The sequence below is a fragment of the Scatophagus argus genome, chromosome 4 (genome assembly GCF_020382885.2).
Source record: "Scatophagus argus isolate fScaArg1 chromosome 4, fScaArg1.pri, whole genome shotgun sequence".
In the NCBI taxonomy this organism is placed as follows: domain Eukaryota; kingdom Metazoa; phylum Chordata; class Actinopteri; family Scatophagidae; genus Scatophagus; species Scatophagus argus.
Genome location: NC_058496.1, coordinates 1,278,790 through 1,395,424, shown reverse-complemented (window position 1 = coordinate 1,395,424; position 116,635 = coordinate 1,278,790). Strand labels below are relative to the sequence as shown.

Sequence of the window (116,635 nt, the reverse complement as noted above, 5' to 3'; positions counted from 1 at the left end):
AGTGATGGATTATTCCAACAGTGTTTTCACGAGTGGAGAAATCTCTACTCTTGGTGTCAGGAAATGATCTATGCAAATTGAAACCTCTGCAGAAGACGAATGAGACTGTAAAAACTAAGCAATGTGGAAGCCTCGATTTACAGAAAAAGGCAGAGCAACATGACTGGCTGCCTTAGGAAATGTGCCTGGCAGCTCATGCAGTTATCAAACAGTGGAAAATCAATCTGGAAAGATCAGACGGAGACCAAATACTGCTGAGGAAAAAATGATAAATACAACAAACAGTTGGCTATAAAGAGTAAAAAACAAAACCAAAAAATGTCAGATTTGGCGTATTGGAGTTCTTCCTCTTATTTTCATGCTGTTAGTTGATTTGATTGTGCTCTAGAATTGTATTAAAGACAAAGATAAATCGTATGTTTCTGTTTTAAATAAACTTTAGATAAAAGTGTTTTACTTTGGGACAGGTGATGTGTGCCAGTAAGTAGAGGGACAACATCATAATGTTGTACTCCAATACAAGTCCGATATTTGAGAAAAGTCATTATTTATGCAGTCATATGTATTTATGTATGTATTTTGACATAGCTGGTCCTGTAGATAAACAGTTTGTGTCATAACTGAAGCCACTGAAGCATTTGATGCAAATAGTCTTCTTCAGTAAAGATCTACTAAAGTGCAATAAGTAGAGTTTAAGTAAATGTACGTGGGCCTACTTTTCAGCCTGTAGTGTCAGAAATGGCCTTCAGACATTTGATGGGGAAACAGCGCCCTCTTGTGTTTGACAGACAGAAGCACGGTATCTTAACACTTGTTTGGCTAAAGGTTTACTGTATAACCATACATTATCAGAGACTTGGAGTAAAAAGAAGATAAACGCCAATTCTACACAATAAAAAGCTTTATTTTAAAAGACAAACTCGACCTGTCGCTTTATTCGCCTGGACAACGACCGAAGCCTCTAATTGGCTCTTTGTTGGAAAAGGGGCGGGACAATGCGACAATAGCCAATAGCGCTTGAGCTCGTCGTCCGACACCAAAAAGTAAACAGACTTGTTCTGAGCTGTCAAAGAGCAGATCGGACGGCGCTGTTTGCTAGTCGCTCCGTGAAGGGTTTGCTGTCCAAACAGTCAGTGTGAAACGGTTTGTTTTTGACCAACACGAATATATTGTGGCGCAGCCGTTTTGTTTCACGATTAAAGTGTCTCGCTTTCTGCTTTCATAGCGCGTTAAGCAGCTAACTGGTTGCTAGCCGCTGTCCTTCGCAGTTTACACAAGCGTAACATCAGCTGACAGCTGACGGTAGGCTTTCTGTGTACAGCGATATGCTTTCACGTCTTTCCCATAGCTGTGTGGATGAAGCCCAGCTGTGAGTCGGGTGTAGCAGCTGATGTAACGCTACACTGACGGCGCAGTGACATTCCCAGCGGCCGTGACCACCCCGCTTTAGCCGCTAGCTGTCCAGCCTGCTTGTTGCTGCTGCTGCTTCCTGTTTGTTTCTCTGCGTGCCGACATCTGATGTGGCTGTGATCTCTAACAGAATTTGTGAATACTCAGAATGGTGTTAGTGCTGGACAGATAGAAGTGATGAAACCTCAACACCAGAACCCCGCCATGGCTGAGGAGGGACAGATTAGTCCGGTGGGAGGACGCGCGGGCTCCTCGGGCCGCCCGGGCCGACAAACCTACACGAGTTCGGCCCATTTCTGCAGCCTGCTGGACGGCCTGCTGGCTCTCAGGCAGAGCGGCATCCTGTACGACGTGGTGCTGCTGGTGGAGGGTCGTCCCATCAAAGCCCACCGGATACTCCTGGCGGCCTCTTGTGATTATTTTAGGTAAACCCCACAGCGGGCCTCCTGCTCACTTTCGTTTCTTTATTCACCTTCCTTTTCTTTCGCTTTCTGTGGTGCCTTTGTTTGTCACAGCACTCGGTGCAGATGGAGCATTAGCCACATAGACACCACTGACCTCCACACTCCTCCTGTTGTGTTGTTCTCCACGTACACACACACACACACACACACACACACACACACACCGAGGCAGATTGTGGTCAGTGAGTGTCACGAGACCCAGCTGGGGTCTGCTGCAGAGTCCACACACTTTCTGTGCTCGTTCCCCACCTACTGCAGCTTATCACCATCGTCTTATGATCAGCAGCACACACAGCTTTGCTCTGCACTGCCATCATGGTGTCACACGCTGTGGAGAACAACATTTAGGGGAAAAACGACACTGCCGTCCAGCAGGGCTCGTGACACATGGGTCACGCAGTGGACGGAAGTCAAACGCTGACAGACGCGGTGAGTATCTGTGGCGATGTGCCGGTAAACCGGAGCCCCGCTGCTGGTAGGTCGCCCTCTAATCCCATTATGCTGCTAAAAGTAGTCAAGTTTACAGATAAACCTTTGCTGGAAGCTGTTGGATGCTTTGTGCCAACAGCTGAACATAACCAGAAAAGGATTTCAGTCCAGATTTCTTTTAGCATTTCGTGTTTATGGGACAGTTTACAGTGAGAGTGACAGAAACCCTTACAGAGAGAGAGAGACTGCAGCAGAGTCCAGACACGACGTACATCTCGTGGTCACGGTCACCCCAACACCGCGTGTCACTTCTCCACCAGGGGGATGTTTGCTGGAGGCCTCCGGGAGATGCAGCAAAAGGAGATCCCGATTCACGAAGTGTCTTATGTGGCCATGAAGAAAATACTGGACTACATCTACACTTCAGAGATCGAGTTGGACCTGGAGTGTGTGCAGGAAGTGCTGATAGCTGCCACGCTACTGCAGGTGAGCTCTTCGTTCTTTTGCTTCGTCATGTTGTTCTCCGGTTTATTTGTTTTCTTGCAAGTTCTTCTCCTCTCGTGTTTTGAAGCTTGAGATTGTCATCGGCTTTTGCTGCGACTTCCTGTTCTCCTGGCTGGACGAGAGCAACATCTTAGAGGTGCTGCACCTGGCTGATGTCTACGGACTGCAGCAGCTCAACGCCAGAGTCCACTCCTACATGCTCAGGAACATCCAGACTTTGTCTCGAACCGATGTGTACCGACAGCTGCCCCAGGACGAGGTCTTCAGAGCGCTGAGCAGCGACAGGCTTCAGGTGAACAGCGAGAACGAGGTGTATGAGGCGGCTCTTCACTACCACTACAGTCCTGAGCAGGTGGAAACTGACCAGGTGTACTTGCAGGTCAGTCTTAAGGTGTGTCTGCATTTTGTCCTCCTGTCTGCAGCTCCACGCCACACGCTGAGCAGCAAAGGACTCGCTCTTACTCTTATTATATCCCTGCTTACTTATTTTTCTGTGCACTAAACCCACTTTTTCATCTTCCTGACCCAAAGGACAATCTGAAGATGCTCGCGGCTGTGCGTTTCTGTCTGATTGAGAAGCATGTGCTGCAGAGGTTGTATGACAGACTGAACCAGTGTCCCCTGAAGGACTGCGTGTCAGCCGCTCTGTACTACCACGAGCAGGAGATGTGGCAGCCCGTCCTGCAGAGTCCCCTCACGCAGCCGCGGTCCACCCTGCACTGCATACTGGGCTTTGGGGGGATGTTCACCTCCACCTCCCTCACTGACAGCGAGCACTTGTTTCAGGTGTTCCACCCGAGCTGGGGCGAGTGGAGGACTCTGACTGCAGCTCACGCCCCCCGCATGTCCAACCAGGGCATCGCTGTGCTCAACAACTTCGTTTATCTCATCGGAGGAGACAAGAACACCAACGGGTTTCGAGCAGAGACCCGCTGCTGGAGGTGAGGCCCGCCTGCCGTGCACATCAGGACTGCGTTTAAAGTGAAACCTTTGTGCTGGTGCAGACGTGTTAGTGACGAGCTGACGTGCTGGCTGATCCGAAGGCCCACCTGAGTGAGACAGAGAAGTTGGAATCAGTGAACGCTTGGTTTGCTCAATGATTTGATCGATAATCCGAATTGCGTTGCTGTTGTGTGATTGTGGTGCTTTGCCGTCTCGATGCTCCTCCCAGGTACGACCCCCGTCACAACAGCTGGTGCTCCATCCAGCCTCTGCAGCAGCAGCACGCTGACCACTGCGTGTGTGTGCTGGGCGGCCACATTTACGCCATCGGAGGACGGGACTACAGCAACGAGCTGGAGTCGGTGGAGCGCTATGACCCGCACACCAACACGTGGGCGTTTGTGTCGTCTCTGAAGAAAGAGGTATGACGGAGCTGGGAGGCGTCAGACCTGCGTGCAGTACTGCTGCCTTCCACACGGTGGTGCTACACACTCACCTGTGTGCTGTTAGTGGGGGGTTTCTGTTACACACCTCTGAGTTTCCTGTAATGGAAGTCGAACCTCCCCTCCAGGTGTACGCCCATGCTGCAGCAGTGCTGGATGAGAAAATCTACATCACGTGCGGACGCAGAGGAATGTCCTACCTCAGAGAGACATACTGTTTTGACCCTGTGGCCAACAGCTGGACGGCGTGCGCCGAGGGGCCGGTGGAGCGGGCGTGGCACGGCATGGCCGCCGTTAATGGGCGCCTTTATGTGATTGGTGGAAGCAATGACGAGTGCAGATATCGGCGTGACGTCCTGAAGGTACAAACGAGCTTTTTATTTCGTTATTTTCCACATAAACGTGTATGATGTCGTATTTTATTTGTGTTTTTGTTTACATTCTGTGTCTCAAAGTCCAACTTCCGGATCTCCTCACACTCGTCTTCATCGTATGTATTAAATCAGAAACTCTGTGTCGTCTTTTGAGTCTGACCTTATTTTACGTTCTGGTGAAGGTGTGTTTGAGGACAAGTTGGACTCTTTGATAACCGATAATCAGTCGATCGACTCTCATTACTTTCCCATTTTTCTCACCAAGGTGGCCTGCTTTGACCCTGAAGCCAACTCGTGGTCTTTAGTGACCCCGCTGCCCGCTGGACACGGAGAACCAGGCGTCGCCGTGCTGGACGGTCGCATCTACGTCCTGGGAGGACGCTCGCACGACAAAGGCAACAGGATGAAGTACGTTCACGTGTACAACGTGGACACGGACGAATGGGAGAGCGAGACAGAGTTTAAGGAGCGCGTCTCTGGCCTGGCAGCCTGCGTGGCCCTCATGCCTCCCGCCGTCGTTGCCAAGGCCCGGAGCTGGGAGCAGCGCACCAAGGCTTCGTGGGAAGACGTGGACATGGACAACTCAGAGGAGTCCAGTGAGGACTGAAGGTGAACTGAGCGTCCCGGCGCTGGAGACCGTCGTGCACTTTTCATACACAGCATGCTGAAGTCTGTTCTTTGTGGCGGCGGTTACGGCGGCCTCGTGTCCTTCTTGCACGTTGACCACTTTGAGTGCCTCTGAACCAAAGTGTCATTCAGGACTTGTCAGATATCTTTTCAGACTGTCACACTCTGTCCCCTCTGACGCCTGCCCGCTCAAATGCTGATCCCTCGTTACTTCCTGTCACTGTTGAGGTGAAGACGACTTCCGGCTATGCAATAACACGTTAATATGAAGTTCCCTCAGCTGCCTGCGGGTTTGTTCTCTGAAGACATTTTGACACTGGATCCTCCTAAATTTGGTTTGGACTTGGGTGGACTCTGAATGGTCTGAATGTGTCCTCAGGCGTGGACTGTGGCTTCGCGTCATGCTTCTGTACCAGAGTACGAACGCAACTGGCTGTCGGCTGATGTGTCCGAGTTTACACACACGGGGACTTTGTGGTGCTTTCAGGTGCACCTCGTAAACTCTGACTCTTAGTGCTCAAACGGCCACGAAGGTTGTTTGAAATGTTTGAAGTATTTTGCTTTCTTGAAATACATCAGTCACGTGTTTTAAAAATGAAATATTATACAAGAATATAAACATTCTTGTAGGACAGGTTCCCGTGTGCCTCAGAGATTTTGTTCTGTTTGGTTCTTCTGCAGCATTTTTACGTAATAAAGTCCGATCCAGTATGCAGACATCTCGGCAGGCAGCTTGGCTGCTGAGTCACAGTTCATCTGCTGTTCTGTGCCACGTGAAAAGCAGTTGAGAGTCAACACTGCCGGGCAGGTGTCAGACCAGCTCTTTACCGCCTCAGCAGCATTGAAATATTCAAAAACAAATGAACCCTGTTATAGACCGGACCACCCGGCCTGAGTTTGGGCGTCAGATTTACAAGCACCGCTTTTCATTTGTAACGACACCCTCCAGTTAGTTATGGAAGTTGTTCAGATGTTTTTGAGAATGAATGATTGTTGTTGACTTTTCTTCATGATTTAGTTTATGGCTCCACCCAGGAGTTGCAGGTTATTCCCAGGAATTACACTGTGCCCATCCGAAGCACGCAGTTTGAACAGTGTGCCTTGTTCTTGTGTCGACTTGTGTTGTGCTGATGGAGGGGAGCCTTCGGCGTCACCGTCGGCCTCTCGTATCACCGTGCGTTTCTGCCTGAACGGCGAGCCGCCGCAGCCACAAGTCGCTCAAAAACAAAACCGTTATGGCCAAAACGTTGACTTTGTACGGAAGCACAAGATCCTGCAAGTCAAGACAAGAATATTTATCACAAAGCTGACTTAATGTCTCACCATGAAATAATCTCTCATTATTATTACTCTCATCACACTGGCAGTAAGTGGGCTTCCTGAGCCTTTAGTTTATTTTGGATTCGTTGTTTCGTTTGTTCGTTGTAGAGGATTTCTGTTTGCTTCGAGCTCGTTTGCCTCAGTGCTGCCCGATGGGAGAACTTCAGGAGGACGTCTGGTGTCAAATGTGCTTCTCCTCTTCATATGATGAGACTCTTTAGAGATAAACTGACTGTACTCCAACGCACCGTCACTCGAGATGCGAACAATTAGTATCCTATTCATGAGACAAGTTTGGAAATTTAATAAAGATAATAATATATTGTTTTTGTCACGTCTGCTTGTCAGCTGGGGTCGGTGCTGTCACTCCGAGGTCGTGTGTGTGTGTGTGCGTGTGCTGCAACACAAAGTGTGTGTTATTTAGCCTGATTCCTGCATTTTTAAATATTTAAATCTGAATACTTTTAGTTGTACAAAATAGAAATCCATAATAGTAATAAAAAGTGCCGAGAGTTTGCAGCTGTGAAGGTTCTGAAGGCTCTGAAGTCTCCGTCACCTTTGTGAATGACGGGAGATCAATAAAGCAGGCAGTAAAGGATCTGCTGAGTAACTTGGGACGAGGCCTCTCAGGGCTTTGGAAGAAATCAAAATCTTTAAACGAAGGAACTGGTAGCCACAGTACAACAGCCTCAGAAAACCTAATATATAGAGTTAATAGAGTTCTAAATAAAGAAATGGCCTTGTAGTGATATTTAATCTGAGACTGAACTATTGAATTAAAGGGAAGTTCACCTGTGAGTCACCTGACTTTCCATCAGCGTGAGAGACGGTGACTTAATTTTCATTTTTGGGTGAACTGATCCTTTAACATTAACACTCATTTAACATTTTTGTCTCGTGTATGACAGCTCATGTTGCTGCGCACAGAAAATAATCACAATCAGGTTTATTTAGCTGTTTTTCCACCCTAAAGGAATTTACTTTGGTCGCAGCGGAAAGAGAAACGAGTGCTCCTCCTTGAACATGGCCGAGCTGTTGGAGGAGCAGCTACCGTCCGGCCCAGTCTCCGCTAACTCCTCTCCATTTGGCCCTGCACTCCATCGGCTTTACGAAGGCCGTTTCATCTGCATCTGTTCCCCCCAGCCTCTGTGTTTCACACTGTGGTGTCAGCCCCCGCCAACATGTCTGCTGACACCACACACTGCACATCCACGATCCACCTGGGGGACACTTAGGACATATGTCATGCACTTAACCACGTCGACGAGGCCTTTAAGGGCCGCTGAGTGCAGGTCGATGTGCTGCTCTTTGCTGGGCCATTATCAGGGCTATTAAAAGGCCCAAACTGCCCATTGATGTGGAGCTATGCAGATTAAACCCAGTGGAGCTGTGGATGTGTGTGTGTGTGTGTGTGTCGAGGGAATTTTACTAAGTGCTCACTTTCATTCTTGTGTCTCCTGCTGTGTCAGAGACAGGAGGTCCTCAGACAGCATTTGGCAATAAGTCAATAGAGAACAAAGGAAGTCACCTGTGGAGGTCTGGACTCACTGTGGGCCAGACCATGTCCTGCTGGACCAGTATGACTCGGCCTGTGACGCCCAGCAGCCTCACCTGAGGCGTTCAGGCCCTAATCGACAGGACGTACAGTCAGCATGACGCGTTCGCCTTCGGTTTGCGTGTTGCACACGATGTACAGAACATTTCGTTTCACCGTGACGTGAACACAACATACCTCGGATTTCCACCAATCGGACGGCTAACTTCCGCTTTAGCCCGCTGCGAACTTAAGTGAGGTAAAACAATTTGATTATGCAGCTTCTCTAAACCTTCTGAATGGATCACATTGTAGTAGTGAAACGGATCATCTCGTGGGGGCTGTGACGCTCACAGTGAGGGCTTATGGGTGTTTTGTTCTGGTTCTGCAGGCCCACGTAACATTAGAAGGAAGATAATATACTATATAAATAACAAGCACAACTTGTTTCCATCCCTGACTGAAGCTGTTCAGTGAAGTTTAAAGCCCCCACATGTCAGCATCGTTTAACTTTTAGCAGATTTATCTCTGTGCTCTCATACCTAACCTGTTTGGTGTCTGACCTGTTAGTGCAACCGACCCTGTTGGTCCTCATTCATAACATAAGGCTGATTAAAGCTGCTTATGAAGCTTTAAATCAGTTATTTCCTCTTGAGCTTTGAGTGACACCAAACAGAACCAGTGAACACATCACACACAAACACCGTCAGCTTGTTAGCTTGTTTTCACCACAGACGTGTGTCAGGCTGAGCGGCCAGTTTCAGTTACTTTTCATTCATCACAGTGATGGTCGGCTTGACTTACTCTGCACTCTTCATGGGTGTGTTAAAGAAACCAAACTCCTCCTCTTACCTGTCGTGCTGTCTTTCCGTCCAGCTGCAGACGTCTCTTTTCAGAGACTGTGACCTCGTTGTGGCCTCAAAATCAGTCACTCTGCCGGCCTTCAGCCAACACACCTGATTCAAATGTTCAGCCTGTCATGAAGCTCTGCAGAAGCCTGAAGACAAGCCGTTCGTTTGAATCAGGTGTGTTGGACATGCAGGGCAGGACAGAGCAGCAGCCTCATTTCACAGACATTTTTGATTTCCTAAGTTGTGAATCATTGTGTTCCAGCTTGTTCTGCTGACGGGTCTTTTCGTGTTTGTCCGGCCAAGTCGGCGCACCTCTCAGCTCAATGCGACGCGTCATGAACACCTTCTGTCTCACACACACGACTTCCAGGCTTAATGATGATGTTGGTCCAGTGCGTCCTGCTCATGGACGTTATTGTATTGTACATTTGTTGTGTTCTTCCTCCTCAAAATGTGCTTCCGGGCTCCCTGCTGTCCAGCAGCTGTAATTAAACTTGTTTTGTGTGTGTCTCTAAACAGATTATATGCATTAAGTGTTATTATGCTGTATGTATGATTGCGTACGATTCTGATCAATATCCTGTGGCAAACGCTCTCAAGCACGATTTTATTTTCTTAGTTCCTGACAGTCTGATTTTATCTTCTCGGGGTTTAATGAAAAAAGATGGCTTCTGGGAGATCTCATAATGTCTCACAATACGATCAAGCAGACCTTCTCACCCAGCAGCTCAGATTCCTGTGAGGATCTCTCTTTTCTTATCTCATTAAAATAAGTAAATGAGCCAACATATGACTGTGGAAGGCTGAGTGTGGACATACTGGTTCAAGAAGCCTGTGAGATAATGAATAAAATCCACAGCAGAACAGTTCCTGATGGATGATCTCCCCTTCCTCCCCCTCCTCCTCCTCCTCCTCCTCCTCCCCCCGGACTTTACAACAGTCATTAGCAGCTCATATCCACCCAGGGTGGAGGCGATGAGCCCGGCCTGTGTTTTTCACCAGTGAAAAGGAGCCAACAGCCTCCCATTTTCATGCTTTTTAAGGCTCATTGAGATGGAGAACGAGGGTCGTACGGTGCTTTATGATGCCGGGCGGGTAAACCTCAGCAGGTGAGCTGGAGACGCAGCAACACGACGTCTTTAATGCATGCTGGGCCTGTCCAAACTACACAGTGGTCCTCATTACATCAACAAAGAGGAAATACAAACAAACAGCACCAAAGGAAGAGCTGGCCACGCACAAAGCATGCAGATGTGCACCCGCAAACAAAAACACTTTAATAATACACTCATCTGTTCAATAAACTGTTCAAACACGGGCCGGATGGCCAGTGAAACCAGTGGAAGATATGAAGTGGGAAAGAGCCAGAGGGGTGACGGGACGTCTCATTTCAGTGTGAGGACATCACAGCAGGATTTTACAGTGAAATCAAAAAGTTGGCGTCGAAAACACAACTTAAATAGTCTTTATTGTCTTTATGCAATCATAACGAAATTTTGTAAAGATTCTCGGCTCAAATGAATATAAATAGCAAAGTTGTATTGGACTGAAAAATAAAACAGACATTAAGAATTAATTCTTTACTTTACTTTTCATTTTTTGTGGGGGTTTCAACGGCAAACCTCAGACGTTTCCTTCAGTCTGCACTCTTTCTGACATGTTTGACAAGTCTTTGTCCTTTCTGACTGCAGCCAGACATGAATTCCAGCAAACAAAGAAAAAATGTGAAGACTCGCATTGAAAAACACATCAAAATGAGATAACAGTTCATGTCCGTCACGTTTTATTTCAGCGTAACTCTGTTCAATGCCAACACAAGTTCAGCTGCATGTGTTTCAGTGCTGAGTTTCTGCTTCAGTGCCAGACAAGCCAACTGACAGCAGATTAAAAACACTGACACAAACAAGGCATGAAATCACTTTGTTTTTATTTTCACATCACCATTTAAAGACATAAATTGCACACTTATGTTTTAATCTCTCCTTCTTCTTCTTTTATTTTTTTTTATAAAAATAATATTTCCACATGTGAGATGAGATGAAAATAAATAGACAATTCAATGATAAAACAAGCAGTCAGCGTGGAGCAGCACACTTCAGTCTGAGTCTGAGTTCCTGCCGGTCTGAACTGAAGGTCTGGTTCTGTTGTTGTCTCTGGTCTCTGCAGTCCGTGAACACAGCGGATCCCTTCACCAGCAGGAGTAAGAGAACAGCGGGTACTGGCTCCACTCGGCCACGTTGCCATGGTGATAGCCGTGGTGCACAGCTTGCGTGGTGTAGTCGGCGGTCAGGTGGTGCGGAGGGGGATACTGGGCGGGGGCGGGGCCACTCCACTGGCCCAGGGGCTGCTCTGCGCCGTACGGACTGTAGATGTGGTGGCCGATGACCCCCGGCTTGCTGGCCTGGGCCATGGTCATGTTGAGGACCCCGGTGTAGTCCTGGGGGCCGGGGAGGTGCTGGGGGCCGCAGGGGGAAGGGCCAATCTCATGTGTACGGGGCTTTGAAGAGTCATGATCGGGGACGGTGGCGACGTCGGGGACTCTGGGCTCAAAGCGTCCTGATCCGCTGTTGCTGCTGCCGACGCTGGAGGAGGGGGAGGGCGACTTTCCGTACTCGTGGAACCTGACGAGCGAAGGGAAGGCGGTCAGCAGTCCGTTTGCCGTGACAGCATTACGCTCTTAATGTCGCATAACTTTACTCACCTGTACGGCTGGTAGGAAGCCGGGGCAGGTACGAGCTGCTCCGTGTTGTACATGTCCCTGTGGTCTGCCCCAGCGGGAGACTCGGTCCTCGCACTGTGCTCCCTCTCTGCAGCCCACGGGGAATAACGCTCCTCTTTGACAACGTCGCCCTCTTTCCTTTTGGGCAGGTCTCCTTCCTCGCCGTCGTAACCCTCGTAAGATGACCGGCAGAAATCTGAGAAATCATCAGAACTGGTTAGGGGTGCAGGACAGCAAAATGAAAACGTCAGCAGGGGGCAGGCGGGTCTGAAACGGTACCTGGTGGACTGTCCTCCTCAGAGTCCCGGTTCAAACCGTCTGACATCCTGGCTCGTTTGTCGAGGCAGGCTGGGTTCTTGTTTGCACGCCTGCAGCATCAGATTCATCGAAACATTAGTTAACATTCCTTAAGCAAGCAAACCAAATTTCTGCGTCTGACCGTGTGGCGCCCACCGTTTTTTATTCGTGCCTTCATCGCGGAAACCTTTTGCAAACGGGTTGTGGTCGATCTTCAGCTTTGTAATCTGTGGACGAGGAGAAATCAGTTAAAATGTCAGTAACGTGAGGCGTCCTCCCAGCGACAGCCCGCAGCGATAGAAACTGACCTTTGTGTTCTGGTAGGCCGTGACTGCTGTGAAGGAAGTCTCAGGGAAGGTGAAGGTCTGGAAGACACTCCAGCGGACGCTGAAGAGGTCGTCCGCCTGGACGATGTGGAAGCGCGGGTGGTAGCGGTGCATGGAGTGCAAAATGATCTGCAGGCAGGAAGAGGGGGATTATTCAGAACTCTGCTTTACTTCAACTACCCCCCCAAAAAAAGCAGCGTGGACATGATGTGGAAGCTGCTGGAGTGCTGGTACTCACGTGTCCGTGCTGGTCCAGCGTATTGTTGGTGAGCTTGAGCTTGAGGAAGGACACGGACTGCTTCATCCAGTGGCTCCCCGGGGCCGGAGAGTCGGGGTGGAGGTAAGTCCTGCAGGGAGGCTGGGGCTCCGCTTTTCCTGCCACCTCCCATTTCTCTTTATTCCACTGCAGGGAAGCAGAGACAGTCAGTCAGTCTGTCAGAGAGAAATGTGATTTACAGAATCTCCTTCCCCTGACAAGGTGTGAAGAGTGGACAGACTGAGTGGAGAGTCACTGCCGGCCAGCACCACCCACAGAGTTAGGGGGTAGTACAGTGGGCCCCCAGCAGGGGATAGAATAACAGGAAGAGATAGCAGCCTTTGATGTGCCATGTCGGGGGGTGGGGGGGGGGTGTGTGTACTGGAAACCACTGAGGGGTATCTGGGATGAGTCAAGGCCACTTTTTATTGTTGGAAAGAGAATTTATTCTCAGCTGTGAGAGTTCTGCTGTCTTACCTTGTACCTGAAACCATCCTCAGGCACCATGTCAACCAGCAAGATGTACTTGGCACATGGAATGAGGCCAGAAAGATTTACTTTACAGTGTGGAAACATCCTCCTGCAACACAGACGGGCAAACACGAGTGAGGACTCTGCACTCCAAACGTTTCGCATCAAACTTTGTTTTTTTCTTTGGTCTTACCTGCCCGGTTTAGTGATGATCATCTCAGTCCCTATTTCATGGAAGGTCTTCCAGAGTTCAGGGTCCTCCAGAGTCATCCTGATGTTGCCCTGGAGATACGCATCAGGGCCAGCAGCCATAGAGGAAGGAGGAGGGCCGCTGAAGTTTGGCTTCAAGTCTGGAAGTAAATAAGATTCATCACGGCTGTGCCTCTCCGGGTAAGTCATGAAGGAGACATGTTTGATTCAAAGAGACAAACCAGGCTGGGAAAGCTCAGTCAGCCAGCACTCACCTCTGATGGACTGCATGCTTCAGGCTCAGCAGTAGGACAAGCTTCATGCACTGAATAACAAGAAAAGATTAAGAAATAAGAAATCCAAGCAATATCCAAGTGTCTCTTCAGCTCTGCTCTCCCTCCATGTGCAATAAAAAGAGAAGAAGAAATCCAGCAGCTCAGGGAGCCAGAGGTTCAGTCGGTCTGGTTGCAGCAGATATTCCTGCAGGAAGGGGTGACCAAGACTTTTAAGGGGAGCCACAGGGTGGGTGGGGTCAAGGCAACCATTCCCAGGCTTTGAAGTGGCACAATGATGAGTCAGTGGCCTGCTGTGATTGGAGGCTGCTGGAAATCAAAGAGACTTAACAGAGCCTTGATACCGTCCCCACAGGAAGGGGGACGGAGGAAACGCATCTTTATTAACTGCTAAGAGACTTTAAAACAAATATGGACGCACTTCCATGCTGCAGTTCAAGGCTGGCGGCGGCACCACAGTGTGTGTAAATACCATTCACACAGACATAAGTGCACACGAAAATGACATTTAATGTGTTTGTGCAACATGTTAAATACCTAACAGAAAACGTTTGACGCAGCTGATATAAATACAGTGTGGGGTAAGTGAGATAATCCTGTGTGTACGCCGCAGGAGTCTCCTTTCTCAGGGTCTGACCGCCCCTCTTATCAACCCACACGTCCTCCATGCTGATCTGAAACCAGAATTAAAATCACTTTTACTCTCCGTCACAGAAATGACACAGTGGGAGGGAAACTGTGTAAACCCATGATGGTGTGATGACAACATGCACTCTTTCTGCAGGTAACTTTTACCTGAGGGCGTCCCCTGAAGCCTGCAGGGCTGCAGAGGCTGCTGCTGCTGCTGCTGCTGCTGGGTGGGGGTGTTGTGTATTGGGATGTCTAGACAGGCCCATGCTCTGATAGATAATCTCATTAGGCCAGTTTCCCTTGAAGAGGCCAGTTTCTGCATGTGGAGAAAGCCCAGGCAATTAACAGCCAGTTAGCACCACGAGCCCAAGTCAGCCTTGAATGGGACGAGGGGGGGGTCGGAGAATAAAGACCTGCCACAACAAGCCGGCCGTCCTCCCACCATCCGCATCCAGCCACAATCCGCCTCTGTGCCGTGTTAGCACAGGCGAAACACATGCTAAACGCAGCAGGCGTCGGCCCAGAGCGGCGACATGTTTCCAAAGACACCAACATCTGAATGGAGGCCTCTTTGGAAGCACAGACGCACCACTTCCACTTCTCATTGTGTGCTCATGTCTGCATGCTGCATACAAAGGCTCTCTGACACACAGAGGGGGTTTTCTTTATTCCCTGTTGCCCTGGTGGAGCATCTGAGAAACCAAAATGCACGATCCAGAACTTTAAAAGCAGGGTGTGCAGCAGCTTTAAAGACGTCCTGCGGGACCAGCAGTTAAGTGTGCATAAAGAGACGTTCGCTGATAAAAAGTCTGAGCCGTGAAGATATTGAGCAGCCTCTGCGTGGGGTCGATGCTGAGTAAAAAGGACAACAACATCCAGCTCATAACGATGCACTTAAAGACTGCGCTCGTGTTAACGGCCTCCCGGCTCTCGCTCCTCGTCCTCCTCTGTGTGGTGCAACATGGGCCTTGAGGAGGTGCGACGTGTGTGTGTGTGCCCTCCTCACTCACGGCGACCAGGTCACGAAGCGCAGCGCGTTAGAGTGCACAAATGAAGAGATCTGGACGGTGGACTCTCCGCAGGAGGCTTCGGCTCCAGCAGCGCAGGGTGTGGGTGTCAGAGCCGAGGTGTAGCTTTCAGCAGCCGCAGCGTCGATTCCATTACGCTGTGGCTGCGGAGGTGGCAGGTGTGACGGGGAAAGGCCTCCAAACGTGGGGTCAGACAGGGAGCTGAGGTTCATGTAACAGCCAGCCTGGACACGATGAGGACCAGAGGACACTGAAATTCAGACAGAAGATGCAGTTCTGTCTGCTGCTCAGCCAGCGTTCACAGAACAACCAGAAAGAGAACAGAAACAGGCTCCACACAGCTCGTCCAGCATAATCCAAGTCTCCAGAAGACAAATCTCCTCTGTAGACACTAAGCTAAAAGTGTTAGCACCCGTCAGCCATTTTAACTTTGTTCCTGTTGGTTTTTCACATTTTAAAATAAGCCTCCAGGGTCTTCAGTTGTTTTGCAGAGTGTTGACTTTCCGTCAGCGTGGGGGTGAGGAGACAACGGCTGAGCTTTCATTTCTGGGTGAACTGTTCCTTTAAAGGTCCTACATATCCTGTATGGATTTAAATTCTTTATTTATCCCTTCAGGGATAAATAAAGGAATTCTGATTCTGATGTTAGTTGTGCTTAACAGCTGATTCCTCCCTGCGTCTTCTCCCACTTCACCTTCGGCAGTGATGTTCCTCCACCTCCCAGGTGTCAGCCTCTTTGGCCATTTGCTTTAACTGCACAGATCCCCTTGTTGCTGCACCGTTAACAGCTGCCAATATACAGCCAGGGCCCGGGGATCAGACGGCTCTGCAGCAGCCCAATAAAGAGCCCCCGGAGTGGACTGACGAGAAATCTCACACCTTTCGCTCACATTAGCCATGCAGCATGCCCTTTTGATGCTTAATTGGCCACTTTGAGGGGTTTGCAGAGATAGCAGCCCCAGTGGCTGCAAACAACATGATGAGGACCAACAGCCTCACCGGGCAGGAGATGTGGATTATGATTCAGCTTTATCTGCTCTGGGAGGACTCATGTCTACTGCGTTTGACTGCACCTGCATGGCTTCTGTTCTCACTTTGTATGCTTAGAACCACTGATCTTCTCAGTATGTCTGTTCTTTATTTCTGCCAAATTTATCCTCTGAGCTTACCAATAGTTCTTCTCATTATCAATGAATTGTCTATAAAACATCAGAGCGAACTGTAAGATTGTAATTTCATTAACAGGAGCCCAAAGTGACGTCTTCAGGTTGCTTCGTTTGTCCAGCCAACAGTCAAAAACCCCCAAACTCTTCATTCACGGTCAGAAATGACAAAGAAAAAGCAGCAAATCCTGACATTTAAGAAGCCGGAAGCAGCAAACGTTTCTTTCACTGATTAGCAGACTAATTTTCTTTTGATTTACAGATGCTGTCACGCTATCGTGTGTTTTTCTCAACAATAAAGCAGAACCAATGAGTTGAGATTATTTGAAAAGTGTCCTGCCAGGCCTCCCGTCCCGACTCCAGCCGGGAGCCCACATTTGGTCCACCACATAAGAAAACAAACCTCAAATCTAACTTGGCTGGCAAAGGGGGCAAATGACAACTTCACAGCACTTCATAAGAAACTCCTGGAAGTTGCTAATGAAGACTAATGACTTCCCGCGTGTGGAAGACTTCACACCAGCGTGCACGAGCCCTTTGAGCCCAGTCGGTGTGGTCGGCCGGGTGGTCCGCAGCTCCACGGGAGGCTGCGAGCACACACGCTTTCATTCACATTTCAGGTTTCATTTGAAATGTTTCAGTGTTAAGGGAAGTTTTGTCTTCGCTGCACTGAAGGTGTTGTTTGCTGTACAGATCGTTAAGGCGAGTTAGAGCTCTAAAAATAAAAGTGACTCAGTAAAACATTTGTCAGGTGCTTCTGAAATCAGCCTGTGGGAGGACTGACAGAAAACAAACGTGTGTGCGTGAGTGTGTTTTAATGTGATTTACAATAAGAAATCAGGATTGTTGCTGGTGTGTTTTACCAGGTCTCACACACACACACACACACACACACACACTCACAGCGTGTAAATAAACTTGACTGTCATGAAATGAGTCGTCACCCGCTCAGTTAAAACGCTGTGGGGTCTTGACTGCTGACAGAAGTGACTGCTGTGTTGTAGTGAGTCATCATCACCTTCGTCTCGTCTGATTGGTCGACGGGCTGGGACCAAACGCCTGACGACTTCTTTAGAAATGAACACAAAAACAAACGTCGACATGTTGGATTTACTGCTGCGACGTGTTTATGCTGCACGCTGGGCCTCGCCGACAACACCTGAAGACGGATTAAATTACATCACAATGGAAAGCAGAGGTTTTCTTGTGACAGGAAGACATAACTCTGTTGACACTAAAACTGCTGCGTGTGCAGGGCTGCCACAGCGATTACTTCCTCCATCAGCTGTTTGGTTCAGTGTCCGTCGCCCCCAAAAAGGCTGAGATGATGTCGTTTTGTCCGCAACCCAAAGACCCTCAGTTTGCCCTCACAGAGAAGCAGAACATTAAACAGTCTGCTCACTGGGGGGCAGCTGTGACCAGAGGGTTGCCGGTTCGAGTCCCTCACCGGACTGGCAGGAAAAATTTTGCTGTGATGGAGGGATTAATGAGAACTAAAAAGTCTCCCACCCATTAGCTGGCTGATGTGCCCTTGAGCAAGGCACTTAAGCCTCAATTTGCTCCCCCCTGATAGTGGCAGCCCACTGCTCCTGTGTGTGTGTGTGTTTCACTGCATGTAATTTGCTGGGTGTTGCATGTGTGTTCAACACAGGATGGGTTACATACAGAAGACAAACTCAGTGTGTGTAAAAACACACAAACTGCCAATAAAAGTCGATTCTTATTCTGCATTACTGTAAAACGTCCAGCAGGGACTGAAACCCCGTCCGATCGGATTAAAGGAACCCCGTGGACGACGTTTGTGATGCAGATGTGGGAGGTGATTAAGGTAGAACACAGAACAAGTGTGTGTTTCTCCAATATATTTTTGGTTTGACATCTATAATGCATTCAGACCCGGAGAGCAGCTCCCCTCCAGCAGCCTGAGCCGAGCGCTCGACCCGCTCAGCCAGCAGAAACATACAAAATTATCTTACACCAAAACAGACAGGAAGTCTCAAACTAAATACAAAACCGCTTTCGTTGTAACAAGGGTGATACATTACAATTTTTCATTTGTGTCCTTTTTAAAAACAATATTTTTTAGACAGCTTTCAGGAAACACAATCAGTAAATATCTTTCTTTTTGTAGAAAACAATCAGTAAAAAACATTCTGTGGTCTTCCTCTGAGCGAAGCCAGAACTGCGACTGATTTACCAAATGGAAAAGGCATCTGAATCGGAAAGTCTTCCTCCACCCGACGCCACTCAGGTGAGCCTCACCTGAGCGCCGACCCTCTCTCACGCGCTCGCGCTTCTCCGGCCTAACGTTCAACCCATTAAAGCCAAACACGTTGGAAAGATACTTGGATTGTGACGTTGTGATATGCACGAAAGCTAATCTATGAGGGCCGAAAGCCGCCCGACAGCGTCCGGATCAGTGCTGGTGACAGGACGGCTTCGCCTTCGCTACGACCCCGATTACACAAAGGTGTGGACGCTGTGTAAAATACAAACAGAACTCAATCATCCACAAACAAGTTGTGTTCACCGACAACACGTTTCTGAGCCCACGTGGCAACAGCCTCAGTGCAGTCCAGCCCAGCCGTGATCCTCTCACCTGTCGGCAGTGAACCCGCTCACCTGTGGAAGGTTACCTGTTGCTGCTCCTGTCCCAGCTGCTTTCAAAATGTTGCTGAGCAGATATTTACAAAAACAAAACAAAACAAACAAAAAAAAAAAATCAAAAATCAATGAAGTCAATGAGCTCAGACTTTATGGAGAACCAAAGCTGGCAAATTCAAAACTAACTTCATAAATTAATATGCCACTAAAGGCACCAAAAATAATACCAGCAAACTAATATTTCAGTTTTAAAAGGTATTAAAAAAGTCTCAGCATAACTTACTCTTTATTGTATATTTTGAAGACGTGGGCAGCGCACAAGTCATTTTATCTGAGCTTACGGTGCATTTCATTTAAAATAAAACTTCTCCCCAGTGGCAGAAAATACATTTCCAATTTAATTAATTTCATTAGTCATTTTTAAATGCATTTATTTATTTATTTCTCCTTTGAACTGCCCCCCACGTGTGTGTTTATGTCACCAATACAACATGATTACTGCCTCGAATGATTTTCGGTGCTTTTTATGGAATATTCATTTGTTTATTTTTGTTTTTGGCAGGTTTGGTCCTCCATAAACATAAACTATATTGTTTTTAATTCAGCCTACGTCAGAGAGGGTCAGCAAACGCCCCCATCCTGCTCACGTTTTACACAGCGTCACAGCTCGTTCTGGAATCACGGCCATACAAATGCAGAATAAAGAAATATGTCGGACAAAATATTACAAGAAATACAGTGAGTACAAAAATAGCACAAAGTTAAGTTTGAACTGAAAAACATCCCAAATGTTAAGTGTAAACATTTCCAATCTGCTACAGGTTGTGAGGCCCCGAACGCAGCCGACTGTCCCCGCTTCACCTTCGAGTTCGTTTGAAATTTACGCGCGCCAACGCAACGTGGCGAAACTCGCATGCCACAGTAAAGGAGGACGGCAGGTCTTCAGACGAGGGTTTAGCTGCAGCTCGGAGGTACGTTCAGCACACGACATTAAAAAAGGATGCATAAACACGCGGCTGGTTTGGTTCCGGTGTGCAGCGGGTTGCAGGAGAGCTCGGCAAGCTGATGTGCGATATGCAGAAATGGCACATTACAGACACGCTGCGAGACTGAAGCCGAGGATACTGCACTGTTTTCAGTTTGCGAGGGCTTTTTATCGTAATGCACATGACGGAACAGCAGCGCCAACAGCGACGGGTGCCGCTCCTCGTCCTCCCGTCCTGTTTCGGCTCAGATGTCCATGTAGTCGTCCTCCTCCTCCTCCTCCTCCTCTTCCTCCGACTCGCTCTCCAGGGACGACTCCTGGCTCGACGTCTCCTGCACCTCCAGCGCCGGCTGGCTCAGAGTGTCCTTCTTGACTGTGGCGGCGGACTGAGACGACAGGATGACGTTCTGTACGGGAGCAGACAGCAGGGGTCACGGCCGAGCATCACAGACCGGACTACAGTTCAAACAGCCGCGTGAAGTTTATTTGTGTAACACCAACGACTCAAAGTGCTTTACAACAAACACAAAAATGAAATACAGTCGGCACATAACGAGGCACGAGCTGTAACACAAACCAACGGATGACTTAAATTTAAAAATGGAAAAGCAGCAATCAAAACAAAGTCTTCAGATAAAAACAAGCCTGCAAAAGCAGCTGAATACCTTGAGTCTCTGCTTGGTTTCCTCTGAGATGCTGCCTTTCGGGGAGAGGAGCGTGGGTGTGGGAGGCGTTACTGTGATTTCTGGCGGGAACTTGGCGACGGTGGACGGGATGAAAAGCTTTGGCATGCTGGGCGGGACACGGGACCGGATCCGGTTGGGGTCTGGAAGCTTTGACTGCTCATTGCTGGCGTACTGCTGCTGCTGGTCTGTGAGAGGAGAATAAGAAGCTTTAGACCCCTTCAAACCTTTGAGTCCTTGTCTGTCACACGTCTGAGCGGCGGGCTCCGACCTGGACACGGCTGTGCGGTGCTACATGTGGCCGTTTCCTCCTGGAACCAGCCGGCTGCTGCTGCTGATGCTGCTGCTGCTGCTGCTGCTGCTGACTCCTGGCCCTGGGACACGGAGGCGAGTTTCATCTGCTGACAGAGGTGTGACTCCTGCTGTCGGTACAGAAGTCCCTCTGAGGGCTCCTCCTGCTCCTCTGTGGACAAAACAGCACAGCACTGAGACAAAAACGCATGTTTAACGATCTACATGTGATCCACCAATCACACAGCGACGTCACCTTCTTCGGCTCAAACAGGAAGTCAAATGACAGCATTCGAAGTCTCACGAGTTGCGGAGGAGCGACAAGAAAAGCCGAACCGACCGCAGCTCAGACGAATGAAAACAAAACTGATCCTTCACTCTCTCAGGCTTCTCCACTGATGTTGCCTTGGAAACCATTACATAACACACCGTGCTGCAGTGATGCTAACCTGTGTGTGCGTGCATCTGCAGCACCTTCAAATGTAATCCAACTTTAGACCAACGAGAGGAAGTTTCAACAGAACACACAGACTGACTGAGGCAGTAAAAGTCATCTGGTTTGACGGTTCAGAGTCAGATCTGAGCAAAGTCCACAAAGTGGAACATTCCTGATGGTCATACCTGTCAAAAACAACACCTGAGTTACCTGCAACAGATCTGCATGAATCAAAGAGGGATACTGTAATACTGAAATAATCTTTGTGGACGGGAACCGAACGCAGCAGCAGCTGTGCTAACGGAGCTCTTAGCTGACAGAACAGAAACGAAAGCTGGAGGAAAGTCTTCAGTGTCCCCAAATGCTCTTTACTGCCTCATTCAAGAACCGAAATGTTGTGTGTGATCTAAAAGGAAGGGGTTCAAACACGGAGTAGGACACACTATGAAACGCTACAGGTCGGAGACTCAGGCTCACAGGCTCGGATGAGGACAACAGAGGAAGTCAGGCTGTAATATTCACGATGAGGATCAGACATGTTTAGAAGCTCATGTGGGCAGAGAAAGACTCACAGTCTGGAGGACACAGATTTGTCAAACTCTTGTTGGGGGACTGACAAACCCAAAAGGCAAAAATAAAAGCAGGCCGAAGTCTACTGTTATGTAACACATCTGTGGAAGTCCACAGGCGCCCCCTGCTGGCCGCACGGACCACAGCACAAACTGAACTCGACCTGAGCAGCAGCGCTTCACTACATCAGCAACATTTGTGTCTAAAATCTTCCTAGCAACAGCAGGCTCAGTCACACCTTCAGACGTGTGGAGGCTACATACAGCTGAGAGGTGATGGAGCTGCCGTGTACCTGAGTGTGGTAAGAAGGCCATGGCCGCTGCAGGGTGGCTCGGCGCTCTGCGGTGCTGCGGCTGGTCGTGGAAGCCTGACGCTTGGGGTCTGGACAGCTTGCTCAGGGGCTCGTACACCACTTTGGCTTGACCGTCCTGGGTGGACAGCGGGTGGCAGGTGGCGTGGCTGAGCAGGACCGGGGTCGGCAGCGAGGCTGGGAAGAAGATGTCTCGGTGCTCCTTGGTGTACTTGGGTGTGGTCGGGGCATCGCCTGCAGGCTGCTGGAGACAGAAGAAGAAGAAGAAGAAGTAGAGCAGTGGGTCTTGAGGAGGCGACACTGACCTGGGACGTCCATCTGAGGCGCTAACGCTTTTCTGAGAAATGCAGACACAATCTGGTCAGACTCGGTTGCCAGAGGGACAAAAAGAAGAGACGACACCACCGCACTTTCCAACACAACACACAGCCATCAGCCATCGGCTCTTTGACACGACAAGCAATGAAATCCTTTACTGAGCTGCGACGTCGCTCCCTCGGGGGTTTGGAGGCTCACTCGTGTGCTGGACGCCGGCGAGGAGCAGCTCTACTCCGCACTACATCCCTCTGAGCCACTTTCCTGCGTGTCCTTTTGAGGGCCACTTCTCCACACAAGAGCTGCACAAACAACCTGCGACAACAGCCGCTGTCATGGCAACGCAGAGGAGCACAGTTAAAGGAAATGAATACACCTTCCACAATACCAAATGCATGAAAAGTTGGACAAAAGTAGCCTTAATAATCCTGTAAACCTTCAGTCTAATGCATGAACTGCAGCAAATTCAACAAGCAGAAGAAAATGTTTAACACCCAGCAGAAGCTAAACAGAAATGTGCCGCGTTAGTTATGAAAGTAAACTTCTTACTCGATGCTTCACAGGCCACAGCTCACTGCTGCCAGGCTTCAGCACATACATGTTAGCACAAGATAATCTGGCAACAACCGAGCTCTCGTGCCTTTTAGCTGAAGTCAAACTGTCCTCTGAATCAGAGCGAGACGAAGCTCCCTACGGCGTCCACACAGCAGAGCTCAGGCAAACCAAACACAGCAGCCCTCCAAAAGCTCAGGCAGCAGCAGCAGATCCTTCAGCCTGACACCAGCGCCAAAAGCCGGCTCTGATGATTCACATCTCATGAATTAAACATCAGCAGCAAAGACACCGAAAAGCCAGCCGGACGGTGCACGTTAGAGCAGCGGCGTACCTGAGAAAAGTGCAGCCACAGCATGCAGACGGCCTCCTCCGGTGAGCTGCTGGCAGCCAAACTGAGCTCCCACGATACTGACTGAAAGACGGTTCTTTCAATTATCGAGATTGGGCTTTAAATCAGATTAGAGCAGCTGTAGATGTTGTGTGCAGGTCTGTTCATCTTTCCAACACAACTAAAAGGCCGACTGACCCAACATTTTAATTAAATTGCCTGCACAAATTGGACCGATGCTGGAGCTCCTCTGCAAAACATCCACATTCTCTGATGAGCAAACCCTCAACATATTTTTGTTTTGAATCAAGTCTCCCGAAAAGCTACAAAGACGGTGAACGCATGCCAGACTTTGATTCAGCCTTGACACGAGCTCCTGCTGATATGGCGAGCTCGACTCGGCCGCTCGGCGCTGCACCGGCACGTCGTGCTCTGCACTTGTGGGGGCTTGAAGGAATGTGTGAATCTTTTTCATGTCCTCGAGCTGAGAGCTCCAAGGTGCCTACTCACATTTCCCACCACATACAAATGCAAAGCACGACATGAGCTGCTGGCATAATAATTACACATAAACAGCAGTTAGATCAGACTGCAGAGCCAGTCAGCATGTAGAACAGCCAGCCAAACCACCACACACACACACACACACACACACTGATTATTAGACTTTATACATGCTGTACAGAACTGCAACAGCAGTGACCTTCACCTGGAAGCTGTCAGAGGACAGACTGGGAGATTTTAAAAGAGCAGTTCAACCTAAAATGAAAATTCAGTCTCCAAGTGTTCAAAACCTTTTTGTTTTTGATAAGTTTTAAGTTTGCTGCTGTTCTAACTTTCAGTCACTGGATTCTCTTTGATATTTCTTTCATTTCAGTGTTTTCAGACAGCAGAAAGGAACCTTTTTTGAATCTTGTTAAATCTCAGGGTAACTCACAAATTACGTTTGAATCTGAAACAAGATGAGATGCAGTTATTTTAAAAGCTTGACGTGCAGACGTGCAGTGCTGGTTTCAGAAGGGCCCACACAGCTGTACGAGTGCAGACACAAGCTTCTGATTCCATCCAGGCCTCAACACACTGGAGAAACGCTGCCTGCAGCTCTGCACCTCGTCTGCACCGTCGCCTCTCTGTCGCGTCTCAACGTGAAAACCAAACAAACGCACAAACAACCACGAACAAAGACAACAAAAAGACTCATGCAGAAAATAAGATGATGGGATCAGTGAAGTGGGAGAACAGAGAGATTTATTGTGCCCACAGCTACTTCTCATGAGGTGTGTGGAACATCCCTGTGACGACAGGAAGCAGGCAGACACAGCGTGTTGACTGTGTGGGCACGAGGACGGACATGAGGAAGGAGGAGTCATCGAGCAAACAAGGATGCCGTGAGGAGCAAAACATCTGAACACAAAGCTGGGTTAATAGCTGGCTGAGCACTAGTTGAACCCATCAGATATTCAGAAACGTCTGTCATTTTGCCTTTTAAATCACATGCACATCGGCTGCAGAAATAAGCAACACGCACAGCAACGCTCAGCTGAAACTCATGACAAATTTGGCAACTGCTGTATGAGGCTGTGGGGACGACAGGGCGCATTCGCACTGCAATCTGGGATATATTTAGTACCGGCAGTCTGGAGAAGGACAGACGTGAACAAGTCTGGGAGTTACCAAGTTTCTTATTATGGAGTCAGAGAATAAATGAGGAAACATAAAGAGGAATAAACAAATAACAAGATTAATAAAGGCCAAAATAAATACAAATGCAAAGGATTAACGAACAACTGAACAAAAGTATTTCCATTTACTTGCTGACTGACTGCCGTTAGGGCTGCTGTTGCCTTAAACCTTTGAAGCACGAGGGGGGAATCAGTATTTGGCATCACCTTGGATAGCACAGGGACACATGGGATGTCTGTATGAGTAAAATGCAGTATGAGCTTTACCTGTCTTTGGGCTGAGGTGGCCAGCTGTATCTGGCAGAACTTCACAGCTTGGTCCAGAGCTACGTCCTCATCGACCTGAGACAGGAGAACAGGACAGAACATCAGGGCAGAGCAACACATCTTCATACGCTGTAGTTCCACAGAGTCCAGTCTCTGACCTGTCCCGTGTGCATACCGTCTTAATTCCTCATGTCTCCTGAGCAGCGACAGATTGTTGGGATTCTGTTTGACAGCCAGCTCCTGCCTCTGATCACAGCACCAGTAAAGAAAGGCTCACATTAAGGCCCAGTGGACGTGTGGGAGCAGCCCGACATCACGCACTTAGCAGTAATCTCGTTCACACAGCTGTTACGTCCCCCCCCAGCAGCCTGTTGTATGCAGGGTCTCAGGGACCCCCAAAAGGAGGGATTTTTTTTTATTTTTTATTTACAGCGGCCTCATTCTACTTTGTAAATGATATCAACTGTTAAATGGAATAAGTCAAGCTTCAGTGCAGCACAGAGGACAGGCCTCTGCTTTCAGTCCACGCCTGGCTCCTTATTTGTCAAGTCTTTGTCAAACCACATACCGTTGCCGGTTATGACTTACAATGTCACATAATGATTATTATTAGAATGTGCACGTTTCAATAAAACTACCCACTTAACGTGGCAGGATGCATTTTATTCTGATGGCAGGAAACGCTCTGTATGACTCGAACGCACGAATGAGTGGGAAATTTGCCGCATTCAGGGAAAGTCTGCTATTTTTAAACCTGTGCTTACATGTTTTGGTGTGTAAATGATTCACACTAACCACAAGGTTTGGAACTGGTCCAGTAGAGCATCTCAGCTGGCAGCTGCCACATGGCTGCAATGTGAACCTCCAGAGCAACTCCGACCACCAAAGTAACACTGCAGAAAGGATTCCTTCAAAGATCCTCGTCAGACACTCGGAGGAACAATCTCAGACTCCGAGCAGCAAAAAAAAACCTCTTAGTGCACGAAACTTTGACGATCGAAGTTGCCCCAAAGGTTCTTTAGACCAGTTCCAAATCTTCTGGTAAGTATGAGTCATTCACACACCAAAGTATGTAAACAAAGGTCCAAGGTTTAGAAATACTGGAAATCCCCTTTAAGGGTGAAGTGAAGTAAAGAAAAATATCTGACTGAATTATATGGAAGCAGCAACAAAAGCATGAACAAAACTGAAAAAGGATCAGATCTAAACTGCAGCTCCATGCAGCTGTGCAGTGCAGCAGACCACAGAACCACACAGCGTCTGCAGTTTGTGCAAGAAGAAGCACAACCAGGAGAAGCTTCTGGAAAACGTCCAGACATATTAATTTCATAGCTCATTTGGTGACAGGAAACGTGCTGTGGCTGGCTGTGGCTGGATGTGGCTGACAAACTCTGTGCTGTCTCCTGAAGAGCACACGACAAATAACGCTTTAACTGCAACACAAACAACCTAAACAACAGAAGGCGCTGAAAGCGGTCGTCCCCTTTGATTCCACCTTCCTCCTCCTCCTCCTCCTCGGCTGTCCCTCGCCTACCGCCCTCCCACTCCAGCTACAGCTCTCTGGCATTTCACAGCCAGTGACAAGGCAACTTCTGCAGGACCCGCATTGATCCTCGGCTCAATATGGCTACATAAGCTGATGTGGGCTGTTGTATAAGCACTGAAGTTGGACTAACTTTCAGAAGCTGAGCAACATCTGCACTTCCTGTGCAGCAGAAGGTCAACAAGATTTCACGTAATAAGCAGAGTTGCACGGCTAGATGCACTTCTCCGACTCTCCCATACACCAACACCTCCACCGATGATGAACATAATCATTGGTGGCAGCCCTACTAGTGACATCACGTAAAAAGTACCCAGTAGGGTTAGAATCAACAACCTGCTTGAGTGGTAACAGCAGGAAGTCAGAGGTTGAATTTGGGTTATTCTTGAGCAGATTTTGTCACAGTGTTTGAAAACTGAAAGAGGGAAAAGTCCCCTTTCTGCAGTGGGTGTTGTGTTACTAATTCTGTCAAAAAAGGGGTTTCCCAAGTGCAGTTTATTTTAGGCACTTGTGTGCATGGTACATGACTTGGCAAAATATCAAAAATATCATGATACGTAGCAGAGGAAACTGGCGTGAAGTGTTTTACCTGTTTTATGAGCATGTAAGTCTCTGACATGATCTTCTCGATGCGTCCCAGGTCATACGTCATGACCTTCTGGCCTTGCTGCCACACCCTGTAGGCATCGAGCAGTAAGGTTTTTCCAGATTCCACATCCTCAAGAAGCTTCCTCTTCCTGTTTGGCCTTCGTACTGACCCCTGATCAGTCACACTGGCTGCCACAGTGACCTTGGGTGTGGAGGCTTGGAGCTGCTGCTGCTGTCTGGAACTGATACTTAGCTCCTCTAGAGACAGCTCTGGTGTCCGGCTGCTGTCAGTCACTTTCTGCTGGGGCTCCGGAGCGCTCAGCGAAGTCTCAGCCTCTGTTTGTTTGCCCTGAGAATCTGTGGTGGTAGCAGGGGGCCTCCTCCAGCTGCCAGCGTCCAGCTCCATGGGTTCTTCTGAGCCTGCTTTGTGTCCTTCACTCCCAGAGGTTTCCAGCTTCCCAGGAAAGCTCTCCTGAACCTTTGTCCCTTTATCTAAGGATGGCGGTGGTGGGATGAGCTGTGCCTGGGAGGCTTCCCTGGGCCCCGGGTCAGCGGCACAGGCCCCCTCTGTGAGCCCGGGCTTCTTAGGCAGCGCATGTTTGCTGTCCTCTGCACTGGGCCGGCTGGATGCGTCCGCTGTGGTCATCTCCCCCATGGAGGGCGCAGGCGCTTTGTGAAGCTGCTCAGACACCTGAAAGAGAACAGAACCTTTCAAAACATGAAGCAGGTGCATGCCAGACGTCTAAAACACAGAGCGGCTCTCAGCTCTGAGTGTGTGTTGTGATTTGTGCTTCCTTACCCCTGCGAGACTGTTCAGATTGTCCTCCAGGACTTTTACAGTTAGGAAAAATGCTCTCTTGGCCAAAACCTGGCGATCAACATCCCGTAAATACTTCCTTCACGGAGGAGAAAGAAGCGAGGGGAGAGGTGTCACGGAACAAATACATGATGCGTAACAGAAACAGCAGTATCACACAAAGGCGGTTCTTACTTTCCCTGGTCAGGGGTTCTCTGCAGCATGAAAGAGACTTTCAGCAGAGTATCGTGATCTTTGAGCTGAGACAGCACCTCCAGCAAGAGGACAATGGATCGGTTCATATGAGATGCAAAACTTCCTGGGCGATCAATCTCATCTACTGGGATACGCCAGATGCCCTGGAGGGAGCGAGCAAAAACAAAGCAGAATTCAGAGTTAAGTTTGACTGTGCTACACAATAAACAAAAATACTGTTTTGAGCCAAACTGCGAGTGGAACTCAGTACAGACGCGCCAAACGTCCCGGAGGAGCTGCTGACATGTAACAAAAAGCCCACAGGCCCATTTGTAAAATCCTGAAAGTTTATGGTGGCTACTACTGCAGGTTTTCAAAAGCACACGGAAGCAGATAGCAGGGAAACATGGGCAAACCGAAAGGAAAGAAGGTTGAAAGCGAGAGGAGTTAATGGGAGTTAAAAACTCTGCATTCAAAGAAGAAAGCCCTAATGAGGGGATGGAGAGGCAGCAGGGGAGATCTTGCGGACTGGCTGGACATGTAGGAGGTGGGAAGGGAGGGATGGGGGGGGGGGGGGGGTTCTCTCTGGGCACACATGATAGGCAGCCTCATTAGAGCTGCTCAGCTCTGTCCAAGCAACACAGCAGAGCGGCAGAGTGGCTGCCAACAAACACACGGTTCTCCTTTACAGAAAGAGCGATGATGGCTGTTTTTTTTTTTTTTTTTGATGGATGAGTCCACCTTTTCTGCGAGCACATGTCCGCTCAGCAGGTGAAGCGAGGCGAGGTTCTGCACTCTGAAGCTGCAGATGGTGGCCTAGGCTGCGTACCGCCGTAAAGCACGCGGCACAGCGTCTGGCCTCAGAAAACGTGTGCGAGACAAAACAAAGATGACCGTATCAGGATGGAACAAAACAAATGAGATGGCTCAGTGGCTGAAAGCTCCTCCTCACACTCTGTCAGAGGACATTTTCAAAGCCACCAGAGAAGCAAAATAAACCAAATCAAGACAAACCACATTCCTGAGGCCAGATTTAAAGTGCACTCACAGAGAGAGTGTCAAATCTGGCCATCTAAAGTGTATAAACTCATGTCTCTGGGTTCACTCCAAGTCTTCCTTTGAAACTTCCTTAATTAGATTTTCTTTTTCAGTTGAGTGGACAACTGAGTTTGTGCTTTCAGGCAGCAGTTAAGTAAAGATAAAATAAATAAACAGTTATTGGTTTAATGATAAACCACGGTAAAATTACAGTTAATTTCCTCCTCTTAGGAAGTCCTGTTTGGGGTCCAATTAGCTTGCTTGTTTGTCCAGAAGTAGAGAAAAACTACTGGCCAAGACACACAAAACACATTAAGTCTCCGAGTGGATCCAAATCACAGGGCAGACACACAAATTATTTTCCTTTCCCCAGAAGGAGAAAAAGGATGCCGGTGCCGGTTGAGCCCTCCTGCCTGGCTCCAGGGAGCTCGACTGGGAATGAAGAGAAGGAGCGGAGTAAGCGACACCAAAGCAGCCAGTGAAGGAAATAAAAACTTATTTTGTGATTGTTTCACAGCAGTTATGTTCTAAAGCACAAATAAACACGGCCACACCTCCACCTGCAGGAAGGTGTCGCATTATCAAACAGACAACGGGCCTACAGCTCTTTAAGACTCGGACAGCTGTAACCTGGTTGCTATGATCTTAGATGACAGTCTGACCTCACACCCTGCTCACTGTTATCGGCCTACAGGTGGACTACAGGTCCACCACTCGAAGGCTGAGGACCAGAAACGTCCCCAACACAGCAACATAATAAGAAGCCAATACAGACCCAGCAGGTCCAGGTCCCTGTAGATACCAGCACACACTCAGAAGTGATGACTAAGAGCTGATGCTGATGCTTCAGCTACAACACACTCACACAGAAGAGTGGACTATTGACCCTGGCGGAGTGTGAGCTGTCTCAGTGCTCTTCCGCTTATCATTACAACTGTGTCTGATTAGAGTGCTTTCAAAAACTCACAGTAAATACAGTCCAGCAGCAAGCACAGTAAGCCAGGCGCAGCACGCAGTGTGGGTTTGTCTGCTGTCAGTGAAGACATGGCAGCCTGAACTGTGGTCGGATTTCGGTTTGTAGAAGCGTGCCGAGCAAACGGGATTGAACCTGGTCACAGAGAAGAATCACTGTGGGAGGCGGCAGCACTTCCAGTCTTATGAGTCGTGTTCAAAAACACCACCCACTACTTTATAGCAAATGTGTGACCTTCTAGCTCAGCGCAGGACATGGGGACTGCAGAAAGGGGGAACATTTTCATACTGTTTTATCTCTGCAGTGAAGATAAATTTAGGAATGAACATCTTCTACTCAGAATGTTCTTATTTATTTCAGTTATGAAGTTACAGGATTCATTTAAAACTAGCAACATTGTTGTTATTATTGAGATGTAGTGGGGTCGGGCTCGGGAAGGGTTTAACCTTTCAATGCACAGATTAGCAAAAGCCTCCAGCAGGCAGGAGTGGGACAAGTATGATGAGGGGGTGGGCTGCGCTTACTTAGAAAAACATGTCTAATGGAGGAGAGTTGTTCTTCAGAGAACCATCCAACCACAGCAAATCTGTTTAGGGAAAGCAGAGCCATGGCTTTACTCAGATTACGCTGTAGCACAACAGCTAAAGCAGATTTGTAAGACTTTAACTGCAATGATTTTAAGCATCTTTTCCCCCCATTTTTTCTGCGTGAGAGAAAATATGACCGCTTCGGCACAGATGTGGCCAATACATCACGCAAAAATCAGAGATTAAGATGCACGGGGATGACCAAGAGAAGACGAGTTTTTCAGTTTTAGAAGATGTGCAGTAATTAGTCGTGACCAAGCGGTAGTAAACAAGAAATCGTTGTTAATGTCTTTCCTGGTAAGTAAAGTAAAAACTAATAAACAGAAAGCTTAGATATTACAAATAGCAGCATGACACAGAACACATGAAAACGAGGACAAAGAGACAAAGAACTGAGTGAAAACACAACATCTGGGGGAAAACCTTCAACCTGTCGTCTTCATCCTTTCATGTCTTCAGTGACAGGAAGAGCACAGTCACTCATGGTGAAACTTACTAACTGCAGACAAGTTGCCCAAACTGAGCGTTGATGCGTCCTGTAGCAGCCGGTAGTCACAAGTGAAGCTAACTGGTAACAACAATTCTGACACCAGTAACTTACAACTTTCAGCTTTTCTAAATCCAAGAAGGCTGATTATCTGCTAATGTTAGCAGCATCTGGCAGGTATCATTTTACATCAGCCCACATTCCTCTCTACACCGGTGACAACAATAAAGACCTTCAGGAGGAGGTTCTCTCGCAGTTCTGTGTCATTCTTCAAGAGCAGCACTGATTTAAAAACACCAAACGAGCCAAACTCTCACGAAACCACACAGGAACTCTGCTCACACAAAACACAAACTCGATTTTGTCGGAGCTGAGAGAGAGAAAGAAAGCGACTCACCATCACCAAAGCGAGCGACTGCGCGGTGCTCGTGTTAGTATTCTTTTGGACAGTTTCCTGCTGGCGTTAGCGGCACCAGCAGCCCCGGCGGCGCCTCTACCCTGAAAGAGGCTCACGCTCTGAGAGCAAAGGGTGGGCTGCATTTGGGTGCTCGGGCAGCGCGAGCTGCAGGAGAGGAGAGGAGGGAGACGCAGCTCCACACAGCACAACAGGAACAGGAGGAGGGGAGGATGGCAGCTACCTTGGCAGGAGGAGAAACAGGGCTGCAGTCAGGGCCTATAAGCCCAGCATGACAGACAGGCTGACTCGCTCCTCTCCTGGTTTCAGACCTTGCCATCTCAAAACAAAAACACCCACGCACTCCATCTCCGCTCTCCCCTGACCCCAGCCTGCCGGAGTCCTCCCCCCACCCTCCTCCCTTCCTTTCCTCTCGCACTATACACAGCGCACAGCCAATCCTCACAAGCCTCTGCCAGCCAATCGGAGGCAGTCAGAGAAACTCCCGCCCATTGGCAAACACCCACACAATACACACACAAACAGAGGAGTGAGCGCGAGAGAGAGTAATGAGGAAACAGAACGAGTGCAACAGCGAGAGGAGATGAGTAGAGCGAAGAAGAGCCGGGGGAGGGGTGGAGCGTGATCACCCTGAAGACGGAGCAACAGGAAAAGACCAAGAGAACATAAACTGACTGAAAAATGAACTCTACCACATCAATGTGGTATAAGTGGGAGGCACGTCGGCAGCGGAAAAAAAAACACAGGTTTGAGCAAGTGAAGCCCTCCATTAACCAGAGAAACCACAAGCAGAAGAAGAGTGCCATCTGAGCCGAGCATCCGACACACACACACACACACACACACACACACACACACACAGTAGTAGTAGTGCACAGCCCTCACCTTCTTCCTCTCCTCTCTTTCAGCTCAGGTCGTGTCTCACCCACTGGCCACCATAAACAAATTAAGCAAACACACCTTGTTTTTCCTGCTTCCTGTTATGCGACTGAGGAAAAAAAAAAAAAAAACCTGCTGAAAAATGTCAGCTGAGGACAGAGAAGAAGAAGGAGGCAACTGAAAACAAGCGGCAGCCAGACTTAATCCTCCAACATGCAAATCAAAATATCAACTTCTACAAAATGAGTTCATTAGGCCAAAACTCCTCCCCTAAAACAAAAAACCCATCAGAGGTTCTCCTGAGCGGAGCTCCACCTACAGCACGTTGCACAGCTGAACACACAAACGCTTGAGTCATACATCAAACCGAGGCAAGTAACGCAAGAGCAACTGTTCCCCCAGAAGACTGTCCTATCATAACAGAACAAGACGCTGAGTCTTACCCATAAGCAAAGTTACAGTCAATCAAACATGGACGCTCGTCCTGAAAAGACAGCAACAGTTCAAAACATGTTCTGTGAGAAGTTACAAGACCAGGGTGGACTTTCTGCAGCAACGAGGACATCCATTTTCTCTGGAGCGTCATAGAGTGTGAGTGGGTGGAGGAATATGTAAGCAAGAGAATGCGTGTGTGTGTGTGTGTGTGTGTGTGTGTGTGTGAGGGTAATGCCGTGCCTGAGCAAACACACAGGGACTCCTCACGATCACTCGACAGCAGCCCTGAGCAGCCAGAGGGCCTGACATTACAGCCGGCATCATCAGATTGAGCCTCGATGTTCTGTTACTCCAGTACAGCAGTTTGCCCTCAGCGATGAGGCAGGGAGGGGGGAGGTATACCTCTGAAAACAGCCATTTGTTTACTGCATTAGAGAGAGTTTGATCACAAGGAGCTCAGATGAAGTCGGGAGTAGTGACAGCCTGAGCTTGGACATCTCAACACTCCTGCCTCAGTGTCACATCTCAAATTAATTAAAGCCGTTGCATCTCCACTTCCTCCCACTGAACAAAAGTGAAGCCAAACTATCCCTGATACGAGCGCTGCCATCTTGCTCTGGTGATGTCATTTGGAGCCAGAGTCTGTGAAGTAGCGACTGAAAACATGTCTGGTGAGCCACGAGTCTTAGCTTAGTTGAAGGTTCGCCTGACTTTACTTGTTTGCCGTAAACCGCATCATTCAACTTCAACCACTCGTGCATGTGAGCATCGCACTCAAACAACGACTTGACCGCATATAAACACGCAGACAGCCTAACACGGCCTAAACTTTCACCACAATATCATACTAATACCAAGTTAAAAATAAAAAATAAAAAAACAACCAAAACTTCTATTCTTGTACAAAATATTTAAATTCAAGAACTATCAATGACCCACGTGTATTTTTGAAAACTTCCAAGGCTTTGACCCTTTTCAAATCGCCACAAACAAACAACAACGACAAAAAACAAAACAAAACAGACAAAACACAGAATAAACAAAGCTGAATTTGACTGATAGCATTTTTCTAATTTTATCGCAATAATATTGTTAATGTGAATTCTCTTGGCTAAGATAACCATGCAGTGAAAAGTCCTCCTCTGATATCCATCGGTGTATCATTCAGATTCTGTTTATTTGTCCCTGATCGACACCGACATCTTTTTAAATTAATAATGACTACATAATTATGATTATTTCATTACTGGTGTAAAAGTGAGCTGGCCCTCCTAGAAAGCACTCATGCTGGCAACCACACCAATAAATTATGCAACACAGCCTCATCTGGATGGTTTCTAAACAGCAGTATATGGGTTACTTTACACAGGCCCCACCCACAGCAAGAAGGGAAAGTAGGGCATCATGACCCACATTAATGAACTCAGCATTCACCAACAGGCTCACCGAGGTGCACCAAGCGCCCTCGACTCTCATCAAGGTGCCATATGTTTCATGTGTTCAACACTGACACGGACGGTCAGCGATTAGTCAGGCTCAAAGCCGTTGGCTATTTACAGGTTAGACAAGCTGGCTCTAAGGTCTCTGCTTCAAAACCCACATCCACCCAAAAAACTCTCCATCCATGTTTGATGAAGCTCTTATCTGCTGATGCTCTCGTGAAGCTGACAAAATGAAGGCTATTTAATGTGTCCCAGCAACTTTTTTAAATTAATGTTCTAAATGCTCAGAGCTCAGTGAAAACGGGCACATTTGATTCTTATTTAGAAAGGTTTGCATTGTCACAAAGACAGGGAGGGCTTCGTTCGACGGGAACAGTAAAGCTCCGACAGTTGGTGTGCCACGGTGGCAGGTTTGCCTCCAGAAGGGGCTCTGTGAGAACCCAGTGGGAGCCAGCGCTCTCCTCCAGCTCAGACCTGGCCCACATCGCTTCCACAGTCTGTTACCAGAAGCCTTCTGGAGTCAACATTCAACTCTACAGCCAGCTCGATCAACTACGTCCAAACTGTTTGCCTTCAAGAACACTGCGATCATCAGCTGCTGGTTTACTGGAGCGTCCAAGCAACGGGCACAAGTAAAACTAAAAGATGCAGCTTCAGTCAATGACAGCCCAAAGCTAACACGGCCGACACGTCAGGGAAGTCAGAAAGAAAGATAAAAGCTTATCTCTTCACGTTGGCCTCACAAACTCGTTTACGCTTTGCCTCACAATTCTTTTATTCTAAATGTTGTACTTTTCACTTAATTTTAAGCTATTTTATGTTTAACTTTTATTTTTCCTTTACCCTCCAGTGAGTTTTATTTTGCCATTAGTTTTCTATCCATGTTTCTACATTCATTCTGTCCTTTTCATGTGAAGCACTCAGGGCGTGTAATTTCTTTGTCTTAAACCACATACAAAATAAGGTGTAGAGCAAAACGACGCCCTGACAGCTGACTGACGCGAGGTGTTGACATGATGCGACGTCCTGCTCGTCTTATCTGCTCTGTGACAAAAGTGAGAGCGTTCAGACTGTGACAAACCACACAAGGAACAAATCAAAAAGTGAGCCAATTTCTGCACATGCTGAAAAGACATAATAGCTGCTTCAAGTGAAAAGAGGTAAATAAACTGACATGCAGAACAGATGACGGATTTCAGACTGTAATCTCCTCCACTGGAACCCAACTGAGGCCTTGTAATTCTGAGAGGCAGATAATTCAACAGTATCCCACTGTGTGACTCCATTTATAGCAGCGCTTGTATCTAGTGATCCATATTTAGGGCTGATTTTTGTGCAGCCAATTGAATTATGTAAATAATATGTGTGAAAAGGGTAAACCTAACTGTAGTACGCCAATCATTCGCTCGCAGACAGCTCATTAGTCACCAGCGTGAGGACACACTTCAGTCACAGGTTCTTCCTCTGGGAGTCTCCATTAGCTGCTACTGTGCACTTCTGCATTATGACAAAGCTACACTACAACAGGTAATGTGACAACGCATACGTATGCCAGGCCTATAGTTGTGTGAACAGCACGGGAAAGAGATATACTGAACGACTGGCCTGACTGCTGCACAACAATCACCAAACTCTCTTCTCTGTTTAACTTAAGAACAGCTGAGGTGAGAATATCTCAGCCTTGTGATAAATCCTCGAGCTGCAGCCATTAGTCCACCAGTCAATGCAAAGATAATTAGTTGCCAGCTATTATGTATGTCAGTGGATCATTTCAGTCATTTTTCAAAGCAAAAATGTCAAACTTTTGCTGGGTGCAGCTTCTTAAAAAGGTCAGGATTTGCTGCTTTTCTTCTTTCGAAATGAAGCGTCTCTGGGTTTTGTACAGCTGGACTTGAAAATATCACTTTGGGCTCTGGGAGACTGTGATTTCACAGTTTCTGGACATCTTATGGACTAACTGATTAGTTATGAAAACAATCGGCAGATTTGTCGATCACGAAAATGATGGTAACCAACATGCGTGTTAATTTAGATTACAAGCTTCCACTGCATTCATTCATTTCCCCAACCAAATCGGTTCAAGCCACACTGGCCTTAAAAGTCACTTTGAGAAACATCAATAACTTCGTCCATGCCACAAGTCAGCTGGCTGAAATGTTTTTATTTCTGCCTCTTGTGATTAATGCTACTGAGACCTTCATTTTCAGCGTTGCCGTAAAGGTAAATCCAGAGATGACAGGTTTCTCCAGAGCAACGTGTGGTGACATAACAACATGGAGGAAAAAGAAAAACATGCAGGCAGGCGTGTTAAACTCTCACTTACATTGAACAGGTTTGTCTTGTTTCTCTCACAGAAAAGTCCTTGTGCTGGCATGTGCTTCAGCTGTTGCCATGGGACACTGCTTCCTAGCAACACGTCTCGGGCCCACTGTAGGTTCTGTGGTGAGAAATAAATAAATAAATCACTCCACATACATGTGCATATGTACACTTAAACACTAACAAACAGAACTCCTGATGGTAAAAGCAAGATCACACCTGTCCTTCATCAGCACCAACCGACAGAACTGACAGACAGATGGATCTTAGGATGCAGCGTGTCATATCGGCTAAAAAAGGAAAATATGCTCATTTGCAATCAGGAAAATGCAGACCTCGTTTCACAGCGTGATGACTCACAAATCATCAAATGGTGTGTGCACCGGCGCTGTTTGACGAGATAGCAGGCCAAAGCCACTTCATGTTATCTTGCACAAGCCCAGTAGCCTATAGCATGAAATCACAGGCTGCCTCTACTTCCATCTTTGGAGTGAGGATAAAGCCAGCCAGTCAGTGTGTGTGAAGCACTTTTCCTGACAACAAAAGGAGGCACAGGGGCTTTTAACACTGGATGTGTCGGGTTGTGAGGGCAGCTAAGCAACCTGTGTCAACAGCATCGCATTTGCTTTCATCTAGGCCGGCGACAGCCACTGGAGGCAAGAACCGAGGAAAACCTTCCCACCTGCGTGAGCCTCAATCAAAAGTCACTCTGCATTTAATGAGGCTCAAGTAAACCGTCTTCATTCAACTTATTCATTTTACTGCTCTTGACTTTAAAAACGAATTAGAGAAAAAAAATTCTGAAATGTTCCGAGTGCTGTAGCAAATCAGGAAGACTCAACCGCTGGGATCCCACGGTGCTGCACAGGCAGCACTCTGAGGTCAAATGAGCATATAACAAAACATAAAAATAACGCGTAAGCACCTTTCCATGCCCAGCTCACCCTTACTGAGAGGGGACGGAGGCTGCACGAAAAAGGTTCGATGAACAGAGTGCTGACAGAAGGATGCCACCGCAGTAAAGCCCAACTCCCAGTGCCAAACTGGCTGAGAGAGCACTGTGCTCCCACCCACGCACCTCTGCCCACAGAGCCTCAGAGCCAACACAGGCTGTTTCAGCAACTCGTGCATCACTGTGGAGCTCACACACACACACACACACAAGAAAATCTCAACAAAAAAACAGAATTACTGCCTCGCGGCTGCATGCCTCCTCCGGCCGGCCATGTCGCAGTTTAGATTCGCGTGTCCAGACTCTCATACTACATGTAGTGAAGACTTTGATGGCATTTAATTTAAAAAAAAAAAAAAAAAAAAAAAGTAAAATAAACGTAGTTCTCGGTGACATGGAAAATGTGGAGGCTTCACACACACTCAACCTGACAGCACAGAAGATCTCTACACTCTGCACAGTTTGAAGGTGGACACGCGAGATCAGAGTCACCAGTTCATTATGTGACCACATGTGAAATCTGGTCCCAGTCTGCCCCTCAGTTCCCGAGTTCTGCTGCTGAATGACTGACAGGAAACATCATGATGTCACAGCGAAGCTGACCTTTGACCTTTTGGAAAGAAGATGTCATCAATTCATGATGCTATCCTGTTTTAATTTTCTCATGATCAGCGCATGAACTCGTCTGTGTTCAATTTGAAGAAATGCGCTCAGGGCCTTGCAGGGATGCTGTGCTCACATGAATGGGATAAAAGAACGTGGAGACAATCTAAAAGCATAATGCAAAACAAAACAGTCCTGGCAGACCTGATACGTCACCAAAATAATCAATGCAAAAGGTCCATGTGAATTTTGAGGAAATTATAGCCATTCTTTGCCAGCCGACTCTTTGGTAAATGTCACCATTAATGACAGACGACACTGATTACAGGTTAAATGGAAGACTTGGCCCGTCAGTTAACAGGGGCGGACTGACCTGATGGATCTTGCTGTTGGTGTAGAAGAAGGCCAGACGGTAGAGACTCTTGTAGTGCTGAGGGAAGCGGCTGAGGCAGAGGAAGAGAGCACGTACGCACATTTCCACCAGCATTCGTCTCTGCTCGCCGCGCTCTGCAGGAAGCGCCTTGGGCACCTCGATCACCTCGACGGGGGGCTCCGGCTTCCTCTTCCCCTCACTGGCTGGGGTTTGAGGAGCGGCCTGATGACAGGGGGCTGGCTTTGGAGGTGTGGCTGGGACAGGCAGAGGGTGAGGACAAGGGTCAGCAGAGAGCTTGGGGGCCGAGGCCTCAGGGAGTGTCGTCACCACCACGGACTCCACGACTTCTGGGATAACTTTTTCTTCCGTCTGGATGGCAGAATGCTCTCCGTGTGATGCTAAAAATGGATTTAAATCGAACACTTTAGAGGTTTTCCTGATTGCTTAAGGCAGAGCATGTAAGCAAAACACCACATCTGACTGTAGCTTTGGTTAAGGCATACATTCAGCCAAAACAACGTAACGGAACAGGGAAACTCCCCGGGCTACCTGTGTCCTCGGACGCGGACTGGCCGTCCTTCACCGGGGTCGTGCTTTCTGATGACAATGAACTGGCTTTTCCAGAAGCAGGCTTGTGGCTGCTGTCCTGTGAGCTGGTGGGATCTGTGAAGGCATCCTGGGTGGAGTTGGAGTCAGAGAGCATCACCACCTCGCTGTCCTGACTGCGCTCTGCAAAATCAAACAAAAAAAAAAAAGAAAAAAAAAGAAAAGAAAAAGAAACACACATCATGGGTCATGCAGCCAGTCGCATGGGCCCACAACACAAGAAATGACTTGAGCCCTTTGGGGATATCATGGACAAATACGCATAAATACATTTTTTCTGTCAAAAGGTCGACTTTATGTGCTTGTTTTGAAAGTTAGTGTACTGAAATTTGGGACAATCTTTCCCTGGTGAGAAACTGAGATTATTTTATTGCAAGAACTTCGAGCAATTATCCAAAATGTGCGGCTGCATACTGTTGTGTTGGCCTTTTCAAGATGTTGATTGGTTACTTTTAAAATGCCAAACAATCCCTGTCGTAATGTGGGGCAAAAAAAAAAAAAATTACAATTTTGAAACCAAAGTAGGTCATGAGCCACATGTCCTTATTAGTGCATCCCTAATGACACGCTGTTATTAAGGAGAGATGGTTTGTTTTTGTAAGAGGTCCAAAATCAGAATGCCAGCATTCCTCTTAATTGCCACGTTGTGCAGCCTCAGCAGAAAACGTCCTTGGCAAGGAACTGGAAGGAGTCAGAGGGGGCAACAAGCTTTTGCTATTTCAGTGAGTAATGCCCATACGGGACTATCCAGGAGCTTCAGAGTCATGACTTAACAGCAAAGTTACTGTGGTACTGGAAGATCTGTAGAAACAGCAGTGCTTCCTACATGAACGCACTTCACTTTGGATTAAAAACACATCCTCTGATAGAGTTCAGTGGGTTTGAAGAGCAGTACCATTCAGGGAAGCCAGCCACATTGGAGACCTGGGCAGGCAGTAATCATGGTCAAACTCTGGTGAGGCTGTTGGAGATATGGGGAGCTGGTTTTAAAATAGAATCAACAAAAGTTGTAACTCTGAATTTACAGCAATGTTCCTCAAAAACCAAATAAAAATCAATCATTTACGTTTTTTTGACAACTCTGATTTAATGCCACTCCCCTTGAAAATGAAGAACCTGATTCAGACACAAACATCTCTGAGACAAGCAAAAGAAAGTATTTCTGGAGATCAACGTTTCCCTCCTAAACTTGATAAAGAAGGCCTGTGATGTGACCAATCAGTAAGGACTGGAGCTGCCTCGTCAGTAATGCAGCTCAGACACAGAACTGATCCTGTTTCACTGCCAATAAGGTCACTTCATGCCAGCTCACCCAGAATTCAGAGCTCGTTTTTGCAGTTCATGTGATGGAGTTTCTCAAAACAGCTCATGGGACCTGCAAAATCCCATCACTCCAAACATTTCCTAATATATTCATTTTTTAAAATAAATATTATCAGTCTTGTTATGTCTTGCCTGTTAATTATTAATATTTTTCACTGAACTGAGTTGAAATTTGTACTGAAACCCTCAGGATAATCCACACGAGCTCATGCTAACAGGATGTTAGGAATCCACTTCTAAATCTTGAATTCCATCACACCTAAAACTGATTCGGACGTACAAGAAGTTAAAGATGCTATTTGATCCATAATTTAATAATATTTGAAAATAGCCAATTTTGAATAGTTTCTGATATCACATTCAGTGGTTTCCTTTCATACGAGGATATTTGTGATGTGTTGGCTTCGATCGTTTCCATCTTCATGTGACAGTCATTGAGCCTGTTTGTCACTGGATTCAGCTCATTTGGAAGTTTTTGCACAACAAAGATTTTGCTAAACTGGAAAAAAAAACAACTCATAACTAAAAGCATCTGGAGTACAGAGAATGTTCCCATAAATTTAAAAGAAGTTTCCATGTAAATTCCCCCCGAAAGTCCATCACATGAACTGGGAAGTCCCTGGTATGGACTGACCCAGCAGAGCAGCAACGTAAAGGACACACATGATAAAGAAACCCTGAGAGAACACATGTAGGTTGTAGATCACAAAAGGAGGGCAATGTCTCCATAAAGGCGTGTCTGAATCAGGTCCTGCAGTCTCAATGTGCTTTAATCAGGACTCAAGCCAGAAACCTACGAGCAAACATGTGCATGGTGGGGTATTTTCTGACTTCAGGCCCAGAGTCAGTCACATTCTTTCTGACTTGGCATTTTCACACTAATTGGACATAATTGGAAAATGTGTCCAATTAGTGTGAAGCAGCAAACACATGATCCACGAGAGGCTTTGAAATTTCTCCAGGGAATCTGACTTTAAGCCCAGACTGAACTCAAATAAAATGTGACCACATGATACACCAGACAGTTGTGATAAAGGACTGACTGTCCACTCGTGAAGACATTCACCCCATTAGAACTACATGCATATAAATGGCAAAGCAGGTGGTAAAAGCAAGCAGGCAAAGAGGTAGCAGGCAGGTAGGTAGGTAGGAAGGAATCTGGAAAGGGTGACAAAACTGGCAACATGGGCAACATGGCTGCGTTATTTGCACATTCAAGCTAAACAGGACACATGGGTGGGTGATGTCACTGTTTCTGTCACATGGAAAAAAAATGACCAGGACCGATTTCTCCAAACTGCAGCTCAGCCTGTGTTTCCCCAAAGCTGATGAAAATGTCGACTCCAGCGCCTGAAACTGAAATCCAGGCGGCTTCAACTCTGCCACATACGCAGCCTGTAAGTTTGTTTTCTGCACGTCTGAGTTACTCAATAAAACCGTCGGACACAAACACACTGAAATTCTGAAAAAACTGAGAAAGATAATCATCACCGCAACACTTAATGAGTGTTAATGTGCATGAAGCAAAAAAAGGTCATGTTTGCTGTTCAGTGAACACACACACACACACACACTGTACATCACTGAAAGCACTAATGTACATCTAACACATTAAAGCACCCAACCTGAGTCAGTTTGTCAAAACACTAATTTTCCATTTTTATATCCAGCTTTATGGGAAAAATACACATTTATGGTCTGCATAGGGCTGAACGCTATACTGCTTATCTGAACTGCTTTACGTGCACATGAAGCCGTTGTTCTCACGGTGTAATAAAATCCCCAAAGTGTCAGAGTTGTGCTACTTTCAGACGAACCTAAAATGATTCTGGCCGCATCTTACAAACTGCTTCTTCAGCTAACATACAGTGAAGACTCAAACAGGGTCACTCAGGCTGGTACCAATCAACTGCACCTGATTGACTCCTGTAGGTTTGCACAGATGACAACATGATGGCACAGGCTTAAGACACAGCTGTAAAATATTAGGAGAGGCAAGATGATTAAGGAGAGAAATAAGGCCAGCAATAAAGCAGCAACTAGAAATGGATGTTATTTCAGCATGTACACACACACACACACACACACACACACACACACACACAGGCCTTAATGCTCTGTGCCACACTCATTCTGCAAATCTATTTGTTTCTACACTGCTGCTTTGTCAGGCATAGCAAATTAGTCAAATAATCGGCAGCCATATTGCCCATTTCACCACATCCCAATCACCCAGTGCATGGGGATCATTGTAACTGAAACCAAAGCCATTAAGCATGGTGATTAGCAATCTGAGCGCTCCCCCTGTGGGCTTCCTGTCCCAGTGCAGAAAAGGCTAAAGAGCCCAACCCCAGAGACAGTGTCTAGGACTGGGACTGTACCATCAGCCTGCTGCTCCTCATGCCGCTGCTGCTGCTGCTGCCACTGCTGCCGTCGGAGTGTTTTGCGTTTGGCGTAATCGTGGTCAAACAGCGAGGCCACGTAAAGGGGGGATGTGAGACCTGGGGTGGCAGCTGACGGAAGGGAGGAGATGAGGGCGTTTCCGATGCAAACTGACGAGCAGTTAAAGTCCTCGTCCATCATGGAGGGGGGTTTCTCCCTGCAATGAATCCAGAAGAACGTTGAAAACAAATGTGCAGGCGTGACACTGAGTACTTTTTTGGAAATGTTGCTGGGTTGTTCATCTGTAGCTTACTTTTCATGGGACCTGGGCATGCTTGGCATACTCTTCTCCTCCCCTCTGGCAAATGGACCAGTAGCAGCCTCAACCAGCAAAGTGAACAGGAGCTCGTGGTCCAGATCAGGCTCATTAGCTTCTAGTAGTTTTAAGATGGTGGCACTGAGACGAAAATGCAGCTAGGACAAAGAATACGACGTTAAATGGTCCACAGGTATGGGGACAGCGTCTTTAAATGTGAATGCTTACTTAACACAATCAGTGTGACACAAAACTGTTTGAGCTACCGGCCACAGCAGTTTACCTCCAGGGCCTCCATGGCCAGGTCAGGAGGATTATGGTAATGGATTTTCCGGGGGTACCTGGCAGCTTCTTCATGCAGATAGTGTGCTGCCTAAAAATATAAAGAGGAGAGAGTGACAGACCCAAACACAATTACCTGGCAAATGAACAGATAAAATGGAGGGAAGACAGTGTTGCGTTCACACGACATGCGTGATGCTGTGTTTCATACAGGTTCATCTGCATCCTCTGATCTAATCAGAACAACAGAGCTATGACTAACTCCATACATTGATCGCTCCGGGGAAAGAAGAAGAAGTAGAAAAAAAACAGCAAACATATCTCGAGGGTGGAAGGGCAGCGATCTTCGTTTCTGTAGGAGGGTTATGAAACGACTCCAGGGAGAGCAAGAAAAACGTCTGCAGTCAAGTTACAGCCAACAGATCATTTCAATTACTTTCAAATAATCTTTTTACTTCTCTGGCTTTCATCATCATGACAATTACATTAAAAAATTTCCCTACTTACCTACTCAAATGTTATTCCATTACACTGAAGAACTCAGAAATACGTATGTATTTTTAATAAGGGAAAGAAATTCAGCCAATTAAAATATGATATGATTCTGTTTAATCAAGACTTTAAGACATTAATTATTAACTTGAAACTGTGAACCCTGTATTTCTGTATGTGCCCTGAGAGAGAGCTGCATGTGTAACCTAAATCAATCATCGGGATAGCAATCAAATTAAAGTCCAGGCTGAAATAACCGGAGAAACACGGGTCAGCTATATCAGAAATAACCCAGTACCAAGCAGTATCGAAACGTCAAAAGTTACCTGAATCCGATCCTTTCTGTACCCATATCTTGAAAAATGACTATTTTGTTAGATTCACTCACAGCCAATCACAGCAAGCGCTCTACGATTTAATGTGACAGGTGATTGGTCTGCAGCAGCGACGTCACATACAGCATGTAGTTTGGTGTATTTGATGGAGCTGGCAGCTCAGTGTGCCGAGATGCCATTAAACGTAGAAAAGCGCAGCTGTACTACACGACATGATCAAAATACAATGTGTTACTTCAGGACAAACTGTGAATATGACAAACACGTCAAGCGTGGTGACAAAAATGGTTATCAAATGAGGTCCTGCACTGCTACTGGACGTGGCATTTTAAACAACACCCAACTGTGGCTAACACACTTTAATGTTATCTGACAAGAGAGCAAAAAAACAAAGACCTCAACAACAAATTACATCATTAAACCTAAATGAATTTCTGTCCTGAAGCCGATTACCTTTTTGTAAAGCTGCAGGTAATCCACTGGAGTCTGTTTGCGTTTCTCTGCTATCTTCCCCAGCATGTAGTGAATGAGCCACTCCTCTTCATCGCTGTCGCACTCGCAGCGAGAAGCACCCTGGAAACACTGGAACGCCGTCTCCAACATGGAGTCTCTCCTTTCTTCCATCTGAAACAACACACGCCGCAGCCTTCATGAGCGAGCAGCTCAGGGCGACAGATCAATTTACCCTCCAACGAACTCACATGTGGAAGTGACAGGATGTGACATCTGTTTAGGTTCCACTTGGAAGACCTGACATAAACTGACAGGGAATACAGATGTTAACTGCACATGTTAACACGCCTCTCACCTGTTTAACCACGTCTGGGGGCAGCTCGCCGCGCCACTGCTTCAGCTGCCGCGAAGCAAACGAATGCAGCGCGTACGAAATGGTACCGTACTCGATCCACAGAGACAGGTTTGAGCCGTCTATCTCCAGGGCCCTCTTAAAGCAGTTGAGCACCGCCTGCGAGTGTTTCCATATCGGTACGTCACTTTTCAGCTCGTTGGAGTTGAGCTTTTCCTGGATACGGCTGGCCCTAGCCAGAGCCATACCCGCCCAGGAGTCAAACCTGAGGGGAGAGAACGTGCCTTCAGTCACTGCACTTCATGATTGTAAAAACACAACAAAATAAACCCACATTTATCTGCTCGTTTTCATAAGCAGAGATACACGATGCTGACAGCAGTATGGAGACACGTGCTACCTTTGGGGACACACGCATATGTCGTGCATGTAGAACTTGATGGCCTTGGACTGCTCCTTGTTCTTGAAATGGTAATCAGCCAGCAGGTAGTAGATCTCATCGATGATGGGAGGTGCAGGAGCACTGCCCTCGGGAAGGCACGGGGCCTGGGTGAGATCAACAATTCCACATTGCTTTGTCAATTATGATTCTCAGGGACACACTCACAGGTGAAGTTAAAGGCAAAGTATGTAGTTTCTCCTGCCAGAGGGTCTTCAGTTTAAGAAAAACAAAAACTATAACAAAGTTCTAGTAGTCCTTGTTAGATTTTTTTCGACAGGAATGTGTGTCACTAGCCGATCAGTCGTTTAAACGTTGCTCCCCTCGCTGGTCTGCAGCAGAAACACAAGTCTGTTATTAAACAGATTCCTATTATTCTGTTAATGTCCATTTCAGCTCAGTTTGTGTAGGACCCCACGTGGTCCAGCAGGTGTCCCCTTTGTGCTCACTTACAGCTCAGGTAGGAACTTTCACTCAGGTAACGTGCAGCTGGCCAGAGGAAAACAGATGCTAGTTGATGCTATGCTAGGCTAACGTTGCATTGTTGTATTGGTGAAATGTTTGGCTGTATGGAGATTTATGGACGACGGTTATGGAGAATGAAGAACATTAACGGTGAGCAGTAAATATTCAGAGAACAGGTCAGTTATCAGCCTGTCTGTGTCTGTCTGTCTGTCTTTAAATTAAAGACTGACATCATTTACGTTGAAACGTCTTCGTCTTCGCATGTTGCTTTCTAAAAAAACATCACTGAGGTTAACCACCCAAGTTAACTGTTCCATCTAAGATGTTACTGAAGGATGTGAAGTGCTTCACATGACTCTGATGACAGGGAAAACAGGTAAAATTACACAGAATTTTACCTGTTTAACCTAACAGATGAAACTGAGCTTTTGGCTGCTTCTGAGTGTTTTCTTACATTTCGACCAGTCGACACGTCTAAGGTTAGACTGGTTGTTCGGCACATCCCCCAGTTTCACTGTGAAAATGCTACATATCACATATTTAAGAGAGTGACCTGAAGGAAGAAGACGACTTCAAACCATCTGACTCACTGGTGCTTCACCTACAGTTTGGACCAACGGACTGACCTTTTCTGCCATGCCCTCGATGTAAGCTGCCACTTCATCCATGGTGAGGGTGGGAGTGTCACTTGGGGGGGCGATGCTGGCAAACCTCCTCAGCAGATTGGCCAAGTCGGCAGACACTGTGCTTGTCTTGTAGCTGTCAAACTCAGGCAGTGACTTTGGCTTGAAATACTGGAACATGAAGAGGGCGTCCGACCACAGCAGCTCGACCTGCAGAACACAGATCAGTTGGACAGGAAACATCAGCGTCCTCTGGATTAGAGTGTAACACAGAGCCAGAGGATCGAGGTCTCGCTCTCCTCCTGCACTGTGCTATTAATTACAGAGAGAATGACATCTAAATGCTCTGACACACAGCTAAGGGACCGACACCCCCTGGTGGCTGGAAACACGCATTACAAAAATACAGGAGACCATTTGGTGTACACACAAAGCTTCCCGCTGCTATGAGTCACTCTAATGGTTTAATTCTCATAATATTGTGATATCGTCTCTGATTATTATTTGTTTTTTTAAATCCAATCAAATCTATCGATTCACTGAGAATCTTTCCCAGTTCCAAAAGGTGAAGGAAGGACACAAACAGCAAAGAGCTGCCGACCTGATTGTTGGTCTGATGTTTGCTGTTGATATAAACGTGTTCCCATTTCTCACTCGGTCAATTAATGCAATTATGCCATTAATGCTATTTCTCGACTTCAGTTTATTTCTGTGACACCGGACATATGAAGCCAGCATAAACAACATTAATGGAGAGAGGAGGCTTCCTCTGTGTTGTGAGGGTCGATGAGGGCACATATCTGCGTCACTGACAGTCTGATCCCTTTCAAACCATATGTTTATGTCAAGTTTGCAAATACAGGTGAGAAATCATGCAATTAGTCAAAGCCTTGAGGCTTTTTCATCACCTCTTCAACACAATTCAGCCATTATCTAAATACCAGCCCAGCCACATTTGGAGTTTGACATTTTCAATTACCTAATACGAACACAAATAAACCAGAATGTGATAATTTACTCAACCTTTTTCAATACTAGGAAACTGTAAGAAGACAGGGGAACTGCTGTTTTGGCTCATCACATATGCTTGCTCTGAATTTGATGCCAGAGACACATTTCAAACAAGCTGGGACAGAATCAAAGAAAAGCCTGGGACAGAGCTGCCTGTTCAGAGCATTCGGTGCTTTCCACAAAGATATGACGTGTGAAGTCAACAATGTGTGGACTTCAAAACACATAAAACTGTTGTCAGTGGCAACAACAACCCAACTTTTCTGGAATAGAGGTTGTCTATCGGTTAACTTGTGACTTTTGCAAGTGTCTGAGTGAGCGACCTGTGGTGATGAGTGGTCCTCCAGGTAACGGGCCTTGCTCTTCTTACTGGGGTAGGCGTACAGGCAGAAAAAGCACTGTTCCAAGGCCATCTCCAGCTCCTCTTTGTAGGGATGAGAGTCGTTTTTGGAAGAGGCTGCAAGCTCTTTTTCCAAAACTCGAACCTACATCAAACATAACAGAGCTCTGTCAAACTGTCCTTACAAATCAAAGAGCTGTATAGTCACATGGCGCCTTGGTTTGAACCTGCAGGGTGAATTATACAAACTCACATAGAACTTGAGCAGGGCACCGCTCGAGTTGCAGCACAAGGAGCGACGGCCAAGATACTCATGGGCCGTGTTGAGAAGCATCAGGGACGAGGGCAGCATGGGAGTGTCTGAGTCATCTGAAAGTGAAAGCAGAGCAGGTCACTCAGTGTAACAGCTACGCTGGCACTAACACCAAGGGAAAACCGAACGCACGAAAACAAACCTTCATCGTCCCCCACAGACATATGCTGTCGAAGCATGCAGTCAAAAGCAGCCTCCTCATGCTTGATGATGCGATACAGGACTATCCAGGGCAGAACCGAGAAGAAATAAGGCTCCTTGGGATCGTCAGACGTGCTCATGCTGAGATCAATCAGCTGAAAACACAACGCGAAATAAGTTAAAATTCCAGTTAAAGTTCCGGTTAACTTTAACCGTTTCTTTAGGAAAGCCAGGGTCATGTAAAGCTCCCTTCTCACCTGAATTAAGTTATTCGCCAGTCGAGCCATACTGGAAAAGTGTGGGACATTGCTCAGAAGCACGGAGTCTTTGGTGAAGCAGACCTCGATGCCTTCCAGCAGCTTTCCGATAGTGCTGACCCACTCCTCCTTGCTAGGGGGCGAGCTGTTTGGAGCAGAGTTGAGCTGCTGCAGGGCTTCGTTCAGAGCCAGCTCGCTGCACTCCAAACACTGCTGGTAGTCCTCCATCTTCAGCAGTGAGTTCTAACCAGAGGGTTAAAAATCACAGGAAATGAGGTGTCAGCCATTTCAAAAGATATGTGGATTCAACTCGTATTGATGTAACATAATCTAACCTGCAGCAGCATCAGCTGAGCAGGCCGCTCTGGTGCCGAGCTCACAAACTCCAGAGGTTTACTCCGGCTGCCGTAATTAAGAGTGGGCTGCAGCAGGCGCACAACAGAGTCAAAGTCTGCAGACTCAAAGAGACGCTGGATCTCCTCCAGAGACTGACAGCGCTCCAGAGACTTCAGCTTCTTGTCAATCTGTCCATGCGGAGGGAAGAAAGAAACCCACAGTCAGCACAGCTAAGAGCTTTGCGAAGGACTCGCTATCAGTTGAACTTTCTTTCTTGAATTATTTTTTTCATCACTCATGAAAACATTAAGAAAGCAAAAGCTTGTGAAAATGAACTCCAGATGGACTTTCAATATGTTGAAATGAGGGTTAAATCACAGGCCAGCACACTGACCTCCTCCACAGAGATCATCCCATCCACTCGCAGGTTGGGCAGGTTGATGGTGTAATGTTTCCCTTCAGGGCTCTTTGGTTTGCTCTGTAACAGGCCTGTGCAGACATCATAGCTCTCCAGGGCCAAGTCCATGTCTCCCTGACAAAAGACAAGAAAGACAAAGACACGTCTGGCTGCACTGAGTGGAAAGGACTCCAGTGGACAAAAGACAAGCAACAAAATTTAGACTTCACCTGCAGGGAGAGGAATCGTGCCTTGAGCCAGTAGACCCGCACCATGACGTCCAGCCAGTTGTCCTCAAACAGGTCCTTCTGAGATGAACCCAAGGCCAGGAGAAACAAATCTCCTTCAAAGTGCTGTCCAGGGAACTCTGAATCAGCTGCATCAGTGGTGGGACCACTGCTGCTTCGTCTTGGAGACACTAGACGAGAACAAAATATTACAACGGGGATAAACTTGATTTTCCCCAAAAGAACAACAAATCCTTTAAGTCAGCAAGTCCAGAACTGTAACTGCAGCTCCCCCTGTGGGTTAATCATCAACGTAAGACAGGACCTACCAATCTTCCCTTTGTTGTGTGGCCATTGTTCCAGCTGCAACTCCATACACGCTAAGCTCATAGCCAACATATCCTGTCCATGTAGCAGACAGAAACACTCATTAGAAGTCATTCATTCTATCAACACTTATGTCCTTTGTTTCATTTAAGAAAAATTAAACCCTTATTAGACCCCTATTAGAGTGACTCTAGATTCAAAATCAGTATGTTGATTTGATCCAAAATAACCTTTAAAGGAATAGTTCATGCAAAAATGAAAAAACATTTCTGGATCGAGAAGCTAATGATTGAATTTTCACATTTAGGTGAACTGCTCAGTTTATTAAGATGGCACCAATTCACAACAAAAGTTATCTCATGACACTTTCCAATTAGAGCAGGTCTAGACCAAACTCAGAGAGAGGACAACATTCCCCCTTGAGCAAGCATTGGCGACAGTGGCGAGGAAAAGCTGCCTTCTAGAAGGCAGAAACCTCGGAGCAGACCCCGACTGCTCCAAGATGGGCAGCCATCTGCCTTGACCTTTTCCTCTTCAAATCACATCATAGTGGACCTAAATTACATTCTGCTGCGTCTTGTATGTTCTGTCGTGTGTCTCAAGCTTGCAGTAAATCTCAAACAGACTAACTCAAGTTCAAGTGATCAAACCATTTTTCTTATCGTTTACCCGGATGTGTTGGTTGCTGCAGTCTCGTAGCAGAGGGTTAGGAAGACCACTGCTGTGCTTCCTCCAGATCTGATAGACCTCCAGCACCACGGCAGCCAGCCCTCGAGGCCACTCCTCCAGGAACTTCTGACCCACTGCTTTCAGATAGCGCAGCATCAGGTCGAGGATACCCCCGTTGGCCATGTTATTAAGCAGGAAATTGTGGACATCCTGTTGCTCTGCAGAAAGGGGACGCACAGTTTGTTAAATGGCAACAAGGCGCCACAGTGAGCTGTAAATCCATACAGAAGAAGCACTGCATACCAGACTCCATGTATTTAACTGAGTCAACAGGCAAGCAGCTCCCATGAAGGGGCTGCACATCCTCCTTCCCATCACACTGCGTCTCCAGGTTACTCAGACTCTCATCATCGTTATCAGGATCAAACTTCTTTAGCCTGAGACCAACCAACATGAGAGAGCATCAAATCAACACGATGAGATATTTTAATGTGTTTTATATTAAGTCTAAGCTACCTGGAAGGTAAGTATTTGAAGAGCAGTTCTTGAAAATCAATCTTCTCTTCCTTCTTGCATTTTGTGTTTCGAACGCGCGCCGAGCGTCGCTTGGCCGTCTCCCCGCTATCTTCCACCACACGTTTCCTTTTCGGAGCTTTCTTAACTTTATCTGTCAGTGACACTTCCATTGCTGTCGCTGTCAACATACAGGAAGATAAAGAAAATAAAACAGTAAATATTACAGAACATCAGTTATACTGTTAAGAGAAGCAGCCAATTATTGATCATAGCAGGCGCAAGAGAAACGTCATGAACTACTCACCGACAGGTGGAGCAGAAGTGGTGACCTCCACGGTGGATTGGCTGGGGGTAATCTGAGGTTGATTGCCAGGTTGGGGCAGAACTGCAGGCTCAGGGAGCGGCACTGGGGGCAGGGACGAGCTGGGGCTGCTGCTCAGCACGGTGGTCTGGCCTGTACTGACAGGGCTGCTGGGTTGAGGCAGGTTGTGGAGGAAGTTTGGGTCGCGGTACTCTGACAAGTCAATCCTGCGGCCGAGACTCGGGCGAGGGGGCTCACACGTGGTCTGATGTTGGTACATCGCAAGAAGGCTTTCCCCAACATGCTTCCATCTGAAGGGCAAAGCCACATAGAACAACACTCAGGGGTACACGGTGACTAAAGGTTCACAAGCAAATATAAACTAACCCCCCCCCATGCAGGAAAAACAAAACAATCCACTCACGAGAGGCAGCGGATTGGCTGAATCAGGACAAGGTCTGGCTTCGGTTCGCACTGAGAGAGAGCCTGCCTGCGCTTCCGCATCTCCAGTGCCTCTTCAACAATGGATTCCCATTCCTCTTTCTCCACTTCCACATAGTGAATGGACACATCACTGCGGATGACCACAGAGGTTCGTCAGTGACGTGGAAGTGCAGAACTGCAGACGGGAACACATTCAAAAACAGATGCAGGAATAAACAAAAGGGAGGTGGCTTCACCATTTCATGAACATCTGCATCGTGTCCCTCTTCAGACAGGGCTGCTCCTCAAAGATCTTCTCCTTCAGCACCAGGCCTTTAGTGTAACAGTGATCCCTTTCTAGGGCTTTGGCGATGAAGTACAAACAGCCTGGGAAAATGCATGCAGGTGACAGTTAGCGTTCTTTCTATGATAGAGAGCAAAGAGCTCGTGATGATGCGTTACATACAGGTGTAGTCACTGAGTGTGTAGAGAACAGTTATGAGGTTGTCCAGGCAGGGCCAGTGGTCGGAGTTACAGTTCAGTCCCTCCTCAAAGGCGTGTCGAGCCAGAGGAATGCGAACGAGTCGCACAGCCACCTGACCGATTTTGTACCACATGTTCACATCAGTGGAATCCAACATAACTGCCTGAGGAAAGAACAGCAGAAAATACGGTACGAGACAAAATGTTATTCATGTACATAAAAAAACATGTTGAATTAGAATTTACCGTTAGACTGTTAATTACCTCCAAGTAAAACTCCATAGCGGTCTCCAGGTCATCCCGCGTCGCAGCCATACTCGCCAAGTTTTTAAAGGTAGAATATTTCAACATCAGTCCGGGATGCTTGAGGCCCACTCTCTGATCATCCGAGGGCATTGCCTGAAACATTAGAGGATACATCAAATTTGGCACCAAACACACCGCAGTGCAGACTAACAATTTGGCTGTTTTACCACAAAATCAATAGTGCATTCATGCGGTGCAGGAATAATCGGAAAAATGAGTCCCAGAATGAGAAAAGTCATGTGAACACCACTTCAGCTTGGACACTCAGACAAAATCACTTTGAAAAGTAAAACTTCAAACAGCAACCCCTGCATTGCAGCACATCTCTGTAGCATCTATATTGTCCCCATAATGCAACTTAAACGTTCATGAACACATCAAAGTTCAGAAGAATGACTTCCTGACGTGAGAAACGGAGCCATGCGAGGAGTCTGCAAGGTTGGTGTAAATTTAAAAGCGCACACTGAAAATATTATTTAATCAGCAAAACTGAACGTCAGCACTTCAATCTGAATGTCTGTACAGCATCGCAAAGAAAATATCTGGCAGGAGTAGAACGTCACAAACTTTGCCCGAAGGACAGTTAACAGGATAATCTCTCAACAAACTATAAAACTGATAGCGAACATATCAATCAGTCTCACCGAGAAACAAATGATTTTTCTGTTTCTGGTAAATGCTACAAATTTGAATTTTAATATTATGAAGTTAAATTGGGTTACTTCACATTATAAACCCTGTCTGTCTTTGAATGTCATGCAGAATTAAACATCCATCATAATCCTCAGTGACTACATGGGGTGTACTGGGGTGATTATGTGAGAGAAGTACTTTGGGTGTGAAACCGTATTAGACATTTTCAGTAACTTTAAAGGGACTTCATGCTGTGTGACATTTTACCTCTTTGAGCAGCGGAGTTTTGAGAAGCTCATGATAAGCCTTAGCAGACTCCTCAAACCTGTCATGTTTCTGCAGATCTAAAGCTTTGTGATATAAAGCAAACGCCTCAGCTTCCTGTGAACAGAGACAAAAGAAAAGTCAGACAGCTTATTTAGAGCTACAGGAGAAAATGCCTGCATCGTGGGGAGCGAGCCTGATTTTGCTGATTCACGTGCATGTAGTCTGTACCTGAGCCTCTTTCGTCTGACTCTTGTTACTTCGCAAGGGGTCCTGAGACTCATCTGCAGCTGTCGAAGCAGCATTCAGTGCTGCTATGCGTATCTGTGAAGAGCAACGCAGAATGAAAGGGAATCCTTTCAGCAAGCAGATACACAACACAGCCTCCCGCGGGAGCCTGCACCATCACAAGGTGGGCTCATGTAAAACAGCTACCGACGAGGCGCTACAACATTTAACAGCCTTACCATTTTAGTACGTGGAAAGCAGACCTTCCACCTTCACGGCTTGCAGCTTTAGACCGGATCTGAAAAATGCACCGAAACCGAGCAGAGAGAGAAAGATAAACCACAACAAATCAGCAGGCAAATGTAATGTTAGCACACTGAGAAAGCCATGCTGTAGCGCTACGTCCCATCACCGACAGAGGCTGTTACCGAGTGCTTCAATGTGCCAACACCTGTCCACTGGCCGGTCTCTGTAACTCATTCAGTTAGTGTCATGTTGAGTGTGTGCGAAAGCTTCGTCGGCTACATGTTCCCTAACTCGACAGGGAGAAGAGCAAGGCACACAGGTTAACACTGCTGAGCACTGAGATGAGCTTGGGACCGACTAGCTAACCTTTCCACAACACCAAAACTTAGCCTGTTCCGCTCGGCTCTGCTGCCGTTTGAGTGTAGCCTCCGCTGCAGCAGAACACAACCACAACTCTGGACAGCAGCTGGTTCAATATATTATCCTGACGGTGGCTCAGCCCCGACGTTACTGCCTCAGCTAGCTTATATTAGCATTCACATTAAATGAGCTAACGTTAGCTTGCTAGTCCATCACCGGCTGACCATCATTTGCAAAGCTGGGCGACTTACCGTTCATTCCCGTTTTAACCGCGTTCATAACGTCGCTGAGGCTACAAGGAGGCGGCAAACTCTACAAAACACCGCGTCCGAGAGTGGACACGAAGTACGAAGCGACTTTCAAACTTCATTTATTCACCATCCTTTGTTGTTGTTGTTAACGCTGGGAGCATTTGCGTCACAGTACGACATTTGCTACCCGCCAATTAGTAAAGTCGTCAGTCATTGGTCAATGCGCTGTGGTGGTATTCATGTGACCAATCGTGTATTATGATATTAGGTGAAAATTCATCCTCATCACGCACGGGACTGCAATGTCGTTTATCACGGAGGTAAATGCGGTAAAGTCGCTAATTCTAATAAAAATACACTAAAGTAAATTGCTGTAATGACATAAACATCATTGAAAGTTTTGCTTTAATTTTTTCTCAGGTGCGTTTGTTCCGAAAATAAACTAAATAAACGTTATATTTATTTGTGTGATGGAAAGTCACCTTAAGTTCAAAGGCAGAGGTGCGACGTAAGAATGTTTACTCAAGTACAAATTTAAGTTAAAGAAATTAAGTATTAAGTTTTCGTTCCACTTTCTACTTGAGGTCCAGCACATTTCAGAAGGAGCTACTGTCACAGTGCTGCTTCACTGCATTTATCTGACAGCTTTCGTTACTGTACAAATTAAATGAAAGTTGATTAAACCACTGGCAGAAAATTAATGGGCAACTTCTTTCATAATCAACTCAGTCATTTTTCATGTAATAACATTTCCACACTCTTGAATGTGAAGATTTGCTGTTGTTCCCTCTGCAAATTTAATTTAATTTTAGAATCATATAGGTGTTAGCCAAAAGAATCCATTAATAGAGAAAACAACCCGCATTATTGTCTAATGTGTGACCTGCAGGGTGAGCAGACAACCACTAGAGGGCAGACCTTCATTTCACAGTAAAAGGTTCTTTTTCCTGAGACTGCTGTGGTATTTTCTTTTTATCTTCAGATAATTTGCTCTGCTGCTGTGATATTTAGATCACAATAATACTCCCTCTGGTGCAAAAAAGATGCTTTTCTTCCCCTCTTCCATCTAGCATTGTATCACGAGATTGTTACTTCACCCATATTTTATATCTTTGTCAGGATTTATGGAGGCAAATTGTACTTCTGCAGCTTTTTTAAGAGTAACAGTATACTGTATTTGTCCTCAGTGACCCTGTCTGTTGCAGTCCCTTGTTGCTCCACCGCTTATCCCCGCCTCCTCGGCCCCCCACACCCTTCCTCACCACACCCCATCTCTGTGCCTTGGCTGAGGCTGGCTGGCACCATTATCAATTCCTTCTGTCAGCAAGCCTGCAAAAAAACAGCTTACGTCATAGTCATTACTGGCTCTATAAAAGCCAGGGTAATGCAGATTCACAGTGCAGTCAACCCAGCTACATTCCTAGACGTAGAGCAGCCCGCCCGTCTCTCAAGTCATGACTTCCATCGGCTTTGACTCTTACTTCCCTTCCTCTTATAAGAGGAGAGTCGTTGTGCGCGGTGCAGGGTATGGAGCTGGTGGAGGAATAGGATCTAGGTCTGTCTACTCCAGCCATTCTGCCCCATTAACTTCCTTTGCATCTTCACGTAGAAGTTATCCAACACACACTCGAGCTGTTTCCAGCTACTCGTCTGTGCTTTCTGCTCCAGTGTCTGCAGCTGCCACTGAGCTACGCCTTGATCAAGCAGCCCAGGTGAGCTCTGAGTTCAAGGCATTAAGGACGCAGGAGAAGGCTGAGCTGCAGGACCTGAATGACCGCTTTGCAAGCTTCATTGAGAGGGTCCATGAGCTGGAGCAGCAGAACAAACTGCTGGAGACCGAGCTGCTGCTGCTCAGGCAGAGGCAGACGCAGCCATCCAACCTTCGGGCCCTTTATGAGCATGAGATCCGCCAGCTCCGTGCTGCAGTCGAAGAGGCCCAACATGAGAAGCAAGCGGCCCAGGACCACAGGAATGAGATGGAAGATGTGCTGAGAAACATGCAAAAGCGCTACGAGGACGAAGTGCTCACCAGAGAGGAAGCAGAGGGCCGGCTCCTGGATGCCCGGAAGGAAGCAGATGATGCTGCACTGGGCCGCGCTGAGCTCGAGAAAAGAGTTGGGACGCTGCTGGACGAGCTGGCCTTCCTGAAGCGCCTCTGCGAGAGTGAGATTGCAGAGTTGCAGGCCCAAATCCAGTACAGCGCGGAGGTGTCAGTGGAGATGGAGGTCGCCAAACCGGACCTGTCCGCTGCTCTTCGTGACATCCGAGTCCAGTATGAGAAGTTGGCACAACTCAACCTTCACTCTGCCGAAGAATGGTTCTGCAGCAAGATGAACGTGATGACGGCAGGCACGGCTCGCGACACAGAGAGCGCTCGGAATGCCAAAGATGAGGCTGGAGAATACCGCCGGCTCCTCAAATCCAGGACGCTGGAGATTGATGCCTGCCAGGAGATGATTCAAGCTCTGGAAAACCAACTCCAGGAAGTGGAGGAGAAGCAGAGTGCTGAAATCTCTGCTCTGCAGGTGAGGATAAAAGAGCAGGTCTGCAAGCATCTCCTTTGTGCCATAAAAATCTAACTAACTCACTCACCAAAAGTGATTTTAGTGAGTCTGATTGTCTGTCTGGTCAGTCACTAAGCAGGCAATGATACCTGAAGGACAAACTAAGATACAATCTGCATCCAGGCTGTAATGCAGCACTAACTTGTTCCTTTATCTTTTCAAAACAGGATACGATCAGGCAATTGGAGGAAGAGTTGAGGGCGAACAAGAGTGACATGGCTCGCTACCTGAAAGATTATCAGGACCTCCTGAATGTGAAGATGGCCTTGGATATTGAAATTGCAGCCTACAGGTAAGCGTCCTTCCACTCTTTTGTTTATTGTGTTGTAATTGTGAGATTTAAACCAATAATCTAGCATTTATTTTACTTCTCTTTACTTCTGACGCATGTCTGATTCTGTTAGGAAGCTGCTTGAAGGAGAAGAGAACCGACTGAATGTCGCCGGGCCGGCGTCTGTCAGCCTTTACTCCCAGGCCGTGCTGGCTGCTCCGCCTTATGGAAGAACACAGCTGAGCTCGGCAGCTCCGTACCTGCTGAGCTCCCGCCTGTATACTTCATCGCTCTCCATGGAGGAGACGATATCCGCAAGCCAGGCACAGCAGGCGGAGGCCAGCCCTCCTCAAGAGGAGGAGCAGCAGGAGGAGGAAGAGCAGGTTGAAGAGGGAGAGAAGAAGGAAGAGGAGGAGGAGGAGCAGGAGCAGGGAGAAGAGGAGGAGGAGGTGGAGGCAGAGGAAGATCAAGGAGAAGAGGAGGAGGAGGAAAAGGAAGAAGAGGGAGAGGAAGAAGCAGATGGAGGAGGTTAGTGTGGTTCATTTTAATGTAACTGATATGAGCATGTGCGTGGCACTAAACTGATTCTTCTCTTCCTTCTCACGTGAAGAAGGTGACGCAGAGGGTGGAGAAAAAGAAGATGAAGAAGGAGGAGAGGAGGGCCCAGCTGACGAAGAGGAAGCGGGCGATGAAGAGGGCAAGAAGGAGGAGGAAGAAAAACAAGAGGAGGCCGAGGCAGAAGAGAAAGATGGAAAAGATTAAACAGATTAAAACATTTAAATGCGAATGCTTTAAGAACACCTGCTAGCGCTGTAGTTGAGGGATGTCCTCTCTGGTGCTGTTTGTACTGACATCTCATTCAAACCAAATGAAAATCTCCTGAGATCAGAAGACAACATGTGGGTGAACAGAGTCTCGCAGGTGGCCCACAGCATGCGTCAGCAAAGACACGACACAGAAAAAAAGCTGATCAATAAACTGATGAAGACAGGATGTGACAAGCAGAAACTATGCTTTTGTGGAGATTCATTTGTGAATACGCTGTGCTTTGCTGTCACCAATACATGCCTGAGCAGCTGTCTTTATGTGCAATACGCAGTCAGAAATGCCTTACTTTAAGCCCTCACTGAGTGCTCTGTGTGCTGCATTGAACTTAAATAAAGCCTTGAAGCCTTGTCAACCCGTAGATCTGCCCGCAGGTTTTTCATTGCCTCTCAGACCGGGAACAATTGTGACGGGTTGTCAAATCAAACAACATTTAGCATCAATAAACGCATTAGCAGAAAATCATATTGCAAGTCCCAGCTCTGCAGTGACTCACTCACACAAGCAGAGATGGAGAGTTTTACTCGCTAATTAGCCCTGGGCTCCATTTTCATTCACCATTTCAAGCAAAAATGTTCTTTTCTCACCTGAATGTTAATGGGGGTTAATGGAAAAAGTACATAGTTAGCAGCCATATTGATAAATCAGTCCACAGTTGACCGCAGTTGTTTTTAAGAGATGAATGCATGAAAAAAAAACCCAACCAATTAAATTTAAAAAAATCACAGGCGGTAATCACGTTTTGGCCAATGAGAAAAAGGCCAGTATGTGAGAAATGAGTTGCAGTGGTTTCTTTGTTTTCAGTCAGCAGGTCGTCTCCGACCTGATGTGTCTGTGTGTGTTCAGCGAGCTGACGCCGTGTTTTTCCTGCTGCCTCACCCTCGTCCACATCGCCGTCCATAAATCAGGCCGCTCTGAAACCTTTATGACTCAGCCAGCCTGCTGCACCAAAGAACCTGGCCAAGTGTCAACTCACGCAGGACAGCAAGAGAGCGAGGAAGAGGGAGAGCAATTTCATTATTTCACTGGTGGTGCTGCTGCTGGTGGTGGTGGGGAGGGGGATTAAGGAGGAATCAGGGAGGGGGGAGGAGCAGCGAGAGAAAGGAGAAATGTCTCAGTGCATTAAACCTTGACAGAGGACAGACTGCTCAGCAAAGAGGCTGAGAGACCAGGGGCTTCCTTCAGGCGTCTGCAGAGATGAAATCCAAATCACACGGATGAAGCCAAACACACACACAGAGGTGGATGTGCTGATGGAGCTTCTGTCGGATGTGCTGCTACGTCCTTTAATTGTAACATACAGTATGCACATTGAGACATAAAGCCGATGTGTCAAAGCAGCAGCCTCCTCTCCTCCCCCTCCACCCTCCTCGTCCTCAGCTCACCCGCCCTCCGGCTACACCGCACTCTCCTCCACCTGCCACAGTGAGGAGGAGAGCCGGTCCAGAGGAGCACTCCATTTAATCATTAGAACTTCTACTTTGCGATGAATTTGGCCTCGTCTACACGCCCCCTTCAGCACTCAGAGACACAGCAATACTGTTAATGTTTTCTTATTGATGGAAAAGTACACTAATGACACACTGCTGGCTGCATTTTAATACACAAACCAGCCTGCAGTCTGAGCTCTGGAGCAGTGATGGAGCTGGAGAATACTCCCTCAGGTGCTCATATGTGTCACATGCAGCGAGTGTGTGTGTGCCTGTGTGTGTGTGTGTGTGTGTGTGTGTGTGTGGATCTGAGGCAGCGGGGGGGAACACAGATCTCAAAGCTGTATTATTTTTATCACATTTCATCTCTCACACACATTGAGTTTCTTTCCCAGTTTGTGCGTTCACATTTGTGCTGGTCTATAAATCTTATAGCTCGCTCTGTCTCTGCTGGGCATACGTGTGTTGTGTCGGAGGGAGGGGGGCCCGTCAGCGAGGCCCGCCGAGGCCCCCCAGACGTACACGGAGCTGAAGGTGCAGCCGCAGACAGCAGCTCGTTTCAAATATCAGCTCCAGTCGGCCTGAGAGCAGAAAGTGTCCTGACTCCTACATTCAGGATGATGAGACGTGGCAAACAGTCGGACGTTTTGAGAGTCTCGCTGGCTGGCTCCGTCCCAGAGTCATCAAACACAAGGACAAGAACATCAGCTCTCCATTACAGCCCGGTGTGATCAACCCAGGAAGCCTTCATCAACGTGTCGGTTAAACTCAAACAGGATATTATTTCACTATTTTAACTGAAAAGTTCACCCAGTAATGAAAATTCTGTCATTATCTGCTCACCCACATGCCGATGGAAAGTCGGTGTGACTAAGTTTCTTAGTCACATTTCCGGAGCTTCACAGCAAAGCAGCTTCAGGTTGTTCTGCTAAACAACCGCAGAAGCTGGAGACTAGTTTTTAAAGTTTAATGTAAAGTAGTTTTCAAAGCCAATATCTTCATTGTTCCTGTGATTATGCAACAGCGTGCGTTACAGTAACTTCATGCTATTGAACTGCCACTGCTTGGTTTGAGTGTGCAGAGACGAGCTGCACGTCCCAACACTCAGTCCATTTCTTTCAGCTGCTTATTAGTTTTCACGCAGTCTAAACCGCAGTAACAGCTAAATTATCTGTTACAGCTGAGTCATTATGTGGATGTATTTTTTTAATCAAATCAGTAATTCAATTTTTTAAATTAGTTGACCTACTCTACAACCTCTCCACTTGGCCCCCGGCTGCATTACAGCAAACACATATTAGATTTCAGGAGGTTACTGAGTACTGCTTGGATCCAAATCAGCACTGGCTTTTAAGTGGTTTTGTACTCAGGCCCACATTATAACCTTGACAGTTTACCACACAGAAGCAGACATCTGCAATCGAGAAAACATTTTGAGTACCGGAGGAGATTTAATGTTTTTCCCGTGGACGACCTTGGACAGAAGCGTTTGTCGTCCCGGTTATGTTTTGTAGATCCTGTTTGGGTTCTCGTCTCAGACGGCTCGGGCTGCTGCTGTCACACAGGCTCGCTCTGTCTCCACAAAGAGGAGGAGGTCTTAGATAAGAGCTGTGGCTCCCTCTGCTGATCTCTGAGAATCACCTAATTAAAAGCCTCTGCCAAATGAGCCTTCACGTCGGCCCGGAGAGCAGCAGACGGAGCAGATTTCGTCTTAAGACGTGGCCCTCTAAATATAGACGTCCTCTTCTCCTGGTGGACACGGCCACAGTTTGGCCCACTGCAGGGCCACAAAGGACGCTTCACTGAGCCAGATGGAGACAAATGGTGGAGCCTCTGGGCACATCCCTCCGCCTGCATCGCAGCCTGGAAACGAGACGAGTTCACCCCAGCTCACCTGAAGAGCACTGACTGCCTCATCACGTGTGTCTGTGACAAAGCCCTTCGCATGACGGCCGCTGATTTTGACTTGTCGAAACGTTACTTTAAGGCAGTAAGTAAGACTGCTTTGACATGTTCGAAAGATATTTTCATGTGCAGTCAGAGCTGATTTACAGACGTCATGAACAACAGATATCTGCTATTGAATGTCGTGTTGAAATGGAAAGAATTTTCACAGCTGCATTTGCAGTGTGTTTCTCTTTTTCTTTCTGCACAAAATAACAGTGAGCAGCCCGCACCTTTCTGAAGCCAAACAACATCCCACGCAGAGAAAATGTGAATTCATGTGCGTGTCAATATTAGTTCGGCAACATATTGATCACAAACCACAGAGACGCACACTCGGGATCTGCAGCACATCTTTCATATAACATTCTGTAAAAGTACAAAGCTGCAAATCAAAGCCTGCCTCGGGACGCTGAGCACTGACCTGCGCGCTGCAGCCCGCGGGACCAGGACATTACCTGACTCTGCTGCCAGGCGGCCAGGTGGGTGCTGGGACCTGGTTTGCCCGTGGCGTCATGAGGTCCTGGCAGCAGACCCATAAATCCATTAGGCCTCTTGTCTGCTTTTGTCTCAGCAACCGAACACTTCAGCAGGGGCCACAAAAAGCGCCTTTGTAGAGCCCTGCAGCTCAGAGGTCCCTGAAGCGTCGTAGGCCCTCACATCTTAGACCTCACAGTTCACTGGCTCTGGTAATGTCAGCCACCGAGCGCCAGCAGAGTCAAATCAGGTCAAGCTTTATTTAAAAGGTACATTTCATACATATGAATGCTCAGTGTCCTTCAGCTTCCCATAAAACACACACACAAACACTGAGGGAGGCGGATGGGAAGCATCTTTCAGCTGACTGTCATGTTAAATTCTCACTCAGAGTGAGCCTGAGAAGCCCCGAGGCGAAGTAAACAGGCAGGATCCCCTTGTTTCAGGACAAAAGCTGCATCTCGTCCTCATTTAAGAAAACCGCAGCCCACTCACACCAGAACACTCCAGATCACTCCCTGTGTTCCTGCAGCTGTCCACATCTGGCCATTTCTAACCACTGTTACTGACATGCTGCACCTCGTCTCAACAGGGGGATGAGTGAGACGTAACGCGACCTGATGTACAGCACAAAGTGAAGGCGAGCAGGGACCTTCAGTCGACTGCTAACTGCTCGCCGAGAGTTCAACTCCAGATGAACTCAGGAGTTCAACTCAAGCTGTCACACACATTAATGCAAGACATGCACATGTGCACGCACACGCCAACACCAGCATGCCGCCCTCTGAATCTTATGATTGTACTTTAAAGACTCTGACGGGGAAGAAGATCTGAAGTCCCAGGCTACAACAAAGCCTGACACAGTGAGTGAGGATTCTGCAGGGACGCTCGGCTGTATGCAGTAGCACAAAGCAGTCAGCTGATGGCAATATTGTATTCCTTTGTGCAGATTTTTTACTTTCTATAGGCCAGCAGCAAGTCTTCACATTTGATGAGTGTGATTGATTTTGGTGATGGAATAAGGAGATTCAGAGGAGCAGACTGAAAGCCCCTTTTCAATAAACACTCAGCACCTACAGCTCAGACAGAAGTAGGTCACCATAATCACGCACAACAGCTTGAGTCGTAACCTTCGAAATTCTACACAGAGCTGCAAAATGCACCCAGAGCGCCTGATTTTCAAGGCGAGCTCAGTCAGTGTGCTTGAATCCTTCAGCTGCTTGACATTCGTTCAACACACAACAGAAAGAAAATGGAAAAGGGAAGGGAAAAAATGTAAACATGTTTCTGTGTGAGTTGGCTTTAGTACTACGTGGTGAGAAAAAGGCAGAAATTCAACAATGTTTGTATCTAAAGGTGCAATTTGATTATAGCTGAGGTGGGTAAGCAACCTCACACAAAGCGGTTTTACAGATGTCACACGTTCAGTAGTTTGTCCTTTTTAAAATAATAAGATCCAATAATGGCTTTCAGTCAGGCTGCAGCCACAGCACAATGGACTTCACACCATTTAAGGCGACAATAAAAGGGCGGGACGGCTGAGCACTACGGACAGCAACATTTGGTCGGCTGGTGGCAGCGGGAAAAAAAACACACATATGATGGGCAAACAAAAGGCTAAGTGGGCTACCAGATCTCAGCCAGCAGCTGTGAACGACTTCACAGGCCCGGGAAGGATGAGCTGACATTTCAATTAAAGCTAACAGCCTGAACACAACTGCTCTGAGCACACGTCCACATGCTGTTTAACAGCCGCTTGTCCCACATCGTCTGCACAGTTCAGTCAAACATATGTGGCCGCATAAATGAGATGCCGCGGCCTAATCAGCGACTATTTCTGCACTGAAGTCCAATTTAGAGGTATTTGTACATAATTTGAGTTCTTTCTGCTACATCGTGCTTCCACTCCACATCAATACGATGAGATGTACTGTGCTCTTTACTCCATTATCTTTATCTGAAATCTTCAGTTACTTCCCAGTTTCAGATCAACACAATTCAAAGTAATAAAAAATACATTATATTTATATTAATTCTATGTAAATATACTATAAAATAGTATAGAAACATACTGTTTTATGCTGTTATCACTCATTTTTTCCTGTGCGAGTTGCTGTTGTTGTTGTTGTGCTGTTTTTTCATTGTTTTATCTTTACTGTTCTATCTTATCTGTCTTTCTTATCTTGCAGTTCATACCAGTGAAAGGAGTTGCACTTAAATTTCGTTGTACAGCTGTGCAATGACAATAAAGCCATTAAAGTCATTCTATGTACATAAATTAAATATTAGCCTGAATGCACCAATAATCATAATCCAGTTGTATACAGTAATGTATATAATTCTGAAATGGGCAATTCCACAAAATGAGCACTTTTACTTTTGGTACTTTAAGTTTGAAGCAAATACTTTTGTACTTTTACTAACACAAAAATTTAAATTGAGGACTTCCACTTGCAACGGGACACGGTTGGAATTATGTGGGAGCCAGTGGGAGCTGAACCCCCATGGAGAGAGGACTGACTCCCATGAAAACATTAACATCATACATCTGTGGGCGTCACCAAAATGTAGCATCATTATATTATAATCACAAATAAAGCACTTTTCCCTTCAATATATAGAATAATATTTACGTTAAAGATAGACAAATAGCCTAAAATAAACATAACTGATAGGTGCGTACTCTGGTGAATGCAGCCTGGTTGCAATTCACTGCAACACCACTAGGGGGCACTGCAGAATGTCATGCAAACTATCCTCTTGATAGCTGGCAAATATTAATCCTTTCAGAAGAACCACTTGCTCACCTTGGTTTCATTCATTGCATTTCAAGAAGTTAATAAGTTAGACTACCGGCTAACATGCTAACGAAAGGCTACTGCTACCGACATCGGATGTCGGACATCGGATGTCATCGTGGGTCCCAGGAGCCCGACCACAGCCTGCTGCAGACAGACCACTTTGGTCTATTTTACACTCTGCTAGGCTGCTTTCTGCATTATTCCTCTGTTTAAAGTGTAGGCCACAGGGAAATAGCACAAACAATATGTTTGACAAAATAAAATAAAAAAAAACAGACCACTCTGTGTATGCAAGTATAACGAACAATGCAGCCTCTGACTCTGACCTGTTTATTAATTAATTTATTTATTTATTTACTCGCCGCGTCCACGCATAAGTCAGCATTCCTCCCACAAAGATCAAATCATAACTCGAACCCTGAAACAGTATTTTTATAATGTGGTATTGCTTACTCATTCTTGAGTACGTGGGCTGAATAGCTACTTATACTTCAACATGGGGGGGGTTTACCTGCCCAGGTGCCCCCATGTTTGAAAAAAAAAAACAAACAACCAAAACACTGCAAAAGTTGCTCCTTAGATGCCTCTATGGTAGATTAAACAGGTTGAAGTTTCCTTTCCCTTTGCATCACAACATCCTGCAACACATTCAGCTGGTGCCCTTTATGCTTTGTGCCCCCCTCAGACAACCTGAGTCCGGCCCTGGTTTTAGTTCACTCACGTGGGTCTCAGAGTTCAGTTCGAGGCTATGCTGCTTTAAATGAACAACAATAACCCGGTGGTCGTTTATTGAGGACACGTCAGATTTCTACCTGTCATGTCAGTTAATTGTTCTCCTGTGGACCCGGGGCCAGCACACCTGACGCTGAGCTCCCGGGGTCCTCACATAGTCCGCTCTCGGTTTTCCCTGAATTCACTTTGGTCTGATTTGAGGATTCACGAGGGGCTGCTACACTTATCGACTGACTGATGTCTGGGGCCGAGCAGCTTCCTGGAGGCGAGTCCTCGATGCAGCGGGTGTCTGTGGAGGATTTGTGGGGGCGGTTCACGCCTGTGCTCCTCTCTGCTCCCAGCCGTGTGCGTCTCCTCCCCCCTCCCCGTTTACAAGTCATGATGGCGGAACTGTAGACTTTCAGGACGAGCAGCGCCCGTCCCCGTTCAGCATTTGAACACAGTTATTTATTTCTGCGGCCAGCCGTACACCTTTCCCCGCCATGACCCGCTGGATCCCCACAAAAAAGGAGAAGTACGGAGTGGGTAAGTCCTGCGTGTGTCCCGCTGGTGGAAACTCGCCGAGTCAACTCCCAGAAGCTCAGCGCAGAGGGAAGAGGACTCTGGAGTTGGGAAGTTAGTGGCGACCGTTTTGTTGTCGGTGCATGTCGGGTGGCCAGCGAGCACAGCAGCCGAGCCGGGGCTCGCAAACTTTAATGTGTTCCAGGGAAGTCGGTGTGTACCCTCCTTGTCGAGTCCGGACTCAGGGTGTTTGGTTGTGGTTCGGGTTTTGTGAGTGTCTGTAATAGCTGGTGAGGAGAAGTAGGGGCAAAGGAGCCGAGACTTCCAATGAGCATACCAGCCATTCCTGTGCTTGATCTCACCGAGCTGACTAGTTGGATTTAAGAGTGAACTTCACTGAATGCTGAGTTTTGCTGGAAGGTCCCCTGAAGCCCCCCTGAAGGGCTCCTGTGGGGCCCCACACGGGAGCCCGTGCTGTGACGGTACTGTGCGCATGTCAGATGAGGGCAGCGCGTTAGCCTGGACGCTGGGCTTGTTGGCTTCGCTCGGCTGCACTCACACGGGGCTGAACCGGGTGAGTCCTCTGAGCCTACGGAGCCCTTTTCCCGCACAACTTTGTGCTTTGGACTGCAGTAAGGTGCGGCCCTGTCACAAGCAAGTGTGTGTGTGTGTGTGTGTGTTTGGCATGGTCTATGGAGGCCCGAAACTGCCACAATCAAAAATAAATACATTAACATGCCATGAACTGCATTAAAATAACAATACTAAAGTGTGTAGGATGTGACATAAAGTGATATTTGGAGAGTTTAAATTTACTTTTGTATCAGGTCCCTCATTTGTTTACTTTTCCACCTAATTTGTAATTTTAACATTTGTTTATTTATTTCTTTCTATGTTTTTCCCCTCTATATATTTACCCAAATTTATTTATTTTTGTTTTACATTTCTGCACGCCTTTCTTAGGGATAGACGATAAATGATCAGCCTGGCAACAGGAAATTTATAGTACCAGCTGATATCCAAATGAATTTTGTCCGTTTCGGTCCTCCGTAATGTTCTGCTATCAGGTCATCCTCCACACCCTCAAGGTAAATCAATGCTACAAGCAGGCTGTTGGAGACATTCCTTTCAGGTTCACTGTAATGACTTTATTGTGGGCACAGGTGGGCTGGCTGTTGGTCAAACTGACTCACTGCCGAGTCTGTGCTTAAAGCTACAGACACGTCTACGGACGGCGTTTCCTGGTGTGCAGCGGATGAGTTGCACACGGAGAAAACCCCGCACGTGGGGACGGTGAATACGCTCAGTGTGGAGTCTTTCAGAGCCCGGGTGTGGAAATACCCTGACTCTGAGCTGGATCCTCTGTCAGGTGTTGCTGTTGTCACTAAAAACATCTTTAACACACAGAATCCACAGACGTCCCGGCAGCCAAAACACCCCCCCTTTTCAGTGGTAGATGACCTTGTTTTAGCAGCTGATGCTGAGGAATTCTTTTGGTGCTAATCCGTTTCGATCCCTGTGAGGCGTTCAGACTGTTGCGTTGGGTGATTGAGCAGACTGCGTCGTTCGCCGGCCGTTCGAATCAGAAACCGGGCAGGAGTCACCACCTAATCCTTAAAATGCCACCGGACCCTGTACAAGGCCTCACGTCTTTAATCGGATTAGTCAGCCCAGGCCGTGCCCAAATACAGGAGACCACATTTAGGGATGAAGGAATCAGGAATATCATGCTGGCTAACGGGGAAATGTGTGTAAAATGAGGCTTAAGATATCAGAGTCTTTAATGGTAAATTTGTGACACCGTCATAATAGGATGACTTGATAATTTTTACATCCTGAATAGCGGCGCTGCACCGGAGAAGAGGATGTGCTCTCCCCGGTCGAGTTTAATCGCTGCATCTTTGTTCTTTTTTTCCCCTTCATGGGTTGTATCTATAATGACACCCGAGGCTTCGTGAGGTTTCAGAACAAGGTCTTATTAATGAGGAAAATGAATGAATTGTATCCAAACCCAGACAGAGCTGTCTGTTTTTAATGATAACTTACATGCCTGACATGAAACATCTGAGGCCGAGCGGCGCCCTCGCCGGATAACAGTAATCTGAGGACATGAAGGAGAACTTAATCCACGCCAAAGTCTGTTTGCAGGTGTGGTGGAGTCCTGGGTTAGGCAGACCCTGATACGTTAGCCCCTCAGCCCCCCTGGAGCAGCCTGTTCACAGTGGGAATGTTACGCTCTGCATGTGAGCTATGAAGATGAACACGTCTGTTCTGCAGCTGTGGTTGTCACGGCACCAAGTGGACCTCTGTGTTAAATGAGTGAGGGGAAGGGACGCGATGGGACGGGACGGGACGGGACGGGACGGGACGTGTGCAGCCCTCAACCGGCTAGCAGCTAACTTGAAGCGAACCGAAATGGCCTGCAGACTGGGGAGACAAAGTGAGCAGAGGACCAACAGATCTCTGACGTTCGAGTCGTCCCTGACATCCCAAACCTCTGCAGCTCACGCCACATGCCGGGCCTTGATTGGCCAGTCCAGACAGGTTGTGATACTCAGAGGAACATCACCTTCATCAGATGAATGTGAAAACAGCCGCGAAGGGTCAAACTGCGTGGTGAAGCTCAGTCAGAGCTGCTTGAATCACTGAGTCTGAGTGTGGATCCCACGTTGCTGTCTTCTTCAGGGAGGAGGACTGACTGGCGGCTGCTCTCGGTTCGGCTTCGAGATCGCCCACGGTTTCTGCTCCGCGTTACGCAATGAACAACCAGTCGGTTTCCTCGAGCTGATGAGCAGCCTGGTGTTGTTTGCTCTGCAGGTGTGAACGTGCCGTGCGGGCGTCTTATTTGCAAAACAAATCTAAAGCTGTGGAGATTTGCGGCAGATGACAATCAGTGCGTCCCCGTGTGTTCACGCTGCAGCGTCAGACCTGAAGGCTTCCGGTGGGATCCGAGTGACCCGACTGCTCGGTCACTCGTTTAAAACTCAGACGTAATTTCACAGTAATTCTCCGAGAAGCTGGAGAAAGTGCTTTTCTCTCCTACAGATAAAGTCATTGTAATTTTCTTCCTGTTAAACGTCGCGGCAGATGAGCCCACACTGCTCTAATTTTATCCCTTTTTGCACTTTTCGCTTTGAACTTGTGAATTAGCTTTCTGATTTATGGATAACCTATAAGGACTTATTAGCTGGAGCGCAGTTTTAAGAGCTGCAGATCGTTTGTGGCTGTCTAGACATTAGACGAGAGGCGAAAAGCTTTTTGTGGCGAGGCCTTTATGTTTGGGAACGTCCTGCCTGCCTGAGGAGAACTGCCTCAGAAACAACCTTTAATAGACTCGCTTTTATCTGACGGCCTCTTGTGGAGATCCTGGCCCTCCGTGTGCGTGAAATACAGGATTTAGAAGAGAAATACTGCACGCTGATGTTTACTGAGTGTGCGAGTCTAAAACTTCTTTTCAAATGTCAGGGTTATTAGCAGGTGTGTGACAGTACACCAACAAGTCACGGCTGCAGTCAGATCTTCTTAAAATGAAGTGAAAACAAATGTCGTGTGCTTTGTGCTCCTTGTGCCTGTGATGCTGACGTTTGGCTGACTCTGTTTCAGATGGGGTGGCAGCTTGGGCGTAGAGCCTGATGCTGCAGGCTCTTGGAGTTCTGGTGTGTGTGTGTGTGTGTGTGTGTGTGTGTGTGTGTGTGTGTGTGTGTGTGCGTGTGCGTGCACGTCAGCTTCACATCCGGCCCTTTGAGAAACTCTTTAACACCCGCAGAAACGAGTGGTTGGGAACGTCACGACCAAACGGCAGCTTCCTGAAGTCCTGCTTCCGTCTTGTTCTGATTCTTAAACGAAATTCCTCCCCTTCCACATCGAGCCGGTGATGATGGCTTCTGTTATCTGAAATGTTGAGGCTCTGCAGTAAAGTGAAAATGTTATTATGAGGTTATTTTTTCCAAATCACAGTGTGTGCGGCTCATGTGCCATCACTGACTTTATTACTTTATTCCTCTCATGTATTAGATTGAAAAAATTTCCTGCTGAGAATCAGAATGAATTCATTTGTGGTTGCTAAGTTCGAGTGTGTGTGTGTGTTTTCCACTCGTTTTATTGGGTGTATCCCAGCCATAAGTTGGAGTTGTTATTTATGTTGTGAGCTCGCACGCAGTCCCTGATGAGGACAGTAGATTCTCATTAGTTGGTGTTGGGTTTGATGAGCTGTTCAGCCGTGCTGCTCCTTAATTGTTTTCTAATCTTCCTGTGTGATAAATCGTTCAGGCTGACTTTGATTTGGAATTAGTATGCATATTAACTTGAACCTGTGCAGGCAGAAGCTTCGTGGGGGTTTAGAGCAGCAGCTTCGGGGTGGGGAGCTGAAGAGGAGGACGGGGCTGCCGAGGCCCAGACCGCGGCCTGCGGTCCGGGACGGCGTGCCCTCGCAGCACGCTCCGCTGGACTCACGCCGCTGGGCTCCGGACCCTGTGTCACGCTGGTCAATGGACCATTGTCAGTGCTGGCAGATGTCATTTGTCCGGTGCACGTTTCATTCAGTTTTGTTCTGGTAAAAGAAATGCTTTCACAGTTTGTCTTGTTGGTGAATGAAACAGCACAGTGTGTCTTTGTGTTAGCTAAAGTTTGTCCGATTGCCACGAAATGAAATGAAAATGCTGGAGTTTGGCTCTGGTGCAGCCTCGTCCGTCTGCCCGTCTCACTCCGTGTCCCGCCCACAGCGCCGTCTGATTGGTTGCACGTCACGAGAAACAACCTGTCATCTCTCTGCAAAGTAACTGAAGTTGTCAAAGAAATATAATGCAGTAAAAACTGCAGTGTTCAAGATGTAGTGGAGTGGAAGTACAAAGTACAGAATTCAACCGATTTCAGCTTCTGTGATGTGAAGGTTTTCTCCTCTCTTGAGCCTTCAGTGACAGTAAACTGGATGTTTGTGTTGTGGACAAAGAAAAACACTTGAAGACCAGACTCAAAGTTTTCTGACATTTTATGGACAAAACAGCCAATCGATTAATGGAGGGCCGGGCTGAGAGCTTAATGCTGACTCTCGTCAGATCTTCATGAGCCCTGGAGACAGCAGAAGTGTTGCAGAGTTTGTGAAGTCGCTTCGCTCTGCAGGTGATTTCACAACAACATCGTCAGCGTGGGTCTGACCTAATGCTGGCACAGACTGCGGACTGGTTAGACTGCAAACTGTTTCCCTGTGGAGATGTTTGGTCTGGGCAAATGTGTTTTATGGAAAGAGAAGCAAAACGCATCAGTGAGGGGGAAGTCATGGAGCGAGAGAGTCGCATTCAGTCATGTCAGGTTTCGGTATTCAGACGGAGGTGTGATAAGCTGAGCCAGTTGAAGCGTGCTGTGAAATCTAGCCTCCAGCAACAAGCATTATCACCATGCAAGTCAGGGCAGAGTTGTGCTCGCAGTTCCTCTCCGTCTCAGTGCGAGAACGAGCTGCTGCGCTCTAATACAGCTCCCTCAAGCCACGACAAAGACCTTCGCTACAGTATTGTTCGCCAGGGTAGCTCTTTCAAAACGTCTGTCTGGTTTGGTGAGTGTGTGTTGGAGTGTGAGCCCTCACCTACGTGTCCCGGTTACAAGAGCTGCAAAGGACAGACAGCAGGCTGGTGAGGCTGATAAAGTGTGTGTGACTGCAGACCGGAGGCCGAGGTGGTCGGACTCACCCACCGTTTCTCCGGTAATCGTTTGGTCTGTAAAAAGTGCCAGAAAGTTCTCATCGTGGTTTTCCAGAGTCCAAAGCGACGTCTTCAGGTTTCTCCTCTTAGTCCACAAATGCTTCAGCTGCTGTCAGAAATGACAAAGAGAAGCAGGAAATCCTGACATTTAAGAGGCAGCAACCAGCAAACCTTTGCAGTTCATCACTGGTGACCCTGAGATTTTAAATCTAACAGTTGTTGGTCTCCTTGATTACTAATAATCAGCGTTGGGTGGATCCCCGAAGGCCTCGGCGGTGTGATGATGACATCAGAAACACAGGATGTGACGCCTGAGCAGCGCAGTTCCATTTACTGCAGCGATAAACGGAGCCACAGGGCGTCCGTTTAAATTAAAAATCATCAAAACGCTTTAAAGGTTTGAGTCACGCGGTTTGCCGGGCGAACGCGCAGTCAGACGGATGAGGAATAAATCAAAGATCAAGATGCTCGTGAGTCCAAGTTCTGCAACAGGGAGGGTGAATTGGTTTCCTTTTCCTGGGAGAAAACTGTGCAAACTTGTGATCCACAACTTTTCTGAAAACAGACTCTGTGCAGTGGCTGATTGGAAAGGGATTTGGGGGCTTTTAATCCACTGGACCTTGAGGAGGAACAGAACTTGTCATTCCTAAGAGTTTTTCCTTGAATGTTTTGTGTGTGTGTGTGTGTGTTCCTCATAATGAGACAGCCCTGCTTTGTCCTGCAGCAATCTACAATTATGATGCCACTGGTGAGCAGGAGCTGTGTCTGCAGGTGGGGGACACCGTGCACATACTTGAGAAATTGGAAGGTGAGTGAGCCTGAATGCACAGCAGGTCTCGACACGTCCCTCTTTTCCTGCTGTGAAGCAAGCCGCCACAGGAGCTGCAGGGAAATGTTGAACCAGCTGCTCTGCTGTCAGGCCTGGAAAGAAGTCAGCGTTAGGGCAAGGCCGCTTTGGCCTTTGATAGATGGAAATTTATTGGGGAATTCAGGGCCAAAACAATGGGACGATAACAGTAAGGCATATTTCCATCGTGTGAAAGCAAATGAGCAAATACACTGCAGACACACAGCAGCTGACAGAAAGAGGAGGGCCTGTCATATGCAGAAACATCAGGTTGAACAGGATGAATAAGTGATTATATGGCTGCTCAAAAGGAAGCTAACACAGAGCTTTCAGGTTTTATCAGAAGTCATTAATAACATCGTCAAGCACAGCGTGTATAGGGCCACAAAGGGCAGCCGTTTACTGCAGAGAAGTGCTATTAATCATCTGATAATTAGCCCCTAATCAATACACAGAGACATTATTAGATCATTAATCACACCAATAACTAACCGGCCGATGATCACCTTGTGTTTCTGTGTTGGTGCCAAACATTAAAACAGTTTTTTATTTAAACAAAAGCTCCCTGTTCTCACTGGATATTTTGCCAGACTTCCTTTAAGAAATGTGACGTTTTAAAAATTCCATTCCTGTCTGTAAAAACACGTCACTCCAGTAACACAAGATAAAAGGTGTGACATGCCAACAGTCCTCTTGTCAATTCGGGATCAATATAATCCATAAATACAAATTGGATTTCTGTGCAATGATGTACAATGATTCATAAAACTGTTAATTCACCTTGTCTCTTCACTGGCTGTTTGACTGTGGTTTAGTTCCTACCCTGTTTTATGTGTGATCTCGTACTCTCGCTCTGTCCTTGTGACAGAGTGGACAGTCATCACTCCTGTCCACTGCATCTCCTTCATTAGCCTGTTTCTGTTCATTTATATTTCCTCAGGCTGGTACAGGGGCTACACGCTACGCAAGAAATCACAGAAGGTGAGGGCTTCATTAGCACTCTATTATCCTGTAAGCAGCGCGTTGGTGTGTGTGTGTGTGTGTGTGTGTGAGAGTGTGAGTACTGATCACTTGATTGTTTCCTCAGGGCATCTTCCCAGCTTCCTACATCCACTTAAAGGAGGCCACGGTGGAGGGGATGGGGTGAGATCACATATCGGCAAACATATCGTGATGATAATCCACTTTGCCTTTGCTTTGCCGCCTCAGCTCGTCATTTGCTAATAACACAGCAGTGCACTTGTAATTATCATAAGTGAGGCTTCTGTAATGCTTTTCTTGGCCGTGTACAGAAACCATCCAACTATTTATCATGTATAGAAATGCACTTATGTCTGTCCAAATTGCATGACATGATCTGTGAGTGATGAACCGCTTTTCTAATATCTTATTTTTCTTCTTTCTGTGTGGCTGGTAGCCAGCAGGAAATAATTATTCCAGCAGATTTACCCCTGGTGCAGGAGCTCGGGGCTACTCTGAGGGAATGGGCGCAGATATGGCACAATCTCTTCGTGGTACGTTTCCTCCGTCTGACCCGTTGTGGACACATTGAGGACAGTTTTCAGCAGGAAACGATCTGCCTCTCTGACTCTTTTGTCTTCTGAGATGTGTTGTTGTAAGTGTATCTGTGTTCATCCGACAGGCGAACAAAACCACCCTGTTCAGGAGTGTCCAACAGATGGCCTACAGCCTCATCGAGTATCGATCCCAGATAGTGTCAGGGACGCTGCCTAAGGACGACCTCGTGGAGCTCAAAAAGAAAGTCACAGCAAAAATCGATTATGGGAACCGGTATGAGTCCTGCGCCGTCTTTGCACTGCGTTCAGCTGCGTTGTTTTATTAGATTTATTCGCTTGGTTGTCCGCCAGTCTGATCCTTCTGTGTCGCTCAGGATTCTGGGCTTGGACCTGGTGGTGCGAGATGAATCAGGAAACACACTGGATCCCGACCAGACCAGCACGGTCAGCCTGTTCCGGGCGCACGAGACCGCTTCCCGCAGCGTCGACGACAGGATACAAGAAGAGAAGGCATGACTCAGATTTGTCCGTGATGTCAGTCGCTTTCCACAGCGGCTGCCCGTCTCTAATCACGCCTGGTGTTTCTGCAGACGCGGCTACAGAACCTGGAAATGAGGCGTCAGACCCTGTTCAGCACGGTGCACACCTACAGCCTGCTCATGAACCTCAAGAACTTTGTGTGCAACATCGGAGAGGATGCTGAGCTGCTCATGTCTCTGTATGACCCCGACCAGTCCGAATTCATCAGGTCTGCTCCTCACTTCTCTCTCCGCTCCACCGTTTGGCCTCAGGCTGAGGTTGGTTAGTTAGTTAGTCCTCTGGTTCGCCCTTATCGAAATGTTGTAACGGGGAACCAGATTTTGAAACCTTCGCGCTGACCACAGCCCAGGTGGGAGGAGTTTTGTTTCAGGGTTGCCCGTCTCAGTCTCACCAACATCTTGAGGGAATTTCTTCAGCTCTCACACATTTAACACTAACCCAAAGATGACCGTTGAACCTCCCAGCAGTCCACGACTCCTCTGCTGAACAAGCGGCAGCCTCAAAGCTCACCTGTGCAACGGTCATGTTGTTTATCTGGTGTGTTGATAAGCCACACCTGTCAGGTGGACGGATTATCTCAGCAGAGGAAAGCAAACGTGGGCTTAAAATCTGAGAGAAATGAGTCTTTAGTGTGCATCAGTCTTTTAATTCAACTTGTGAAAAGTGACACACAGATAGATTTTACTTTGCATTTCACATCTGATGAGATCTGAAATAGATGAGAGATAAGAGATAAAATAACAGAGTTTTTACATCACTTGTTTCAGTCTTTTCCTGTTTCCCCTGATGTCTCAGACAATATGAAATCTAACTGTGATTCTTATTTAAATTCATGCAGCGAGAACTTCCTGGTGCGCTGGGACAGTATGGGGATGCCAAAAGAAATTGAAAAACTGAACAACCTGCCAGCGCTGTTCACGGTAAGCGAATCCCAACCCGCCGGCGGAGTCCCTCTGCTTCGGATCGAAACGGTCTGAACGCTGCCTCGAACCTGGGACAAAGGAGTCAATTTGCTCCTGGAGCGCTTCTAATTTAGTGAAGGTTTCGCTGAATGGCTCACGTTCACGGCACATCTTTGGAAATTTGAATACATTTGCCTCCATTATAAAGCTGCTGTTTACGTTAATGACACACTCAGCAGTTTTGCCCTGCAAACAAGCCACAGTGTGCTCGCAGGAATAAGTGGTTTGCAATGGGATGAGAACCCCACGGGGACCTTTATAGCTCAGCTCCCTTCCTCAAAGGACACACGTCAGACCACTTGAAATCCTCCAGAGAGGCAGACGTCTGAAGGTGGCGGGGAGGTCATATGTTTGGGGGCTTTCACTGGGTGCTTTGCTCCTGCCATATGAATGCATTCAATAAGAGGCTGGTGATCCATGCAGCCCACCTCCTTCTGTGTGTAATGTGCCTATCACTCAGCGCGCCGCAATAAATCTTCCCTGTGACTGTGCAGGACCTGAGCAGCAGCGACCTGATGAGGCAGCGACTCTTCCTGGTGTGTCAGATCATCAGAGTGGGCAGCATGGAGCTCAAAGAGGGCAAGAAGCACACGGGAGGACTGAGGAGGCCGTTTGGGGTGGCTGGTGAGCTGCTTTTCACACGTCCTGGTCTTTGTTTAAAGGGCCAGTCTGCGGGCTTCAGTGGCACCTAGCAGGGCTTGTGTGTGTGTGTGTGTGTGTGTGTGTTTAAGATGCAGAGAAAACCTTCAATACTGAAGCAAACATTTTAAGGAAACCTTAAGAGGGGCCTTAAGGGTATTTTGTGTAAACGATTTAATATGAAGAAAAGCTTAACTCAGACTTTAAGGGAAAATCTTAACACTTTTTTTATTCCATTTCTGTACCTTAATCCTCCACACTGGACCTTTTTGAGCCAAACAAAAGTCAATTTGAGAGAAACTGCCCTCCTTTCCGGAGCTGTAGCTTCATGAATAGTTCTGTTGCGGTATAAAAATGAAGGATCCACGTGCTGAATGAAATGGGAACACCTGCTTCATGACCTAGAAAATGCCTCCGCTCTGCCTTGGCGAAGGAGACGGTGGAAATTGGTTTAGCACCCGACGTTTTTGTTTTTGGCCAGATGATTAGTGGATTTGATGAGAAATGGTTTCCTCTGCCGTTCCAGCAAATGGACTGAAACCAGAGGCAGAAAGAGCTCACAAGTCACATTCTTCTTAGCCAGGAAAAAAAGGAGAAACACTTTAGGGGGAAAAAGAGCCGAGAGGAACGAACGGCTCAGATTGAAGAGCCGCCGGCCTGTTTTTACTGTGCTGGCTGTCTGCAGCGCCAGGCAACAGGTGAGTGAGCTCAGGCACCTGGCGCCGCTTCTGTTTTCACAGTCGGAAAGGCAGTTTGCAAAGTTAGAAAGAGTAAATGAACTCTCAGAGCCCAGAGATTCCTGTGCTGCTGTCGTGTTTCGCAGCATCTGCTAAATGAGCTTATCCCCAACGACAGCCTGCCGCCTAACTGTGATGTCCCTGTGTCACTGCAGTGATGGACATTACAGACGTCGCCCACGGCAAAACGGACGACGAGGACAAGCAGCATTTCATCCCTTTTCAGCAGTGAGTCTTTTCATGTTGTCTCACTTTGTGTGGTGTTAACAGACTCAACCTTGTTGTGTAACAAATAACAAAAGGATCGGAACAGGACTGGAGTTATATTTGCTCGCTGTGTTCCATCACGTCTTTCTCAAGGGCGAAATTCAGATTGTTCCTGTGTTGCATTTCAAGGACAAATATATTTCCCAATCCCGAGTGTTAGCTGCTGTCAAAGACGGCTTCAAGGTCGTGTTTTCATAGCAGCTGCACAGTGGAGGGATGTTCACAGGCTTGTTCCTCCTCGATGGAGGAGCCCCAAAAATATCTTCACTGATTCTTCACATCTAAACCAGACTTTTTCTGAGGTTTAACCTTCTTGTCTCTTCTCACTGTGTCTTACCCTGGGATCGGGTATTTGTCAGGAATCATCAAATGTTCTGGTTTTAAATGTTGAGTCTGGTGAGGGAGCTTATGTACGAGTCCAGACTGAAGCACACGTGTTGTCTCCTCAGTAAAACTGACTAAAAGTTTCCTGGACTTGCGGTTTTCTGCGCCTCTCAGTGTGTTCCTCACAGAAGACAAATGATACCCCAGGACACCAGCTTTCCACCCTCGACAAATAAATTTATATTTCATTAACACTGAGTGACTTATTCACCACTGGTAATTATGTACTGGATGATGACAAATTAATGGCACGTTAAGTGAATTTTCCAGTCAACAAGCGAAACGTTTGTGCTTCTAAGATTGAAATAAGGCCAGAAAGATGATTTCATTGACAGTTTTTCTCATTTGCTTAAGCAGCTCAAACACATCAGTCCATAGAGACAATTAATTTGTCCTGCAAAAGTCAAAACGTTTGACTTTTATCGCTGACATTTAGTTTCTGTACTTTATCCTCATTTAGATTTACAAGCAGGCAAACAGTGAAGTCCATAATCCACTTCAGCCGACTGAGAGGTTTTCATCAAAACTCAAATCAAACGCCAGTTTCACCAAACTCCGCACCAAGCTGGTGTATTAGGGCCAGAGACTAAAGTCACACATTTGCAGAAAAAAAAAATTTGAAACTCTGAATAATCTCTAAGATTAAGGTGGCAGTATAATCTCAGATATTATTTGGGCTTTTTTTTTACCCCATAAATCTCCAATTTTTTTCTCACAAAATTGCTTCCCTAATCTCAAGGACTACATTGTAACTTTAATATATTATATTAGAAATTAGAATATTAGAAATTCTGAGGTTTTTCTTGGAGTATTATTTGCCTCGCAGCTCCATTTTTTTCTTTTACCTGTTGGCCCTGAAAGGACGTCTCATCTCACAGTTAAAGTGACATAAAAAGGAAGTGTGTGTTGTAGAAGCACCTCTGGTTTCATTTACCACACGTCTGTTTGCTGTTGCAACGTATGCAGCGTATGGGGAAACCTTTTGTCCGTGTTTCCACACACTAACGTCATGTTGAAACCTTCCTTCACATGCCTGACATAAATAAATCCCAGTCATGAGTGGCACCAGTAAGATAAGGTGGAAAACATTAAAAACTGTTCTGTAACTCAATCTGTCATCAGTTCTTTCTGTGGTCGTCGGTCAAAACGACAAACTAACACCATCCCTGTTCTGTTGGCGCTCACTAGCAAATGTTAGCCTGCTATCATGCTAAACCAAGCTGGTGACGTTAGCATTCAGAGTACGGCCTCACAGAGCTGTTAGCAGTGCTGCTGACTGTTCCTGCGTGTCTGATTTTATTAAAATTTAACATTGATATCAAAAATTGAGAGTCGCACAGAAAAGTCCTGAAAATCTTAAATCAGACGATCGGTCTGATCGGTTCGCTCTGTGGGAGTCGGCTGAGGAGATCCTGCCTTCTGTCTGTCTGTCTGTCACCTGTCAGAGACGCCTCCTGCTCATCCTCGTGCTTCTCTTCCCAGGATCGCCATGGAAACCTACATCCGTCAGCGGCAGCTCATCATGTCTCCGCTCATCCCGTCCCGAGTCATCGGAGAGAACGAGCCGCTCACCGCCGTCTTCAACAAAGTCATCGCCACGCGGGAGGTCAATCACAAAGGCCAGGGTAAGAGGAAGTGCTCTCGGACGGCGAGTGTCCCTCGTGATTTCACAAGGTCGCGCCGAATCGACCTTTTTGTTCTGAGGGCAGCAAATGATGTGTGAGGCGTCTACAGGGTGTGTCTGCCTTTGAATTTCCTTACATGTTTGCTGGCAGGGCTGTTTGTGACCCTGAAGCTCCTCCCAGGAGACCTGGCCCAAGTCAGGAAGGACTACCCCCACTTTGTGGACCGCAGCACGGCTATCGTCAGGAAAATGGGCTTTCCAGAAATCATCCTCCCAGGTGGGCTGAAGTCTTTGTTGCTGGGCATCGCTCTACATACACACACACTCGGCCTTTCCTTTTAATTGCTTGCTGGTTCATCATTTTTGTCACGTCTGCCTGATCGTCTGTTGTGCTTCCTCCAGGAAACGTGAGGAATGATATTTACGTGACCTTGCTGCAGGGAGAGTTTGACCGCGGCAAAAAGAAGACGCCGAAAAACGTGGAGGTCATACTGAGCGTGCATGACGATGAAGGCAACCCCATGGAGGTAAAACGGGCTCACGAGGAGTCCCATAATAAATTCTGTTATTGCGCGTGAGATTTTGTACTTTTGCTCGTGCCGTGGCTGTGGGGAGATCAGTGTCGGGCGGTCAGTCCACCACCAGCGTTCGTGGTCCTCAGATGATGAACCCTGCAGGCGTTTCCTGCGGCTCTTCCCTGAGGTTGACGTTTGGTTTCGAGTCAAGTATCTCATTGGCTCTCTGGTGGCTCAAGACATTCATGTTCCTCTGTCTGCCTGGTTTTCCTCTCGCACCACCATCAGGTCTAAGCGAGCACTCGTCTCGTAGTCTGGTTCGTGACAAAAGGCCCAGGCTGTCCCATCAGCCTCGGCTGCACGCCGTACGGTCGGACCTCATTTCAGAGCCTGAGATGGGTGGTTGAGATAATAATAATAATCATGATGATAACATAAAAAACAAACAAATAAATGTATCAAAATGTCATTGTATGAAAAATATCAATAAAATCAAACAAATAGTATTGACCAACAGTGAATTAAATGTGTAAATCCTCAGAGCATAAAACAGCACACGAAGGCCAAACTGAGCTGATGTGTTTTCAGTTTATTTGTGAATCTTATTTTTCATGTGTGGATGCGCATTTTGAGCCTAATTTCTGCGCTCAGCTTTTTGTTTTCGTCTGTCAGAGTCAGTTGCAAATTCCGGTTGTTCCTGCCACGCTAACTAATCCCCTGCCTCCTCACGTCGTGCAGAAAGCCATATTTCCTGGTGCCGGTTACGATGGAATCACAGAGTACAAGTCTGTCATTTACTACCAGGTGAAGCAGCCGTGTTGGAACGAAACCGTCAAGGTAAGCTGGAGCGTGCAGCTCTTCCACACGCTACCTCATGTTCTCTTTTTCACATGGATTTACTGTAGCTCAGCGCGATGAATTTAATCTTCTGGCGAAGATCCGGCAGCAGAATGTGCTGCTCGTGTAAATCTCCCTCCGTGTGTATAATCCCGTATTCACACTGGCCTTAATTCCCCTGACTTTTCCCTCCTCCCTGCAAGGTGACGATTCCCATCGAAGACGTGTGCCGCTGTCACCTGAGGGTGATGTTTCGCCACAGATCCTCCCAAGACTGTGAGTGACTGTACCTTATTGCTGTGACAAACACCCACACGTAATCCTGCCGCCGCGTTACGCTCAGTTCACATGTGTGTCCCGCAGCTCGGGACAAGTCGGAGAAGCCCTTCGGTATGGCCTTCGTCCGGCTCATGAGAGGAGACGGGACGACGCTGAAGGACGGCAGGCACGAACTTATCGTCTATAAGGTGCTGGCAAGTTTGTGGTTTTGTGTGAAACTTGATTGTCTTTAAAACAAGCAGCAGATAGTAGCTGATAGTAGATGTTGTAGCTGACGGCGGGTAGACGGATTATGCATGAGTCTCCCTCTCTCTCAATCAATCAATATGAAATTAGATCTGCGTGGATCAATGCGCTTCATGATTTATTCCACATTTTGTGAATTTCTTAGGTTGATGTGAAAAAGGCCGAGGATGCGAAGGTTTATCTCACCTTGCCAGCGACCTGGGCTGAGGTGGAGGAGAAGGAGAAGCAGACGGGGAAGCCGTTCCACCATTCTGGAGTGATTCCTGTGACTAAAGACAGCTTCCAGATCGCCTCGCTCACCTGCTCCACTAAGCTCACTCAGAACGGTACCCCGGGACGCGCTCGCGTGCTGTCCTCATGTCGTCTTTAAGAAGCCGCTCTGCGCTGCTGACGCTGGCTGATCTAATCAGATTCATGCTGACATATCAGGCTGACGCAGTTAGCTGATGTTGCTCTCGTGTTCTGGTGCTTTTCCAGTCGACTTGCTTGGCCTGTTGAACTGGAGGTCTAACCCTGAAGATCTGGACCAGATCCTGCAGAGGCTGATGGAGGTGGAGGGAGGCGAGATCGTCAAAGTGAGCTCTCTTTGCCTGACGAGTGCTGCGCTGCATACGTTACGTGTTGCTGTGTGTTATAGCGTGAATTGGCTTTGTGTTTTCCCGCACAGTTTCTCCAGGACACGCTGGACGCCCTGTTTAACATCATGATGGAGACGTCAGAGAAGGACACCTATGACACCCTGGTGTTCAATGCTTTGGTCAGTTTGTTTTCAGGCCACAGTGTGTCTGCATGACAGTTTTACATTACACGCACACACTCTCACACACACACTTTTCTGACGTCCTAATTGTTGGTGCTGGGTGAGAACGGCTCTCTTTGTCGTTCGTATTCATTGTTTTTGTTGCTTTTCACGTGTGCGACTCTATGAATGTCTCTGTGGAGAGAGAGAGAGTTATAATTGAACCACATTTCCTCCGTCGTGACGACTGGCTTTAACTCCACCTCACAAATGTTTTCATACGAGGTCGGGCAGCGGTTGTCTTGTGGCGCAGCTTGGCCCTCAGTAAGAAGCAGCAGCAGTGTGCAGTAAGGCTGGACTGGTGGCCGTTAGATCAAACTCTGGATTACAAGTTTTGTTTCCTGTGAAGATAATCTGAGTCCAGCGACAGGAGTGGCGAACCCTGCCGCTTAACAGTGAAAGCTCTGTGGAGTGAAGAGGTGACTGCAGAGTGGAAATACATCGAATGCCACCAAAAACAGAGTTTGATTTCATGAAAATGAAAATTGAACCTCCACAAATTTTTCCGGTCACGTGGAGATGAGTAGAAAATGTCTGAGTTTTCATTTTTGGGTGAGCTGTTCCTTTAAGGATTGTAGCCCAAATGGGCACAAGTAAAAAAACCAACAGAACTGGGAATCTGTGTGAATGTTTTCCAGCTTGGACTGATTTAGTTTCCTCCTCTTGTTTATGACCAGGTTTTTATAATCACACTTATTGGCGACATCAAGTTCCAGCACTTCAACCCAGTCCTGGAAACGTACATCAACAAGCACTTCAGTGCCACTTTGGCCTACATGTGAGTCTCCATTTCCCACCTTTGATGGCTTACGCCCTCCTCCATGCTCTTTATTTTTAGTGCTTCTTTTGCTCCACTTCTCCACCCACACCCGAATTGCCAGCAGACCTTAATGCCTGACTCACTCACTGTCTCAGGAAGCTAACCAGGGTCCTTAACTACTATGTGGGCCACGCCGAGGAGCCCGTCCTGACCGAGAGGCTCTACGCAGCTCTCAAAGCGCTCAAGTACCTGTTCAGGTTTATTGTGCAGTCCCGGGTCCTGTATCTCAGGTACGAGGGGCTCTTCCACACAAGCATCCGCTCTTCATGTTCTCAGGGTGTTTGCTTGTGATGCAGAGTCTGGCCTTGCTTCTCAGGTTCTACGGGAACAGTGAGGACGGGGACGCGTTCCTCAACTCCATTCGCACCCTTTTCCTGTCTTTCAACACGCTGATGGACAGACCGCTGGACGAGGGAGTGAAGATAAAGGTGAGCTGAAGAAGAGCAGGTGATGTCTGCAGTGGCTTTTTGTGTTTTTAGACTGGAAATCAGAAACTTTTTTAAAAATTTTCTAGCTTTAAAACAAATAATCTGAATCTCCAGCCAGCCAGCTGGACTCTATGAAGATGTTGCATTAATTCAGTGTTTTCCAGTGTTTGGTGTGAAATGTGTCACACCGTTTACAGACTGACTGCAGAGCTCAGGCGGTGAAATATTCCTTCAGAATAAAAGCATTCAGCCTGATGAGACCTGATTCTGTGCTTTTTTTTTTCAGGGAGCAATATTGAAATACGTCCCCAGCATCATTAATGACATCCAGACTGTGTTTGATCCCGTGGAGCTCAGGTAACTCTCCAGAGGGTTTGCACAGCAGGAAATGATAATTGCCTGTCTCAGTGCAAATTATCATATTTACTTCTGAGTCTAGGAGGCGTCTTTCTCAGTTCTTGCTGCTGTAAAATCAACCCGCCGTGTGTGCTTCTCATTAGCCCTCTGTGACAATAATTACTACACGTGAAATGTGAACAGCATTAAAATTGCCACAGCTGCTCTTTTGGCTCTTTTTCTTTCGTTCTGCTTCCAGTGTTCTCCTAGCGAAGTTCATCGAGAGCATCCCCGACTCTCAGCTCGTGCGTCAGAAGCTGGGCTGCATGTGTAAAATGGTGGAGAGTGACCTTTTCAGGCAGCCAGGTAGGAGTCCTCGAGGCTCGAAAAATCACATAATGACTTTTCACGCAAGATGAAGGCAGGGAGGGAAAAAACCCCCAACATTACAGCACCGTACAAGCTTGTCAGGTCAGGTCCATTAGAAGGAAATGTGCCGTGTGATGCGTGAGCTCAGTCTCCCTGTGCGCTCTGTGGCCGCAGATTGTCGAGATGTGCTTCTGCCTCTCGTCAACGACCAGCTGAGCGGCCAGCTGGACGACCACTCGAGTAAACCCGACCACGAGGCCTGCGCGCAGCTGCTCAGCACGGTGCTGGACTACCTGGACCGCAAGGACGTGGTGAGCAGTCACACCTCACCAGTCGACACACAAGTTTAAAAAATTACAAAGAAAAAAAAATGAGGTTGTGGCTCAGTCGTAGAGTCGGCGCACAGCAGTCAGTGGAGGGGATTCTGGGTCTGGTCCACCTGCTGGACGGGTTGCATATCCCATCCAGCATGTAGAGAGGAAAGTGGGCTGTTTGTTTAAGTCCCAGATAGACGCTTCAAAACGAATGAAACCTCCAGGAACACACACACTTTGACCTTTATTTGCAGAGTTTTTCAGATGTCTGCCATCACCCAGATACAATGGAGGTGAATGGAATTTTGTTTGTGAAGCTCACAGCATTGAAAAATGGCAGCAAAAGGTCGTCCCAGCGACTCTTAACAATTCATGAACACCGAGAACAGCTTTCAACAAGGAAACAATCAGAAAACCATGACAAAAGTCCATCTCAAAGCCTGAGGAGAAGTCTTTTCTGCCTCAGAGACGTGGAAGGTGAAAACCTGGGCAAAAGCAACCAAAACCAGTAATCAGTGCAGAGTGACCCTGTGCGGCGTGTAGTCTGTGTCCCTGTCTTTCAGATGACTGTTCCTGAGCCTGTTCTGTGTGTGCAGGGTCCCACCAGAGGCCACGTTCAGCTGATAATGGAGCGGCTTCTTCGCAGGGTTAATCGCACTGTCATCAGCATGGACAGATCCTCCCCTCTCATTGTAAGACTCGCCGTGGTGGCACAGCCGACCCGTGTCAGCACCCAGCTCAGCTTTAATAACCCAGCATCAACAGCACATGCAGTACAGTAGTCCACCAGTGTTTTAGGACAGCACAGCGGTAGCCCGAACACGAGGAACGCGTGCTGTGAGTGCAGTTTTACAGTGAAGTGATGCGAGTGCTCCTCTGCAACAGGGTCACTATCTCGCCTGCATGACGGCCATCCTGAAGCAGATGGACGACACGCATTACGCCCACTACATCAGCACCTTCAGGACGAGACAGGATATCATTGTAAGTGTGCCGGGCCCTCCCCTGTTGGCTACATCTCGTCCCGAAACATCTCATCAATAACAGGCATTAAACCAGCCAGGCCACTTACTGCTCCTTAAGGCAATATTGATTATAGACATTTCATGCAATGGATTGGACTGACATGATGAGGATGTCAGTGGGCCTTCATTAAGCCAGGGGAGCATTATGTGTGTCTGACATGGAGCAGCGCTGCTTTCTGCTCTGCTGCTTGTTACTGCTATTATTGTATTTCTTTAAAGGGACAGTGCAGCTGAAAAAAAAGCAAGAGCACGTATTCTTCCTCGTACCTGTAATTCAATTCAATTTCAGTTCAGTTCAGTTTATTTATGTAGCGCCAATTCACAACAAAAGTTATCTCATGACACTTTCCAATTAGAGCAGGTCTAGACCAAACTCTTTCATTAAATTGTAATATAGAGAACCCAACATCCCCCCTTGAGCAAGCACTTGGCGACAGTGGCGAGGAAAAACTGCCTTTTAGAAGGCAGAAACCTCAGAGCAGACCCCGTGTCTAGGTGGGCGGCCATCTGCCTTGACCAGCTGGGTTGGGGGAAGGCACAAGCAGAGATGCGTAGCAGCAGTAATACTACCAGAAGTATTGAAGTATTGGAACTGTAGATAATGATAATGAAGTATACAGGAGGTACTATGGTGATTATGATAGCAGTATTAGCAACAGTAACAATGGTAGTAGCTGTACAGAGTAGTAATAGAATTAAATGGGAACCTGAGAGATGAGAAAGCACAAGGCCTCCAGGGAAGAAGCTGAGTTAGTAATATGCATTAATGGGACATGAATGTGTGCAGAAGGAGAGGGAGAGGAAGAAAGAGCTCAGTGCATCATGGGAGATCTCTATAGCAGCATAACTAGGGGCCGGCCTAGGCCAGCCCTAACTATAAGCTTTATCAAACAGGAGAGTGTTTAGTCTACTCTTAAATAGTACTGCTGTTTATCCATCTGGATTCTGTGGCTCACACCAAACCGGTCCAGAGGGATAAACACAAGCGCTGCTACGAGGAGAAACACGATTGATTGGTTTTTGCTCTTGCAGTAAAGCTTTTATTCTCCTGCTGCCCTCAGGACTTCCTCATGGAGACCTTCATCATGTTTAAGGACCTCATGGGAAACGTCTTCCCCACCGACTGGGTGATCATGAACCTGGTGCAGATGCAGGTCTTCCTGAGGGCCATCAACCAGTACTCGGACGTCCTCAACATGTATTTCCTGGACCAGGCGCATTTTGAACTACAGGTAGGTCTCCTTCCCAGCCTTGACAGCGGTCACTTTTTTATATTCTTAAACTCAATCAGAAGCCAGTGTTATGAGAAGGTAATTAAAGTATTAATATTTGAAACCCCTTGCAGCTGTGGAATAACTACTTTCATCTGACTGTGGCGTTCCTCACCCACCCCACACTGCAGCTGGAATCCTTCTCTCAAGAGAAACGAAATAAGATTCTGAACAAGTGAGATCATATACAATTCATCAGTTATTTAAAAGGAGAGAACTTCATTTAACGGCTCTTTGATTTAAATTGACCGCAGATACGGAGACATGAGGAAGACTATTGGATTTAAGATGAGAGACATGTGGTACAATCTTGGTGAGTGTTTTGCACCATGTGATAAAGCTGCTGTTATCAGGGGCTTTGAATTGTTTATTCAGTGCCTGGCAGTAATGCGAGGGGAATGACAGGACAATATTTTCTGTTGTCCAGTTTCACAGTGTGCTGTTGTTTTGTTTGCCACGTTATTAGATCTGTCCTCTGTTTGTTGGGGAATGAAGGTGCAGCTTATTGCCTTCTCAAATCATACTATGATATTTCTGCGAGATAATGTTTTGCTGTCCCTCAGGCCCCCACAAAATGAAGTTCATCCCAGCCATGGTGGGGCCCATCCTGGAGGTCACGCTGGTGCCGGAGCCCGAGCTGAGGAAAGCGACCATCCCCATCTTCTTCGACATGATGCAGTGCGAGCACAACTTCAGCCCCGGACGCACGTTTGAAACGGTAAAAAACACAAGCTCAGCCGCCCGTGCTCTTTGTCTCAGTGCGATCGAAGCTGCTCTCGGGCTAAATATGACGTTTGAGATGTGTGTGATGGTGTGGGTCTTTTTTTAATGTTCTCCTTGTCTTTGTAGTTTGAGAACGAACTGATAACAAAATTGGATCAAGAGGTGGAAGGAGGCCGAGGGGATGAGCAGTACAAAGTCCTGCTGGAGAAAACGTAAGGCGGAGCGGCACATCAAACAGAAAAGATCTCTTTTGTTCTCAGAGTTGTTTGGGTGCTACAACACATCATCATTTCTGTGTGAAGGGGACTTCATGTGGGTTTGCTTCTGAAACACGAGGGTCTTTATCATAATGAATCTGCAGTAGGAGCCAGAAGGACGAGACGCTCTGTTAGAATGAACACAAAGGCCTCGCGGACACAGCGAACCGTCCCAAACAACTGCAGAGACGCAGTTTAATGTGCTCGTCAGGAGGCCCTGGCTGCTGGAGAGAAGTGAGTGAAGGGTGTGTGTTTGTGTGTGCAGCCTGCTGGAGCACTGCAGACGCCACAGATACCTGTCGCAGTCAGGAGAGGAGCTGGCCCTGCTGCTGAGCAGCCTGCTGGAGAATCTGCTGGCGTACCGCACCATCACGCATGACGAGAGTCCTGAGCACCGCATGAGCTGCACCGTCAACGTGCTGGTACGTGCTGCCTTCAGGGCGCCACGCTGTTTGTACACGAAACAGTTAGCCGTGACCCGAGAAAATAAAACGCACGCGGCGTCTTTCTCTTGCAGAATTTCTACAAAGAAAAAAAGAGAGAGGACATTTACATCCGGTGAGGCAGACAGACGCTCGGAGCTTTTTGTTTTGGGACTGAGTGTCTGGCTGCGCTGCTGTCTGACCGATGTGCTCTTGTTACCAGGTACTTGTACAAGCTGCGAGATTTGCACCTGGACTGTGAGAACTACACGGAGGCGGCCTACACCCTGCTGCTTCACGCCGAGTTACTGGAGGTCTCTGACACATCAAAGCTGCTTCTGTTTCAGCTTAAACAAGATCAGAATTTTTAATGCTGTTTTTAACGCTTAAAATGTGTGAGAATAGCTCGTCTTCAAACCACCAAATGTCTGACTGAGTGTGTGACTGATTTGCTCTCAGTTAACTAATCAATGCAGCTCTGATGTCACCAGCGTCTAAATGTTGTGCTCCCCCAGTGGTCGGACAAACCCTGCGCGCCCCACCTGATACCCAGAGACGGGGAGCACGTGTGGACCCAGCAGGAGCTCAAAGAGCGGCTCTTCCAGGAGATCATATGTTACCTGGACAAGGGCAAGGTGAGTCGAGCTGCTGTCACAGGTTCAGATTGTGTGTGCTCACACAGCAGCCGCGAGTTTCTTTTTGGCGTCACACCTCGCATTTCGACTGCGACGACGGCCGCGGGAGCCGGATGGCGACGCCGAGCGCTGACTTTCAGTGTTCCCGTTTTATGTGGCCTTTTAACTGAGCCGTGCACGTGTCTCCTCAGATGTGGGAGAAGGCCATCGAGCTGGGCAAGCAGCTGGCCAAGATGCACGAGAGCCACATGTTTGACTTCATGGAGCTGAGCCAGCTGCTGGTAAGAGGACGCCTGCATCGTAACGGGGCTGCACGGACACAGCGTGGAACGTTGAGTCGTGGAGGGATCGTGTTCCAGCCTGAGCACGGCGGCTTGCAGAGACAGCCGGAGGAGATGGGGAAGAGATAATTGTGTGCTAACCTGTTTACCCAACTCATTTCCACCCAGACTGTGTTTGCTGGTGCACAACTCAGAGTCTGTTCATAAAGTCTGTCAGCAGTTAGCAGTTCAGTGTGATCATCACATAAAAGGAAAGGAGAGCAAACACATTCTTTTTTTGAAAGAGTTATTGGAATTAATTTATTCTGATATTATTTCATTTTGTAACCACTGAGAGACAGATTACCACACGCTGCCTCACCGCCGTCTCTGTCCTCCATCACAGAAAAATCAAGCCAAGTTCTATGAAAACATCATGCACGCCATGCGGCCACAGCCTGAGTACTTCGCTGTAGGATATTATGGCCTCGGATTCCCGACTTTCCTCAGGGTAAGAAAGTGATTACCTGCTCCAGTAATAAACAGAGGAAGCATCATGTGCCATGCTGATGCAGTGAGTTGGCTTTGGAGACAGTGAATCGGGGGTAAAGGTCGTTGGCTTTTTGATGACACGAGCGAATGTCACAGCGTTGCACAAGCGCACCTTTCAAACAATATGGAAAACAAGTTTGATCCTAATTTTAGCTTTTTATTGAGCTTCATTTGTTGCGTTGCACCACAGAACAAGATGTTCATCTACAGAGGGAAGGAGTACGAGTGGCTGGAAGACTTCAGCTTGAAGCTCCTCTCTCAGTTCCCCAACGCAGTGCGGATGACCAGCACGGCGCCCCCTGGAGACAACATCAGCAACTCCCCCGGGCAGTGTATCCTTTACAGTCAGCCACACGGCAGCTGATCACACCAGGATTTTTAGCAAAGTTAGCAGCACTGAGGTTAACAAAGCGCTGTGATAAATTTGATGACGGATGTCATCAGGTCAGGATTTAAATTTACCCGACACTTTGGTTTATGACTAAATCTAGCAGAACTCCTGGCCTACAAGCTGTTTTTATTGCTAATGAGCAAATGTCAGCATGCTAGTCAGCTACACAGAAACATGGTAACATGGTGAACATGGTAAACGTAGCTTCTTAACGGGCCAATATGGTGCAATATGATGGAAATACATGTAAAATATGTGGTTTTAATTTGGGCTGAACTGACAGCCTTTTATTAGGAGAGCCTCACAGGACTGTTAACATGGACTCTTGACAGTTTCAGAAAAATCAAATTCAGTCCAGCTTTGCTTTGCCCCTGGTCTTATCCTGAGCTGACCCTCAGACATCCAGTGCTTCACTGTCAAGCCTGTTCTCACTGTGCCGCACCAGTTTAAAGACAAGGGGGTTCCAGAGCAGATATTAAAGTGCGTAACAGGACACTTAAGGGCTGATTTATCTTTTCTCGTGAATGGGAATGGGATTTATGGTTCTCTGGTCAAAGCGCTAACTCACTGCTGTCCTTCCCTGTTCTTTTACAGCTATTACAGAACCAATGAAGTGGACCAGTTCCAGTATTCCAGGCCCTTCAGGAAAGGTGAAAAGGACCCAGACAATGAATTTGCAGTGAGCACTTTTTAAATTTACCTTAAAGAACTAAGCTCATATACGTAAGCAAGCGCACGGCCTTAAGTTAAAACGAGACGTATGAACAGTCTCAGTCTAAATGTGAATAATGACCCTAAAATGTAAGCCCTCAGTAGGTCCTTCATCTCTTCTGCCCTGCAGACCATGTGGATTGAAAGAACAACCTATATCACCGCTTATCGCTTCCCGGGGATCCTGAAATGGTTTGAAGTCAAATCGGTCTCGGTGGTAAGAAGCAGCCTTGATGCTCAGACGTTCTTGTTTCTTTCGCCTTGAAAATTCCTCATTCGTGTGATTCTCCTGACGGGCAGGAGGAGATCAGTCCTCTGGAGAACGCCGTAGAGACCATGGAGATGGCCAACGAGAAGCTGAGTAACCTCGTGCAGCAGCAAGCGTGCGATCGCTCGCTGTCCATCAACCCGCTGTCCATGATGCTCAGCGGCATCGTCGACCCTGCCGTCATGGGCGGCTTTTCCAACTACGAGAAGGTCTGACTTTTTGACTGATAAGATGACTTTCAGGCACAGCCAACAAATCAACAAGTAAATTAACAGCATTATTTAATCGGGTCCTCATACTGAGGTTGAGACTTCAGGGTAACCTTGGATTATGGGTGTTCCAAAGTGAAATATTGATGCTAATAATAAACATACAGTGTGGAAATAGTCCAGCAGCTCTTAAATAAACATTACATTTCTTTTCGTTCTGGCTTTTAGATGGCACCTTAAGGCAGGTTGCCACCAAACAGAAGACTCAGTAACCAGCTAGCTGCCACCACAGCGTGTGGCTACCACCTGCCACATGGAAGGAGATTTTCTACACAAAAATCTTTTGAACAAACAAGTACAGAGAGACAATAAAACAACCATCATAGAAAATCTCATCAAATGAATCCTAACAGCCGTCTACAGCCATGCTAGCAGTTCAGTGAGCCTGCGCTTATATGATCACATGTTCTCAATGACAGTGCTAACATGCTGATATTTGTTTACCATGTTCACCTTCTTAGTGGAGTGCTAGCATGTTTACATTCGCTAATCAATGCTAACCACAATGCAGGCCATACCATAATGTGAGCTAAATGATAACATCAGGATGCTAATGCTAATACGCTCACAGTGGCAAAGTTAATATGCATACTGATGTTTAGCAGGCATGTTAACCATCCTGGCTAGCATATTTAGCGTGCTAACCGTAGCTAATTAGCCCTAACAGATGGTTTCAGTCTTGATCAAAGTAGTCAACCAACAAAGCATCATCTATAGAGCCGTGTGGCTGATTTGATTTGTAACACACTACATGTGGATGCACTGCTGGTACCGGTCTTCAAATCCACTATGCTCGAGTACAGAACGAGTGTGAGTGTCCCGCTGCTCACAGGCTGCGGGTTATTTGCTGGATTTCAGCTGTTTGATGAATCGGGTTCAGGTTGTGTGCACAGTTGGCTCTAAAGTAATTGATTTGGAAAAGCATATACTGCTATCAAACTCTGCCAAACTAACAGATCAATCATTCAGCTGCAAACATTAATATGAATTTGTAAGCCCATTTTTCATTAACATGAGTTCCTGCTGGCCTCCAGCCTCTTACGAGTTGCAAAGTTTAATTTATAAGTGGGCCACAGTGGCCTCTTTGTCATGCTGTGGAAGCCTGCTCACTGCAGCTTTATTTTAAGACAGTTTTCGTCCTCTCCAGGCATTCTTTACAGACACCTACATCCAAGAGCACCCAGAGGACCACGAGCGCATTGAGGTCCTTAAACACCTCATCGCCCTGCAGGTAAACCTCCCTCCCCCACCGTCACTGTCACTGACATGGGCCTCAGAGCAGAGCCTGTTTTGTAATACTCGAGCACCCGTCCTCCCCTTCAGATCCCTCTCCTGGCAGACGGGATTCGCATCCACGGGGAGAAGACGACGGAGCAGCTGAAGCCCTTACACAACCGTCTGGTTACTTGCTTCCAAGACCTTCGGGAGAAAGTGGAGAAGCATTATGGCGTCATAACCTTGGTGCGTTGCCAGCCGCAAACTCCATTTAATGTAAGAGGGTGCCAACTTAAGCTATTGGCCCTCTTGCCTTCCTATCAAACGCCTCTCATTCAAAGCAGTGTACATTATATTAGCGCAGGACCATAAATCTTCCTTTAGCCAAGTCCTCTGTAACCCGAGTTCTGCCTGTCATTGTGCTCCTCCCCTGCCAAGATTCGCCGATGATGCTTAATCCCATTTGTGTGTCCCAGCCCTGCTCTCTCACTGAGAGGAAGAAGAGCCGCGTGGGCTCCGTGGTGATGCCCTACATCCTGTCCTCCACCCTGCGTCGCATGTCCACTGTGTCAACCCTGTCCAACGCCTCCTCAGGCCTCTCCAGTGGCTCCGTGTCCTCAGATGGGCCCTCCTGCATTTCCTCCCAAGAGTCAGTCCCTGCATTGCATCCTCTCCCTGCTCCCTTCAAGCCCCCCCTCCCCCTGTCTCATTTTGTCTGTGTTTGTTTTCGCCTCGTTTGTCTTTATGATGGTACATCTTTCTGCATCTCTCTCTCTGTCCCTGGTTATTCACAAGCAGTTCCTTGTTGTCCCGTCCCAGCGATCGCAGGGTCTCGGTTTTGTCCCGCTCAGAGGAGGACAACAGGATTGCCAGAAAGAACCGAAAGGAGTGGAGCGTGAGCAAATCGCAGGTGCTGCTGGAGAGGCAGTCAGACGTGGACGAGGTGAGGCCTTGTGTTCAGGTGCTGTCTTTGTATCTGCTAAGTTGTATGAGCTCTTGACAGGACAGCATCAGCCTGATATTAAGTTCCTCTCTGACCAAAACAAAAATCAATTTCCCAACGCTCACTGCGATGTGACTGACACAATTTTATTAACAACAAGGAACAAACTCCACGTCTCCCGTGACACTTCATCAGACTCGCTCTGTGTGTGATTGTCAACAGGTGTTTGTGGAAGTAATCAGGTGCTGATCAGCAGAAAATCCAGCGTTCAGTAACAGCGACAGAGTAATTAATGCATGTGATTCTGTAGAGGATGTGTAGACTCCATAGGACACCATACATATGCTGTATGTCAGAGGGAAGCACGTACTTAAACGCCTGATTGAAATGAATTTATGTGAGCACAGAAGGTCATCTTGGGGTTAAACAACAATCACCTGAAGCCCCCAATCATCACAGCACCCAGCTTGTGGTGGACTACAAAGCTTCACATCTGGACGTTACTGCAGAGAAGCTACAGACTCTGAAACATGGAGGCTCCTGATCTCTACAGTCAGCACAGTTTGAAGGTGGACACCTGAGATCAGAGTCACCAGTTCAGTCTGTGAGCACATGTGAAATCCAAAACCTTTGCTCATTGTGAGTCAGTTACACAGCAAAATGTGTAAACATGAGGCTTAAATTCCTCTTTAAGCCTAATTCCTCCAAGGAGAGCAGATCTCCAGTCTGCATTATGCTCGATCTTGTCTTTGTTTTTAATTCTCTTTTTTCCTATTGCAGACTCCTCCAGAGAAGCAGCAGAGACCCAAGAGTCTGCAGTTAGGAGACAGACGGCTCACCCTGTCGCTGTTCCAGGGCGCTTCATCCCAGCTCAGCCTGTCGAACCCCCTCAGCCCGCTGCCCGCCTCCCCACACACGCCGCGAACGCCACGCAGCTCCAGTATGTGGCAAAACATTTTCTCCCATATAAAGTCTGCTAACCTTGTGTAAGCACATTGTGGTCTACAGCTCCAAATCAGGTCACACACACACACACGCTCTCACACTGTCGCACACACACACACAGAGGCATAACGCTTTGATTCGCTCTCCCCTGTGGTAGGTTACTCGTCGCTTCTCAGTGACAGTGATGTCAATCCCGGCGACACCCCAGGGACCCCCCCACCCATGCCTCCGAAGAAACATCCACACGAGATTGACAACGCCGGCTTCTCTTCAGAGGTGCGTCTGCTCGGAGAAATCTGCACCCCCCCCCCCCTCGCTAATGCATATTTAACGACGTGTAAACGTTAAAATATTCTGTTTTTATTTTTTATTTGAAGTCCTGGCGTGAACTCTCCCTCTCTCTCTCTGCAGTTCACTCCTCCATTACCAATGAAAATTGAGAGCAAGCCTCCTCCACCGCCTCCAAAAACACGGAAGTCGATGTTCCCCTCGTATGAGCAGACCAGCCACTAATGCTTCACACACACACACACACACACACACAGCCGTGATGAAGGTTGTAGCTGTGGAAGCAGATGCAGGACCGTCTACATGTGAGGCCTTCAGCGGAAACAATTTCTGATGCAAGTCACTAATAATTCCTTTGTTCTCACGTGTTGGCTGTTGTTTTGTAACTCAGCCACAGGGAACAGCATGTCAGAGCTTATTGTTTGTAAGATGGTACTACTGCATGATTTGGGGTCCATAAGGGGAGTTGAGCTCTGGAGCCAGTGTGATTTTTTTTGTTTTTTTAATGAAACTGATTTATTTCTCAAAGAAAAGTCAGCACAGACTTGATCAGTGGCAGGGAAAAGGATGACCAATGCTGCAGTGTAATATTTAGCTTTTATGTGTTGGAGCGACACTGGATGACTTACTTCTCCTTTACTGGCATTAAAAAGACTTGATCCAGAGCAGGGAACACGATGTACAGAGTGTAGCTGTCAGTCTGCAGGTATTTTGATCCGTGAGATTTGATCAAAACCACAATGTTTTAGAGACACTGGATGGCATTGATGAATGTGCAGCAGATTATTTGCATTTGTTTTGTGACGAAGCGAACACTGTAAACTGTTTATTTCCTTAAAGGGACTAGTTTGACACAAGGCTGGGCGATCTGGCTGAATTACATCACAGTGATGATCACCTCACTGCATGTTCACTCCACTCAGACGGTTTCAGTTGGTCCTCAGTCGCTTCATTCCAGATTTGTGTGAGAACAGCCAATCAGAGCGATTCTCTCAGCGACATGCTCGATCAGCTCACAGACGAGGGCCAACCAAAACCTTAAGACCACAGACGCCCAGTGACGGCCCTCGTGTTGGCTGAAAGTTGGCGTCCAGTTGGCCCCTTCACTCTGCTGGTTTGTTAGTCAGTGAGGTGATGTGAAGCTTGGAAACAGAAGAGGAGATCAAACCACATAAAAAGCTGATTGTGGATGCTAAAATCGCCCACCTGTGGTTTGAGGTTTTGGGAAAGACGCCCTCTTGTGTCAGGATGTTGGATAAGAGGATCCACACCCCCATGGAGGCGACACATGAAGCTGGAGCCAGCAGCCTGTTAGCTTAGCTTGGCAGAAAAACAGAAATGTGGAAACGCAATCCACTGATCTGCAGTGTAAAAGTGACAGGTGTGTGTGTGTGTGTGTGTGCGTGTGTGCGCGTGTGTGTGCGCGCGCCCTTGTGGCTGTTGTTTCCAGATTTCATGCTAAGCTAAGCTAACAGGCTGCTGGCTGCAGCCACGTATTGACGGACGTGAGCGGTCTCGATCTTCTTTTCCAACTCTGAGCGAGAATGCAAATAAACACACGTCCCAAAGTTTCAGACTGGCCCTTTAAAGAAAGCTACAGGCTGTATGGTACCAAACTGAGGCCTTTGAAGTTCACTTTAGTTTTGTATTTCAGGTGTTGGTATGTTTTTATCTTTTATCACTTCATTTTAAATTATTTCTGTTGGTTGAGTTTTAATGATTCCACTGTTTTGCACACCTGGTGTGTACAGAGATGGTTTATTTTTGAGTCTGATTTCAACATAACCGCTTCACTGTTTAAAAAGAAGCAATACAATTGATGTGCCTTCAGAGCAAAATCTATGCATGCGAGCTTTATTGATCACATTTTTAGATTTTTATGTACGACACACGTTTCCTAAGAAGCATCAGAGAAATTTTATACGCACGATTCCTCGAGAGATATGTGATGATCTTTTTTATGAACAAGCTTATGTTGACTGAACAGAATTAAAGACTTATTGAAAGAACCGTAAGGACATTGATTATTTCAGGAAGTCCTCGCTTCGCTGTGGTGGACGAGGCGATTCCTCTGTTCGCTGACACACTCGGGAGGCTGCTGCTGGCGTGAGCAATCACCCATTCAAGCTCAAAACATCCGACAAACAGGCGATTCATGTCTTTGAAACAGCAGGAAACTCCTCTAGCTGATGCTGAAGAGGCATCATCATCATCGTCGTCGTCGTCGTGGTGATGGCGGTGGGAGTCGTGTGTCGGTGATGGTCTCGCTGTCACACTGAAGTATGGGATATCACTCTGTGTGCCAGCCTCAGCTGGATGCACGAGAACGTCTCCATGGAAACAATGTCCACGCTGCAGAGACGTCTGCATCGTCGCGTCCTACAGAAGCTGAGGACATCAGTCAATCTGGTTCCTTTAATTCACAGACGTCTCTCCAGCTTCCTGTCAACTGACATCTGTGAGCTGTCGTTGAGTCTGAGGTCACACACTCACACACACTCACACACTCACACTCACTGTTTCCATTACCTTGAGACAGCACTGAGTGGAAAGCAGCTGGAAACTTCCTCTCCCAACAGACAGACACACAGATGGTCGATTAAATCTAATTTTACAGTGGTGGAACATAAAGTGCATTTACTCAAGTTCTGTACTCGAGTGCCATTTTGAAGTACCTGTACTCTCGCTAATTGCAGTATTTCCATCTCATGGACAACTAGTGAAATGTGCAGAAGCACAGGGATGAAAGTCTCATTGTACTTCTGTTTAGGTTAGAAACTGAAGGACTTAAAGGGACAGTTCGCCCTAAAATCTTTCCTTCAGGTGAAATCTTTCCATCCATCCAGATAGCTTTGGCGTGATGTGAGTTTTGCAGATATCAGCTGTGGAGACGTCTGCCTGCTCTTCACTCGTGGTGCATGTAGGAACTATTTTCTTTCTGTATCGTGACGCAGAAGGAAATATCTACCGGTGACAGGACGGGATGTCAGCATGAATGAGCTGTAGCGTTAGCTTGGTTAGCTTAGGTAGCTAGCCTCTCGTCCATGGGGAGATGCTTCCTTCTGCGCACTGATACAGAAAGAAAATGGCTCCTTTGTCAAACTTGTTGCTTGCATCCTGAGTGGCCCGGTCATGACGTGGCTGTTTTTCAAAAATGCGTATTTTTGATTTTAGGGTGAGCTAAAATAAGATATCAATGCGGTGAACTGTCCTTTTAACTTCCTCAAGTGAAAGAGCTAAATGCCTCTCCCATACTGTCACTTCTTAAACAAATAAAGAATAATATAGCGAGGATTTGCTTCGTCTTTGGCTTATCTAACCCAGTCCCCTCGGACAGAGAGACGAGGACAGGACGGATGAAAGCCGAGGCCTCGCTGCGTCTTAACTCCCTGCATCAAAGGAGGATCTGCTCTTTCTTACTTTGTCCGTTCGGCTGCTGGGGGCTCGTGAGCCTCCGTGTGGAGTGGGATTAGCTGCAGCACTGTATCCCTGCTTTGAACCTCACTAGGTGGTGCCAGAGGGTGTGGACTGATGGAGCATAGCAAAGAGCTCTGCCCGTTTCTTTTTTTAACCTCTGTTTACTCAGGGTAGGTTAGCTGGGCTCTTTTCAGGAACGCCCAGCCTCACACCCACACGGTTACAGTCCATCACACCTGAGAGCCGCACACACACACACACACACACACACACACGAGAAAAGACAGCAAGTGCAAGCGCTTTTCTCCCATCACGTTTACTTTTTTTCCACCCGGAAAACTGGAGCAGCAACATTCCGGTTGTGCAGCTTCAACTATCTGCAACCCGACCGTGGAAAATCTCTTGAAACTTCTGTAAAGAAAGAAAGAAAAAGAACGCAGGTTGTGTATACGTTCTTGTTTTATTAATATGCTCTGTGCTCTCACCACAGTCGCATGTATTTTTTAACATTTTTAGATGGGTACAGAGTTACATCGTGTCCAGGCAGCCATGCTCGGGGATCTATTTTACAGGCCTGACTATTATTTGTCCTTCTGAAATATTCATTCACGGGCACAGGGTGATGAGCTTGTGATTTGGGCGGAAAGCTGCTTACCTGGCCTCTGTGATGTGAGCATCAGCTCCCTGCTCTAACGTCTCCTGAAACACCTCACTGATGTAAGAAGAAATTGTAATGGCACAGCAGTCATTACTGAAATTGCCAGCACAAAAGATAAAAGAATAAGTTTCTCCAGAGTTTTTAATAAATTCAAACAATGACCAATTGATTTGAGCACAAAGACCTCCTGTGTGAAGCTAAACTGGCTTCTCAGTTTTTAACTTTTGCAGGAGTGCTGCGTTTGGCCTTCTGTTCAGGCACCTTCAGACACGACAAACACGGATACTCATCCAGGCAGACGTTGAATTCGTGTACCAGGGCCTTCCAGAAAGGCTTTTTCCCATAGATCAGAACCATGGCGGCGACAGTCGTGTAGAGGGACGTGAAGCACAACGCAAGCATGATGATGTTCTCCTGGTACACCACGATCTGGTACTGGACGTACAGGTCGACCACGAGGAAGAGGATGAAGACGGCCACGAGAGATAAAGCCATCTGGATCACCCTCATCTGAGAGCCCAGCTTTGGGCCGTGGGCTCCGTTGGTGCTGGCTTTCATGTGACGGAGATGGATGGCCAGGTGGAGGGAGATGGAGACGCAGCATTTCACCATGAGGGCCCCCGGCAGGACGTCGGCGAGCAGCAGGTACGTGGCTTCGTACACCTTTCCAGAGCGGGTTTTGGGCACCAGGACGCCACAGTCTCTGTTGGCTACCGTTTGGTTGTCAGGGCGAAACACGGCGAGCATAGGCATGCAGGTGCCGAGGCCGCACAGAGGGATGACCAACACCGCCAAGGTGACGTGCTTGAGGATGGAGGCCTGGATCTGCGTGTAGCACCGGTTGGGAGTGTTCACCAGCTTGGTGCTGTAGTAGAAGGTGAGGAAGCTGGTGTCCCACATGATGGTGAACTTGAGGCTGTAGATTAGCAGCAGCATGATGGTGTAGGACGTCTGGTTGAGTTGACACTCGCTGTCCACCCCGTCCATGCTCATCCAGAAGTAAGTGAGCAGCTGGTGAGCCACGTCGGCCAGAGACAGAGCCACGATGATGGTCTCACTGGGACTCCACTGCTTTTTGTGCCTGTAGTGCCACAGGCTCATCAAGAAGATGTAGACGTTAAAGAAGACCGTGGTGACAGCCAGCAGACCCGTCGTTATCCACAGGGCCAATTTCATCCTCCCAAGCATGATGATAATCTTTACCCCAAACGCATCTGCGGCGTAAACCTTTAAGAGAATAACTTCCTGTAGCACTCAGCGGTCTATGTGGAGCTCTGAAGTGTTTTGTTTGTGCTCTGTTCAAAGAAGATGACAAGAAGGCAAAAAAATTATGCACAGACACACCAAACGAGGCGATTCTTCATTTCTGCCACAGAATGGAATCAGTCACAGTTTGTCAGCGGGGGCCTCGGGAAAACATTCACACATTTAGCTTTTGAAACGCATCCAAAAATGCTCATTCAAACTCTTCTATTGTGGTTAAAAATATATGTGAAATTCAGGCGGTCAAAGGGAAAATGAGGTGCAGCTGAGGTAAGAAAGTCGGAGCGATCGCGTCTTCCATGTTTACCTCAAACGAAGCTCTCAGGGGTCGGACGAGGGCTTTTATCTCTCGGAGTCCCACTCAAGGTTTCTGCTTACGTTCTCTGCCTGCCAGTCGTCACAATACGTCGTCAGACTCTATCCCTTCAGCTGCGGCTCAACAATCTGTTTGTTTTGTTGAGACAAGCGTTAATCCTGGCCGGAGGCTGTCTGCAGGATGCGCACTGCAAGGTGAAGCCCTCAGATTGAAGGTTCCTTGACGGGGATTTATAGTGAAGCGTTTGCCGTGATTTGCATCAGTTATGGCCACAGGTGACGGTGGTGATGGTGCTTTTGCATCGTGTGCAGGATGTGGGCTCATTATGAATATCCGGTCACTTTACTATAATGCATGACAGCTCAGCCGATCCTCAGACCACACACACACACACACACACACACACACACACGACCGGACTCGGCATGCAAAGTCCTGCAGGTCAGCCACATAATTACACCAAACCACACACACACACACACACACACACACCTGTTTACCTGATAAGAAAAGCAAATCACCTCTGAATCACCTTCAGGAGCTTTGCTAACACAGTACTGTGCTGTGGAGGAGGCTCACTTTGTCGACTTTCACATGTTGACAGGAATTTTAGTGAGCTGCTTGCTTTGCCATCCAGTCACAGCAGTCAGGATTCTTGTTTGTGATTAGCAGCAGCTTCACTGAGTTTGATTTGTTGTCGTGATAAACAGTTGATGTGACTCCTTGTCCTGACGGAGGAGACCACGTCAGCTGACGGTCCAGCTGGCTCATCAACTGGCTCGTTCACTGGCTCATGTTTTTTAGCCACTTCTGTAGCACCGCCATCAAACACATTTGGAGCTTTTCCACTCGTGTTTGCGTCGATCAAAGCAGATGTTTTCATTAAGATGTCCTGACAGTTTCCACTTGTGTTTTGGGTGACAAATCTCTCATGTTTTTAGGTCAAAACAAGACGTTCTTCCAACCCAACCAGACCTTAAACACAGCACAGCCACAACCCGACGTTTCAACAGCATCCCCGGCTCTCAGAAACGTGCAGCGCCAACATTAATTCTGGTGACCTGGACAGTTTCAACCTTTTTGTGGACAAAAGAATTAAAAAGCTCTTTTCTCGCAGAAGCTTTTTGAATCTAAATGTGACAGAAGACTCAGTCAGTGGGAGTCTTAGCCGGTTCAAAAATAATTACAGACCCTGTTCAGAGTTGTCCTGCCCTCTAAGAAACTTATTATGAAAAGAAGAGATTATGTGGTTTCCGGGTGCGGTTGCCAGAAAATTATTTGTAATTAATTATTCTTTCAATTTCTCCAGCTCATGCATGAAAAGCAAAGACGTGTGTGTGCGGCATAAAGAAAGCTTTTAAACACAGCGAGATTATGTGCATTTGAACTGAGCAGACAGAAAGACAAAGACAAATGCAAAAGCTGCCAGTTTGTCTTCATTTGGAACAAAGATACCCTGCGAACGTGTGTGTGTGTGTGTGTGTGTGTGTGTGTGTGTGTGTGTGTGTGTGTGTGTGTGTGTGTGTGTGTACTGCTGGTTCAAGAAAAGCTCATTTGGAAGTGAAGGCAGCGTGTGTAAAATTAACAGCCTTTGAATTTTGATGTGTTTTATTCCTGATCATTTGACACACTGACGTGGTGTCTGAACAAACGCTCATCTTCCACAGAGAGACGAAGTCCCGCCTCCTCCAGCGTCCACCACGACACCTCGTTCTTCTCATATGTACGGTAAGTCAAGAAAGTCGCAGTTTGTAGTGAAAAAATAGTAATTACGCAGCTTCCTCACGGCGTCGTCCTCAGCACCAACATGACACACACAGTCCATTAAAACAGGTGAAAATCACGACGAGTGTGTCCCTGCTGACGGCTGCCGCCACGTGCCACAGAGTCACTCTGATCCCATCAGCACTCGCCACACCCTGCAGCTCCTGTTCACTCAGGTGAGGCTGTGGGCGGTGCTCACTCCGGATCCTGACAGCTGCAGGTCACGGCCTCGGCTGCTGGCTCGTGGAGGAATAACTCGTTCACTGGCCGCTTTCAAGCAACACAACACAAATGAGGCAACTTTTTGCACTTTCCTGTGCAAAAAAAGATCACAGAGAGAAACTGACTTCATTGTCTCGCAGTTGTCTGAGTCACAGCAGCTCGACGTTTGAATTCATATTGATCCAGTGATGCAGCCCTGAAAATAGCCTCCACTCAGCAGGCCATCGAGACAGACTGTTTATGTGACCCGGTTCAGGATCAGATCGGAATTTTAACCCCTCGCTGTGCACCATCTTCACTCCTGATACGCAAAACACACGATGACCCTCAGCCTCTTGACTGTAATATAATCACACCTGATGCTGCAGGACAAAACAATACGTCTGACTCCATTACGAGAATCCAACTCATTCAGTTAAGTTTCCTCAAGCCATAAAAGATGGACAGAAAAACTGGATTTAGATGTCCTCATGGACGTATCAGTTAAAAAATGTTTTATTGTACACAAGTTTTAAAAATGTGATAATGTGATTGAGCTTCATACGCATCATAGGAAAAGAGCACCAGTGAAAATACATATTTTCTGACATTTTGCAAATGCAAATTTCCCCACTGTGGGACCATTAAAAGATTATCTTATTTACAGTTTACAGTTTTAGCTCTGAGTCTGTCACCAGCACTCCCGTTATTGTCCTGTTAAATAAAATGCGTCGCACCATTTGTCTCATACATGCTTTACATGGATTAATATGTACAAAAGTCTTTTCTTCAGAAGGCCGAGTTTCTTATGAACAATGAAAAAGACTACACAGGGTATCCGTACTGATGGTCGTATTGGAGGGCAGCGGCGGTGGGCTGCGATGTGCCGTTACTTCCTCCCGTGTAGATGGGACTGTGGCCTGATTCGCTGACGCTGGGCAGGTGGTTCCTCACAGAGCTGTAGTGCAGAGAGTGGTGGGTGCGGTACCCCACCACTGAGCGGAAACTGGAGTTCCTGCTGGAGGGTTTGCTCTCCGGGGCCTGGGCGTCCTCCCTGAGGAGACAAGTCAAACGGGTCTCAGTCACCTGGTCCTCAGAGTTTAGATCCTATCACAGAGATTTCACATGCAGCTCCGGTACCTTAATTCATTTGCGACCTCTTTCTCATAACGGCGCTTGCGGCAGCAGCAGATCAGGAGCCAGATGAGAAGCAGGAGGAGGAGCAGCAGGAGGAGAGCTCCTATCACCGCCCCAGCTATGACACCCGCCTTGTTGGTAGCTGGAAGACAGGACACAGCACTTTCAGATCACACAGCTCCCTGTCTTTGTACTCACCAGTTCCAGCCTTAAAGGTGCAATGTGTAAAGGCGGCCACAGGGGGCAGCATGTCACAACAGTAACCAACACTTGCCTGTCGCTACGACACCTGTTAGCCAGAGCTGAGGATTTATTTAGAGCAGATCAGAAGTGACTGTTGAACGACAAACCAAGACCAAGTTTTGGTGAGTTTTATTTCATTTCTGTCTAAACTCTGTGAGCGCTTGTGAAACTTGCTGCACATATTCATCTCCCAGCTGAAACTACGAGGGCCTCTACAGGTACAAAGTGGTATTACAGACAGGACGGGCCGTGGCTAGCTGGTTAGCATGCTAACTTCAGCAGATGTTTCTACCACGCAACACACAGACGTTGATGCTTCTTCACAGTCTGTGGTGTGAGAACACTTTCCGAATGTTTTGAACTAAATTTCTGGCCATATTTTACAAATTGCACCTTTAAGAGATTTAGACTTAAGACTTAATGACTTGTTTTGTGTCTAGAGCAAATATTTAAACCTTGCAGTAGAAAAATAAAATCCCTCCCTCAGGCCATAAGACTGTTGTTTACTTAGGAGTGAAATTAGATGAGGCCATCACAGACTTACGGTTGTAGGCATGCAGTGCGTATTTACACTGTGCTTTGCCGACAGCGTTTTTCACCTCACACACGTAACTTCCAACGTTTGCGTCTGTGTGGTTGCTTATCAAAAGCTCCCCAGTCTGTGAGTCTTAATGAAAGAAGACAACGATTAGTACAAGCGCGTTACAGACAGCGAATACACATCATCACAGCGAAGCCTGTCTGTCTCCTCACCTTGGGTGGCAGTGGACGGCATTGCACCTCCTGTCTCCCTGCTCCACCCGTAGCTGAGAGGACCGGATCCCCGAGAGGATTTGCAGCGCAGGGAGACCGAGCCTCCTTTCTCCTCTGGGCCCTCCACCCAACACTTTGGCACCGACGGGGGAACTGGTGAAAGTAACGGAACAGTTTTAGAGGCAGTTCATCGTGTGGAAGGGTTAAGGGGTGAGGCAGTCAGGGGCGTGTTCAGAGCCTCTGACATTCCATGTGAGTGAGAGAGAAGAAAACAAACAGGTAGAACTGGAAAAGAGGAAGTCTTCCTCACCCATCACCACCAGAGTGACTTTTCTCATGTCGACACCAGGCGCCTTCTTGACTTTACATTTATATGTGCCCGTGTCTGAGACCCTGGCATCAGAGAGGGAGATGGAGGCGTCTCCCTGCGTCGGGTTCCCCGTGAACTTGAGCCTGCTGGAGACGCTGGGGTCGCCGTATTGGTGCATCTTTCCCCCTGTGTAGGATAAGATCTGAAGAGGGAAGGAGTGAGTGTTGACACTTCTCCAGAGCAGGTTTTTCCACTAACAGAGCCCAGAGGTGAAAGAGAACCCCACATGTTTGATGAAGGACTGCGACGTCCCTCTCTGTCCTCATACACCTACCAGCTGGTCGTTTTGCGTCATGTCCGGGCTGACCTCGGACCACTCAATGTCCAGCTCTCCTGTGTCTTGGGGGTCCGGGGTGTAGGTGCACCCCAGGTTGACTGTCTCCCCCAGCGCCTTTTGGATGGTCTGTGGCCCTGTGGATGTCACCTTCATCGCTTCTGTTCACAAAAATGGAGAGACTCATAATCATCCACCGGGGCCAAAAGACAAAAAAATCCAATTCCTTTCTCAAGTACATTCATATTTCCCCCACTTAATGGCATTCAAGCTGTGGGCCTGCGCTCGTAAACACTCTCAGAGTGGAGTAGGTGCTGATCTGAGACTAATTGGTCCCTTAAGTCAAACTGTTGAGCATTTGGATCTGGAATGAAAGTGGAAGCGGTGCGTTTGGGTTCTTTTTTGTCAAAATACTTCTGCATTAATCTAAAACTCTGGAGGCTCATTAGTTGTCAGAAATATATTTAGTAACTGATGACGACACGTGAACATGAACAATGTTGTTGACAGGTGGCAGTTAGAAGCTGTCACACGCCCTGCTGACTCACCGTCTGCGGCCATAGATTTAAACAACAGCTCAGGGTAAAGTGATGCTGTCGTTCAGCCATCACTAAATATCTTAAAGGAGCATGCTGATCAATCAAATCTCCACTGTGGCCGTCCGCATGTCAGAGGCCTTTATGAAGGACTTGAAGTGGCAGATGTGATGAAGAAAAAGCGGGCGCTTGCAGGGAGGAACGCCGCAGTGGAAGGGAGGCGTGTTCTCCACGCAGAGTGGCAGATATTCAAACCCTGTGCACCTCCTGATTGGACGATACAGGCTCAGATAACATTTTCCTCTCAGTGGTGCAACATGGAGATTTTAAGGCACAGTTCACCCCAAATCAAAGCTGCACAGGGGATGTCTCCTCTTACCTGTAGTGCTGTTTGTCCGTCTGAATAGTTTAGGTGTGAGCTGCAGATTTTTGGGGATATCGGCTTTAAAGATGTCTCCCTTCTCTTGAATCGACTGTCTTTCAGTGTCAGTACACAGAAGGAAACGTACGTCTGCTCACGGACGAGAGGCTCCTGACAGGGCGGCATGTAAACATCAGAGATGTCCTCCTCAGCTGAGCTGTAGCTTAGTTAGCTCAGTTAGCTGCCCTCTCGTCCACGAGCAGATGAGCGCCGGCTTTTTGCTCAATTTTGTGGGGAAAAGACGTTGCTGTTGAGTCTTTCAAATGTGTTTTTTGGTGCTTCACCACACGTGAAATATCATTTCATCAGTATCAGTTCCATAGACGTCTCTGCAGCTGATATCTCCAAAACCCTGCAGCTCAAACCAAAACTATCTGGATGGACAGACAGCACTGCAGGTACGAGGAAATGTGTTGTTCTGAATTTGGGGTGAACTGTTCCTTTAACAGAGTTAAAGACTCTGCTACATGCACTCCTGTTTTTATGATGTTTGTGTACTAAAGCGAGTGTTTTGAAGGCGCCGCAGGACTCATTTCTCCAGTGGGAGGGGACAATAAAGTCTCTTATTTTGAAAAATGCTCACAGCAGTCAGTCCAGGAACATGACAGGAGCACATATGTGAAGAGCTATGCATGCTATGCAGTGAATGCACACGGTTCACTGACTGGCTACACTGCACTTCATTCAGTGCTGATCATCAGTCACACTGAACTCAAACCGCGTGACAGTTTATTGATTGATTGATGTAATCTGATTACCTTTGCTTTGCTGGCACCTTACACTGAAAACAAACTGAAAACTTTGGGTTTCATAAACATTGGGTTTTCTCTTGAAATAAATCAAACAGCGCTGGTTCACGAGCTCACGAGTCCTGTGTGTGCTGTACAACATGTGGGATGCTGTTTGGTTTGTTTTTGCTGCTCTGCTGCACCTCCTCAAAATGCTCATCTTCCATTTTCAGTATGAATAAAAAGAAAATCATCTCCAGCATCACCATTAAAAAGCAGGTTCACGTCACTGTTAACCAAACAGGCCGCCTGAGAGGAGGACAAAAGTGTGCCAGAATCTTAAACCTGTTGTGTTTTAAAGATGTAATCAAAACCAAGTACTTCTTGACAGTGTGATCTAATTATACATGTTTTTAAAATGTAGTCTGGGCTGATTAGTTTACTTGTTGCTTGTTTGTATGTAATCCTGATTTCATGAAACCCATTACTGCCCACCTCTGATCTGCACCGACCCGCCGATCAATCGATTAATTGATAACTGATGAATCGGTTCTGCTGGTTCCAGCCTGAGCTCATATTGAAACTGATCATTGAAGGCCCCGCTGAGCCGCAGGTCAGACAGGTCAAGCCAGGAGAAACTCCTCTCCTGTTTCTCTTCTCCTCTGATCAGCCAGCAGAGGGAAATGACATGTGAATGTGAAGTGTTTTCTTTGGCTGCTCTTATCTGAAGTCCTGAGATAAAAAAGCAGACTCACCTGTCAGGTGAACTGCTAGCAGAAGCAGCAGAGCCCCCTTCAGCCCCACCCTCAGGAACAGACGCTCCATTGCAACCCTGAGAGAAGAAACTACTCAGAAGACGTCGTTTCTTCGACTGTCTGCTGTCTGTGGATGGTCCTCTAGTAGCTCCAATTTAATTTCTTCAAAGTGTGAAGCTCTGCTGTGTGGTCGTCGTCCACCTCTCATTCAGTGCTTTATCACCAGCCTGACGTGCACCTTGGAACGGACGAGTTCCTGCTCTTCTTCTTCTTCTACCGTTTAAACGCAACTCAGTGCGAATGTCGCAGTGAAACAAGCAGAGCTGTTTCGCCCTCCAGTACTCACCACTAAGAAAAGCAAACGGAAAAGAAGAGAGTAGCTCTGACAGACCTGAACATGAAGTGTGATTCAGGACTCGCTCTGCTCTCAGGTGAAACTCAGCAGCAGTAAGTGTGGCCACACCCTCTCTGTCCATAGGGCACCTGTTGGCCACTCCCACAGACTTTCAGACTTTCCCTCACGTATCTTTGGAGACTTGCCTTTGTAGGTTAGGAATGTGTTGATGTATTTAGTACGATAACAAGACCAATAAGATACAGATTTCAGAGAAGAATCCTGCTCGGTTTCTGTTTTGAATCACACGCCTGTCAGTATCTGACATCACAGATTAATGATTACCTGCCACAGCTGACTAGTTCAACAACTATGCTGCTGGTCTGGATGTATCCGTCATGTGTCATTGCACAGCAATGCATATCACGACTTCCTGTGCGCCTCAGCATAAAGTGGGCTCAAGACGGGGGGGGGGGGCAAAGGGGGCAGCTGCCCTTCTCATGCCCCCGTCCCTGCAGCAGCTAAAGTGCCCTCCTGGTTGCCTCTGTGGAAGATAAAAAGTGCCCTCTGGGATGCCCTTAAAGTGCAGAAAATGTGCTGCCAACAACAGAAGAAGAGTCCACATGTTAATGGAAACACGTTTGTTTTTCTGACACGGCCGTAGCCGTGGTATCTGTTAGTATCTGTCTCATCATGACCCTGCTGGAGTCCCGCTGCAGACTGAGCTTCTTTTAAACTGGGCTCCACCTCCTCACAAATCACAGCACTGCAGCCGCTGATTCTGTCGCTTTGTTCTCACTTCTAACAAAATCACCAACGGCTCTAAATCTAACAGGAGGTCGAAGACTGGATCTGTTGTGAGGAAACGGTCCGACCCCGTCCTTCGATCACACCGTCACCTGGCTGATCCCGTCACAGACAGGAGGCTGTGTGAGGGCCTCAGAGAGCGGGAGTTCGCCCTCGGCCTTCTGTTTGCTCAGGTGTGGTGTGACTGTAGTGAAACTGCTTCCTAAAAACAGTCCTTTCTGTGCATGTAGTTCTTCTTCAAGGTATTTGAGTGGTTTGAATGGGCCAACAAATCGCTGTTGTGTTTCCCAGGACACACCTTGCTGACACACCCACGAAAACACATGTTATTATTATGAAGAGACGAGTGGATTTCCACCTCAGTGCCAAGAAAGACACAGAGCTGCAACTGGTGCAGCGCTGAGGCTGTAAATGAAGCCTTTATTATACGATTAAGCTGATCGCAGTAATCACACGCAGTCTGAGCTCTTTGAACCAGCCTGCTTCTGACTTACGCAGCTCCACATCATCCGTTTTAATGATGCAAAAATGAAAAGGAAGACATTTTCATTAAACTGAGTGGTGAAATTATTCAGTATTGATTGTATGAGGGTCTACAGTATGACATGAGACATTAGGAAACCTAAGTGCCCACTTTAATGCAACCCTGCCCGTAAAGGAGACGACCGAATGAGCGACGCTCAGGTGGAAACATGACGTGAGATCAGCCCGCCTCTTCGGTCGCACGCTGTGTGTTTGCACGCGGTAAAGCTCAGCCTCGTGCAGAGTGCGAGTGACACCACATCTATAAGTCTGCACGAGCGGCTGTGCAGTGCGGCTGCTTCACCAGCAGGTGGTTAATTGCTGCAGTCCCTCCCTGTGGTGTACGAGGAGGTTCTGGCACCGTGAGACGGGACGGGGCGGGACCGGACGGACAGCACCGGGACGCCGCACAAGACCCCCATTAAGACTGTGCAGATGAATACGTGTGTGACACAACAGCCTTTTTGTCACCCAATGACTTCTAAATCATCCTGCTAAACCCGGTACTCAAGAAGTGGCCAAACTTTGCCTCCACAGCCAGCACTTGCTATAAGCCCATCAGTCTTCTCAGATTTGGCAAAGGTGGCCTAATCACACCACAGGCCAGCAAACAAACCACCCTGACAGATGTCCAAATTACAAGTAAACAGCCTCACTGGAGAGCAAACAAATGACCGGAGCAGGGAGGGGAGGGCCTCTGAAAGGCTGGGCTTGCCAGCAGCCATACTGAAATAGCACGGCAGCGTGAGTCACGGCGTGTCAATGTCAGGGAGCCAGTTGGGCACATATATCCGTCTTTTTAAGGTGGGACGCCGCTGGGACGAGGATGGCGCCTCTGGCAGAGGGAGGCAGTCACTCAGCCCCTCAAAGAGCTGCGTGAGTGGAATGCAGCCAGCGAGCCGCATTCACGAGCCCCTGAATCTCTGCAATTAAACGTCCACTCTGACAGCGAAATTGATTTTTTTTGTCTCCTTTACAACAATCATTTGTTATTCACAGATGTCCTGTCCGTCATAAGCACGCGGCCCGGATGGTGTTGGTTACGCTGCGCCTTAATGACCACAGAGAGTGTAAGTGCCTCCATCCCGTTGTCTTATGCTGCGAGACCAGGAGCATCACGTCCTCCCTGCTGCCGCGCTGCACGCGCTGCACGCGCTCAGTGTGCCGCGCGGCAGAATAAATAATAAAGAGGCAAATGCGAGGATTCCTCCCAGTCTCTGTGCTTCTTTATCTCAGCCAGTAACCCACAAAGGAAAGGCCACATCTACCATCAGCACATGCTTGAATGATGACAGACACAGCAGGACCAAATCCCATTTGTTGCCTACTATGTTTTCACTCTGAGGAATAAATGATACTACAAGTAGTGCAGCATTATTGTGATTTTACTTTTCCATCTGCAGTGCTGAAGGAGGATGAGGATAAAATAGAGAAAGATTAACTCCAGCCTGAGAATGCAACATCCCACACTGAAATGTGTGAAGGGTGAGCAGGGGTCAGCACATCCAAGCAGACACCAAGGACACAAAGTGTGTGTGTTTGTTCCACTGCATCACTGCACCGCGAATCTCTGTAGGTGTGTGGACGGTTACGCTTATGTGCTCATCCAACTGAGGACGTGTGCCAAAACCTTATCCGGTCTGTGCAGACAAAACACTTCCTGAAAATTAGACAGGTGCGGTTAAATCCACGTGAGGAGTTTACAGCAGGCTGCTCCTCAGGCCTGATTAAACTTCTCACCTCGGAACATGAAAAGGCAGAGCTCAGTGAAAAACTCCGCACATGAAGAAGGAAAGCAAATGGGAATTTATCGTGTATTTACTACTCCATCCCTCCCTCGGTTCACAAGCTGCCCACCCACATATACCCCTCCACACACACGCACACACACACACACACACACACACACACAGCCTGCAGCAATATGAGCACGGTGGACCCCATAATCCAATAAGTTGTGCTTCTTGTGCTAAACCCAGTGAAGTCTGGCACACACACAGAGTCCATGGAGAGTAACGGTCCCCTAAGCCTCGCTTGCAGGAGTGGGATAGAAACTGTTTTCTCTGAAAAAGAGCTTCAGATCTCCCTCCTCCTCTGTGCTCCACCATATTTCCCACACACATTGGGGAATTAGGATATAATGTTGTAATTTAGTGCTGACTTCTCTTTTTGTCTAATATAAATGAAGGGAAATATTCCTGGAATAACAGCCCGGTTCACCGGCTGTGTCATGGAGAGAGACTGGTTGTTTATTCCTCACACATTCATTTGGAAGGGAAATTATTTCTGCAGAGTTGAAGCGCAGCTGAATGGATTCACATACATGCTTGGCCATGCTTGAAAGCAACATAATAATTCATAGGCTAATGGCAATTTTCATCAAAACACTCACAATAGTTTCTGGAGTGGAATTTGCATTCTTTTGATGCTGTTTGTTGTGTGTCACAGCCTCAAATTAGAGAAGTCGACTTTGTTGCAGTCACACAGTCGCAGTCGATGCTGGACGCTCACAGCAATCAGAGGGACACTTAGGGAGGACGTCCAAACAACATTTTGTTCAAGTATAACAACAACAAGTTCTCACTGACCCGCTGAGAGTCATTTCCTGTGTCACTTCTCCTCCATCTCGCCCCCTCAGGAGCCTGAACGGGAGCTCAGATGATGACCAAAGGAAAAACTGGACTCATTCTTCAGACGCCACATACGTTCTATTAGGAAACACAGATCTACAAATGAGGAAAAAATGAACTTTGTTTGAGAGCTGTCGCTGCCTCAGCAACACAAGAACCCTGGAGATCTGCAGCGAGCGTATTAAAGGAACAGGTCAACCAACAACTTCAATTCGGTCACTATGTGCTCACCCCCAGGCTGATGGAAAGTTTCCGGAGCTTCACAGTAAACAGCGCTGCAGCTTTCTGCTAAACAGCCGAAAGAACTGCAGACATGTTTTCAAATGTTTAAAAAAAAGAACCAAAAGAACGTAAAAAATGACTCCAAACAGCTTGTCCGGCGTAAGCCAAGCCTCCAGAACGTCCCGACTTGATTTGAAAATCTTCACTGTCGCTGCTCAGCTAAAAGTGTTAGTGTGCACCTTTAAAAGACAAAAGTAACAGAGCACTTCAGTAAAGGCTGACATGTTAGCAAAACATGACGCAACGTTAGCATTCAGGTTCAGTCAGGTTTGGAGCTGCGCTGCTGAAGCTGAAGACCATCGAACCGAAACAATGAGCTGAAAGACCCTAAAACTCTGCTGATCTCAGTGGGACCTTTCACGTTACACTCATCAGCTGACCCATTGTTAACATGTTGATCAGAACAGCTTTAACTGATCCTGACTTTACCTTCAAACCAAACGGCGAATTGCAGAGTGACCTCACATAATACTGTGAAGGTCTGAAACTCTGTCAGAAGAAGGGCTGGTGTGGGCGGACTCTGAATGGAGCTGCCAAAAAGAGTTTTCGCACAAGTGTGACGGGATAAAGAGAGAGAAAAGAGACAGAAATATTTTTCATTAGTGCTGAACTGTGTGAGCCTCAGCCAGTGAAGCTGTTGCTTGTCACTCCACAGATGCTGAACGAGTTCAGGGAGGATCAGGTGGGCGGGACCATCCAGGCCGTGCAGGTGACACAAGCAACACCACACTTTGTTTTCATTTCTAAAACCTTTATCAGCACGTTCTCACAAGTCCCAAATAAATAATCACGTCTGAAGACAGAAAGCACAGCCGCCTTCGTCGCAGCAGTGAGTGGAAGAATGAAACCATATTAATTACAGTCTGCTGTTACGGTGAACTGAGCCACACACTTCAGAGAAAACCAAACAAGCTCTTTGAGAACATGTGGTCTCACTGTGATGTTGTTCCACATCCAGTGTGTGTGTGTGTGTGTGTGTGTGTGTGTCGTACACTGTATGCTTGAGCAGTCGCCAGGGTCAATCCTCATCAAGAAGTTTAATGACTGTTTTAATGACTCACTGTGCAGGTTAGCTGAGTGGATTTGATGAGCTTATAGATGTGTGAGGATGTCCAGCTGTTTGACTCTGCACGGTGTTACACAGGCCATCTCACTGGTCAGTAACTGAGCCTTCATTTCAAGTTTCAATATAAACTATATGGATGAAAGTTTGACGTCTCATTGTAAACACACAGACGGCTTTGCAGCTCTAACAGCTTCCACTCTTCTGTGAAGGCTTTCCACAACATGTTGGAGTGTTTCTGTGGGAATTTGTGCCCATTCATGCAGTAGAGCATTTGTGAGGTCACACACTGATGTTGGACCAAAAGAGTAATAATATCTGCAAATAATTGACATCAGCCGCCTGCTGTATTTTTATTCTTTTGCTTAAATTTGAGAGCACAAATGTACGGAGGCCCCTGAGGGACATGGTGAGAATTTGTCTGAGGTCTACTTTTAAATTCTTGTGTAATAAATTTTGCATTCCCGTGCAGTTTGCCTCGTTCATTCCTTCCCTGCTGGAGGTCTCCTTACGCTCAGTGTGGACCAGCTCAGTGTGGACCAGCTCAGTGTGGACCAGCTCAGTGTGGACCAGCTCAGTGTGGACCAGCTCAATGTGGACCAGTTCAGTGTGGACCAGCTCAATGTGGACCAGTTCAGTGTGGACCAGCTCAGTGTGGACCAGCTCAATGTGGACCAGTTCAGTGTGGACCAGCTCAGTGTGGACCAGCTCGACCAGTTCAGTGTGGACCAGCTCAGTGTGGACCAGCTCAGTGTGGACCAGCTTGACCAGTTCAGTGTGGACCAGCTCAGTGTGGACCAGCTCAGTGTGGACCAGCTCGACCAGTTCAGTGTGGACCAGCTCAGTGTGGACCAGCTCAGTGTGGACCAGCTCGACCAGTTCAGTGTGGACCAGCTCAGTGTGGACCAGCTCAGTGTGGACCAGCTCAGTGTGGACCAGCTCAATGTGGACCAGTTCAGTGTGGACCAGTTCAGTGTGGACCAGCTCAGTGTGGACCAGCTCAGTGTGGACCAGCTCAGTGTCTGATCCCGATCCTGACGCTGCTGACTGGCATTATGTTATGGAGTTAGAGGACGTAACCGTGTTTGCAGATGAAGATGTCTCTCCAGGAGAAACAGCTGGATGTACCCTGCATGTTCCATACAAATGGACTGCAGCATGTGACACGTTTTTTTAATCAACATTTTTCAGTCATTATTTATTTAGGTGAAATCCCCTCGGCTTTTTATTTGTATGCTGGTTCTGCATGTGCACGTTCCAGACGTCATGTACTGATGACTGCATGTTAAGAAGTTACTGTAATATTTTCCAAGACTCCCGGCATCCCCCAGACCACATGTCATTTCGAGGTTAGCGTCAAACACACACACACACACACGCGCGCGCTCGTCATACGACCAGATTAAAAGCCTCACACTTTGGAGTCTCGGCTCTTCTGCCAAGCACTTTTCCATCAACTGAAAGAATGAAGGGGATAAATAAATAACATCCGTTTAAAATGTCTTCCTAGTCTAACCAGGCAAAGCAATTTGCTATGACAACACTCGCTGCACATGACTGCACAAATTATCATAACATCATAGAGACGACTGCATTAAGGGCATGTGCATGAACATTACGGTAATGCATTTTAATAAAAGATATTTACATGTTGCATAACACATTAAGTGGGAATCAGGCGTTTATTTTGCACCCAAATGAATTTATCCAATGGCTGGCAAACCGTGATGAACGGTGTTATTGTGAGAGCAATCAGGACGCCAAAGCCGACAAAAACAAAGTCTCATCAGCTAGCCACTAATTAATTAGCTCACTGTTTGCAGCTGCAGTAATCACTGCGCTCACGATGGTCTGCAGGGGCCACAAAGTCAGGTGCTGTCGTCAAGCCCTTATTCATAAATGTCATGAGTTATAGATCGGAGCGCGGAAATACAGAGCAGCCATTACTTCAGCTAATGAATGTGTTATTGAACTGGATGTGAGTTGTGGAGAGCTAACAAACGCACCAGGAGCCTTTCTCGCTCCGGCTTGTTGTTTGGAAACACGCAGGAAGAGAAGCAGGATGATAATCGCTGTCACCAGCCCATCGCAGACACGCGTCCTCACGTACGAAGATCAAAACCTGAAGGAGCGAGCAGCGAGGACGCAGGGCCGGATGAAAGATGGCGGTCACACCTCACACTTCCATCACGTCCGTTCGACACTGCAGCGTTTGTCAAGTGAAACCATTTGTCAACAAGTGAGAGGTTCACTGTCCGAGGTGGGAACAGCATCTGACACTGACACGTCCACACACCAGAGCCAGAGTCCAGAGTCTTAGAGTTTCATTATTTATACAGCGTGAGCGGTGCGGCGCCGATGCTGACGTCGCCACAGGTCCAACGGAGGTCAATGGATGCCTCGGATTACGTAACTTTACAAACAAGACAAACGCAGAAATCAAAGGGCCCTGCAGGGAAATCCTGGCTGCCATTACCTTCAAGTTGTTAAAGGCAATTGAACCTCAGTGATGCAACAGAATTTTTTTTCCCTACCCTTTAACAGCATTTGCAATGGAGTCTCCGTGGTAATAAAGATGGGTTTGGTACTTTTTATCTTTATTAGAGTGTTTCAGAGCGCCGTGCTGCTGTACGTCTCTGCTGCTCTAATGCTGCTATCAGTCATGCAGTATAGCAGAGGAGCCCACAGCCCTGAACCTGAGGGACTTCTGTCAAAAGAGTCCCTAAGCAGGAAAAACTTAATAAGAGCCATATTTTACAGCCCTTTGTAATGGCAGCGTTTGTGGTTCTGCTGCTCCGCGCAGTTTGCTGGAATCATTTAGAGGTGAGAACATCGGCTGTTTTAGCACAATACGAATGTGTTGTTCCAGGGTCAAGTTTACCTAATCTGCTCCCCAGTGAGCCATCAGAGCCTCCTCCTGATTTAAAACGACAACAACAACAACAACGACAATGGAGAGAATCTGGACAGGAAGTGTCCTCTTTTCACATTCTTTATTTATTATTGTTTATTTTATTTTCCCCCAGTTTCTGTCAAGTCAGCCTGCCTGTCAGTCACAAAGGCAGCTGCCAAATCACAAGACTGTTTATGTGTGTGTGTGTGTGTGTGTGTGTGTGTGTGTGTGTGTGTGTCTGTGTGTACATATTCCTGTAGTTGTGGGGACTCACCTTGCTTATGGGGACAAAATGCAAGTCCTCATAACAATTAATTCATTTTTAAGTTTAAGACTTGGTTTCAGTTTAAGATAAGGTTAGGCTTACGTTAGATTTA

The 116,635-nt window shown here is 47.3% G+C and overlaps 7 protein-coding genes across 17 annotated transcripts; 3 read left to right on the top strand and 4 right to left on the bottom strand.

Annotated features, from left to right (window-relative positions):
* Positions 1 to 1,022: 1,022 nt before the first annotated feature.
* On the top strand, positions 1,023 to 6,836 carry klhl22 (kelch-like family member 22). 2 transcript variants are annotated; one of them, XM_046386690.1, is made up of 8 exons: positions 1,023 to 1,143; positions 1,558 to 1,835; positions 2,624 to 2,789; positions 2,875 to 3,198; positions 3,339 to 3,748; positions 3,979 to 4,171; positions 4,321 to 4,554; positions 4,832 to 6,836. In XM_046386690.1, exons 2-8 carry the CDS (start codon positions 1,588 to 1,590, stop codon positions 5,171 to 5,173), a joined length of 1,917 nt encoding a protein of 638 aa, XP_046242646.1. In that variant the 5' UTR covers positions 1,023 to 1,143; positions 1,558 to 1,587; the 3' UTR covers positions 5,174 to 6,836. The 2 variants fall into 2 exon arrangements, with proteins under 2 accessions (XP_046242646.1, XP_046242647.1); XM_046386691.1 differs by having other exon boundaries at positions 1,025 to 1,835; positions 2,875 to 3,186.
* Positions 6,837 to 10,818: 3,982 nt separating this feature from the next.
* Positions 10,819 to 15,069, bottom strand: tbx16 (T-box transcription factor 16). The gene is made up of 9 exons (XM_046387111.1): positions 13,432 to 15,069; positions 13,161 to 13,317; positions 12,974 to 13,076; positions 12,479 to 12,643; positions 12,223 to 12,369; positions 12,071 to 12,141; positions 11,897 to 11,985; positions 11,600 to 11,813; positions 10,819 to 11,519 (listed from the first exon to the last, which is right to left on the bottom strand). Exons 1-9 carry the CDS (start codon positions 13,445 to 13,447, stop codon positions 11,087 to 11,089), a joined length of 1,395 nt encoding a protein of 464 aa, XP_046243067.1. The 5' UTR covers positions 13,448 to 15,069; the 3' UTR covers positions 10,819 to 11,086.
* Positions 15,070 to 18,117: 3,048 nt separating this feature from the next.
* On the bottom strand, positions 18,118 to 55,182 carry cabin1 (calcineurin binding protein 1). 7 transcript variants are annotated; one of them, XM_046386684.1, is made up of 39 exons: positions 55,019 to 55,182; positions 54,401 to 54,459; positions 54,165 to 54,257; positions 53,937 to 54,050; positions 52,995 to 53,129; positions 52,714 to 52,894; positions 52,505 to 52,634; positions 52,249 to 52,398; positions 51,828 to 52,135; positions 51,524 to 51,701; positions 51,311 to 51,444; positions 51,008 to 51,225; positions 50,341 to 50,413; positions 50,015 to 50,202; positions 49,782 to 49,919; positions 49,387 to 49,575; positions 49,052 to 49,294; positions 48,796 to 48,949; positions 48,594 to 48,709; positions 48,324 to 48,485; positions 46,993 to 47,199; positions 45,863 to 46,008; positions 45,466 to 45,727; positions 45,111 to 45,281; positions 43,832 to 43,921; positions 43,546 to 43,706; positions 43,232 to 43,449; positions 40,423 to 40,488; positions 39,471 to 39,650; positions 38,922 to 39,319; positions 36,998 to 37,111; positions 28,419 to 28,582; positions 28,227 to 28,323; positions 27,429 to 28,118; positions 25,297 to 25,371; positions 22,132 to 22,390; positions 20,814 to 21,005; positions 20,525 to 20,730; positions 18,118 to 20,266 (listed from the first exon to the last, which is right to left on the bottom strand). In XM_046386684.1, exons 2-39 carry the CDS (start codon positions 54,401 to 54,403, stop codon positions 20,105 to 20,107), a joined length of 6,765 nt encoding a protein of 2,254 aa, XP_046242640.1. In that variant the 5' UTR covers positions 54,404 to 54,459; positions 55,019 to 55,182; the 3' UTR covers positions 18,118 to 20,104. The 7 variants fall into 7 exon arrangements, with proteins under 7 accessions (XP_046242640.1, XP_046242637.1, XP_046242642.1 ...); XM_046386681.1 differs by having other exon boundaries at positions 22,132 to 22,393; positions 55,019 to 55,181; XM_046386686.1 differs by having other exon boundaries at positions 22,132 to 22,393; positions 43,352 to 43,449; positions 55,019 to 55,181.
* A 55-nt stretch (positions 55,183 to 55,237) lies between these two features.
* On the top strand, positions 55,238 to 59,036 carry neflb (neurofilament light chain b). Its single transcript, XM_046386689.1, has 5 exons — positions 55,238 to 55,338; positions 56,206 to 57,543; positions 57,750 to 57,874; positions 57,987 to 58,381; positions 58,464 to 59,036. Exons 2-5 carry the CDS (start codon positions 56,473 to 56,475, stop codon positions 58,613 to 58,615), a joined length of 1,743 nt encoding a protein of 580 aa, XP_046242645.1. The 5' UTR covers positions 55,238 to 55,338; positions 56,206 to 56,472; the 3' UTR covers positions 58,616 to 59,036.
* A 7,217-nt stretch (positions 59,037 to 66,253) lies between these two features.
* dock5 (dedicator of cytokinesis 5) lies at positions 66,254 to 96,901 on the top strand. 4 transcript variants are annotated; one of them, XM_046386679.1, is made up of 51 exons: positions 66,254 to 66,587; positions 72,981 to 73,064; positions 74,044 to 74,084; positions 74,191 to 74,246; positions 74,521 to 74,617; positions 74,746 to 74,894; positions 74,995 to 75,130; positions 75,211 to 75,368; positions 75,999 to 76,080; positions 76,617 to 76,746; positions 77,654 to 77,726; positions 79,632 to 79,774; positions 79,925 to 80,050; positions 80,176 to 80,300; positions 81,027 to 81,125; positions 81,329 to 81,401; positions 81,489 to 81,592; positions 81,796 to 81,976; positions 82,128 to 82,225; positions 82,318 to 82,407; positions 83,127 to 83,227; positions 83,365 to 83,499; positions 83,586 to 83,697; positions 83,984 to 84,054; positions 84,293 to 84,399; positions 84,577 to 84,713; positions 85,313 to 85,408; positions 85,602 to 85,700; positions 86,803 to 86,973; positions 87,087 to 87,187; positions 87,267 to 87,325; positions 87,576 to 87,730; positions 87,862 to 87,947; positions 88,258 to 88,414; positions 88,510 to 88,550; positions 88,638 to 88,728; positions 88,930 to 89,049; positions 89,241 to 89,330; positions 89,716 to 89,820; positions 90,052 to 90,193; positions 90,651 to 90,732; positions 90,847 to 90,931; positions 91,094 to 91,180; positions 91,264 to 91,440; positions 92,648 to 92,731; positions 92,824 to 92,961; positions 93,192 to 93,364; positions 93,535 to 93,658; positions 94,439 to 94,598; positions 94,761 to 94,879; positions 95,015 to 96,901. In XM_046386679.1, exons 1-51 carry the CDS (start codon positions 66,545 to 66,547, stop codon positions 95,114 to 95,116), a joined length of 5,595 nt encoding a protein of 1,864 aa, XP_046242635.1. In that variant the 5' UTR covers positions 66,254 to 66,544; the 3' UTR covers positions 95,117 to 96,901. The 4 variants fall into 4 exon arrangements, with proteins under 4 accessions (XP_046242635.1, XP_046242633.1, XP_046242632.1 ...); XM_046386677.1 differs by having other exon boundaries at positions 93,514 to 93,658; XM_046386676.1 differs by having other exon boundaries at positions 93,511 to 93,658.
* Positions 96,902 to 98,771: 1,870 nt separating this feature from the next.
* Positions 98,772 to 100,938, bottom strand: LOC124057808. Its single transcript, XM_046386374.1, has 2 exons — positions 100,537 to 100,938; positions 98,772 to 100,261 (listed from the first exon to the last, which is right to left on the bottom strand). The coding sequence occupies exon 2, from the start codon at positions 100,152 to 100,154 to the stop codon at positions 99,177 to 99,179; it is 978 nt and encodes a 325-aa protein (XP_046242330.1). The 5' UTR covers positions 100,155 to 100,261; positions 100,537 to 100,938; the 3' UTR covers positions 98,772 to 99,176.
* A 2,070-nt stretch (positions 100,939 to 103,008) lies between these two features.
* vsig8b (V-set and immunoglobulin domain containing 8b) lies at positions 103,009 to 108,188 on the bottom strand. The gene is made up of 7 exons (XM_046386675.1): positions 107,728 to 108,188; positions 105,288 to 105,448; positions 104,954 to 105,155; positions 104,644 to 104,796; positions 104,435 to 104,557; positions 103,651 to 103,789; positions 103,009 to 103,564 (listed from the first exon to the last, which is right to left on the bottom strand). The coding sequence occupies exons 1-7, from the start codon at positions 107,795 to 107,797 to the stop codon at positions 103,336 to 103,338; spliced, it is 1,077 nt and encodes a 358-aa protein (XP_046242631.1). The 5' UTR covers positions 107,798 to 108,188; the 3' UTR covers positions 103,009 to 103,335.
* Between the last annotated feature and the right edge of the window lie 8,447 nt (positions 108,189 to 116,635).

Bases quoted from the DNA above. Each gene is read 5' to 3' on its own strand.
- klhl22 (XM_046386690.1), top strand. From the start codon at position 1,588: ATGAAACCTCAACACCAGAACCCCGCCATGGCTGAGGAGGGACAGATT. The intron at 1,836-2,623 runs GTAAACCCCACA...CTTCTCCACCAG, and splicing joins GCCTCTTGTGATTATTTTAG to GGGGATGTTTGCTGGAGGCC. The intron at 4,172-4,320 runs GTATGACGGAGC...CCTCCCCTCCAG, and splicing joins TGTCGTCTCTGAAGAAAGAG to GTGTACGCCCATGCTGCAGC.
- tbx16 (XM_046387111.1), bottom strand. The intron at 12,370-12,478 runs GTGAGTACCAGC...TCCTGCCTGCAG, and splicing joins CGCTGGACCAGCACGGACAC to ATCATTTTGCACTCCATGCA. The intron at 11,814-11,896 runs GTACCGTTTCAG...ATGATTTCTCAG, and splicing joins TGAGGAGGACAGTCCACCAG to ATTTCTGCCGGTCATCTTAC.
- cabin1 (XM_046386681.1), bottom strand. The intron at 39,651-40,422 runs GTACTGCTCTTC...TTGATTTTGCAG, and splicing joins GTGGCTGGCTTCCCTGAATG to AGCGCAGTCAGGACAGCGAG. The intron at 22,394-25,296 runs GTAAAGCTCATA...TTCTGTCTCCAG, and splicing joins CCACCTCAGCCCAAAGACAG to CAGCCTGCAGGCGATGCCCC.
- neflb (XM_046386689.1), top strand. From the start codon at position 56,473: ATGACTTCCATCGGCTTTGACTCTTACTTCCCTTCCTCTTATAAGAGG. The intron at 57,544-57,749 runs GTGAGGATAAAA...TTTTCAAAACAG, and splicing joins CTGAAATCTCTGCTCTGCAG to GATACGATCAGGCAATTGGA. The intron at 58,382-58,463 runs GTTAGTGTGGTT...TCTCACGTGAAG, and splicing joins GGAAGAAGCAGATGGAGGAG to AAGGTGACGCAGAGGGTGGA.
- dock5 (XM_046386676.1), top strand. From the start codon at position 66,545: ATGACCCGCTGGATCCCCACAAAAAAGGAGAAGTACGGAGTGG. The intron at 81,402-81,488 runs GTGAGTGACTGT...TGTGTCCCGCAG, and splicing joins CCACAGATCCTCCCAAGACT to CTCGGGACAAGTCGGAGAAG. The intron at 93,659-94,438 runs GTGAGGCCTTGT...TTCCTATTGCAG, and splicing joins GGCAGTCAGACGTGGACGAG to ACTCCTCCAGAGAAGCAGCA.
- LOC124057808 (XM_046386374.1), bottom strand. From the start codon at position 100,154: ATGCTTGGGAGGATGAAATTGGCCCTGTGGATAACGACGGGTCTGCTG.
- vsig8b (XM_046386675.1), bottom strand. From the start codon at position 107,797: ATGGAGCGTCTGTTCCTGAGGGTGGGGCTGAAGGGGGCTCTGCTGCTT. The intron at 104,797-104,953 runs GTGAGGAAGACT...TACTTTCACCAG, and splicing joins AGTCACTCTGGTGGTGATGG to TTCCCCCGTCGGTGCCAAAG. The intron at 104,558-104,643 runs GTGAGGAGACAG...TCTTTCATTAAG, and splicing joins GCCGTCCACTGCCACCCAAG to ACTCACAGACTGGGGAGCTT.